The sequence below is a fragment of the Chelon labrosus genome (genome assembly GCF_963514085.1).
Source record: "Chelon labrosus genome assembly, chromosome: 11".
Classification (NCBI taxonomy): domain Eukaryota; kingdom Metazoa; phylum Chordata; class Actinopteri; order Mugiliformes; family Mugilidae; genus Chelon; species Chelon labrosus.
Genome location: NC_140344.1, coordinates 25,919,265 through 26,035,039, shown reverse-complemented (window position 1 = coordinate 26,035,039; position 115,775 = coordinate 25,919,265). Strand labels below are relative to the sequence as shown.

The 115,775-nt window shown below is 42.1% G+C and overlaps 4 protein-coding genes across 4 annotated transcripts in view; 3 read left to right on the top strand and 1 right to left on the bottom strand.

The window, feature by feature from the left end:
- Positions 1-15,094: 15,094 nt before the first annotated feature.
- On the top strand, positions 15,095-26,160 carry pskh1 (protein serine kinase H1). Its single transcript, XM_084554753.1, has 4 exons — positions 15,095-15,317; positions 15,908-17,034; positions 18,261-19,184; positions 24,259-26,160. The coding sequence occupies exons 2-4, from the start codon at positions 16,966-16,968 to the stop codon at positions 24,574-24,576; spliced, it is 1,311 nt and encodes a 436-aa protein (XP_084410879.1). The 5' UTR covers positions 15,095-15,317; positions 15,908-16,965; the 3' UTR covers positions 24,577-26,160.
- A 4,634-nt stretch (positions 26,161-30,794) lies between these two features.
- On the top strand, positions 30,795-60,256 carry mbtps1 (membrane-bound transcription factor peptidase, site 1). The gene is made up of 23 exons (XM_084555020.1): positions 30,795-30,951; positions 37,913-38,503; positions 40,782-41,045; positions 43,148-43,363; positions 43,502-43,612; positions 45,272-45,381; positions 45,477-45,593; positions 46,114-46,181; positions 47,491-47,593; positions 48,333-48,484; positions 49,128-49,289; positions 52,224-52,368; positions 52,503-52,691; positions 53,287-53,459; positions 53,546-53,661; positions 53,821-53,977; positions 55,978-56,102; positions 56,225-56,302; positions 56,443-56,583; positions 56,682-56,813; positions 57,520-57,646; positions 58,592-58,722; positions 59,347-60,256. Exons 2-23 carry the CDS (start codon positions 38,275-38,277, stop codon positions 59,544-59,546), a joined length of 3,246 nt encoding a protein of 1,081 aa, XP_084411146.1. The 5' UTR covers positions 30,795-30,951; positions 37,913-38,274; the 3' UTR covers positions 59,547-60,256.
- Positions 60,257-66,202: 5,946 nt separating this feature from the next.
- slc38a8a (solute carrier family 38 member 8a) lies at positions 66,203-78,782 on the top strand. The gene is made up of 10 exons (XM_084554415.1): positions 66,203-66,467; positions 68,628-68,826; positions 69,079-69,235; positions 71,265-71,369; positions 72,972-73,029; positions 75,590-75,704; positions 76,752-76,899; positions 77,022-77,224; positions 77,320-77,371; positions 77,996-78,782. The coding sequence occupies exons 1-10, from the start codon at positions 66,270-66,272 to the stop codon at positions 78,096-78,098; spliced, it is 1,338 nt and encodes a 445-aa protein (XP_084410541.1). The 5' UTR covers positions 66,203-66,269; the 3' UTR covers positions 78,099-78,782.
- An 8,255-nt stretch (positions 78,783-87,037) lies between these two features.
- necab2 (N-terminal EF-hand calcium binding protein 2) overlaps positions 87,038-115,775 on the bottom strand; it is a gene marked incomplete at its 5' end in the record, with an annotated part of 149,523 nt that continues 120,785 nt past the window's right edge. The window contains 4 exons of the mRNA XM_084555137.1: positions 87,038-87,136; positions 88,878-88,969; positions 89,698-89,775; positions 96,913-97,025. Of these exons, the coding sequence (XP_084411263.1) occupies positions 87,108-87,136; positions 88,878-88,969; positions 89,698-89,775; positions 96,913-97,025 (312 nt within the window). The 3' untranslated portion in view covers positions 87,038-87,107. The remainder of the gene's footprint in view (positions 87,137-88,877; positions 88,970-89,697; positions 89,776-96,912; positions 97,026-115,775) is intronic.

The following is a 115,775-nucleotide window of genomic DNA, read 5'->3' as shown; positions in this document are numbered from 1 at the left end:
GGCCTCAAACGTATTTAAAATATTCAGAAGTTTAAACCAATGAAGACTCTGTCAGAAGCAGTTTAGTGGATCTGGAGTTCAGGCTGTTTGGTCAACGGCTTGCAAACAGGCCGAGTCCCAATCCAGTCATTCATTCATTCATTCATCTTCTGTAACCGCTTGTCCTATGAAGGGTCGTGCAGGGGCTGGAGCCTATCCCAGCTGTCATCGGGCGAGAGGCGGGGACAGGTCACCCTGGACAGGTCTCCAGTCTATCGCAGGGCCAACACAGAGAGACAGACAACCATTCACACTCGCACCTAATTTAGAATCACCAATGAACCTAACGAGCAGGTTGTTGGATGGTGGGAGGAACAGTGGTTTTAATAAAGTTTCAAAAACATGAGAAAAACACAAAAATAATGAGGTCTAATATAAAGATAAAATAAATGTAGAAAAATAGGGCCCAAAAACTCAAAATGAGGTCAACTAAGCAATAAGGCTTCAACCTAACCTAACCAAACTGACCTAACCGACAAATGAGACACACTGGGGTTATATACACTGAGGACTAGTCCAAAACAGACATAAGGGGGGAACTTGACTAACAATTAACAAAAACATCCAACATACGTAAAACTAAACACGAGCTAAGTGAACAAAAAGAGAAACTATATGCAAAGAAAATAATTCTTTCAACACAACAAATCCTTTTTAAAGGAAACTTTAAGATTGTTTGAGTCCAGTTCCCCCTTCTTCCATCTTTTAAAAGGTTTCCTCCACTTCCTCTGAAGTGTCCTTAAAAGGGCTTCCCAGTCAGAGGAGCTCAAACAAAGAAATGGTAAGTATTAGTACAACGTTAAGACCGTGAACAGAATGCCAAATTGTGTTGCACCCAAATCAACAAACTGTAAATGAAATAAAGTGTAATTTGAAAGCAGTAGTGTTATTATTTGTAGGTGTCCGAGTGTAAAATCCTGGACAGCCACAATGTGCTTTGACTGCAACATGTTACACTAGAACACAGACATCAGACTGTCGTATAGAGATGTAAATGTGACGTCTAATGGCACTCTCATCCCCAACCTCCCTCCCTCTCTCCCCCACCTCCATTTGACCACACATCCACACACACACATTATGAACTCTTAGTGTGACATTCACCATACTCCCAGTCCCTCCTCGGGTGATCACACCGGGAGCCATTCGATCCCTGATCAATACTTTGCTTTTTCCCCTACTCTCTTTCTCTGCCTCTGCTGTACCCAGTTGTAACGGTGGACTTCGGAACCCCCCAACCCATCCCCCTTGCCGGCCCCCAACCCATCCCCCTTTGCATCCACCTCTCTACTCTCTGCTCCTCTTTTGCCCTTTGCATTCTTTCATATCAGCACAATGACCACCACCCGATTACTGCTCCTCTTCCTCTGATTGCAGAAATGTGTAACGTGCCCTTATGCTCCATGCATGCGTGTGTGTGTGTGCTTTCGGTTTGCGTATTCATCCGTGTGCATCTCAATATTGCAGCAGTCCCCTCTTATTCGAAAGCTATAAACATGATCGCTGCTATAGTACAGGTACGCCGTTGAACCACGAGGGACACGGCTGATCAAAGAGAGGCTGCTGGCATGAGTGTGTGTGTGTGTGTGTGTGAGTGTGGCGCTTGTTGAGATCAAGAGTGTGTAAAACTAGAAAAAAGAAAAAGAAAAAGACAGCGTGTGTGGGAAAGTGTGCATGCATATACAGGCATGAAAAGTTTAAAGTGAAAGAGAGTCGAAACAAAAAAAGTTAAGAGTCTCCTTTATGTTTGTGCGTGTGTGTGTGCGTTCACGTGTGTGTTTACGGGTTAGTATAAGGTGGCTGTGATTAATATCCCTCTGTAGATGTGGCTCTAATTCCCGGTTGAGGTGGGAATGGTCCCTGAAAGAGTCCCAGTGGAAATCACAGTAGGCAGGCCGGCAGACAGCAGCTCTGAGAAACACTGATGAATTATCCATAGAACGGGAGGGAGGGAGGGAGGGATGACGGTGAGAGAGCGAGAGAAGGCAGGAAGAGAAGTCGGAGAGGAAAGGGAAGAGAAACAAGCAAATGCGAAGAAGAGGAGGAGGTGGAGGAGGGAGAGAACGAAGGAGTGGGTTTGCTGAAGGATGGAGGGAAAAGCCACAACATGTTTTCCCTCCTGGAAAATTCACACTTAGTGCTCATCCCACCCCGGCCGGTGTGTGTTTGTGTGTGTCTTTATCCTCCTGTGTTGGTTTGGCAATACGAATCTCACAGGTCACGTCTCAAAGCTGAATCTTCAATGATCTGCCGAAGCTCAGCTGGGACGGGGGGGGGGGGGGGGGGGAGAGAAAAAAATCCAACTGGAATATATTTCACTGCTGGGAGCAAAGGTTGAGCTAAAATTGACGTCACGTATCTTCGCTTCCATGTAGAAGAATCTGCATCCATTAGGTTTCAGCACTAGTTTAATGTCCCCTGATCATATCATGTCTTTTACTGACACCACAGAAGCAGGTTTGTGGGAAATAATATCAAGCACAGACTAGGGCAGCTGCGAGTTTGAAGATGACATACTCGTTCGGGTTCATGAGCTGCATAAATCTATGTAGTGGAATGTACATTATCAGCACTTGAGCAGGTAGTTTCGTGTTGTATAATTTGTACTGTACAAGGGCCTAAAGTTTTTTTTTTTTTTTTTTTAAATGTTGACCTGAATAAACATCCCCAAACTCAATCAGGAACAACTCCACAGCCAAACCGAACAACCTTGGGCTCCGTAGATAATAGACGATTGGGAGATTTTCGAAGCACAATAAGTTTTCTTTTCTACATCAGCAGGACAAAATGAACCGGAACGGTAAAATAGAGAGAGAATAACAGCCTTCAAGCAATGAGTCAGTGACACTGGAATTTTTTATTTTTTTTCTGTGAAGATTTTGAGTTATCAAGGTCATGGAGTACAGTATTTAAAACTGGAAGCTAAAACTGGACGTGCTTGTTTTTCTTATCTCCTTGTTGTCGGCTGCTTGCTGTCACATTTATTAGTTGAGTTTCGGAGGGCGGACGTGAAGAAAAATAAAATGCACCGCTGCGAGGATTTACTGTGAGATACTGATTTCTTTAAATTTGTTAATCTAATAGATGTGAACCCTTCATGACGTCTAAAACAAAGCTAGAAGACCGGTGGCCAGAGTGAAGAAGCCACTTGGATCGTTTTCAGTCCTTGAATCTATCAAATTTTCGGTAACAGCAATTACGCAAACAATACTACATCCATTTTAATACTAATCGTACTGGAGTCACTCTGTTGGGAGCTGATTATGCTCCTGCAAAGATCTGCCTGGCCAATCAAGTCTTGCTTGATGTGGTGATGGACAGAAGAGTAGCAGCCCCATCGTCATACATGTAATCTGAGTACCAATGGATCTAATTGGTTGCAGGACTATCCGGTTGCGTGCAGAGGTTTTTTTTTTTTTTTTTTTTTTATCTCTGTATTGGTTGAAACACACCCCATAATCAAATCTAAAACTTCACTGAATGCAACTTCTAACATGGCGTTGTTAAATACAATGTAAAAACTTGAACTGAGCTGCACTCAGTTTTTTTGGTGAACCACTTAAAGAGTAAATCTGAAACCAGAGAAAACATTGTAATCTACTAAATAAATTAAGTAAATGTAAGTTGATTAATTGGTGATTCTAAATTGGCCGTAGGTGTGAGTGTGAATGGTTGTCTGTCTCTCTGTGTTTACCCTGCGATGGACTGGAGACCTGTTCAGGGTGTACCCCGCCCGATGACAGCTGGGATAGGCTCCAGCTGACCCCGCGACCCTTCACAGGACAAGTGGTTACAGAAGATGAATGAATGGGTCACAGTTTGTTTACTAAAATTGGTAAACATGAAGAGTTTACTAGGTACTTTTGAGAGTTGGTGGAGACCAAAAATAGAGCAAAAAAGTGATGAAATACGCTCCTCAGTTGTCCACAAATATGACTCCAATGGAATAACAAAGTCAATCTATGTCTCTGAATGTGTAAATAATAATAATAATGACAAAAGTAATAGTAATAACTATAGATGTGTAGATCTACAGTTACAACCCTCAGTATCGATACAATACTGGCAATACTCAATAGGATATTAGGGAAAATGGTATAATCCAGTATGAACCATTAGCATAAGCTATCACTTGATGGTTTAATGGTTTAGAGAGATGTTTGCTTAGTTGGTTACTAGGGGGAAAAGTAGGTATCAGACTGGTATTAGTACTGGCAAATACTCAAGTTTACAGTATTAATATTAGCCATGAAAGTGTGTTATTAAGATGTGGAAGATGAAGAATTAAATTTCGATAAAGAATGCCCGTTCAGGATGCCACAAAATGCTTCGTCTTAACACATGTCGAAAAGGTAAAAGATTAAAAAACCTTGAAGTATTTCATAGAATGGACGGGTAATTAAATGTGTGCGTTTGTGTTCATCTCCTTTTCAGAATTCACACGCATACATACAGTGACATGAATATGGGGATCATACCTGTATGTACTATACATATTTCATTATTGCACAAGGTCTAACCTATCTATTTTTAATACCATTAGAGGAACTGTCTTTCCTGATACTGTGTAGAATATGTACACGTGGAGCTGAAAGTAAGTCATCTTGCACCTTCATTTCTTCTTTTAACGGACATTGTAAAGTATGCACCGCGACATTGTTAACGTAATTAAACCACATTTTTTGACCCGCAGAGTTAATCATCTTAAGCAGAATGTGTTTGACTAAGTAATGGCTGTTCATGTCTCTCTGGGTATTTCTGTATGACCCAGAGTCCTTGGTTTACACTCAGGGCACTGCTGTACTTCATTATTATTACATCTGAGAGTTGCGTACAGTCTGTCATCACATAATACATTATGGATCTCTAATGACTTTGTTATGAGGGTGTTACCCGTACAGCTCCTTCAGAAGCTATACACAGCCTTGAGCTTTCAGGCATTGCGCAAATTGCACAGAAGATTATTATATCATGATAATTTTGCCCGTAATGAACTCGTAAGCTGCTTTTAATGTGTAATGACCAGTGCTTAGAGGAAAAGGGCACCGGCATTTACCACAATACGGGACATGAGGTATTGTGCTCATGTAAGAGCAGGAGGAAACTTCACAGCCTCCCGTGGGGAGGTCAGGTGTATTTTTAAAATTAGCCCAGAAGTCGATGGAAGTGGTGAGTACAGGTATGTGAGTGTTTTATTAGTGGACATGCTGGATAAGACTAATGTTTCTCCAAACTGTGCCCTTGACACCTCCTTATTTTGGATGCTGCCACCTTCACAAGACACCTCTGTTGCCTTCTCAAATCCCTCAGCGCAAGTCCTCCACTCCCTCACTTACTCAATATAGCTATAGAATAGAGCCACACGGCCCAAACAGGCGTTACCCTGTCTTTTTTTTTTTTTTTTTTCAGCCTGTGCTGAATCAAAGCACCTTCCTTTCTCATGTCACATCATATATTGTCTAACCGCACAAGGTGCCCTACAAAATCCTACAAAGTCCCTTGAGTATATTACACCAGAATACTAGGTCAAATGTTAAACAAGTGCTGACTGTCAGGATTATACAGTACTGGCCTACCAGTACTCCAAATCCCCGGATTACCATAATGTGTGACTCCACAATGTTAAGTCTCATTCAGAATTCAGAGCTGATACTGATACATGTTTTCTCTTTTAAGGGCAGAATAATTTACTTGTGTTTATGTGTTGTCATGTGCTGCCGTCAGAGGAGTTGTGAATCCATCTGCAAAGATGATCTTGTTTATGCATTGTTGTTGCTGAACATGGATCATGTGGGACTTCAGCTGCTGCTCGGTGGCTCTTGTAAGAGACTGTCCTCACCAGTAAAGAAAGAGCGTTGGTCATTAGTTAAAACATTTTGGGAATTATGCTTATTTGCTTTTCTTATCAGGTATTAGATGCGAATATCTAGCGTAGCATAAAGCCTGGCTGTCCAAAAGTAATAATTTGCCCACAGATTAAGGGGGAACTACTGTTTTTTTACAACCTGGACCTTATTTCTGGCATAAAATACGATCGTTTACTCACCCATATAACTTTTGTGTAATTTGTATTACTTCGGGAGATAATTAGATCAGCGTATATCCATGTAGTGGGAGTGACTGGGGCACCGAAACGCAGCCTCTAAATTCATCCACAACCTCAGTTGTCATATTCATCCATGTTGTAAAAAACTAGCAGTAACAAATTACAGGTAAACAAGCCAACCGTCGCGGGTGTGCGCGGCGCTCACAGACGACATCATCCAGGTCAGAAGACATCAACCAGGGTCTACAGGTCAATCTACAGACCCCGGATGATGATAACAGCTAACTCCGGACTCAACCGGGAATAGCACTAGCGTACGATAGCAAAATATTGGTGAAATGAGCGAGTTTTGCGGCAGATAATGCGTTATTTAGAGGCTGCATTTCGGTGCCCCAGTCACTCCCACTACATGGATATACGCTGATCTAATTATCTGCCGAAGGAATAGAAATTACACAAAAGTTATATGGGTGAGTAAACGATCGTATTTTATGTCAGAAATAAGGTCCAGGTTGTAAAAAATAGTAGCTCCCCTTTAAGACAAACCTCTTTGTCTTACTCACAGAAAATGTAGCCTTTCAAGTCTTTATGCTAAGATGCAAAGCTAACTACCTTCTGGCCGTAGCTCCAAATTAACAGGTAGTTATGTGTGGTATCTTTTCTTTCAGGACCATTTGTGTTTAGCTAGTTCAGATTTGTTCCAAACTAAAATGGTTAAAAACTTGGTGTCACATTATTATGCAGTGTCCCTTCTTTAGAGAAGTATGCCATCCTTCAATCAGTGCCCTTGCATTGTTTCAACCAGGTTAACTTTTTCTCCAGATGAAGATCTGTACACCAGTCGGGGTTACATTCTTGGCCCAAGGTGGAAGTAGCTGCAATTGAGCACTTGTGATTATACAGACATTTTGAAGTTATTGGTGGTGTATTTGTTTTGGGTAATTGACAATGGAAAAAGTCTGAGAAACTGGCTTTTGTGCAGTTATTTGCTACCTCTGTCTCAAGGGCATATCATGTTCGAAGACATGGACCACTTTCCTGGAAGACTGGTGAAGAAGAAGAAGATCCAGGACAAGATCTTGAGGTGAATGACACAACAAAAAAGGGATGCGTATGCTCCACGACCGCTGGATAAAGTGCGTAAATGTTGAAAGACACTATGTTGAACAGAAAATGTTTTCTAAAATTGACTCCATTGTACCTTATGCCACGGACAAATCAATCATCCCTCGCAGGTACAGTTTGTTCCGGACTTCTTCTAAAGTTTGATTTTCTCTGAGCAATGAGAACATGCACTCATAATATCATCTTTCCACTACACTAGCATCAAGTTCAACTCTATAGACTATAGTGACAAGAGAAACAGCAACTCTTTCCCAAACAATTACGTGGGTAAGTACTAAACTATGGATTTTGTCACCCATCACTTTTATTGAAGTCTTCTATTTATTATTGCTGGACCCATCTGTTCCTTCTTTGGTTTTTCGTAAACCTCCATGAAAACCATAAGTTATTTGGTGCCCTGTATGCAAAACAGGAATAGCTACGGAATCTGACAAAGCTTTCTAGATGTGTTTTTGTTTGCACATCTTAATGTATGAAAAGGTTGTACATCTCTAAAGATTCGTGGTCAAGGTATATCTAAAACGAAGTCAGGTGGAGTTTTCTTGAAGATGTTTCACAACTCATGAACAGGTCCACGCCTCAAACATCCAATCATCCAGTTACCTGCGCCTACCTATATAGGCGTGTCTAACCTCTCCTCGCCCGTCTGGCTCAGTCCCCCTCCCCCTTTGTTTTTTCTTCCTCTTTACAATCTCAATCTCAATCTCTTCTTCTGAATCTCACTCCCTGGGTTCCTCCATCCAAACATGAGAGGATCACCATCGGTCTCTACATCTTCCCTCATCCCATCCCCTCGACCCCTTCATCCCATCCCCTCAACCCCTCCCATCCCATCACCTCGAACCCTCGATCCCTCTCATCCATTCCATCCTCATCCCTTGCTCTCTCATCCCATCCCCTACAGTTCCTTTTCTGTAACCTGGTCAAAATAAACATCTTTGTACCTACTGAGGTGTGGCCTTTTTACTGAAGTAGTGGAGAACGCTTGTGGCTAATGTTCCAATGACCCAAGTGAAGGAGCTGAAGTATCTCGGGCTACTGTTCACAAGTTTTTGGAATTAAATGAGTGAGAGATGGACATGTGAAGCTGAACTAAAAGCCAAAACGTTTGATTTCCCATTTGATATAAGTTGCAACTCTCGCCTATTGTCATGAACTTTGAAAAATGACAAAATGAACTGTGGAAACAAGCACTGAAATGAGGTTCCTCTGTAGGGGGTTAGGCTCAGCCTTAGAAACAGGGTGAGAAGCTCGACATCTAGTGGAACCTTCATGTTCAAGCATCCAATAAGGTTGCACTTCCTTTTGGAGGCTCAGCCAACTGGGAGGAGAACCTGTGGTCAACCCAGAATTTGTTGTATTGCTTATATTTGTTAGGTGGCCTAGGAACACCTTGAGATACTTCAAGAAGAACTAAAACCTGTTGCTAGGGAGAGGGATGTCTGGAAGTCCTTGCTTAGCCTGTGGCCACTGGGACCCAACCTTGGGTAACCACTCAGATGAAAACCACTCTAATCTGAGTGGTGAAGCATCTTAAAGAAAACTCAAACAAGTGCGGTTGCTTTGAAGGGTTTGCAGTTTTTTCTTGACTCATTTTAAATGGCTCTTTGTTCAGTGCCGAGAAACACCTTAAATCCCAGTAGTGGTCCTTCTAGACACTATCAACAAAGCTACAGCAGGAAGGAGATAAGGCTGACACTGTCTTCATTAGAAATTTCCTGAGAGTTTTGCAGGTTTTGGAAAAACAAATCTCGGATCGGTTCGTGTTTCGACTTCAGATACTTTGCGAGAGTAGTTTAAAACAAAATGTGCCCAACCAGACATGATTCAACTCACTGGGTTGTTTCAGTGTTAACAGAATGACAGATGTTGGCTTTCAGATTTTCATTTACCACCTGTACCCACAGTAAGGGAACATAAATATAGATGGAACGACTTTCTGAAAACACCGTCACCGTGGCTCTTGCTTGGTCATCGCTGTCTTTGAGTGACACGTTATTTAATCCTGTTTTACGCTTCAGTTTTATGTATAAAACCCATTGTATGTGCTGTTTGTAGGTTATATTTCTTGCCTGTCCTGGTAAATACAATGACAAGTGTGTTGTGTATATTTTCCCGTGACAGAATAAGACCACACAAATTCTCAGAGGCTGAAAGTCCAGTCGAGCATACCGGGACGATTCAAAAGGCCAAAGTAATAGTTTGTGGATCGCACCACTTTAAAGCAGCTGTGGAGTAAATGCACCTGAGCAAATGTGGTCCTTTACCACATCTGTGTCTATGGTTTCTAAAGCCCGTCGGCTCTATTTATCTTTGTCTGCCTCTGGATCCCTCTGGTCCTGCCTTTCTACTTCTGTCTCCTAAGCTGCATGCTAATAAATTAACACTTACCCACACTGCGCTGCCTGGGAGTCCTTAAGTACTTCATCACCAGAGTTGTTTCTTATTCACTTTTACTAAAGTGGTTTATCAGGCCTTAGGTTTCAAAGGGAGAGGCTTGTTCCTTTGACTAAAGGGATATCTAAAATAGCACTGTCTGCACGTATACCCACTCTCCAGTGTTATCATTAGACATCAGTTGTCCCAAACTTGATTGCATCTGTCACTGTGCGTACCCATCACTCTGTTAACTAGTCATTCTATCATTCATCGGCCGATCTTAACTGTCATCATTCAGCTCTCATCCACTGTACCTGCTGTCTCCCTAGTCAGTATTTCCATCATCTCTCTCATCTTTCTTTCTATTTTCTTCCCTTTCACTGTAAAGGTCGAGTTGTCATTTTCCATTAAGCTTTGGATGTTTTCAGATACAAGAAAAAATCTATCCGTCAATTTGTACTATCATTTATAGATGACAAATTAAAAGAAAATCCAAAATAAAGTAGTTGTGGAAAATAACAAATGCTGATGGTTTTTTTTAACGTCCACAACTAAAAATGTTGCATTATACTATTTATCACCACAAGAACCCACCAGGCTGTGGTCATGGAACACGACTCTCCATATCCCACATTTTGTTGCATTCATCATTATTATTTCTCATCCGTTTTACAGTATCACCTAACTGGAATTAGTTACACAAGCTGATTCTAAGTATAAAACTAGCTGGACTAAAGTTTAAGTGTTGGCAAATTGCAGATTCAAGCATTGCTAAGCATTGCAAAGTTCTTGCATAGAGATTAGTTATAAGCAAGCTGGGTGGTTAAAGTACAAAACAAAATAGGGATCTAATTTTTTGGGTGGTTTTGTGTGAGTTTTTTGGGCTGAAAAATATCAGCTGTATTAGGCAACACGGCACAATCTCACAAGTTCCATCTGAAGGCAGCATATGTAGAAAACTAGCTTAATGATTGTTTATGTGTTGAATAATTGCAGAATTGTGCATTACACAACTAAATTAATAACTGTACCATCCAAACTTCTTACATAGGGTTTAGTTGTTATTAAATATTTACATATAGAGTTATAATATATATGCAAGCTAACGACCGGCTATAGTTAGCCGGTCGTTAGCTTGCAGTATTAGCCTCTGTGGCTTCTAGATGCTAGTAAGTTGCCTAGCAGTCTCACGACTTAGAGTCAACTTTACCACATGAACAACTATACTAGTCTATGTGAACAACAAGCAATTCGCGTGAACACGACGTTCAATTTTAGCTAACTTACCTAGCTAGCATTAACTGACAGAACCAATGCTGCCATGTTGATGGCCCTGCTGCCCTGCTGCTAGCAGGCTAGTTAGCATGCTAATGTTGACTTAACAAGGAAATAAATCTGTCAATTTATGTTTAGTAATGATGTAAACTGTTCTTTCTGTAAATGACCAAATCAGCTAAGTTAGCTCATGTCTCACTCTTGACTAATAACAGCTAACATTCATATCCATAAGTCATGCTGATGTTTATTTACATAGTTGACTGCTTTTGAACAATTAGAAGGAATTTGCATGTGAACTTATTTCAAGATTTACTGTCTCGTTCAATTTCTGTACCGTATGTCTCCAAGCTTATACGCTGTCAACTCTATAGCCTTCTGTTGAACAGTCTGCTGGTCTCTTTATAGTTTTGGTGTGGCTATTAGTTTGGTGACAGCTATTACAAGAAAAAAAAAGTTAATTTAGAAGGTGTTTTCCAGGTACGAGCACCGTCAGCATGAATTCTACGGACACCAGGGACTTTGAATCTGGTATGTGCTGAAACATTTCCCTGGTGAATTCGAGAAACTATTAAAAAGTTAGCCATCAGCTGGACGAGAAACCATATGTTCCAAACAGGCAAAGTTCAACGAAGTTCACTGAAAATCCTATTGTGGCTGTGGCACCTGCCATATAGATGATACCTTCTGACAAGAATAGAAAAGTCGCTGTAATGTTCTCATAATATTCCCCTGGAAACTAAAAGCTGACCTGCGTTGGTCAATAACATCCTTACAAGGAGCGCCTTGTACTTTATGATATTTTTATCTCCTGTGGTGTCAGTATAGTATTCACACAATATTCCTTCAGGGAGTTATGTGCCTGAGGTAATCAATAGTGAGTTTACTATGACCTGATTGCAGCAGCGGTCTCTGCCTCTCTCTTTTCTGTTTTTACCCCGTCTCTCTTGGGGAGACCCCCGCCATACGAGGGGAGGTAACAAAAATAGCAATATCCTCCAACAAGGATCATATCTGACACTGGATGTCGTTTTCTAGAGTTTCTCCTTCTTGTCCCGCTGCACGTTCGCCGTAAGCTCTCACTTTAAAGCTCTTCTTTCCCACAAATGAGGGGGAACCATCATGGGGATATTAATGGAGACACAGACACAGATGGAGTAAATTGAGCTTTTAATAGAGCCTCTCCTCTTCTTCTTCCCCTTCTTCTTCCGTGTGGATAAATAATACAGCAGTCAGCAAATTTAAATCTAATAGATGGTATTGACCTTTGAGAGGGGGATAAAGGGAGCGAGCAAGGGGTGGGGGGGGGGGACGGCGCATTTGGAAAGGAAACCAGAGAGAGAGGAGGAAAATATATAGAGAGCTCAGGGAGGAATACACACAAGTGTCAATAGACGCAGACAAAGCATCTTAATCAGAGGGCGACAGAGCGGTGATCAATCACGGGGGATGACGATGTAGCGAGCCAGTTGCAGAGCCGGAGAGGCCCTGACCTCAGCTGCACTGCAGATAGAGCAGAGAGTCTGGATCGTGCAGCGCCGGCCCTCGGAGGCTTCCCTTTCTTTGCTTTCATCCCCTCGCTTTTGTCTCATCTTTTTCTCTCCCTCTTGGCTGCATTGTATCTTCATCTACCTCTCTATATCTCCCTCTTTCCATTTTGATTACTCTCTGCTGCTTCATCCCGCTCTGCGTCCCCCCCACCCCTCCCAACCTCTTCCCTTTTCTTCCTATATTTCTGTCTGGTGCCCGCCATCTGTCATGCGTTGTCTTTTTCCTCCGTACCCCACCCCTCCCTTTCTCCCCGACTCATTTTCACTCCCTCAATCCAATTCGAGGAGTTTTATTGGCATCATAAGATGAATTTTACTGTCGCTCCATCTCTCTTTCTGGAACATTTGTCTTCCTATCACTAATTTTACACTTTTAACGCTGCCCCACAAAGCTCTACCGCGGTCAGTCCACGGTGTGCGTCCACTGCACTCCATCACATCGATATTGGAGTCAAGGACGTGTATTCTTTATCGCCTCGCTCGTGAAATGGGCAGGGGGAAACTGAATGCTACTCATCCCACCACGGAGGCTGTGTGTAAAGAAAGAGCCGGTCCAATAAAATGTCTTAAAAGTTGCTTTACAGAAGGAGGCGGCCTTGAGGTGACATTTATGCATGCAGTGACACCAAGTGGAAAAACCCTGTAACAGGTCTAAAACATCAGTAACTACAAGTGAAACTTTTTAAATGCATACCTTAAAATGAAGCCAGATTTTGTTTTTTCATAATCAAATCAAAACGGAACCATGTGTGTGCACATGGATAAACACAACATGCGGTTTAGTTCTAGTTATATATGCTATTAGAGTGGAGGAGCAGTGAAGTGGCTTGGATTCTATCTGTCTATGTGTCTGCACTGAATTAAGTGTCTTGGTGGATCCCCGAAAGGAGGCCAGGGGTCCCAGTAAAAGCCCACCACATAAAGGGACGACAGAATTCACCATAAACCGTAATAATTATTAGCTCCATATCAAATGTTTGCAGAAAGTTGTAGCTGTGACGCACAGATTATCTCAGAAGTGGTTACTTGAGGCGTGATCATATCAACTGAGGGTCAGACAAGAGTCAGGCTATGTGGAGCTGCTCTCGTCGGAACTTCCCTCCCAGACTTTCTACTGCTTTCTTTCTTTATACCACATAAGAGGTCAGCACTCAGAGGTCAGGAGGAGACACTTAAATCTGTGTCCAGGAAATGACGGTGAGGACTTAATGTGGTCGAAACAAGCTCAGGGAGGTCGTTCTGTCTCTCCAGAAAAAAAAAAAAGAAAGAAAAAACAAGAAAAGAAAAAAGAACTGTAGGGTGGAAGAGAGGGGAGATGCGTCCAGTTAGACACAGACAGGTAGAGGTGCGCAGGAAGTTGAAGGATTCGGCCTTCAAAATAAGATCGAACTGGTGACTTATGAATGGTTTGTTTTGCAATGTTAAAAAACATGAATACAGGCTGGTGAAAACTATTGTTGGATTCGTAATGCATGGTCCCATACTTACGTGTCAATATCAAAACAAATTCATTAGTTTCATTTATCCCTTTATAAATTGTACTGGAATTTTCTTAGTTGGCCCCTGTTCAAGTGCACACTTAATAAACTTAAAAAACCTAGAATTACTTTTCATTTTATTCACTTTATTTATTTACCATAAAGATTTCTGCATCTTTGTGGTAATTTTACATCTTGTTACAGTCAATTTAAGTCTCTTCTTGGTCATTTGCCATCTCTCTGTGCCAATTCTGCATCTCTGTGGTCATTTTGCATGCCTTTGTTGTATATTTATTTTTATTTTTTACATCATTTGACATTTATGTCACTTTATGGTCATTGCATATATCCCTCATTTTGTGTCTCATTTTATTTTTATTTTTTTTACCTCTTTGTGGTCACTTTTTAAATCTCTTTATGGCCATTTCATATCTTGGTGGTCATTGTGTGTCTCGAAATGATCATCTTTTATTTGCATCAATTTATAGTTGTTTTGCATCTTTGCGTGGCCATTTTATATCTTTGAGTTCAATATGTGTCACTTAATGGTCATTTTACATCTATATTACATCTGCTTGTTGTTGTTTTGTGTCTCCTTGTGGGCATGTTATGTCTTTATATACTCACTGTACAATAACCCTGGTTTGGTGTATTTATTATCCTATATTTTATGTGTACAGATTCAGATTTATTTTATTTTTATTTTATTTTATTTTATTTTATTTTATTTCACTTATTTAAGCTGCTTCTGTACTAGAGAGAAAAGTTGCCGGATTCAAATTCCTTGTATGTGTACATACTTGGCCATTAAAGCTGATTCTGATTCTGATTCTGAGTCATTTTGCGTCTATTTGCGGTAATTTAATGTCTCTTTATGATAATTTTACATTTCACTGTGAACAGTTTGTGACTTTTAAAGTTAATTTTGTGCACCATAATTATTCCAATTCATCGGTGTGAGGAGGACTAGCTACTAAACAAAAAATAAAGGATTGAAGGTTTAGATGGTGTTTTATTTTGAAAGTCTAAACCGGAACAGCAGCGCTACATCCTGTCTCTGGTGGTGAGGAGGAGGTCCTGACCGAAAAACACCGACCAGAAAAAAAGAAAACGAAGAAGAAAAAGTAACGGTCTGGGATTGGGGGCAGCTATTATTATTTTTTTGTAGTTCTCTCTTCACACTTTTTAACAACGTAGAATAAAATAAAAACAACACGCTGACAGAGGCCGCGGCGGATTTAAGTTGTTTGTCCTCGGGAGTGAAGTTGGGAAACTTACGAGGTGAAAATGGAGAGCCCAGCTGAGTGAGAGTGGGGTGAGGAGGCTGGGTTTGGCACCAAAAAAAAAAAGTTGGGAGTCCTGCCCTGCTGCTAGCAGGCTAGTTAGCATGCTAAGACAACTTCGCTGTCTCGGATGAGTTAAGAGGTGAGATTAAAAGTCACTTTTTACACTTTTACACTCAGAGTTGTTTGAGAAACTTTCCAGAAACTGCCTCAATCTTAACACATTTTGATTTTTAAACTGTTAAAGTAGTTTTTGCTGCGGAAAAAACACTAACATGAGTAAGGCCTGAACTTTTTTTTTCTTTTTTTTTTTTTTTTTTTAAACCTCAAGTAAGTTGCATGTGGAGTTTTTTAAATAAATGTATTAAGATGTATATTTTTGATGGATGTCTCCTGTTATCATTTGTCACCAGAGCGTGCACATTACAAGCAGAAAACTTGCTCATGAAGGAGACATCCAACTCTGATATTAGTGACCATCTGTGACAGTGCAGTTATTTCTCGACAAGCCTTTCTCTGTTTCACTGGCCACGATAAAACATGTCTGGGTGATTTTATTATTCTTATATGTTGGCGGAAACTCTTCACAATATGGCCTCGTCACGGCAAACCCCGTGTCCTAAAATGCTGCCCATAAGGCCTAAATATTAATAGGTTGCTGCTGTCGTGGTGGCGTTTAGTACAAATACAAACTTGGATTCATATTTCTTCTTGTGCTTTTGCATTTCACAGCTTCCCTCCGCCGTTCTCCAGCCTGTCATTCTCCCGGGGAGCTGCTTTTGCTGTGGCAAGACCGCTGCCGACATTGCAGCTTTTCCCCAATGGATCGAAGCGTCGTTGACAATCAGATTTTCTGCAGAAGTTCTGCATGAGTCCCGAGGATAACTTTCCCTTAAAGGCATCCCGTGCTTTTGTTTTGTTTCAGAGAAGCTGGATGCTCGGGGCCAACCACTCATTCCCCTGCCCTGTTTAATATTTCTTCTGCATATTACACTATCCGGGTATCCTTGGTACCTTCCTCAAGGGGTTTGATGTACCTTCTGTCAACTGAACCTTTTGTAGAGACCTCATAAATCTCCCTAGCCATTCGTTTTTGTTCTTCGAGGATCCATACTGACTGTCATGGTGTTTTCTATGCATATTACACTATCTCAGTATCCTTCGTACGTTCCTCAAGTGGTTTGCGGGGCCAGCTGGCAACCAACCCTTTGGTAAAGGCCAGATTTTTTGTGCTGTGAGGATCCATACTGACTCTACTTGTGATATTTTTTCTGCATATTACACTATCTGCGTATCCTGGTACGTTCGTTAAGGGGTTTGAGGTACCACGTCTCAACTGAACCTTTGGTACAGACCTTGCTTGGAGGATCCATACCGACTGTCATGGTATTTTTTCTGCCTATTACACAACCTGATATGGGACCTTAGTACGTTCCTCAAGAGGCTTGAGCTACCGCCTTCCCGCCGACTCTCTGGTAAAGCAGCAACAAAGGACAAACGCTACTTTGTCGACGGAGTTTGGACGCAGCGTTTGCTCAAAATGTATTCATGAACTCTGGGGAGTTTCTAAACTGGACTCCGTTTGTATTCAAGAACGGTGACTGCTGATGCCAGCTCATTGGGACTTGAGTGGGTGTAATCGGCTTTATTCATGAACCCTTTGTCTCGGTCTGGGTGCAGCCTGGATGTCGGACGTCCTGAGTGTGTCGAAACAGCTGTTGCGGTGATGAGGCAGGGCTCTCGGTGGCCTGTGTGGCTGGCTGGGCAGTGGCCCAAGGTGATGTGATGAGATGGGGTGCCGGAACAGTAAGGTCCTCCCTGAGCCTCCAGGGGATGTTCAATTGGACCTGGTCAAAAAGGTCAGTGAAGGACATTGTAACTGCTAAGAAAAGTATTGTTACCGGAACAGATACGGTATTATTACTGCTGCAGTAGTACAGTTAATGTTGTGGATTAATATTGATGTATTTATAATATCTAGTCATAGAACTATATTCATTAAGAGCTGCCAGATGGTTTTCCCAGACATCGGTTAGTTGTAGTCAATATAATTTGACAAAATAATGGATAATGCTACATTTCTGATCTCTAAAAACTAAACGTTACCCAGCAATCTGTAGTGATAAATGTCAAATTGGGATATATTAGCTTATTAGATGTTTTAAACTCTTAAATGTCCATTTTTTTGGCATAAAGGTTTGGTTCTAGTCTAGCAGGTATGCATGCCTTTAAGTACACAATCAAATCACAGCTACCCCACTTGTGGTGCATTCCTCTAGACCACAGCTTGGGCACAGTAATGAACAAAATAACACATAACATCTGTTAGATGTGATAAATCACTCAATCAGTGGATAGAGAAAGTGAATTACATATCTGAAAACCCCTTTTTCAGTGTTAATACTAACATGTGCAGTATCGTAACCTCCTCAAGCGTAACCTTTCTCGGATTTTCAGTGTGTGTTGTGCAAAAGTGTCTAGTGTTTTTAGCTAGGGGTAATAAAATTGTCACCTGCAGACTAAAACATGTACTTTTTAAACTTTTTAAACCCCCAGATAGACAGGAAATACCCCAAAAACGTGTCGGTCCTGGTGTCATCATTAAGGATACTTATTTTGCCCCCCAACGGATCTTTTAAATATTCAGTATTGGCTGATCCGAGTCCCAGGCCGATCTTAAATAAACAAAAGTTCCCCTCGTAGATTTGACCCTAGCTAACCTCTACTAAAACTGAAGAGGAGGAAGACGGTTTGACGCTGCAGGGGTGTAGTTTTGGTTTATGGCAGACCTAAAACAAATAACTACAACAGATCAGGCTTGGCCGAAGCCCGATACCGATACGAGTAGTTTAAAACGATCAGGACATCCTAAGTCATCATGTATACGCTGGTAAAAATAACAGCTTCAGACTAAAAGCATGGAATCAACAATTGTTTTAGAGATGGAAGTCTGGAAGTTTAAATACTCAAGACAACCTATCAGTTAGAAATCTACTTCTTTTAATCTGATCTTTTATATTGTATTGTTAATCTGCTCTTGTGTTTATTTTGCATCTGGAATAAACAGAGTTCCTATATCTTTCAGGTTGATCCTCCCCAACCTCCTCAGACAGATATCTATAAGCACTTCATACGAGGGGATGGCACTGGAAGCAAGACGGGCGTGGCCGGTGGAGGGGCAGGCGACAAGGCGGACTACGCTTCCCCATATCAGGCCCAGGCCCAAGCTGCCACTCCCACCGCTTCAGCCCAGCCCCCTAAGGACCCGTCCGAGCTGTCGGACCCTCAGCGGAAGAAGGTGGCAAAATACAGAGCCAAGTTTGACCCCCGCGTCACGGCCAAGTACGACATCAAAGCTCTGATAGGCCGCGGGAGCTTTAGCCGGGTCGTGCGGGTGGAGCACAAGAGCACCCGGCAGCCGTACGCCATCAAGATGATCGAGACCCGGTACCGGGAGGGGAGAGAGGTGTGCGAGTCAGAGCTGTGCGTCCTGCGTCGGGTTCGCCACACGAATATAATCCAGCTGATGGAGGTGTTTGAGACGGCGGAGCGCGTCTACATGGTGATGGAGCTGGCCACTGGGGGAGAGCTCTTCGACCGGATCATCGCCCGCGGCTCCTTCACAGAGCGGGACGCCACCCGGGTTCTGCAGATGGTGCTGGATGGCGTCAAGTATCTTCACACTTTGGGGATAACTCACCGGGACCTGAAGCCGGAGAACTTGCTCTACTACCACCCCGGGGCCGACTCCAAGATCATCATCACCGACTTCGGTTTGGCCAGCAGCAGGAAGAAGGGAGACGAGTGTTTGATGAAGACGACCTGTGGCACGCCGGAGTACATCGCCCCTGAGATCCTGGTGAGGAAGCCCTATACGAACGCCGTGGACATGTGGGCGCTGGGAGTCATATCCTACATCCTGCTGAGCGGAACCATGCCCTTCGAGGACGACAACCGCATGAGGCTCTACCGGCAGATCCTCAAGGGGAAGTACAGCTTCTCTGGAGAGGTGAGGACTTGGATCTGTTGCTTCAGTCCTGCGCTGCCATATTTGGAGCAAATTCCTCCCTCTGCAGGAGGCTCTTTCAACACATTTCCAAGAAGTTCACAGCTTTTCTTGTGGTGTTTTTAACCCAGATTCCCACATTTTCAAACTCTTAACCCTTCACTCACCTTTCCGAGCTCCAAATCTCTCACTCCACCTGCACCCCTTACCTTTTATATTGCTTTGCTGGCTCTCATTTATTTATCTTCTCTTAAGTCAATATGCCCTCCCTCGTTGTGTGTGCGCACAATAATTTATGCTCTATCCGTGTGTGTGTGTGTGTGTGTGTGTGTGTGTCGCTGCAAGAATGCTGAGTAGTCTGTTCCCTTTGTTTCATCGTGTGGGATGTTAATGTTGCCCGTGAGTTTTTCAAAAAGGCCCTGGGTTAATGTTTGCCCCACATACAGCGACTCCTGCGCAAATAACCGCTGAGTAGTTTTGTAATATTTAATGAGAAGCAAATCAATCATCTCAGGTTTTTTTTGCTAGGGATTCATCCAGATTTTAACTTCTTCAGCATCCGACAGGTCAGAGAAGAGGAACTCTTATAACTTCTATGTAGCCAGTACTTTAAGCTGAGGTCTGCAAATAGTGACGCATTTGTCCTTGGAATTAGTTAAGAGAATTGATCATTATGCGCTTTTTTTTGGGGGGGGGGGGGGTGATGCAGTGGGTGTTGAGGAGAGTTTCCAGGCTTTGTTGTCACATAAAAGGCTGAAAGTTTTAAAAAATGAATGTGATGCCCCGTGAGAGCCACAACAGAGCCTCTGTTGTCTTTCAACAGTAGTACAGACTAGGATTTAAAAATTGATGTTTCCTTCAAGAATATTCACAACATTTATGCGTTGGGAATAACAACATAATTTGCAATAACGGCTTTTTCGAGCAGCAGAAACGAGCTGTAAACACTACGGTTATAGAGTTCAGTCTTTGAAGTGAGCAAAAAGTTGACTGTCTACCTATCTAAGGGCTGTGACACAGTGGCCCAGGCAGTCACTGAGCATACGTGACCCAAGTCTTGCAGGTGTGTTGGCACCAGTTGGCACCAGTTGGACCCCTTCCAGCAGCTTTCATGCCGATTTAACATATAAGCAAACGACTCTAATCACTTTCATATCTTCGTCTCACATGAAAATTCAAATCCGCACATATTTTCACAACAACATGATCATCTGGAATGAATAGACTGCAGACCAGGGATGTCAAACTCATTTTAGTTCATTGGCCACATACAGCCCAATTAGGTCTCAGGCGGGACGGACCAGTAACATAGTTTAGTTACCTACAAATAACGAGAACCCCAAATGTTTCCCTTTGTTTTAGTGCAAAGAAACGTTATGAAAATTTTAACATTAAATGAACTATCCCAGAGGTCTTCAACAGGGGGTCCGTGACCCCTAGGGGCTCCGCAGAGGTACTGCAGGGGGGGTTGCATTTTTTTTTTGTATTCCCCAATGCAAATTTAAATGTCTTTAAATACACATAAACATAAGTAGGTGGTCCCTGCTCCATCTCTCCTTCAGTTTGGGGGTCCTTGGCCTGGAAAACGTTGAAGATCCCTGAACTATCCTTTTTGCAAGTGTTGCTGTTATGGCCGCAACTCTTACTAAAACGGTGCAACCCCTAGTGGCCAAATTTGGATTAGTGGTTACTTTTGTTGAAAAATAGCAGTAAATGTCTAATTTTTGGCTTTTTGAAAATTCATCCCACTGGGCCCAGATTGGACCCTATGGCTGGCCAGTTTTGGCCTGACCAGAGGTTGCGCTAGACTTTTTCGTTGTCTGTCATTTTGACTGACAAGGTCATAAAAATCCTGTCATAACCTATTTTTACCTGTCACTTTAATTTTTTAAAACAATAATAAAGACATATTCAATAGCATTTAATTTTCATTAAAGTTTCATTAACTTTAAGTACTTTTTTCAGAACAGTATTGACTTTAAATGATAACAAAAAAAATAAATAAATAAAAAGTTTCGGCTTCCGACATGTCTTGTCCGTACTCGGAACGGGACTGCTAGCGAAAACAGCTCTTAGACGGTACCGTAGGGTTGAAGTGCTTCGGTGGTATGCAAATTCCATTTTGGTAGCCGTTAGCTACATAGACATAGACATATATACATATATATTGTATATCTGTGGTCTATGGTTAGCCGAGCTCTGACGTGTGCATCAGTGTAATCGGTGTACCAGGAAATCGTGCACCGACAAAAGTTCCGCGATGTTTGGAGCGCAAACTGCGATGAGAGACAAGAGCCAATTAATATGGTCACTCGCCACCAAGTGGTCAGAGGTGTGAATTGCAATCTGTCAAAATGACGGATGGCCTTCAGATTTTTCCATCACATTTAAAAAAAAAAAAACGGTTAATGACGTCAATGACCCTTATCTAGAATGAATAACCTGCAGACCAACTGCTTCACAGGAGGCCAGCTCCACACAACGGTTCGTAGCTCCTTCCATCCATCCCAGCTTCACCAAGCTTTTCAGGTTTCCCCTTTTTATATGACAAATACAATCTACTGCCACCTGCTGGTTTGGAGAGTAATTACCTTGTCTTTACAATGTGTTCAAGTGCAACTTTTTCAACTAGACACTGATAATCTGATGCAATGTTGTAGTTAGCATTATCTGCCGGTAGTGGAGTTGGTTTGGTGTTGCTGGGCCTTCACAGATACGAGGGAACATTAGCGTTCATTGCATTCACAGCTGCTAAATTCAGCTAGTTGTCTATCTGCTGTTAAAAAAGAATTGCTGGCCAGAAACCCCAAATTAAACTATAAATGGTTAAAAGACGGTTAAATGTTGGATGTTTGTGGGTTTTTCCACTATCAGCAACCCCTTCCATGTTTAAATACTGTTAGAATAATATTGGCTGTGGAAGAGTCTTAGTCATACTGGTCATGGTATATCTAAAACAAAGGCAGCTGGACTTGTTCCACCACTCATCTCAAGTGGCTCCGTCAGTTCTAAAGAAATAACATGGATTGCATGTACTTTAAAAGACTCCTGTGGAGTTTTCTGTTTATGTTTAAATTCAGTGTTCCCCTCAACAAAATACATTTTTTACGTAACCCTGAGGCCCTAATGTGTTTAAATGTCTCGTGTACGTCCGTGTTTTCTAACTCGCAGTCTTTTTTTCCTCCTTCCTTGCCTCTTCTCGTCAGTTGTTGTGTTTCTTGGCAGTTTGCAAAGTGAATCCTGATGTGGCTGTAAATTAAACAAAGCAGCGACCATCTTTGTAAAACTGTGGCTTGATGGAGATTGTGGTGGTCAGAGAGTTCAGAGCGTAAATCAGTGAGCTCAAGTGGCTCAAGAGGGAAGTTTGTACCGAACAGACTGTGGCTTTGGTTTAGCGTAGTGGGACGGCTGTAGCTTCACGTGAGTACGAGCTCGTGTGGAGAGTGGGAGCAGTTTCAGAGACCCGACTTCTATTCTCTCTAGAGTATTCTTATTATTTTCTTTAAGATAAGCTTGAAAAATCCCCGACATATCTTTTAAGAAAACCCCGTCCTGAACGGAGGAGCTGCGGTGGAGCAGGCCTGAATGCACCTCCCTTGGGGACATGGCTCTTTACAGCTGTGATAAATAACGTTCACATTTACAGCTGCAGTCCAGGAAGTAATCACAGCCCAGACATTGTTGTGGGTGGGGGAGAAATGTATGTCGAAGGGTTATATATGTGTCATGTATATTTAGCCAACAAGTGATTTACCTGCCCTGTGGGGTGGGGGTGGGGGTGGGGGGGTAGTTGTCAGCAATGATAGGAATGATATTCCCAATTCCTGTCAAAGGACGGGGGAAGAGTCTGACTCACTACCAGTCACTTGTAATAAATAGAGAGAGTCAGCTGCACTTATGACGAACATTTGCGGCTTCAAAGCGTGTTTGTTTAGACATGTTTTGGGAACGTGGAATTCCGTCCAAGTAGAGGACAATTAAATTATCATCAACTATCGATCCAAATTCTTAATTCGGATCAGAACAAATGAAATAACCAAACTTAAAGCCTGTGCTTCTGCTGCCATCTTGTGTCCGATGAACAAATCTCTGCAAAGAAACGACACTGGGTTCAGATTTAAATGATTTATCTAACAGAACTACGTCAGCTTATTCACTTCTTATTTGGGGAAAAAAAAAGAATAACAATGGCCTTTTGTTACCGCAACCTATTTGTATTTGAAATTAAAATTATCGTCTTCTATCAGGATTTACATAACCAATTGTTAAGCTTGAGTGAAGTTTGTCAAATGTAGAATCGGAAGGTTTCATTGGAGGGACTGATAATAATTGTGCTGCATATCTAGAGGAAAACCTATTTTGTCTTAAAAATGGAACTGATTTTAATTGATCAGTTAAGACATTTTTGGTTTTGCAAAGAATACGTAATAACTTTAATATTTTCCGGCAAATATTGCGATGCAGCACAATGTGTTGACCTGGCCTCCAAATTCACTAGATCCCAAACTGATCAAGTATCTGTGGGATGATCCACAGAGGCCCCTCCCCTCAAAGACCCCCCCCCCCCCCACTAACAACATTCCTGTTGCCAGACACCACAGAACACCCTCAGAAGACCCATGTCCATTCTCTGATGAGTCACCTAAACTGTCAAAAGATTGTGAAGCTGTTTCGTGTCGGTGTTTAATCTTAATTGTATTGCATTTGACAAAAAATAGGTCACGTTCCCCTTTTACAGAGGCGGCTGTGAGCCTGTCACGTTACATATCAGTATTCAGATGGGTCATTTGTTTTAGTTTTCTTGTTGGCTACAACGGCACCAAGGAAGGACATGATCTCAGAGACTGTGGTTGCTCTTAATAACTTCATACTTGGCTTAGTTTTAATGGGACCCACTAACAACATTTCTGTTGACAGACACCACAGGACACCCTCAGAAGGCCCATGTCCATTATCTCATGAGTCACAACTGTCTTGGAGGCACAAGGGAGACCTGCACGATATTAGGAAGGTGGTCATAATGTTATGTTCATGCACCCAGCTAATCAAAGTCTTTTCTTCCGTTTCTCCTTTCCAGCCGTGGCCAAGCGTGTCCAACCTGGCCAAAGACTTTGTGGAGCGCATTCTGACGGTGGACCCCAGCGAGCGGCTGACGGCCGGCCAGGCCCTCAAGCACCCGTGGATCGTCAGCATGGCGGCCTCCTCGTCCATGAAGAACCTCCAGCGCTGTATTTCTCAGAACCTCCTGAAGCGTGCGTCCTCGCGCTGCCACAGCACCAAGTCGGCCCAGTCCACGCGCTCCAGCCGCTCGACCAAATCCAACAAGGCTCGGCGGGTGCGAGAGAAGGAGCTGCGCGAGCTGAACCGTCGCTATCAGCAGCAGTACAACGGCTGACGCGGAGACTTGACAGCCGGCGACTGTGGCGACTTAATGACTGAACTTTTACGACGACTACCACCAAGTTGCTGCCAGTGTTAGAGGCCAAAAAAAAAAATGGCTTCAAGTCCCGAATTACTGCTTTAAAAACGATGACTAACTGAAATGTGCTTATAACAGCAAGATGTTGATAAGTAACTGCTTCCATTGAGTCAAAAAGACAAAGAAGTCATTGAACTCCCACGGCAGCCTGTCTCCTGATGAGAACACACGACACACCAGTAGAGTATCGTGCTGCAGCAGTTACAGCATCTCTCCATCCATTCCTTCACCTTTTATTTTTTTTTATTTTAGCAGATTCCACTCCTTTTCCTTGTGTTCCTTCAATTCCTGTGTTGCTACATATTTATTTATTATTGTTGACGTGATTATTAGTCTCCATTCAAATGGTCACTGGATAATGACCTTACCACACGGATCTGTTGAACAGAGTTCTGGATACTGACATTTCTAAGAAGAAAGGGATTCTTTTAAAAAACGAGGAGGGTGGGGGGAAACAAATCCCCTCTGTCGCTCATTTCTGATTGAAAATTGCTGTGAATTTATTATTGTACGAAATGTACAGACCTTGTCTTGAGATGTGGGTAAATCATATCACACTGCGACATAATCACACCATCGAAGGCCAAAATGAAGGCGTATTCTTTAATTATTATTTTTTTTGTCATTTCCAAGCTTATCTGATCTTGCCATTATTGCTCTGTTGATATTCCAAAACTGTCAAAAGATTGTGAAGCTGTTTTGCGTCGGTGTTTAATCTTAATTATATTGCATTTGACAAAAATAGGTCATGTTTCCCTTTTACAGAGGCGGCTGTGAGAATGTCACGTTACATAGCAGTATTCAAGTGGGTCATTTGTTTTAGTTTTCCAAGGAAGGGCAGGATCTCAGAGACTGTGGTTGCACCAGCTCCTAATAAGTTCATACTTGGCTCAGTTTTAATGGGACTGTACTAGAGGCCAAATTAAAAGAGGTTGCACCATTGGGTTACACCCAGTATCGATGGAAATGTTACGAACTGCTACCTTTTTGACATATCTGACATTGCTAATATGCAATCTATTTATAGTGAAGAGTTAGAGGTGAACAAAACACTGCTTAATAATAAAACTTAAAATTACATTCGACAAAAGTAACTCTAGATACTTTAAATTGTGTTATGCTAATCAAAGTAGACTAAAGGCCGTGTTCTGGCCTGGCATTAACACAAGTTCTGAGGGATCCAATCACAAGTGGGCAGCTTTAACTACAGGTGTGAACACAACCAAGATGCATTCAATTTAAGATACAATCTCAGACCACATTTGGACATGATCTGGTCCACTTGTGAACGTATCTTATCAGTAGCGCAAACACGCAATACGTCCTGGCCACATTGATGGACCACCTATTCAACCGACAGTTCTTGGTTATGAAACAACAGTAACTATTGTGGTCAATTGTTGCATGTTAAATTTAAGATACAATATCAGACTACATGTGGACATGGTGTGGTCCACTTTGTGACAGCATCTTATCGGCAGCGCAAACACGCAATGCATCCTGGCCACATTGATGGACCACCTATTCAACCGACAGTTCTTGGTTCTGAAACAACAGTAACTATTGTGATCAATTGTTGCATGTTAAAGTTAAGATACAATATCAGACCACATGTGGACATGGTGTGGTCCACTTGTGACCGCGTCTTATTGCCAGTGCAAACACGCAATGCGTCCTGGCCACATTGATGGACCACCTATTCAACCGACTTAAATGCTCGTTACATGCCACATTTTCCTTTTTACGAGTTCTTGGTTCTGAAACAACAGTAACTATTGTGATCAATTGTTGCATGTTAAATTTAAGATACAATATCAGACCACATTCGGACATCTTATTGGCAGCGCAAACACGCAATGCGTCCTGGCCACATTGATGGACCACCTATTCAACTGACAGTTCTTGGTTCTGAAACAACAGTAACTATTGTGATCAATTGTTGCATGTTAAAGTTAAGATAAGATATCAGACCACATTTGAACACGGTGTGGTCCACTTGTGACCGCGTCTTATTGCCGGTGCAAACATGCAATGCATCCCGGCCACATTGATGGACCACCTATTCAACCGACTTAAATGCTCATTACATTCCACATTTTTCTCTGTATGAGTTCTTGGTTCTGAAACAACAGTAACTATTGTGATCAATTGTTGCATGTTAAATTTAAGATACGATATCAGACCACATTTGGACATCTTATTGGCAGCGCAAACACGCAGTGTGTCCTTGGCCACATTGATGGACCACCTATTCAACTGACTTAAATGCTCGTTACATTCCAGATTTTCCTTTTTACGAGTTCTTGGTTCTGAAACAGCAGTAACTAATGTGACCAATTGCTGCATGTTAGCAAATGTTTGCGCAGTTTTTTTAATACCACCTAGTCTACTTTTGTTAGCATGACACTTTCTAATTTAAAGTGTTATTTTTGAGAAATGTTGTTTAAAATCCATTAAAAATCATGTTAGCGTTATCTGATTGTTAAAGGCTGCATGAAAAGTACTGACGCAAATATAACAAAAGGATTTTGATTCATCTTTTTTTCCATAAAACCAACTTTTAGAACTTGTATTACAGGTTGTGATGCTACAGTGTCCCAAGACGTTTTTAATGGTGTTGAAGCTAGCTGCTTAGTTAAACGTAGGGAGAACAGTGCAACCCACTTCTTAAGTCCTGCCGCCTTTCCTAACTATTCTGTGTTCCAACAACATCTGTAACCTGTTGGGTTTTTATCATCTGTGGTTGTTTGCGTTCAGGTTGCAGCAGGGTTAGAAGGAGAAATAGGAATAAACCCCACGGGACGCAATTCAGCTTTTGAGAACGACACCTTCGGCTTCAAAGCTAGCGGAGCAGATATTAGCTTGGAGAGGAGGGGAATTGGTTCCAGCCCGTTTCTTTAGCTGTCAACGTTTGCAAAGTACAGTGGCTTTGTGTTTGAACGGCCATTTAAGATGGAAACAACACTCCAAGATGAAGGAGGCTGCTGAAGATAAAGGATATGATTTTACAGTATTATGATTTACAAAAGCTAGCATGTGCAACTGTGTTTTTTCTTCTTTTATAAGAGCACTTAATTCAGAATAAATTCTTACTCTTTGAATAGAATAGAACTCTAGTTGATCAGGTCTGCGAAATAAACTTTAGTTTAAAAGCCACATGTCTTGGTTTTGACATTTCCAGTCTGAATCATGTTGGTCTCACTAACCCTCATACTGTATGTGGATACTGAGCAACCGTACACAGTGAGGTATTGTGATTACTTCACAGCTGAGAGATATTTTAGTAGAATATCATAGTTAGAGGCTTGTTAGTGATGTTGTGGTAAATCTTTAAAAGTACTGCACTACAGTAAAGTGTTTTCTGATCCTGGTTAATGTACGAATGATTCCACACTAATCGGTCGACAAATAATTTCTTCCCAAATGTGGCACAATTTTTAAAAAAGTATTATGTTTTTTCCTTTTTGCTATTTGTCTGTCTGGTAAAGCACTTCATGTACAGAGTTGAATTGAATTTAGTGTTTTTTTTCTTTTGTACTTTTTTCTCCCAGATTAAATCAGACGTTACGGTGTGATCTCTCCCTCTTCGCCTTCAGAGTATTTTTTGCTGTGATCTGCCCCAGAGTTAAAACGTGTGCTGTCGTTGTGAACTTTTTTTTTTTTTTTTAACGTGTACTGGAAACCTAATCGAGCCATGTCAGCTGACCTCAGTTTTTTTTGTTTCTTTTCTCTGTGATGCTCTTCCGTGTTTCTGATGCGACTCTTCCCATTTTCTTTGATATGAGTGTACCTTTTTTTTAAATTTTTTTTTTTAATTTGTTGAATCTGTTCTGTTGTCCCACTGCTGTCGTCTGTCCTGAATATCTAAAAGACCTCAAGTAAAGTGAGACTGTCGTTAGAACTGGTATCGTTACGCTCAAATATCTGCTCTCTCCACCCAGAGCGTGTCATTTCAGTGTCAAGTGCACACTCTGCAGGCTTTAAAGAGTTCATTTAAATCAGCTGTGGTTGTCTTAAAGACGTATTTTTTGTCGGTGAAGGATCTTTTAAGTGTTTCATACTTCCTGCAGCATACAGTAGTTAGTTTATCGATTTATTTTCAACAGCATCTACGTGAAATCAAACCTGCTTTATTTTTAAATTTCGAAAATCACAAAATGATCATTTCGACTCAAAGGTAGTCAGTTTAGTCGCCTGTTGTGTTCACTGATTAACCGGATCAGTTCGTTTTGCAGAATGTCAGCACATTTTTTTTTTTTTAATGTACAGTGTCTGTGTGATTTTTATATAAATGCTGTCGTCCTAAATGAAGTAGCTCAGCTCAACACTTACCTGAAAACAGTTGTTCCTCTCGTGTTGTTGTGTGTCGAAATGAAGGATAACCCTTTGATTCCTCTACCATTAACTTTTTTTTTTTTTTTAACGGTGACTTGTTTGTGCCAATAAAGCACTCGAACCTGACTGTCTGCTTCCTTGAATTTTAGATTTTCGCACAGACTTGTTTATTTGTCCGACGGATTGCAGGGAGACTACCTGTTAGCTGCTGCACATAAAGCACACTATTCCCATTCTTTGGTTTTTCCACCTCAGTGCACATTTTTAAATCTGGAAATGTTTGCTAAAAACTACTAAACACTAGGCAGATGGTAGCCCTGTATATGATTTAATTTAACCGTACGCGTTAACACTAGGTCAGAGTGAATCGCATCTTCATTCATAGACAGCGAAGCCGTGCGTCTTGTAGCATTTTTTTGAATTTTTGCTTAACTGCAGATGTTGTCTCATCAGCTTTTGCACAAAAAGGCTAACAGGCCAAGTTAGCGATTAGCTGGTGATAGAAAGTAAATATCAACTAAAAATATTAAGCTGTTTTTTAATCAAATGTTGATGGAGAACAAAACTGAGATAAAAGGAGAAGAAGAATGCTGGACATAAATTTGGGATGTGCCTCCAAATAAATCATAATGTTAATGATAATTTTCACTCAATACTCGATGCAAATTGACGTTCCTAAGCTATTTTAACATAAGCCTAGTGCCATTAGTTGATTTAAAAACAAAACAAACATCTCCTAATGTTTTCCAGCATATGTAAAAATAAATTATTTATAAGCATCAGGGACGACTGACATCAGATGTCTTTGCTTGTGATTGTTTTAAATCCTGCCAAGATGACATTAGAATTAACTCTGAATATTAAGGGAATTGCGAAACCGGTTTTATAGGGTTGTACTGTGTTTCAGTTAAACCAGTAAAAGCAGTAAAAAGATTTATTTAAATGTAATCTTAGACGCTATAATTGCAACTGAGTCTTGTTGGAGACAGAAACGGAAACAAAAAGAGGGTTTATTTTAGACATAAATCACAAAGCTTCAATAAATACAGAAGATAAGAAGAAACAAAAGGAGAGTTAATCATGGACTTAAATTTGTCAGATGTCCAGAAGTGTGGCTCAAAATAAATCACAATGTTGGTTATACGCGTTGTTGTGTGCATTACATTTGTATTTATACGCTTTAGGGATTACTTACTCATGAATGTTATAAATCCTGCCAAGATGATAGCAGAAGTAAGGTTGAATATTTATTAAATCTATAAAACTGGTTGTAGAGAGTTCGATTTAATTTCAATTAAATAAGTGAAAACATTAGAAGTTTTATTCAAATGCAATATTAAACACTAGAGAGGAGCAAATAATGACAAAGAAAATACATTATTTTCATGATAAATATATCAATTTACAGTGTTTGTATTCCATATTATTGTGATTTTAAATAAACTTGAATAAAATATGCTGCTTTATCTTTTTTAATGTCGTATTTCATGCCAGTAAACAGCGCCCTCTGCTGGCAAAAACGCAGCATGTCCGGAGAGGCTGGACTTAAAGTGGTAGCTGGAGGCCTGTCGGGTTGCCATGTTTGGTGAAAAGGGTCACAATTTCTAACCAAACGTGTTTTTTAAATAAGAAAGTGAAACGGTCTCGAATTAAAAGATATATAATACGTTATCTACTTTAAAAATAACGGGTATAGAATGGCGTCTTAATCATTTGAAATTGTAAAGAGGTGCAAAGCGCTGCTGAGCCTTCAGGTGGATACGTTAGCGAAACCTGGCGCCCCTGTGAAACCAGACGTCAGTGGTCTGCGGCTGCAGCAGCGTTTAGTTTTTGTTGCTAGCTTTTGTTCGAAGGACGTTGAACTAGCCCCCGACTAGCCGTCAACACTACCACACACGGGCGTTAAACGACACAAACCTTGAGTTAAAGGTGAAGTCTGGGATACAGAGGAGCTCGGTGAGTAAATTCAGCTCGCACACCACCAACGGTCACTGTGAAACGCCGCTAAGCTAGCAAGCTAACGATGTACATGTGATAGGCTGCTGGCTCTGAAAAACATCTAGTTAGCATGTCTCATTGTTTACACAAAAAAAAAAAAAATGTTCGAGATTGTAGCTTTCGGGACGTTAACTCACATTTAAACGTGTACCTTTTTAAACTAAGCGTCCTCTTTAAAAAAAAAAATATATATATATAGTTAGCCTCCAGCTTAGCACCTACTGATGCTTGCATGTGTTTATGCTGATAAAGTCGTGGCTACACAGCTTTGTTTTGTCAGTTTGCTCAAATGACTAGCTAGCTAACGTTTTTAATTTTAATATTCAGTCTTTCGGTGTAAAAGGGAAAAGGTGTCGCACTGGGGGCGTTGTTGTTTGAAAGGTGAAAACGTGTCTCACGGATTTAAATCCCGTTCACACAAAACACTTGAGCTTCCATACACTCCCTTATGTAAACTGAAGGCATGCAAGTGTTTGTTGTAGGTACTGGTGTATGGTTTGCTCAAGGAGTTAACCACGGTCTCTAGTTTCACTGATGGGGGCATTGTGTCTGCACCCCCTGTGTGAGACAAAGTAGTCATCACAGCATCTGCAACTAATCTCCAGCACTTTTATCTTTTGAGTTCAACCTGAATTTCACTGATTGATGACCCTCCTGTTGATCCCCCCTCTTCCCTCTTTCCTCTGATCCTCTCCAACTGCTGATCTTTGCCTGGAGGCGTGATGCCATCTTTGCGGCTTGGTGTCATGTTGACACAAGTGGTCCCAGCCTTTCTTTTTACAGCCCAGCCCTAACCAGTGGGACTATTTTTTATTTTTTTGGTTGTTTTGTTCTTTTAACAACCCTTCGTCAAAACCAGTAGCTGGTTAGAGATGCGTGGATCCTGCCCCCTAGCCGGAACAAGTGATTGACCCCCCCCCCCCCGCATCCCCATCCACCCTGTCCTGCCAGACTAGACCAGCCAGGGGCTTTTAATTATATCGTCCACACCCCCAACACTTGAGTTTACCCATAGCTGATGTATTTATCTACTGTATCATTAGTGTAGGGGAGGCATATGACCACACACACATATGCGTACAATCACAGTACGGATGGGGGGCTTTGGGAATAAACATTCATGTTAACGCCTTTGCTTTGGAGACTCACTTTGGCTTGACCTCCATCTACTGTCCCAAAAGACTTAAAAATGTAAGTTTTATCAGTCGATATCGGATCTTTTAAACTGTTTTGAATCTATTTTTAAAACCACAGCCTTAATACTTAAAGCTGGCCGTTTGCGATCAGATCAGTCAGTGACACTTGTTTTCCACAGCTCATGGTTTCCGGCTTTGAGTTCTGTAAAGCGTCTTGAGACGGTTTGGATTGTATTTGATGCTATGTAGATAAAATTATTCTATATATCATGAGAAAACTGGAACCAAAACTTTAGAGACAGAGACAACTTTAAAGCTTCGCACGTTGACTTGTTTTTCAGAAACTTTCCAAAGTTCTTGTGCAAATTTGCATGTTCTCACACAATGAACTTAATATGTTTTGTTTTTTTTAATCCTCTGGCTTAACAGACCTGCTGGAGTACTGTATAAGTAGTGCTCACTGGTGTTACCGTGGTCCCTGTGGATCAGATAAGTGTGCTGCGTCACCGGGAGAACCAGATGGCTTAAATTATACTCAAGTGATTTGGTAGTTCAAAGCAAGTATAGGTATCATTACCGCGAGCACACCGCGATGCTGAGCATAATTCAGACTTGTTTACACACTGCTGAGTCTTCACAGCGATCCATCCAAGCGGCACGTCTTCTGTCGGGCGGCGTACAGACATTTTTACAGTAACGCGGGCTCTGTTTGACGTGTTTTTTTCGCCTTCTGATGTGTTGAATTTCAGCGACGATAGATCCATTCCTTCCTGGATGAAACAGACTAAAGCTTGACACACATATACTGAGTAGGTGCACACACGCGCTCTGTACTCGGCAACAAAGCTCCACAGTCAAGAGAGCAGCTGGTCCACGGCACATCGAGTGGGTTATGTGAAGGCTTACCGATAAAATAAATCCATAAAGATGAGGATTGCTGGGCACTTAAAAGTTACAATTAGACGTATTTTACTCAAAGTGCACACTCTCCGTGTCCCTCTGATGCAAAGCAGGATTTCTGCTTTCGTCATCGGACCACGCTGTAGCTCTGTGTCCTCTGTCAAATGGTGGCGTACACCTCCCCAGAAATGCATCTATATACGGTTGGGATGTAGACCACAACAGCAGTGATTCATCCTCGTCTCTCAGTGGCCAGACAAGCTCAGACAAGTTAAGGGATGTTTGTTTGCTTCTTAAATAAACAAAGTTTCCTCCCCCGGAGATTCAAAAAAAAAGCTTTTCTTATCTTACTTATATTCTCCTAGATCACTCGTGCACCATGCAGCTGTATTAAGTCCAACAAATAGGGCTGTCAAAGTTAATGTCTGTGAAGGTTCTCAGTCATCCAGGTCATGGTATATCCAACAAAGGTTCAAAAAAGGCAACTGGACTTGTAGAGTTTTTTGAGAAGACGTTTCACCACTCATCCGAGTAGCTTCTTCAGTTCTGTAGCTTCTTCAGTTCTTTTTTTTTTCTGATTTAACTTCTTTATTGACTTTTCTTAACATTGCAAGTAGCATTTTAAGAAAAGTAGAACAAACCTGCTTCTTCAGTTCTGAACAAGCTGCTCGGATGAGTGGTGAAACGTCTCAAAAAACTCTGCAAGTCCAGTTGCCTTTTTTGAACCTTTGTTGGATATGTCAAAGTTAATGTAGTAGCTCGTACTTGGCTCCAGAAGCTCCAACTGACGAAGAAAGCCTTGAGTTCTTTACTCCAGGAATAAGCTGGCCATCCAACGCCATAAACTCTGGAATATTTATCTCCTAGACATTGTCTAGGGCAGAGGTTCTCAACTGGTCTGGCTTCGGGACACACCATCACCCCTTAATGACAAGCCGCGACCAAAATCAAAGAACCTGAGATAGTATAACAGAATATCACAGTATGAAAACACAAAAAAAAGCAAATGTCATGATAAACAACCGGCAAGTGGCGACGCTAGAGAGGGAACTGTTCCCTTTTACGCTCAATTAGCTGCATTTGAATTAAAACCAAAACTCTTCACTTCAGTAACTTCAGCCTTTTTTAACAGACGCAACAGTGCTTTCATGCACAAACACAAAATATAAAAAAACTAACCAACTACTGAGAAGTAGTTTAAAAAAAGACTCAAAATATGTACCTTTAGCTGAGTACCCACTCATTGAACATATAACAATGTCCTATTAAAACTGTTCAGTCACTTATTCAAGCGTTAATCATCAGGCTGACATGACAATCAGCTTTCACGTGACAACACCTCGCTGCACAAAACACACTGAGGTTTTTGTCCTCAATATAAGAAAATCCATATCTTTTTTTTTAAAAATTGTGTATACAACAAGTTACAGGAAACAAACACAGAAAAAAGACGGAGTAGAAACAACAAGCAGAACAGAACACAAAACAACAACAACAACAAAAAAGACAGGGCATATTTAAAAACAATAATTAAGTACACTGCTGCATCAGTTACACTAGAATCTTAACACAAGTACTAAACAGAGACGGTAAAGGTGGATGGCACTCTATGACCTCCATCATGCCATATCGAACCTTCTCCATATGCAATATACCAATGAGCTCACTTAACCAGATCTTAAACTGAGGCACAGTGTCTGACTTCCAGAGTTTTAAAATCATTTTCTTTGCAATTACCATCCCATACATAATTGTGCTTTGCACCGAAACTCTATGTCCGACTTTTTCAGTCCCGATACCAATGCCTGGGCTTTGTATATCTGTCGATACCTTATACCGATCCGAAACCATTGTTGAATTAATAATAAACTGCATACCTTCCACCTTATGCAGTAATTCGGCGTGCTCCTTAGCATGGTGCTTTTGGATGTGCTTGATTAAATTGGTAGTATTGTACGTTGCAGTACTACCACCACCCCTCGAAACATTTACTTTGCAGACATTGCAAACAGCCGTCGAACTAGTTGGCGTGGCAAGCGTGAAATATCTCCACACAGCCGACTCTTTGGCTCGCTCCATGTTGCTTAAATGCTCCAACTCGTTCTTCTTCTTCTTCTTGTGTTTAATGGCGGATCATATCTTCACGACATATAGGTCCTACCGCCACCTACTGGACTACTACACAGGATCTCCAACTCGTTCCAGCATGCGACACACGTGCTGCTAACGAATGACGAAGGATCTGCTGCGACGGAGGAAAAAAAAAAAAAACTGGATCGGCCCGTGGATCTGTTAATTTTTCCGATCCCCGATCCAGCTATTTTGTCAATATCTGGGCCGATATCCGATCCCAATATCGGATCGGTGCACCCCTAGTTTTTACCCACTGGAAACAGGCCTGGGACCGACTTTTGGGTCGCGACCCACCAGTTGAGAATCACTGGTCTAGGGGAAACATTTCTTTTAAACGTCAGTGTTTTGTTGTTGTTGTTTTGATGCAGCCTTTGCCCGAGTGGACTCAGATGATGATGATTTTTTGTTATTTTTGGTGCCAAATCAAGTTGGTAGTACTGAATGATGGACTAGTACTACCACCTCGCCAAATATCCACATTGCAAAATATAAAATTTGCTGTCTGACTTCATTTTCCAGTGAAGTAAAGAGTAAAGCTTGTTTTCTTTTGGCAGCTTTGACACTAGCCACCTACTATTAAAAGCAGTAGAGGAAGAAGATGTTTTGAAGCTACGAGAACGTGGTTTTGGTTTGTGGCAGAGCTAAAATAAATGACTACAAATGATCAGGCTTGGCTGAAGCCCCGATACTGAACCAGTCATTTTAGAAATGCCTCAATTGACCCCCGATACTGACTGGGACATCCCTAGACAAGCCACCCTCCTCCCTCCTACACACCATCTACTTTCAGTAACTTCAGTCATGGTTACTGCTGTTCAACATTTTTTTAACTCCAATGTGAGCTGCTCGGTTCCCATGCACCATTGTTTGAAGCACAAAAGGAAGCAGGACTGACTAGCTGCCGTCTTTTACCTTCACAGCATAACTGCACGCACCAGCACACAGGTATGAGGGCTTGCATAGATCTGTTGCGGGAGTATAAACTGGTCCTAAAGTAGAAGACGACTCTGTAGGAAGAGAGATCGTCTCGTGGAACCGGTCTGGACCCCCCCCCCCCCCCCCCCGTCAGCATGTGTGGGTCTTGCAGGTAGCTGTTTGTCTCTAGATGTGTATTTTATTACCGGGTTGTCCGAGCCTCAGGCCAGAAGGAAATGACCTTGTACCTGCCCGGTATTTTTCGTTTGATCCTGCCCAGGAGGAGACAGGGCTGTGTGTGTGTCAGGTCAGTCAGACTGTTTTATTTATTTTTTTTGTGCAGGTTTCTGTAGCGCGTGTTGTGTTCTGCGTGTCGTCCTGGTAAGCAGATGTAGGATGGGATTCATTACAGCTTAAGAATGCTTCGGATGCGGCTTTGTAGTTTTAAAGCAGCTTATAGGGCATCCGCTTTATGTTGACTTGCTGTTTGCGCACAGCTCAGTCGACCATGCCATCCCTGCAGGTGAGATAAAGTTTTATCTCCTGGTACGTGCTCTGTCTAGTTACAAGGCTGTTCCTCGAGGGCGTCACTAACTCTTCGTGAGTGGCTAAACGAGGAAGGAGTGGTCAGCGCGACATCCTACATCTCTCTTCACCCAACACCTCCCTTCCTTCCCCTTGGAAAAGCAGAGGAAACACTCCTTTTATCTGACTACAACGTGACAGGACAGAAATGGAAACAAAGCCACCGCAATGTTGTTTTCCTCAGCCTCGAAGCGGCTTGACAATGAGCTGATTTATTATTTTAGCTGCAGTCGGTTTGTCCGTTAGCAGCAGATCTCTAAAGCACGCAAATGGGTTTGTGTTGAATTTATACAGACGACTAGACCCGAGGCCAAGGAGCGAGTGAATAGATTGAGCCTGGCTGATGCCGATGTTGTCATATCTGCATTGCATATGTGCTGGCAGATACGCAGAGAAAAGATTGCAGTGCATTAAAGCGCGGTAATTAGTTTTTATGGGCTGTGTGTTTGTGCATGCCCACCTTCTTCCTGATCCCGGTTACCTTTCCTGAATTATTCATGAGTTATTCCTTGCACCGAGCCAGCGTCTGCAGGTGTTAGCCGACGCTACAGGTGTCAAAGCTCAAACCTAACATTGATCACTCCTGTTCCTTTTAGCAGCAGGGCTTGGAGTTTTATGTCTTTTATTGCTGACAATTTCAACCTCTGGGGCCACTTCTTCACGTCACCGGCCCAGCCTTTGTTAGTCTTCTTTAATACTCCTTCCCATATCTACGCAGAGCTTTATTTGTAGACATGTAAGCGTTACACAAGCGCATCGGTAGGTGTCGAAATCGTTGAAGCCTGTGTGGTCTACTTTCTCTGTGATCTCCACACAATTGCAAATGGAACCGAGCAGCTCGTGTCAAGAGTCGGAGCTGATAAACGCTGCGACAACTTTTGCTGGAATCGCAGCGGCAACCTGCAAAAAGAGAATAGACGTCCGGGTATAGATGGTGTGTAGGAGGCAGGAGGAGGAGGGAGGATTTACTTTGTTCCCATCCAGCCGCTCGGAGACGTGGGCGAGGAAATGCAATTTGGACGAACCACAGTTGCATTGTCACAGCCGTGTAGTTACGTTTCTGGGGAGGTGCTCGACAAGCTCCAAGACGGATGCATAAATCTAGCTTAAATCTAATTTAGGCAGAGGTATGATCACATGTTTAAGGTGTGACATACGTATGTGTTTCTACAGCATTACAGTTACATAAGTCCTCTTAAATCTCAACAAGATTTGTTCTAATTGTGGTTGTTTGTTTCTTTTCCTTGCAGATAAAAGCAGAAAGGATTGCAGAGGATCTCCAGACGGACGCAAGCATCTTCTCTGAACGCTGCTCCGTCCCGTCTCCCAGCCGTCCTCTGCTCTTACTGGTTGACTGTCTCCTCGAGTTATCGACTATGGCGACTATGTTCCCTCTCTGGCAGTGCTGCTAAACTTCCAGCCTGGACCACCACCATGGAGAGGAAACGCCGAAAGAAAGCAATCTAACTGCTCAGGCCATTTTCAGTATGGACTCGTTTTTGGAGCTGTGGACCTGAATATGGACCGTCTCAACCCCTGACCCCGAACCAGGTGTTTGCTGCTGCCGCCGCCGCACTTTTCAAAGGGCCTGATCAAAAAAAAAAAAAAAAAGATGGTTTGCACTACATCACGACTCAAAATGCTCCTCTTGTCTGTGTGGGCGTCCGTGCTTTTGGGGCTGTTGGCAGGCTTCCTGCCGGCGGTGGGGATGGAGCCGGAGGGAGGGGCCAAATCTACTTCAGACCCTCACCACAACACTAAGCCCCTCCCCTCGCCATCTGGCTCCAACTGCTCCCAGTTAACCCTCAAACTGGAGTTCTCCACCAAGGTGGTGGAACACGGTAAGATAGGTTTTTAATAGTGTCGTCACAAGTTTTTAATAGTTCTTTTGCAAATTATGAACAAAATAAAACTTTTAATTAAGGTGGATTTGATTACTTTCTGACAGAGCAAGGCTAGTGATTAAGGGCATGGTGCAAAGATTGGTTTTCAAACTTCTCTCTCTTCTTTAATTGAATTGCTGATTTTAAATATCCAGGTAAATATAGATAACGAAAGTTGTAGCACTTTGCTTCTGCGTCATAGTTAAAGTTTAATGAGTTTCTCTCAGTACATCAGTGAAGAGACACTTGTGTTTTAAAATGCGGCTGCAATTTATTCATGCGTAATTGTTTTTTTTTTATCATGGCTGTAGTTGTTGTGGAGAGACGGTGCAATAATAATAAAATGAGAGATAAAGATAAAGGACAGGGCAGTTACTCAATATGTGCCCAATATATATATATATCTTATCAGTGTCCTACTTAGTTGCAAAGAAAAGCCAATTTATTTGTGAATAACATTTACAACGGTGTGGTTAAAGTGCGGTACGAACACTTAGACTTGGTCACAGTAGCTCAGTCGCACATGAAACAAAACACTCTTGAAGACCGCTAGTAAAAGAAAAATAGGTGTAAGGTGTAAAAATCAAATAAAATAGTAATAATAATAATAATGACAGTATGATAAGTACAGTAAATATAAAGGGATATGATGGTGTAAGCAAAAAAATGTACAAGACTTGCATTAGGATTAGGATTAGGAGTAAATATACGTTATATACAGAGGTGGACAGAGTTCACTCCTTCACTACTTGAGTAAAAGTACAGATACTCCTTGTTAAATATTACTCCAATACAAGTAAAAGTAGCTTAGTCGTCAAAATATTACTTAAGTAAAGTACTAAAGTATTTGCTTAAAAAAAATACTTAAGTAAAAGTATTTAAAAAGTATCTCAGGAAATACAGGAAAGGAAAGTAGCTTTATTGTCATTATACAATCCACAGCCTCACTCTTTCTCTTGCAGACAGCTTCTCTCTCTCTCTTTCACTCTCACTACAAGCTCATACAATTACGTTTAAAATGTTCATCAGCAATTTAACAAACATTAAGATAGCTAACGTCAGTAGCTACTTCACATACCGCGACGTGCTTTTTCAGGTTGGAAGAGGAGTTCTTGTAGGCCGTGATATAATTTGTTCGGGGTTAGCACAACAAACATCTAAACTGAAACGAATCAGTTTTTGTGGCAAAAATCTCAAACATGGGTTTGAGCTAAGGCCACGGGTGCTCGGTGGGAGTTTCTCCAGGTGTTTCTCCAGTTTCTTCCTGCATTGTATGGATTGTATGGCATGACGTAGCGAATCAGCGAATCAGCAGAAACAGTTTATTTTCTACGAATTTTGAAAAAATTAAAATAAAATAAAATAAAAAAATAATCAGCTGACGTAAGCTCAAAAGTAGCGAGTAACGAGAGCATCAACAGAAATGTAGTGGAGTAAAAAGTACAATATTTGTCCTTCAAATGTAGTGGAGTGAAAGTAAAAGTATCCCCCAAAAATAATACTCAAGTAAAGTACAGATACTCAAAAACTGTACTTAAGTACGGTACTCAAGTAAATTTATTTGGTTACTGTCCGATGAAATGGATGGAGTTATGTTTTTACAGAATGGTGAGCTGCTGTAAAGCTGAATTGAGTAGGATATGAAGGAAGTCCTGTAGCGTTCACTGTGGGAGCAGAGCTGCATCAGTCTGATGGAGACTGAGCTCCGCTGGCCCTTTAAAGTTAAAGTCTGGCGATCAAAACATAAAGAAGCCAGAGGTTGACGAGAGCAAGGAGATATAATTTGTCCCTTGCTGCAGAAACAAATATAAAGTTTCTTCTCCAAGAGCACAGTGCCTCTGCAACACAGGGAATCAGTGCGTCATAGACAGTTGTGGAAGTTAATTTACTGTGATTTCATCATGTGTAGGAAGATACGAGCAGATTATACCTGAAGAAACGACTCCACTCTCAGTTTTAGTTAAGATTTAATTAGATTAATAGCTATTGTGCAGAGCTGAGGAGCTACCACTCCCCATTCAGGTATTGTGTTTTTGCAAAACTTGATATTCAGGTTCTGTCCACATATTCTGCCTCAGGCTACATACAAATCTGACTAAGCACCTGATCATACGTCGTCACGGGGGCCAAAGAAAGTTTGAACTTAAACTGGATTGTGGCAATGAATAACTGCTGTTTATGCCTTCGTCTCCTGCTCTGTGTGTTAAAACCTCCTCCTCTCTCTGTCTCTCTCCAGAGTTCATAGTAGCATTTACAGGGTATTTCTCGGCCAAAGCTCGCAACCTGTACATCAGCAGCGCCTTGCGGAGTGCCGGGGAGGGCGCGCTGGAGTGGCACATCGTTCCCAGGGAAAACCCAGCCTCCGACTTCCCCAGCGACTTCGAGCTGGTCCACATCCGCCAAGCTTCGCCCAGCAGCCTGCTGACCTTAGAGGACCACCCTTACATCAAGAGGGTGACACCGCAGCGCAAAGTGTTTCGCACGCTCAAATACTTTCCCTGTAAGTCTCACAGTGCGGCGTTATTGTGACTGAATAAGGATCACAGTGTCTCTAGAGCTTGGCACGTCTGATTGAGAAATATAAAACTCTGCAAAAGATACAGGAATCTGCTGGCCGCCGCAGAATGTCTCTTTGTTTCTTCAGTCGGAGGATGCATTTCTCTCTGCGCTGTGTTTGTGGTGTAGAACAGGATTGTATGTCTTAATGTGAAGAGCAGGGCCAAATTGGGGGTGTTGATGCTGGACGGGGTGTGTGCCGTGTGGTGTGGTGTGGGGGGATGGGAGGAAGGACAGAGGGACGTCTGTGTTTGCTCACCCTGGGAGGGAGAAGGTGAGTCAGCATGGTGGGGCTAGCCTGTACAGAGGGGCACACCCTGCGCCTGGCGCCGAAGGAAAGACTCACAGTGTGCCCCACGCTGCTCAGACACAGAATCAACATGTAGTAAATGTAGTGGATGCACATTTTTATTGTTTTATTGTCTTGGAAATCAATATGAAAGAAGTTAGTTAGTCCCTGTTAATATCATGCTATGCAAACTGCAACAAAATATTTTAAAAGTTAAAACTCATCATTTAGAAGCTTCAAAATTGATGAAAAGAGTTTTGCAAGATTGAAATGAATGACTTTTTGAAAGCTTTCTGCAGCACTGGGTGTAGATTTCAGATTTGTCACCGTTTGCATGTTGCATTTGTTTGTTCTCCAGGTTTGAGACTTGGTAAATGATCTGAAAGCTGCTGCAAACGTGAAACTTAACTTTCAAAAGGGTTAAACTTGATTTTAAAAGTTAGAGAGATGTGTATTTCCCCTCGTATTGTGTTGTTTCTGTGTTGGGCTGTTTCAGATTATGACATGATATCAACCCCATACTGTCACTGTTTTAAATCTCCGATAGTCAACAATACGCTTTTGCTAATGTGCACACTATGTTTACTTCAGTCTTCCAAACAGAAACCCTGCTGAAACTCCCAAATGTTCAGCTTTTAATTCTTGCTAAATCTTGTCATTCTTAATTATACATTCACTCTGGGGTGTGATTTAAGCTAAATCTGAGTCGTGACACGTTATTTTCATTAGTTGAAATGTCATGCAGTTTCTCAGCAAGTTGTCGTCAGTCTCTTTCCCTGATGATTGACGCAAAAACAGACTTGTGCATTTTAAGCATTTCAGTTTATATACAAATTAAACGATATCGTGGCAAATTGCATAACGTAACCCGTAGCATAAAAATGCACATGATTAAAGTATAGTTTTCGCTCAATATCATCAATAGTGTCATCACCTAGCTACCTTAAAGTAAATCTGAGCCATCTGAGGAAGGCATGGAAATAATGCAAAGGAAGCTCTGCTCAATAAGAAACCAACTACTAATAGGTAGTTTGTACATGTGAGAACTGAATCAGAACATATGTAGGAGTGTTAGTGCATGTCAGAACTGAGCACCAGCGTGACAGGAGAGGAATTGATCACATATAATCAGCTGTAGAAAGCCGATAAAGGCCCAAAGAGTTGAGACTTTTAGGTGTAATTGTGTTAGTATTGAATGTTTAAATGGAAATCAAACTCTACTCAGCCTCCTATCAGTGCATATTTCTATAGATAAGACTCATAAGTCTGATAAGACTATAAAGGAGTCAACGTTCGCTGAGTTTGTTCTGCATTAGTCAGTTTGAGTCCATGAACTTGGTGCCTAGTCAAATAATGCATCCGGAGTAAAGATTAGAGAGAAGACGTCACCCCTGAGCCAGGCTGTGAAAAGCCCTGCAGGCCCTCCGCTCGCGCTCGCTGCTAATGACCTGATGATAATTCGTTCTGTCCAAGTGATTCAAATTGTGAAAGGATTGGCTTAAATCAGGCTGGTGTGATCAGCTACACATCACAGCTAATAGATGGAAGGAGTAAGGGAGACGGGAGGCAGATGTGAAGACGTGAAAGCAGATTAACTTAAGAGGAAGATGGTGCTGTCAATAGGAGGAGCAGAAGAAGTGGCAGTTAGATGTAACAGGGCATGTTAATGAGGCAGGGCTCTATTGTTGGCTGGGAAATCGATGGAACCACAGTTTACTTTTGCCGTTAATACTTTTCGTCTTGTTCTTTCTCTGTAGCCCCAGAACCAGCTGCACCCTGCAACGCCTCCCGCGGGACCCAGAAATGGCAGTCCTGGCAATCATCCCGCCCCTTCAGACGAACCAGCCTGTCGCTCGGCTCGGGTTTCTGGCACGCCACCGGCCGCCACTCCAGCCGGCGCCTGCTCCGGGCCATCCCCCGCCATGTCGCCCAGATCCTGCAGGCAGATGTACTCTGGCAGATGGGACACACCGGTGAGACGGTGACCTCTTAACGCCTCTGCTCCGGCAAACATCTGCAACAAAATATCTTAAATGCAGCAGGATTTTAAAGGCGTTAAATAAAACTGATTTAATCTTTTTCTTGTGTGTGTGTGTGTGTGTGTGTTGCAGGCTCTGGTGTGAAGGTGGCAGTGTTTGATACAGGCCTGAGTGAGAAGCACCCACATTTTAAGAACGTTAAGGAAAGGACGAACTGGACTAATGAGAAGACACTGGACGATGGTGAGGAGGGAGAACATGCTATTACACTTATAATCTGAATAATTTCCCAGTTAGAATAAAAATGCCTCATCTAACCACCTCAATCATAGCAGACTGAACCGATCACATTAAGGACGCTTCCTAACCCTAACCCTAAACCTTTGATAATGTGTTCCTAATCACCATGTAAACACTTGATCTGATGGTTGAAATAAATCGATTCTTTCCGAGCATGTTTGCAGCATGTGGGATAAACATGAGGTGATGAGTTTTCAGTAGGGACAGAATCACGGAGGTAGCAAAACAACCACTTGATCATACTAGTGTTTGAAAAGACGAACAAAGTTGGAATCCATGTGGACTGAAATGTTGAAAACATAAATCTGTCTTGGCCATCATTTATTAAATCAGTTGACCCTTTGTTGACCTTCTGAGTGGTCTTCTTACCACCAGCCAATGAGTCTAACTTCCTTTGTTACTGTTGCTGGGTTAGACGAACAATAACAATGCGGGGGTCCATTCCCACCAAAGAAAACATTAAAAACCTGTGGACTTCCCCCGATCAGCCACAACATTGGAACCAAAACTTTAAAACTGACAGGAGAAGTAAATAACTTTGACCATCTTGTGGCAGTTCAGTGTTCTACTGGGAAACGTTTGGACCTGGCATTGATTGGTGTGGATGTTACTTAGACATGTAGCACCCACCTAGACCAGACCAGGCACCCCCACCCCATAGCAATGACACTCCTTGATGGCAGCAGCCATCCCCAGCAGGATGCAGCCAAAAACACTTTAGGAACAACTCTAAATAAAACATGAAGAACAGCACAAGGTGTTGACCTGGCCTCCAAATTCACTAGATCCCAAACTGATCAAGTATCTATGGGATGATCCACAGAGGCCCCTCCCCTCAAAGACCCCCCTAACAACATTGTGTTGCCAGACTCAGCAGGACACCCTCAGAAGGCCCATGTCCACACAATATTAGGAAGATGGTCATAATGTTATCACTGATCCGTGTCCATTGACATTTTTCAGACATGTGTACAGCAGAGGAGTGTGGGTACAGCCTCATACATTAAAACTGACTAGTGAACAGACTAGTAACGTCTGCCAATGTTAGCGTGGTTGCTAACGTTGACTTTATCACCTCCACGTTACCTCTAGACTTTATTGTTAAAGGTATTCAGAGTTATTCCTAACACAGGAAGCTGGGACTTGACAGAAGGTAGGAGTCCTCTGGTTGGTGGTTAGCAGATGCCATACTCATTTAAAAGAGGATACAAAGGATATATGAGATTATATATCTTATTAGTCAATTTCCATTACAGCAGACTTATCAGAAAGCTAACAAAGGGTCAATTCAGTGTTGTCAATAAAGTTGGGTAACAAAGTTAAAGTTCTTGTTTGCAGATTCAGTGCTCCACAGTGGACAGAACCCCTTTGCACATGTCAGAAAAGTTCTATTCTGATGTCTTGGGACATGTAAATACACACGTATATGTAATCAGATCATTTTATTTACTGTCGATGTAAATGGTTAAGATGGAAGCTCTGATCAGAATGATTTCAGTTTGGTTAAAGAAGTATATCTGTGCAACAATTACGCTGCTGATGATGAATGACACTAATGAGGATTGGATGATGATTAACTGCTCATTCTGTTGTTTTTTTAAGGCCTTGGCCACGGGACATTTGTAGCAGGAGTGATAGCCAGTATGAGGGAGTGTCAGGGCTTCGCTCCCGACTCGGAGCTGCACATCTTCAGAGTGTTCACCAACAACCAGGTAGATTACTGTCATGTTGAAACCCTTCTTATCCCAACTTATCTGTCCCTAATTATGTCTTATCAGTATCATTCATTTGTCTCTACTCTCTCTAGGTTTCATACACCTCGTGGTTTCTGGACGCTTTCAACTACGCCATCCTGAAGAAGATCGATGTTCTCAATCTCAGCATCGGGGGGCCTGATTTCATGGACCACCCCTTTGTTGATAAGGTAATGCGTGCTTCCTCTTCCTGTCTATAACCTAGAAACACGGATGTTTATGAGGCTGCAGATGGATAACCAGGTTAATCACAACTGTGCGCAGATGCCTTAGATGCCTGTTCCCAAACTGCCCTTTCACTCCTTATGCTACACCCTGTTTCACAATAACTTAATGAGCCGGAAAATAAGCAGGTCAACTGTCAGCGGTGCAAACGGGCCAAACCAGCTACACAAACACTCGCATGGCAGTGTTTAAACTCTGCTCCTTAAAGTGTTCTCCGATGACTACGTACTAATACAGCACGACATCTGCTGCAGTAACTGCTGAATATACTAATAATACTACAAACCCCCAGATATTAAATGACAGGACAGCGACTGTTACTGAGATTAAACTGTAATACGTCCTCCAGAATCAGTTCTCCTGTGCTATAGGACCTAATAAACTATTACTTCAGACCCTGGCCTCATTAGAAAGCAGTATTCAATAACATTTACAAATTTTTCTTTGTATGTATTTGACTGACAGGTGTGGGAGCTGACTGCAAACAGAGTGATCATGGTTTCTGCTATCGGCAACGATGGACCTCTGTATGGGTATGTTAATCTCACCAGCTTCTTATTATAAAGATGGCTTCTTTATTTTAAAAGAATGAATTCATCAATCGACTATTTTAAGACTACATAATCTATATAACCTTTAAACCTTTTATTCATTTTACATTCTCTCGTAATACGTTTTAACATGAAATCTATCACTGAAGGAACCATCTCAAACTTTTACTTTGACCTGATGATGTTATTTAAGAAAGATTTCTGCAATTTAAACCTAACTGAAAAAGATTTACTTTACTATAGTCTGGTGTTAGGGTGGATAGCGTTGAGTATGATTCAACTTCAGTGACTTTTACTGATTGTAATTGGAAATGCTGCTGTATTATTTAACTGCAAAAGGCTGCGTACACCTGCTAAGAGCATGACATAAATGGGAATCTATGACGTTTAGTTTAATAGCTACGTCTTGCAAATGCATTTGGAAGCCTTGTTGTCACATCAGCAATCAGCTTCTAGTGGATAAGGGTTATTCTGCACAATTTTCAGGCTTTTTCAGATGAAGTCAGATTATGTCAACGTGTCATTGAAGCCCTGTGACGAAGAAAAACTTATAAAGGAACGTGAATTCCTGTGTCGCCACTATGATTTGAATTACTGTTAGTAGGGTGCTTGTAATATCACCAAAGATACAACAAGTTGGCTAACATCACTTCATTTTTCAATGTCAATTTTCTACATAGAACATTTTATGAACAACCTGAAATGTTTTGCTAGCTTCTACAGTTTACTTTGGGGTCCCAGCGTCCCGCTTACTAAAACAGTGCGACCCCTAGTGGACAAGTTAGGATTAGCAAATACTTCTATAGCTCAAGCCAAGAGAGCTGTCCTGTAAACTGGCGACTTGTCCAGGGTGTGACTCCCCCTCCTCGCCCAATGACAGCTAAGATAGACTGCAACACTCCTCACCACCCTCTCTGGGACAAGTGTTTCCAGAAAAGAAATAAATGAGTGAGTTACTTTTCTTGAAAAAATGGCAGTTAATCTCTGCAACACGCGGACCAGATTGGACCATCTGGTGGGCCATGTTTTGGCCCACGGGCTGTATGTTTGACACCCCTGCCTCATTTCGCTGTATAGTCCCTGTAGTACGACGTTGTCTTTTCTTGTTTGTCTGTGTTTATCTGCATACAAATGTTTACTCACCCTAAACCAATTTAACCGCTCTTATTATCTGATGAACACTCCGGTTCCACGAGTTTTATGATCCAGGATCCAGGATCATAAAATTTTCTTTCTTAACTACAAAACAAGAGGACAGCATGGTTTAAATAAATACATTTCTGTCTCTTAGCACCCTGAACAACCCAGCAGACCAGATGGACGTCATCGGAGTTGGCGGAATCGACTTTGAGGACAACATCGCCAGGTTTTCTTCTAGAGGCATGACCACCTGGGTGAGTTACTGCATGAACACACACCTCATCCTCCAGGCAGACATCTACCTTAAGATCTGCCGTCCGCTTTTTCGAGCTAAGTCAACCATAATGTAAGCTCCTGATCCTTCATCCACATCCCATCAGACAGTTTTTATCAGTGGAAGCCCAAAGCAGACTAGACTGGAATCTGATTAAGACTTCTTTCAGTCGGTTTCTCTACCGTCAGCCGACCATGAAGAGGCCCTCACACACCCACTCAGCGTCTAGCTAGTTGTGCTTTCTGGTCAGTCCCTTCCTTTCTGTCTCCTTCTCGACGTTTCCGTTAGTCATCGTCACATTTACAATCCACCACGATGTCTTAAACAGTACAGGAGAGTCATACAGTGGCTTTAAATGACCTTCTCTGCCTGGAGTGGGACTCCATGGTGTGGGTGTAATGACATGAACTGAAACACATGTTTTTAAGGCGTGTGAATCAGAGCTATTTTCAGTCTTGAATTACAGCTTGCTGTCCAGAAAACAGCTGATGTCTAGATGTATAAGTTGGCAGGACATCTAATTTCTAAACAGAAGAACTCTACAGGGACAAAGTAAATGTCAGGGTTATGTCCATGTGTCTTCTTTTCGATCTTAACTCTGATAAAAGCCAAAAACAATGTGCTACTGTTTCTCAGTGTCCTCTACCTACTGCCTTTTTTTCCCTACCACTCCTGTCTGAATCTCACATTCTCTTATCTGCGTCCCGTCTTCTGTGCAGGAGCTGCCGGGGGGTTACGGCAGAGTGAAGCCTGATATCGTCACCTACGGCTCTGGCGTTAGGGGCTCAGGGATGAAGGAGGGATGCCGCTCGCTCTCCGGCACCAGCGTGGCTTCTCCTGTGGTGGCGGGCGCCGTCACGCTCCTGGCCAGGTTGGTTTCACGAGCTGTGTGTGGAAAGCATGAGGGACTTAGGTGTTGCACCCTTTGCAATAAAGTCAAATGTTAGCGTAGGATGCGGGGTGGCAGGAAGCTGGTAGGGTTCAGTGTCTTTCCTTTAGGATTAAGTGGATACTTGCAGCAGTTCTCTAGTTGGAGAGCAATCTTTAGGTCATCCAGCTCCCTTCTGAGTTTTATGTCAGTGCTTAAAAAAAAAATGTCACTGGGAAACTGTGGAGCTCTCTTAAGGCTCTCCTGTGCCGACTGGAGCGTTGACACTGTTATACGACACGCAGTGTAATACTGACGCAGTATATATGACTAAATTACCTCCGGTTTTTGTAATCCTCCATGAGCAGGCGGTGAAATGTGTCCCAGAGGAAGGAGGTGTGTCGCTGATTAATGTTTGGTATTATTCCCAGTCTGTCAATATCCCCGCCCTTACAGGCTGAAAGCCCTCTTGTTGCTCAGCTGTAACTGAGCTGATTTGTGAGCTCATGTTGCCGGGTCATCACACCACCCTTGTTGACAACACCTCTCGCTTCTCACACACGAATAACAACCCATGGCTAGTCTTTCCTCCATCGCTCCTCTGATTTAAAAGAGGAATCTAATTCTATCCTCTTCTGTCCTGCAGCACTGTTCTGAACCGGGAGTTGGTGAACCCGGCCTCCATGAAGCAGGCTCTGATCGCCTCGGCCCGCAGGCTCCCCGGGGTCAACATGTTCGAGCAGGGCCACGGGAAACTCGACCTGATCAGAGCCTACCAGATCCTTAACAGCTACAGACCTCAGGCCAGGTGAATGTCTCAGTGCACATGCAGAAACCAAGAAAAAAAAAAACACCAAGCACTGTGCACAGATGCGTTCACAACACTTGTGTAAGACTAAAGGAGAGCAACCCACTGATCTGACTGTCTGCACTCTTTCAAGGAAAATCACAAGCTCAGACTGGCAGGATTATAGTTGTCATTTAAAGGAATCCTTTACTGACTCCTAAAATATTACGACTTGCTCCATTGTGCAGTGCATCGGGTAGATTTAGTTTTATGTCACTGTTAGACTTGAGTCTTTAAAACCCACATTTACACAAACCAGAATTTAACCAGTACTTTATTATAAACCAGACTGTAGGGACTCTAATGTCTCTAATATAATATGATGCAGCTTGACTGCACGTTTTTTTTTCAGAGTGGCTAATTACTCCTTTAAGTTTGAAGTTGTGCATCTTCCCAGATATGTACCTCCTTGCTGTAACAATAATAATAATAATAATAATAATAATAATAATAATAATAATAATCTATAATTAGAGGAAAGGTAGAGCTGGGTGTCGTCTGCGTAGCAGTGAAAGTGAATATTGTATTTATGGAATATGTGACCAAGGGGGAGGAGGTAAATGGTGAAGAGGACTGGGCCGAGGACAGAACCTTGTGGTACACCAGAGGAGATGGGAGATGGCTGGGATGCAAAAGTTTTTAATTGAATGAATTGAGTTCGGCCAGTGAGATAAGAGTGGAACCAGTCCAGAGGTGTGTCAAATAGTCCAATGGATGCCAGTCTATGAAGAAGGATGGAGTGGGAGATAGTGTCGAAAGCTGCGGTCAGGTCAAGGAGGATGAGAATAGATAGGAGTCCAGAGTCTGCTGCCAGGAGGAGGTCGGTGCTGTGATGGGGACAAAAATCGGACTGGAACTGTTCATAAAGGTCATTGTCGGAGAGATGAGAGTGGAGTTGGGATGCAACTGCTTTTTCCAGGATTTTAGAAAGGAATGGCAGATTGGAAATAGGCCGGAGGTTATTGAAATTGCTGGGGTCTGAACCAGGTTTCTTGAGAATCGGGAGTTACTGCAGCACATTTGAGAGATGGTGCGACAGAACCAGAGGTGAGGGAGGAGTGGATGATGGTGGCGATCAGAGAAGACAGGTGGGGGAGACGGGCTTTGACCAGGGGTGTCGGAAGGGGGTCGAGTCGACAGGTGAATGGTTTTGATTTTCTGATAAGTTCCGATACATCAGCAACAGAGGGAAGGTGGAAATTAGAGAATGGTCGAAAGGAAGGGGGTCGGGGGGGGAACAGGAATATACAACGGATATACAATGTTTACCATCTATGTTTGGTCTGAAACCCGTCGTCGCTGTGGTTTAAGTGTTTAGGATGAGGTTGTGTGGAACAGAATGATTCCGTCTCATAGCGGCGTCTTCTGAAGCCAAAGGTTTAAACTGCAGCTGTGATCTAGTCTAAACTCGGCTGCTGTGTCCTGCAGGAATCACTTTGACCCCGTTCACGCCGGCTGCTCACGTGTAAAGTTTCTGGCTGCGTTACTTAGACTCTTCTGCATTTCCACCTGGTTTTACAGTGTGTTCTTGTGACCGATGAGGTGGACTAAGGTGATCTTTCACCTTGTTGGGATGAGGTTTTTCGATAAATTGTGAAAGATTGCTTTTTCCCCTTATTCCAGATAAGTTATCCAGGCACAGATTCAAACACACACAGCTGGTTCACGATGCATTTCATAGTCTTCGTCTCTCGGCGTCTCGACAAGCACAGAAAATTGTCCCTGTTTCTACCTCCCACACACCATCCACTCTCTTTCATTTCAGTGAAAGTAGCTGCTGTTCAAGGTTTATTCATTTTGACTCCAGCATGTCGCCGTTGTTTGAAGTACACTCAACCTCTGACTAGCCACCAACTCGAGTGTTAGCAGCTTAATCCCAGAACGATGCCGACAAGCATAAGTGCTTACAACACCCTGTGTTACTTGTGCAGACTATGATGCAGGCTCTGCATTGATCCGGAGCATAAACAAAGCTGTGCGGCTGCTGCTGCTGCTTGTAGAATATGGCTTAGAGCCAGCCGCGGTGTGAGACAGAGGCAGGTACACTGCAGACTTAAAGTGTTCTTAACCTGTATCAACCTGTGCATGTGTATTCAGTGATTTCTATACAAACATATTTACATGTAATGATCATAAAACACTTTAAACTCTGCTTCAAACGTGGTTTAATGGTCTGTGCATGTTTTTGGTTCAGGTTTGCTTTTCAAACTAGAAACAAAAAAATGGACAAACTTTAAATATCAAATCCCAAACATAGTCTAAAAAGATGCAACAAGTCAAATAAACAAACAGCTGTATTTTCCTTCAGTGAAACTTGAAGTAGCCTACGTCTGGAATTTGCAGCAAGCAATCAACACTTGTACACCGCTCTCACAGGCATGGAGGATTACGACAGCACGAAATTTATGGATGTTTCTTGCGGGAAAAACCTGGTGCCTCTCCAGATTCAGAAGGCAAACACTTAAAGAGAAATTCAGATGACACACCTTGAGTCATTAGGTCTAATATTACATCTGAATATTGTTCCAGTGTCACGTCCGTGGTCCGTTTTGAACAACAGAGAACTGCAAAATCATTGACAGCAACTTCTGCTTCAACTTCAAAAACTTCTAGCCCTGTAATAACGACTGTTTGCTCCTTTAGTTCTCTTTCTGTTTTCATTTTTCATATATTAACGGACGAAATATAAATTTACTTGTTTAGCATTTTCAAGCTGAAAATCAAATAAACTCATTGTTGTCTTTTTTTTTATTTTAAAACCAAACTTGAATGCCAAAAAGTGCACGGACCTTTTATATTTCTTTCCCACTTAGCATCTTTCTCTCATCAAACTTTAAACTGCTGATCTATAAAAACAGTTGCACGTCGTCCTAACCCGTCCTCGTCTCCTCCCAGTCTCTCTCCCAGCTACATCGACCTGACAGAGTGTCCGTACATGTGGCCTTACTGCTCTCAGCCCATCTACTACGGAGGAATGCCCACCATCGTCAACGTGACCATCCTCAACGGCATGGGCGTCACCGGCAGGATTGTCGACAAGGTGAGCAAATATTATTATATTACCTGCACAGCACTGAAGTGCTCTGAAAGGACAAGTCAAGGATGAGTTGACCTATTTTTTTCACCCTGAGCAAGAACTCTAAGCCCACTTAAAGGTCGCTCTCTCCCGTCCAGCCCATCTGGCAGCCCTACCTCCCCCAGAACGGCGACCACATCGACGTGGCCGTCTCGTACTCGCCGGTGCTGTGGCCGTGGGCCGGCTACCTGGCCGTGTCCATCTCTGTGGCCAAGAAAGCGGCATCGTGGGAAGGCATTGCTCAAGGTCATGTGATGGTGACCGTGGCGTCGCCTGCAGAGAATGACGTGAGTCACCGTCCTCTAACGGCTTTAGCTTTTTCTAGAGCAGCAGTTGCAAAACTTTTTTTTTGTGAGCTGGATGTCTGCTGCCATTATATTGTAGTTGAAGAGGATATTTACAGTATATTTATTTTTCATGCGCTTGACTTGGTTAGATTAGTTTTGTAAATTTGCAGTCACACAACTCCCAAAAGTTTAAAACCATTTATCTTGTACTTTTAGCTTGGTGCATCCTGTCAACTGTTTATAAATCACTTTAAGATAAAACTTTTAACATCTTATATACTAATATTACTAACTATTTCAACAGGTTATGCATTAAATGTGATGTATTTTACCCAAACATTAAAACAGCTAATCAATTGCTTTTGGTTTTTTAGCATCTGTCAGTCAATTTTAACTTTTTGTTGTCGTTTATGTATTAAACTGATTTAATTTCACCTGTTTATGTATTTAACTGTTGGAAACTAGTATAATAGCTTCCACGCATCCTGCTGGCTGCCAGTCTACCGATCAGTGTTGTCGGATATTTATCTTGTGCTACTAACTTCTCCTCCTGACATGTGACCCTCTGCCTTCTCGACATTTTCTCTCCTTGCAGTCGGAGGTGGGAGGAGAGCTGACATCGACGGTCAAACTTCCCATCAAGGTGAAGATCGTGCCGACTCCCCCGCGCAGTAAGAGGGTGCTGTGGGACCAGTACCACAACCTGCGCTACCCGCCCGGCTACTTCCCCCGAGACAACCTGCGCATGAAGAACGACCCGCTCGACTGGTGCGTGTGTGTAGATGGGACTGAATTTAAGTTAAGATTGAAGATTGTTTTTATTTATTTTTGATTATTATTTTTTCTGTTTGCAGGAACGGCGACCACATCCACACTAACTTCAGGGACATGTACCAGCACCTGAGAAGTATGGGGTACTTTGTTGAGGTGCTGGGAGCTCCCATCACGTGCTTTGACGCCAGCCAGTATGGTACGAACACCGAGTCTAATATCGTGAGAAAATATGACGAATAAATTAACGTGTGCGACTCCAGGCAGTCAGCAAAGCCTTTTCTCTCAGAGAGCTGATTGCCTTCGACGTAGGAGAAAATAACAAACTAATGGATTGCTTGCCTTCGCGTCCCTGCAGGCACACTGTTGATGGTGGACAGCGAGGAGGAGTATTTCCCAGAAGAGATCACTAAGCTGAGAAGAGACATCGACAACGGCCTGTCGCTCATTGTCTTCAGCGACTGGTACAACACCTCCGTCATGAGGAAGGTCAAGTTCTACGATGAAAACACCAGGTAATCATCTCATTACAGTTGATTAGTGCTGACTGTTGATCAGAGAAAGAACCCCAGTGAATGTGACGGATTAATAAAATTTAATTTAAAGGTTATGTTTGATGGCATCGTTCATGGACACAAAATTGAAGCAGCTCTTCTGCAAATGACAATTGGGCAATATTTAAATCCTGCTCTGAGGAAAGTTCAGTTTGATTTTCAAACATTCAGGTTAATAATTAATATGCCGTGCATTCAGAATCTACACTCGGTACCCCTTAATGACAAAATAGAGTTTTAGAAATTTAGAAATAAGTGTCCAGACCCTTTACTCAGTAGTCGAAAAACCCAAAAGCCTTTTTTGGATATGACGCAACAAGCTTTGCTCACCCGGATTGGGGGATTTTCTGCCATTTTTCTTTTCAAATCCTGTCAAACTCAGTCAGGTTGGATAAGGACTGTAGGTGGACCAACCTAAGCAAAGCCCCCCATCCCATGAGAATGACAGTCCCAGAAGGTTCCAGCCTTTCTCAGCAGGGCAATATGACCTGCCACACCACAAAAAATGCGTAGGAACCGCTCAACAAAATAAAATAAAGAAAAGAAATATAGCCCACGGTGTTGCCCAGGCCTCCAGACTCACAGAACCCGATTATCTGCAGGATGGAATAAGCCCGATCCACGGAGACCCCTCCTCTCAATCCTTAGATGAGCCAGAACTGCTTTGGACACACACACGTGACAGTATATTAGGCGGTTTTAATGTTATGGCTGATTGGTGTATGTTAGAGAATAAGAATCAAGTCAGTTGCAATAGATTATATTGTATTGCATAACATGCAGCTGACATGTACAGGCCTGTATGAAGAAATAGTTTTGACTGTACATTTACTTTCACGATATAAAATGTCAAACACAACTAATTCATTTGTTTTTATTTACATTAATTAATAAATGTAGTTCAAATATCTGGTAGACTGTTACAGACTATTAACTACCATCTGGAACAGTAGCTTTTCAGGACTAAATAATCGTTTTGTTGCTTTAAACCAGTGAGAAAAATCACGCTGGATCCCATCAGTCATAGAAAAAAAGTTTTATTCTGCAAATGGACGTTTATTGGCACTGACTCCGAGGGTGAAAATGTTTCCAAAGAACTTCTTGGACGGCCATATCACTGCAGAGCAGCTCTTCACCCGTGACAACTGCAGAAAAAAGTCATCAAGTAATGCAGACGCAGGCTTTTGATTAACTGTTCTCTTTATGAAATGAGCTGTAGGAACTCGAAATGATGCTGCGCACCAGGGTGCTGTGATTTCTCTCGTCCAAGAAGCTCCGCGTGTCTTATTTAAAATGATCAATGCGTCCCGTTCCTATGTTCTGAAACGATTAGACATCCATTACTCCGAGAATGCTTTCGCTAGCGGCTTCATCACGTCCTGACGATGGCGAGATAAACTGTGTGCCGCGTCACAGTTTCTGTCAAACTCGCTCTCTGCAGCGTTGGCCTCTGTTCTCGCTCTGTAATGTGTGTCATATATCACGACTTCTCAGATGCAGAGCTCCTCATGCGGAGATAACCACCCGGTCCTGGCTGCTCCATTCATATCCCGCGCAAGCTGTCGCACAATACCCGCAGGATTAAAAAGTCTTAAACGCAGTTAAATATAGTCTTTATGGGTTTGAGATATTATGCAGAGAAATTCAGTTTGAATTGAACGGCGATGGTTCATTTCAGAGCTGTGAATGTACATCTTCCTTTTCTGAACTATTCAACCCAGACACAGTGAATTAGCATCTCTGATTTATTCTATTTTATGAATGAGCTTCTATTTTGAAGGTTTTAATGTTTTATTCTAATGAAACCTGCCAGATAATTTTCTTGTCTCAATTCCCTGCGGTGAAAGTGACGCTCTCCTCAGATGGAGAGTGAAGTTTAATGTCCCTTGACCGGCGTTTTTATTTTCCCGTTGCCTTAATTGAACGGCCCGTGCTGATGATGTTCTTGATGTGACCTGCAGGCAGTGGTGGATGCCGGACACAGGGGGCGCCAACGTACCAGCTCTGAACGACCTGATCTCGGTGTGGGGGATGGCTTTCAGCGACGGGCTCTACGAGGGAGACTTCACCCTGGCTGATCATGACAGTAAGACATTCAGATTGGCTTCATTTTCATTTTATTACTCCTCTCTCCACGTTTAGTGTTGTTTTATTTGGTTTCTAGTAAATAAACATGTCTCTCTCTCTCTGTCTCTTTGCGTGTGTCAGTGTATTACGCCTCAGGCTGCAGTATCGCCCGTTTCCCTGAAGACGGGATTGTAATTGCCAAGAACCTGAAGGACCAAGGTACCAGCTCCTGTCTTAAAGTATTGAATCTTTCTCAGTGTAGCATAGTGTTGGCAGCCAGCAGCCACGCACGGTGAAGCGACATGTTTTAATCTGCAGTTCACATATAACACTGCAGTTTCTTTTTTTGTTCCCTTCAGGTCTGGAAGTGTTAAAGCAGGAGACCGCGGTGGTGGAGGGAGTTCCTATCCTCGGACTGTACCAAACACCGTCTGACGGGGGAGGCCGCATCGCTCTGTATGGAGATTCTAACTGTATAGACGACAGCCACAGACAGAAAGGTGACGCGTTTTGTCTTTTGCAGAGAGGTGAAGCTTGGCCGTAGAAAGAAGCAGAGGATTAAATGTCTTTATTTTTATTTCTTTCTTTAATTTCACAGACTGCTTCTGGCTGTTGGACGCGCTGCTTCAGTACACTTCCTACAGCATGACGCCTCCCAGCCTCAGCCACTCCCACAGCAGAGTGGCGCCTCCCACAGGCGCCGAGCGCCCACTGCCACTGAGACTGGAAGGTAAGGAGGGAATTCATACAATAGCTGCTAAATCCTGCAACTTTCCTGCTCATCAAGATCATAAACTAAATGTTTAGCAGCTTTTCTGGGTTTGCCTTGATGGAGAAAGTCTCTGGACCTGCAACGAAAGGGCTGCTTCTTTGATGACACCCCTTCTACACCATTTAGAAGTGGCAATTCAGATGTACAACCCTAACTGACATTACCAGTTCAGACCTTGCATTGACATCTGTCCCGGGCAGTTCGGACTGCCAGCTTTTAGTGCTTGTGTTCAGACCTGGCATTCACAAATGTGTCTCCAGACAGCTCCTCAACCACAAACAACCCTGTTTACTGGTGTGTACAACATGACTTTGGTTAGACCTGCTCAAAATTCAGATTATACCTCCAACCCTGAAAGCTTCCATATGCACCATCATCTCCGGTAATAAATGTAAATAAACACTCCTGTTATTGAGGAAACATGTAACTTATACATCAACATGATACGCATGAATAATTAACCACATACCGATACGTTAGTTGATGACCGAATTGTAATACTGCAAGTGACACTGGGGGGAAAATGAGCATCTATGACGTTAGTAGACATGTTGACGTTTTTCTCGGCGTCTCAGATACTGTTAATTTTTTACAGCATAGTTTTAACTGCTTCCTTTTGTCACTATTATCATTCATATCCATTATATTCCTTCCACTTTTCCAGGTAACCATCTCTACCGCTACTCCAAGGTTCTGGAGGCTCACCTGGGAGACCCCAAGCCACGCCCCCTACCAGCCTGCCCCCACCTGTCTTGGGCAAAGCCACAGCCAGTCAATGAGACGGCTCCGAGGTAGTGTCCTCAATACAAGTCTGTTAACTGTCAACCAACGTAAACCACACGTTCCCAGATATCCCTCCAAACACCCTTCAGAGTTTTGTTCCGTCTTAAACCGAGTTTGGATTATAGGGAGTCTAGGAGGTGATTGGAGAAATCCAGCCTGGCCTAGATTATCTGGTAATGTGAGGTGTTTGCAAATCCGTTCTTAAACCTTATGAACCGCTCACAAGTTTCGCCCTGATTAATATCAAGTATGGGATTTAAAGTCTGGTTGATTATGTCAGCACAATAAATAATAATGAGAAAACATAAAGCAACTGTAAACATTCTTAACCTGAGAGGCTAATGCTAGTTAGCACACAATAATGTAGCTTGCTAGTAGTTAATTGGAGGTGGATCAGTGGATTTACAGCAGCTTGATGCACTCCTCTCTTTTATTTATTTATTTTATTACAACCACTTCTAGTGAGATCATGTGATGGTGCATTCAGTGCTCTCTCATCTGATATGATAATCTTTATAATATCCTGTAGTGTGTGCAGGTTTGAGATCAGAGAGAGGACACCATCTGTGATGCAACTTAATTTTTCCTCTGCTTTCATCACAACATTTGGATTTCTTTACGTTTTACTTGTCGTGGCCGTTTCCTTTGCCGGTGCTGCCTTGCAGCGTGTTGTGTTCTTCAACAAGTCTAGAGAAGATCATTTTTCCATCAGTCAGAGCTCTACAGAGGAACAGCCTTGTGCCTCAGCAGGAGGGCGCCACATTTTAGTGACATGATGATACTTTAGTAGTCAATTTGTCTTCAAGCACACGACTGGTTTTTGTTCCTTCTCAAGTCAAACTAACGGCGGACTAAAGCAAACTAAACGCTTCCACTCATGACTCTGCACAGTTTTTTTATTTGGAGTTTCTCTTTCTCTCTCTCACTCATTTCTTTATTTTCCCACCTCTCAGTAACCTGTGGAAGCACCAGAAGCTTCTCTCCGTGGATCTGGACAAAGTGGCTCTGCCCAACGTGAGGGCGTACCGTCCCCAGGTCAGACCTCTGTCTCCCGGGGAGAGTGGGGCCTGGGACATCCCCGGAGGTAACGGAGGACCAAAATGTATTTTGAGAGAGGTGTCTTAGTGTGTGTGTTCAGTGGGAACTGTTAAAATATGAGACGAGGAAGGAGAAATTAACATACATGGCTGATTATTATAAATTAAATAATGTATTTAAAGTCTAGGTAACTGTGTCTAAGTAATCACATTAACACTTTGAGACTACTGCTGTCACCATCGTGGGTGTTCATGGTTGTCATGGTTACAGACGAGGTAAGCAGACTGTCTCTTTCCTCCACAAAGCGAGTCAATGCTTCCAACCTCAGGCTATTGGAGCTGAGCACCAAGGATTAGGATTAGCGTTAGCATTAGCACAGCTACCTGTTGGCCTCACTGAAGAGCAGCGATTACGCTAATTCAGAAGAGGAGAAGCTAGCATGTAATTTATATACGACTCAGATGCTTAGAAGTATACAATATAGCCAACATTCATGTTATATCAACATCTGGCTCACCTAGCTTACCAACGTTTCTCTTGAGTCGGCTAAACATCCTCCAAGGTTTCTTTTTAAATGCCTCTTGTCCGTTTAAGTAATATTAGAAGTTATCTAAATGAAAGAAGCTGCTGGGATGTGCAAGAATTAACGTGCTTGTCTTCTTCTCTTCAGGGATAATGCCCGGTCGCTACAACCAAGAGGTGGGCCAGACCATCCCCGTGTTCGCCTTCCTGGGAGCGATGGTCGTCCTGTCCTTTTTCGTGGTCCAGCTCACCAAGGCCAAGAGCAAACCCAAGCGCAGGAAACCCCGAATCAAAAGGCCCACGTACCTCCAGCAGCAGTCGACGACCGGGAAGAACCCCACGGTTTGACCGCAGCTTTGAGCACATCGCTGGGTTTACCTCCTCAAACTGAGGCGCCGTTAAAAAGGACAACACGTTGTTGACGTTGGAAGTTTGAGATTGGAGTCTTAACGAACTGTTGAGGCAGACGTTCTGTTTTTAAACTCATGAACTTGCTCCAGGCGTCTCGTGGATGCTCTAACAGTTTTTGTGCCTCTCGTCTGTTCAAGGCTGTCGTGGGTGTTAGTGTGTGTTTGTGGACCAATGAACAGTATTAGACAGTGTTACACACAGTGATACACCTGGCCCTAGAAAAGCCTGTTCCAGACAGTCATGGTGTCTACATTTCGCTCTCTCTTCTTTGACCAAACTGTTTCTTTATGAATGAAATGTGTCCGACTTTTATATTTATTTAATTTGTTACCCTAACAACCTCGAGAAGAACACACAACACAGGATCACACTATCAGAATAAAACTGTTAGCGTACACACACACACACACACACAAATAATCATGCAGATTTCCAGCATGAAGGCCACGGGATTATTGAGGCATCGGTCCCTGGTTTTGTACGTCCTGCCGTATCCGTTTCAAACCTTTTCATTGTTTGTATATTTTATATAATGACTGAACTCTGGCCAGGTGTTCTGCTGATATCCTCCTCCATGATCACACGGTCAACAAAGTAGCATTGACAGACTTTGTTCAGATATATCTCATCAATAAAAAAGCATAATCAAAACGGTCTAATGTCTGGTGATTTCATTTGATTTCAAAATTTGCTGCAGCAGCGATTTGTCTTTTATTCTAAACTTTCTTTGTGGACAAAACTTTAACAACTATCACTGACAGAGCCTCTGTTGCGTCACCCATAGGATTCTGGAAAAGTAGTGTTGAAGCTCAGCGTTGTGTCCCCGTCTGCCACCCTCTTGGCAGTGCCTGACTCCACCTGTTCTTGCTCCTAAGGCTGCAAGAACAAGAAAAGTTTGTTTCAGCTAGGTCGTTTATACTTCATGAGAAACTCAAGTGGCGAACTCCAAGGAAGTCCTCATAGGGTCCTCCCACTGCAGCATACATTACACGCGCTAAGCATTGTGGGAGATTGACGTCGAGATTATTTTCAGATTTTGACGACCGCGTCCGTCGGATCACTCCGTTCGTTCAGCATGCACCCACACGCAGTGTGCCGACCTCTACTCAGGAGAGATTAGCTGCCACGCTACTAATATTAGCACCTGGGAGCTCACAGGGTGACCATTAGCATTTCCACTTTTCTGAATTAACCACGCCCACATCCAATTTCTAACCAATCACAGAATAGTTGCCGGACACCACACGAGGAAAAAATTCTGCCCAGTGTATGTGTCGAGAATAAGCGGCGAGAACTCCCAAACGACGGCTGCGAGAACAAACTTCCTTGCTTCTCGTGGAGTATGCACCTGTCACTCAAAGCAACCACACTTATATTGATATAATTTAATCAGTTAAATTTTATATATATATATATATATAAAACCCTGTGTACAGCTGAACGTAGACTGTAAACGTGTTTATTTTAGCTGTTAAATTTGACGTCTACTGGACGAGCTAGCCTCAAGTGGCCATTTTAGGAAGTATGGTTTTTGTTACTTCCATGTTGCCTTAATCTTTCAGTCCCTGATGTTGCTGCCTAGTTCCTGCATTACTAAAAATGCAGATTAACGGCTAACTGTTGTTATGCTAGCAGTGAATAATGTAGCACAGGTGTGGTAAGCAATTCTTTCTGACTCTAAGTTGCAAATTGATAAACACCTCTGTTGAACCTGTGTCTTAAATGTTATGACCACAAGTTGGCGCCAGAATAAGGAATTTACCAATTTTGTAGTATTTTTAATTCTTGTACGTTAAAGCGTTAAAACAATTGTCAGGACACCTAACAAACAATCTTTTTTATTCTGGTAGTTCATGAACACAAATCCCTGGTTCTTCTGTGAGAATTTAACAGAATCAGAAGGTCTGAATTTTAGATTTCGGTTTCTGGCGCTTGTGATTCGACATAGCATTGGACACTTTGATATATTAGTGGATTCAAGACGTTGTGATTCTAGTCTTTAAATTCAGACCACATCAATGTAATAAACAGTTGCTAAACCAGCAACAACAGCTAACACTCTCCATTCTTGTTCTTGCTTATTTGTTCATCACTGGCATCACGGAGAAGTGATGAAGCCTGCCAAAAACACTTGGCTAAAGCTACCCTAATCTCTTCAAAGTAAAAGATCTAGGAAAAGATCTAGGTCTAGATAGTGGAGTGGAAGCTAAATGTGTGACATGAGGTAATTTCTTCTCATTCTGCAGGTTACTAAACTGCATTTTTCCTGTTTTTCTTGGCAGACTATGGAAAAGAGAATAATTGCATTCCTTTCTGAGAAGTAATCACAGATTGAATGGACTAATTCCATCCCACTCATGGGTTTAGTATTGGTCGTGGGCTGAATTCAGTGATGCAGGTTGATTTCATCAGAGGTGATGTGCGTCGGTGTGCTCGGGGGTCTGAGCTTTGGCTCTTTATCCGAGCCTAATAGGCCAGATCAGCCTGTGAATCTGTCACCCGTCCTCTTGGATGACGGGCCCCACTGGAGAACTAATCTCCCTCGGAACCTTGGGAAACTGGGAAATGACCCCGGAGCCAGCTAGCTGCGCTAACGAGATTTGGGAAAGCTGGTGGTGAGTGGAGGTCACATGCCCTCTTTCCCTGCACAGTTCCCAGATGCCAGGACTTCCTGTAGGGCCAATCAGGTCAGCTGCTCGCGTCCCTGACAGGCAGTTGAAAGAGACACCGTGGCGGCTCTGAGCTGAATTCTCAGCCCCTGAACAACCCATCGGTTCCTTCCAGGCTGCACTGTTCACCTCTGTGTCAGGCTGGCTAACGTCTACACTCCTGCTTCCCCCTCCCGTCTCACATGTTCACACTTTCATCGTCTTTTTGTCACCTCAGGGAAAATAAAATGTTTCACTGGCTGAGGACGAGAAGAAATGAGAGCAGGCAAAGAAATCCATACATCTGGATAAAGCATACTTGCAGCATATAGTGTGTACATGACACAAACCAGATTACATGATACTAGGTGATGCACAATACATGAGATTGATAACAAGGATGAATGTAACCAGCGTTCAACTTTCTGAGAACGCAGCGTGCACAGAAGCAGAAAACTTTCTAGTTACAGATGATGGCTAGCATAATATGATGTATCGTAAGCAGATTGGAGAATTATACATAACATTTAGGGAGGAATGGATAACAGTAACAACAAAAGCCAAGTTGGTGGGACTAGGATCACAGATCAGAAACATGCAGCTCAACAAACCATAAATATGCTGCTCAACAGGTCAAAAATAGGCAGCTTCACAGATCAGAAACACACTTCACAGTTTAGAAATCCACAGATCTGCAAATCAGAATCGTGCAACTTCACAGAAAAGAAAAATGCAGCTCAACAAATCAGAAATATGCAGCTTCACTGATCAGAAACACTGAGCTTCACAGACTAGAAATACAGCTCAACAGATCAGAAACGTGGAGCTCAACAAACCATAAAGATGCAGCTCAACAGGTCAGAAACACACAGTTTCACAGGTACGAAACCTGCAGCGTCACAAATAAGAAACACACTTCACAGTTTAGAAATCCCCAGATTTGCAGATCAGAAGTGTACAGCTTCACAGAAAAGAAACATGCAACTTCACGGCTTAGTCACACACATCTTCACAGAAAAGAAACGTGCAGCTCAACAAATCAGAAACATGCAACTTCACAGATTAGAAATACAGCTCCACAGATCAGAAACTCAATAAACCATAAAGATGCAGCTCAACAGGTCAGAAATAGGCAGCTTCACAAATCAGGAACTCACAGCTTCACAGATAAGAAACACATTCACAGTTTAGAAATCCACAGATTTGCAGATCAGAATTGTGCAGCTTCACAGAAAAGAAACATGCAGCTCAACAAATCAGAAATATGCAAACTTCACTGATCAGAAGCACAGAGCTCCACAGATCAGAAACACACCTCACAGTTTAGAAACCCGCAGATTCGCAGATCAGAATCGTGCAGCTTCACAGATCAGAAACATGGAGCTCCATGGATCAGAAACACACTTCAAAGATCAGAAACATATAGCCGAACTGATCAGAAACTTGCAGCACAACAAATCATAGAGATGCAGCTTCACTGATCAGAAACACACTGCTTTACAGCTCAGATTGGCTTCTTGTTCACTCCTGGCTTTTGACTTGAAATGCCTTTAAAAACAGACTAATGAAACCACATAGTTGATACAAATATGACGGATATGCTTTGGAATCAGTCCGTTGGCAGCCGGCAGCGTTTGTAAGAGCAGGAAAAGCTTTATCAACCAGAACAAACACGACCCGGTTTTCAAAAATCAGATGTTATCAAATATTTGGTTAAAAATCTGAATAAGCAGCAGTACAATCTCATGGATCACTTCCTGTCTAGTAAATGTTCCCTGTCCGTGCCGCGGTTTGTTATATTGGTATTTTGGAGTGTGCGCCAGCCTTTGATATCGAAGCTGTGAAAGAACCCCCATTAACACTTGCTCATTATCTGCTATTCAAAGAGACTTCCTGAGACTGACTTGCTTTTTTCTCTGCAATCCTTTGACTTGTAAACAGAAGGGTTATGCATGCAAATCAACAAATTACTTCCTGCTTCTCTTTTGGTTTTCCCTCAGAAGGCTGCCTTTAACCTGCGGGCTGCAATCCTCTACCCTGTGATTGTACCACAGGAAACTGATTTGTGTGGCCTTTTCAATTTCAGCCATGAAATTAAAAGTCAGGAACTCAATTTCACGACTGAGGTAAAGTGTTTTTGGCTTTTGTAGCATCAGATCAATTCTGTGCATGAAATGTACAAGTCACTGTGTGTTTGTGTTACTGGACTCTTGTGGGTTATTGTGTTTATTTCTAGATGCACGACAGACGAGCTGCAGAACAACGAGTCACGGACAAAAGCAGACAAAAGAGCTTTTAAAGGAGGGGGAAGATGGGATGGAAACTGCATCATTTCACCCTTTATGTAACTCTCATTTAACGCAGCAGCGGAAATCCAGATGCACTGACTTTCATTATCAGATTGGTTTCATCAAGGATCAGGGTGAACTTTTAAAAACAACCTCTCTCGTCGGCCTAATTCAGAGTCCAGACTTTTACTGGCGTCATTTGTTGGCCCGGTCAGCTCAGACTCTGACGGCCGTCTGACGTCCTTCTCATTCCTTTCCATTTCCCGCTCATCCTTTACACTTATGTCTTTGTTACTGACAAATATTTAGGCAATTTATCTCTCGCATTCCCCAACACACATGCATCTGGCGTCCCTCGTTCCTGTAGCGTTCACATACCTCCCATTCCCTACATTTTCTTCTCCCTCACTTACTAACATCACCACATTTGACACTGAGCCAGGAAACACACACACACACTGATGTGACCGGGGTTAAGGATAATGAACAAAGGTGCCAACCTTGACTTTTATTCTACATAATTAGTTAAGTGAAGCCTGAGTGAGCCTCCACATTCAGCTCCCTCTCTTCCTGCCATGAAGCAACTGATCAGTCGCTCTTAAAAAGTCACCGCTTCAATATCGGTGGCAGGACATTTTTTAAAAGATCGATAAAGAAATAAAGATATGACACAACAAGTAGAGTAAATGTGAAAAATTAAGCACATAGAAACCTCTATTTAAATAACTCATCAGGGGGATTTATTGTTATCAATTAGCAAAACAGACTGAGTGTGTTTACATGTTCAGTGATTAATGATTTCAGAAGTAAATAATTAATAAATCCTGATTGTTTTTATTTGCTCCAGAAATGCTGCGTTTGTGGTACAGTGGGAAATATCAAGATTGGGTCAAAGCCATCTAGCGTATATGTAGTTTAATATCATGAGTGATAAAGAAAACCATCCAATCCTCATATTTGAGAGATTTTATCTTTAAAATAAATTGGAAAAATAATATTTTTTTATTGAAATGGATGCCAGTATTATTATTATTATTATTTATTATTATTATCACGCAGCTATTGATTTATCGACTAATTGTTGTGTTTATTTATCATATTTTATTTCTTTATTTATTTTTACAATTAATTCTTGGAACTGAGGAACTTGAAGGTGTTAAGGTAACCTTGCACCTTATTAATTCTTCCTATGTATATAATATAGATTTACTTCTGTCTTTATTTCTTGTACGTTTGTTAATATGCAAATTTTGAACATTTTTACTTTCACTATTTTATTTTATTTTACTAGTTTTATATTAATATTTTATTTTACTAGATTTTTACTTTTATTTTATTTTATTTTTTATTTTTTATTAGTGGTTATCAAAAGTTATCAAAAGTTTTTTTGTTTTATGTGCAACTGAATGCCACTGCAAAAAGTCTAAATCTGAGTAATACAACATGTATTGTTTCATTTTAAATAAAAACAGGGCCCCCACACTGGATTAAAAGTTGAAGACTAAAAGTCCGAGCAGCACCTGAAGGCAATAGCAGCCCTGCAGCACGTTGCTCCATCATCAGACACACCCCTCCCTCCCTCCTTCCTCCCTCCCTCCGGCTCACCTGCGGCCCTCAGAGCGCAGCACCACGGTGCCCCCGGGGGAACAGCAGACCTAAGCTGACCGGCTCATGTGCTTGCAAGCGCCGCTGCGTCCCGCCGTGAGTTTACCGCCGGTCGAAGCATGGAGGAGTTGGCCAGAGAGAGCATCAGCCTGCTGGCTTCAGCCTCAGCCAAACCCCAGCTGGACGTCGGGCCTCGGCTCGGCTCCCTGGGGGCCATATTCATCATGCTGAAGTCCGCCCTGGGCGCAGGGCTCCTCAACTTCCCCTGGGCCTTCGAGAGAGCCGGGGGGATCCGCAGCGCAGTCTCCGTGGAGCTGGTGAGTAGTTATTTATTTTAAAAAAACTCCACTGCTGGGCTTTTGCTGAAACTATTATAACTAACTTTTAATATTTATTGGTAAGTGTCTATTGTTGAGGGGAAGCATCTCATCAGAGAAGCTGTGCTGCTCAATTAAGGAGGAGGTGATGAGTTCCACCTGGCAGGAGAGGAGGCCATGTTCACTAAACATCTCACTAACTTTTTCTACTTTTCCCCTTTTTCAACTTTTTTTTTTTTTCTTGTGTCTGAGGCTCACATCCTTTACAGTCCAAGAGTTTGGTAGAAAATATAAATCACAGCTTCGTTCTCTTGCTCGTTAACACCGGCTGCCCTCTTTTCTTACTCCATCTTTGTCTTTTTTTTTGGATGAATCACCCAGCAGTGAAGACAGAGGGGATCCATTACACTTCTTTCTCTCTCTGCTCTTTTCTCTCTGAATAATTTTCTCTTTCCTGCAGCAGCTTGTTCCCCAGTCGTCTGTAGACCTTGGTTGAAATGAAGCATAGATCATTTTTAAGATTAAATCTCAGTGTTTTTCCCCCACACTCGTCCTCAAATCCCAAATGTGGATGCAAAATTCTAAGCTAAGTTTTTGTCCACGTAAACGTCTAGGACAGAATTATATCCTCCTGAGACCTGAGCTTTTGTTTGGTGTGCATTTTTAATTTCTCTAAGGTATTTGGGATTAATAGGATCTGAGAAGTATGAATACTAAGCATCATCTTTGAACAGGAAGTAGAAAAAAAAAGTTATGTCCTCATATGTGGACACAGGGATTATTTCACTGTACATTACAATAAAGTCACCAAAATTCTTTCGGCAAAACCAGAATTACAAACAATGTTCTCAAATGAGTACTTACTAATTAGCGACGTTGTAGCTTGTTGCTATTGACAGAATTTGTTAAATGTGTGTTATATCAAACTATAAAAGTTAATAAGCATAAATAAATAATGAATCTGCTGAAATGACCACTATCACGTTTTTACACCGACTTGTGTATTGACCTTTTGCTACCTTTAGATGGCAGACTAAAGTGTCTACTTATAAGTACAACAGGTCTAAATGAAGCAGAATGCAGAATAAGCTGCCACAAACCTTGGTGTCCCCATATGAGGACGCCAGGTCTCTGGAGGATATGACAGCTTATTTCATTTAAAGCTGCGTCGATTCATTCTTGACCACTCGGGAGCAGAAAGATGCACAACACGTCAGCAAACACTTTAGCACCTTTAGCGTTCCCCTAACTGCCAACCTTATGGATATAATTCCAATATTTGTTTTACTTTAAGATCTGTTTTGGTTTTTGACGAAGGTGCTAAACATTTGACTGGATTAATGGTGAATTTGGAAGTAGATTTATTAGAACTAGAGACAGTAAACTTCTACTTGTAAGCCTTTGGCACATTAGCTTTATGATTGTTCTAATGTTCAGTTTATGTTGAATAGGTGTCGGAAAGTTTGTGGTGAAAAAAAGGTGCAATTTTATAGAGCTAACAAGTTGAATCAGCAGCTTTATACCTTTTATATTATTATTAAATACGCTATGTTTTCACTAGTGTATTTAATATTAATGGTACAGTGTATGTACCAGCTGCTTGTGATGTGTTCAAGTGCAACATTTTAATCCAGACACGGGCAACGTGAGGCAACGTCACAGTCGACCTTAAAAGTTATTGTCTAAACTGAACTAATTGTAAATGCAGGACTGCATCACAGACGTCTATAGTTTGTGGTTTGAGTTTGTTCTTTTCAAAGTCACTATCTGATTTAGACATTATAGTAAAGTCAGCCTTGTCTGTTCCTGTGAAGACACAACTGCACTAAAGCTACGCTGTGTAAATGTTTTTCATTTCCTTTTTGTTTGTTTTTTTATCCTCCTAGAGAGCCCTTCATAAATGTTCCTTTTCATTTGTTCTGTTTCTTGGTGTCATTTTTCACCGTGATCAAGTTTGTTCTCAAAGCTCTTTGCGCTAAATGACACGCTTCCATCCAGGCATTCAGTAATTGTATTAGCGTCACTTGTGTTATCCCTCAGAGCCAATGCATTCAAATAAGGAATGACGAGAAATATGTGAGAGACAGAAACAGTCGCAGACTTCAGTAATATGTGAATGAAACACCTCTCCACCTCTCCTGCCTCTCCTCATGTTCCCAGATCTCCCTGGTGTTCCTTATCAGCGGTCTGATCATCCTGGGCTACTCCTCGTCCATCAGCGGTCAGTGCACCTACCAGGCGGTGGTGAAGGAGGTGTGCGGGCCGGCCATCGGTCAGCTGTGCGAGATCTGCTTCGTCTTCAACCTCTTCATGATCTCCGTGGCCTTCCTGGTCATAGTAGACGACCAGCTGGAGAAGCGTGAGTTTGGGAGATCGCACTTTTCAGTTTGATCTTTAATAATAATCTCATATGTAAATTACACATATGAGTTGGAATGAAATTAATCTGTCAACCACTGAGCGGCTCTAATGTACGATTTATTAAAGTTCTTGTAATTCCAAGTGTTACCTCAGGGTGGCAGTGTTGTCTCAGTTTTAAAGCATAAACCCAGAAATGATAATACATACATTTTTACTATTTATCTATAAACATTTCTGTATATTTTTTCAGTGTGTGACTCTCTGTATGAGCTGGTAACCGGTTTGCCGAAGTCGGACATGCCGTACCACTTCTACACAGACCAGCGCTTCGCCCTGGTGCTGCTCTGCGTCTTCCTCATCCTGCCACTGTCCATCTCCAAAGAGATCAGCATTCAGAAATACATCAGGTCAGAATAAGCGCGTGGTAGCACTGTTGGTGACCATGCGATTTATAGCTTTAACTCCTTAAGGCGCCTGATTAACGCACACGTCTGGATGTCTTATGTTCTTTTTATTGTAGTCTACATTCATGTTCCTCAGATGGTGTACCATTCCTAATTCGGATATTTCAAAAATTTTTGCTATGGTGCTACCCAGTGGTCAAAATGGCAAAATCCTCTGTCTGTTTCTGTTTGGCCACCTTGAACATTTCTTCTCAGTACTAGTTAGCGTTCTTGTCACAGTGTTCACTTCCGGCAATTTAAATCTGCAGAAAATGAACGATATTATTCAAATTCAAATTATTCAAGGACGTTTTAACTTTTAAAGCTACAATGCAAAACATTTGTCTCCCCCTTGTGGACATAAGAGCAATTAACACAAAAACGGTTTCCATGTGCACAGACGTACAATCCCTCTGTGTTTTGCTTTTCTTATTTCATCACTGTCTTACCAAGAAAAGTTGCACCAGTGGTATTCTATGTTTGCCCCGAAGGTCGATTGTCTTCATTTTCAGACTTTAATCCTTTTAATTTTATTTTTTTCTGGAGCATCAGAAACTTTCCCTAAGATGTTTCCTAGATCTCATTCCTCCTAAACCACTAGAGATGGGGAATTCATAGAACCCAAGTTACATTGGTAACTTACTCTCTTTTGCTACCACTAGATGGCAGACTAAAGTGTCTACTTATAAGTACAACAGGTCTAAATGAAGCAGAATGCAGAATAAGCTGCCACAAACCTAACACTTAATGTCCCCATATGAGGACGCCAGGTCTCAGGAGGATATGACAGCTTATTTCATTTAAAGCTGCGTTGATTCATTCTTGACCACTAGGGGGCAGAAAGATGCACAACACATCAGCACATATTTCACATATGCGACTTAAGCATTCCCCCAACTGCCAACCTGATGGTTATAGATGTCATTCCTCCTAAACCGCTAGAGATGGTGAATTCATAGAACCCAAGTTACATTGGTAACTCTTACGCTACTTTCCCTTCACTTCTGGCAAACATGTAAAAGGCATTGCCACCGTTGTCAGTGCAGGAATATTGACACAGAAAACTCTATCTTGTGAAATATAGAGATTTGCCTACTTTAAATGAACGTTGAATGGGGTCAAATTGACCCCAAAGATAAGGAGGGTTAAAAAAAAAAAAAAAAAGATTTTCCAATTCAAATTGATCTTAATTTGAAAGATCTAATGTTGATTCATAAAATCCTCGGATCAATTTACAAAATACTTTCCATTCCCTGCGTCGTGTATGCCTTTCCTGGTTTTGCACAACAAATCTTGCGAGAACATTAATCCAGATTAATCCGGGTGGGACGGAGATCCAAATCGTGGCAGAGACTACGAGCACCGTCAGGCCTGGAAGCTGTCCACTAGTCGCCCTATTGCTTGGTTGCTGACAGTTGGTCACTAGTGGACTTTCAAGGCTCTGGTTGCCAAGGTAACCCTCTGGTATGTTACCCACCCTAAACAATGAAACAAACAGAACATAAAAAAGAACCATTTCTACACCGTTGTGTATTTCTCTTTTCTTTTGGTTTACAGATTGGTTTACCTGGTAGAGTGAATTTAATTTGGTGGCAGTTGTGGACGAGCGTTTCCTCGGGGTGAACTTGTGGGGACCTCTGTGTTTGCGTCATGTCTCGCTCCTATTGGTCGTTGCCTCAAAGTTGTCTCCTGTTCTGCGTCACTGAAGGCTTTACGTGTGTCATCGCTACGATTTATTGAATTTCATCAACATTTTATGATCTCTCCTCGCCTCACCGCTGTGTCTCTTCCTGTGTGTGTGCCACTAAACCCTTCATGAAGGTTATAACATTCCCATTTGAGTGAAACGTTTTTTTTTGTCTGCACATGGATCAGTGAGCCCTTGCTGAGCGCTCTGACCCTCTTGGTTCGGTCCTAGTAACCCCCTCATCTATTTCACTCAACCTTCCCAGTGTCTGACCGAAGCAGGTCTTCTGTCTCTGTCCTCTCACAGTGTCCTGGGCACTCTGGCTGCGACCTACCTGACCATCGCCATCATCATCAAATACCACACCATGCCTTCTGTTCTGGTTCGCAGCGCCCCGCTCTACAGCAGTGGGTATGTATAAGTGATGATCCAAGCGCTCTCTCTGCTCCACTGCTCTCAGTAGCTGCTGAAGGCAAAAGCTGCTCTCCAGATGAATTGGTCCATCAGGAGTGTAGTGACTTATCAGTGCTGTGGTTAAATCTCTGTTTTCTAGGCTCTGTATGTTAAGTACTGGTGAAAATGCTACTAGCTGCGGGTCGTTACGATGGATGGATGGATGGATGGATTGATACTTTGTGTCCTGTGGGAAATTCGGTATCCAGTAGCATGATTACACACAGACAGGAGGAATTACAGTCAGCAAAACAGGTCAAAAATAAAATAAAAATGAGGTACAATGTATAAAATATAGTAGTAGAGTATATATGCCAATATATAAAAGTGTATGAAAACAAAATACAAGTGCATGTGTGTATATAGCTATATCTATATATATTCCGTCTCTATATATCTATCGAGATATCGAGATATCTATATATCGAGATATCTATTTATCGAGATATCGAGATATCTATGTATCGAGATATCGAGATATCTATGTATCGAGATATCTATGTATTGATGTATCGAGATATCTATGTATTGATGTATCGAGATATCTATGTATCGATGTATCGAGGTATGATGTATCGAGATGTCGAGATGTCGAGATATCGATGTATCGAGATGTCGAGGTGTCGAGGTGTCGAGATATCGATGTGTCGAGGTGTCGAGATATCACTAGTTCACTTTTAAGCAGATGGTGAACTAATTTCAGCAAATGACAACACTTCAATGGCGACTTGTGATGACGTATCTGACCACGTTTGTCTGTTTGGTGGCTTTGTCGCTCGCAGAGAAAATAGTTTGACATTTAAAGACGATGGCGTCTTTACATCAACAGGGGAGATGCAGGAAGAGAAATTCTTAGAAATAAGTCTAACACATGTTGAACTATTCCTTTAAATTCTAGTTTATTCTTAATGACTGGAGACTGGTATGAGACTTGTTTTGAGCTCATGGAAATCAAACTTTTTATTTATCTGAATTTATTTTACTATGACTATTTCCTCAGCTTTCTGAGTTTACTGTTGCCTGCAGGACTGACTGTTATCTGTTTTCATGATTCAGTAGTCAGGACGGAGCAGCGTGATGAAGCCAGACTCATGAATGATTTGATTTATTGAATGATTTGATCGACACATCTTTGCTGGAGCACATTCAATTCCCAACAGAGCGCCTCGAGACAAACTTTCCACCACAAAAGCTTAATGGGTGGAGATGTTGGTTAAAATGGGTTTTTGTGTTTTAAGTAAAGTTTAGTCTCCCAGGTTGTCTTTTCTATGTCATAAATAAACTTTAATCACCCGAGCAGGTCGCTGTTTTGAGGTCTCTTCCAGGAAATAAGGTTTTCATGAGCGTGCTCATAAATCTGTTATGAATCCAGGCCACCAGGACAGACGGCGTCCTCTCCTTGAACCTTTGTGTCGCTCCTCAGCTGCACATCTGGATCACTGACTAACCTCCGCTCTCTGCTAATTTTGACTGACAGATGTAGTTGTATCGTAAAGTGTCTATAAATACTACAACCTCATCAATTGTGCCCTAATAACGTCTCATGTCTCGTCCGTACAGGATCAGCTCCTGGGCCTCCATGTTCAGCGTCATCCCGACCATCTGCTTTGGTTTCCAGGTGAGTGGAGTGCAGCATCGGAATCTGAGATGTGGTTAACATGTGTTTGCAGCATCAAGCTGTTGTAATGATGGAGGCCTCTGACAATGAAGCTGTATGTGGGGGAGGAATTCTATATGTACAGCATGTATGTATGTATGCTTCAGCTGGAAAAACTGTTCATGAACGACTGGTTGTAAATGGATGCAGGATGATAATAATTAACCCTTTAAAACCGAATGTGTCACCTTCGGCATGTTTGCACAAATGCACTTTGGATTACAGTAATTACGTCACGATTTATGCTGTTAGAAAAATTCCAGCTGTTTCTGAAAGCGGAGATGTTTCACTTTACAGCCAATATGGTGATTTCACCTGGCCGCTTCTAGAAGGTTATTATACGCTTATAAAGGTGCAGTAAATTATGAATAACTGCCAGTGCAGACAGCATGTCCACCTCCGATGTTTTCTTCCTCCAAAAGAGTGGAGGTCAATGGAGTTCAATGTGTGGTTATTTACTTTTTTTTTTTTTTTTTTTTACATAAATGTACAATAATTAAAAAATAAAATAAAATTGAAAGGCATAAAAATTTAAACGAAATAGGACAAAGTGAAGTAGAAACAAAGCGTGACACCAGTGTCCACTGATGCTTCCGAGACGGGGAATGGAAACAAGCGTTTCTCATGATTTCTGCTTCGTTTTCACCATTTCAACTTTGACTGGCGTCCTTTAACCTCATCTTGTCGCGCTCTTTACTTCTTGAAAACCTGTGAATTAGCGCCACCTGCTGCTTGGATGTGCTCAGAATGGAACAACCATTTTTTACAGCCTGGCATAAAATACGATCGTTTACTCACCCATATAACTTTTGTGTAATTTGCATTCCTTCGGGAGATATTTAGATCAGCGTATATCCATATAGTGGGAGTGACTGGGGCACCGAAGCGCAGCCTCTAAATAACGCATTATCTGCCGCGAAACTCGTTCATTTCACCAGTATTTTGTTATGATACGCTAGTACTATTCCCCGTTGAGTTCTGAGTTACCTGTTATCATCATCCTACAGACCCTGGATGATGTCTTCAGTTTCATGGCAGATAATGCGTTATTTTGGGGCTTCGTTTCGGTGCCCCAGTCACTCCCACTATATGGAAATACGCAAGGAATAAAATTACATTATTTTATGCCAGAAATAAGGTCCAGGTTGTAAAAAACAGTAGTTCCCCTTCAAAATGAAATTTTAGGAAATGTCAATCAGGTTGAGAGTGGTGGTTTAAACCTTTTGATAATCCGTTCAAATGGACAATATCCGCTCCTAATAAGCATGTAAACACTTGATCTGCTGGCTGCTCTCTGGTTGGAATAAATCCATTCTTTCTGAGCGTGTTTGCTCCATGTCAGAGGATGAGCTGAGTTTCCAACCAGCTGTTCAAGCAATTGTTTAAAAAGATGAATGAAGCAGAAATGAATGGGCAGCGACGCAGGAAACATGGACACGTCTCCGTCCGTTGGATAAATATTCTGACAGAACCACTTTGGGCATTTTCTTAAACCAAATTCTTTGAAATAAGGCTAAAATTTGGCGGTGTGTTTGATATCTCGGACCATATCTCGGATGTGCTACACAGATTAACCATTTAGCTACCACAGCTGCAGAGCCGTGGCAGAGCATCAGATCCACGCGACGTTTGATCGGGTATCAAAAAGAAAACTTCAAAATTCACCAACAGCTGCTGAAGCTGATACTAGAGGAGGATGCTGTGCAGGCAGAGGCAGGATGAAGCTCAGGACTGTTGACTGAATGAGAGCCAAATGTTAGTCGGCCTATTGTGAGACACATTGGACGGACATGCATGGAACTGCAAAGGCTAGATTAGCTGGATCTGTGCAGAGACTCCTCCAGGCTCCAGCGTTTTACGGTGGCAGCAGAAATCTGAGAATATTTCCGTGTGAAGGCGGCAGATACTGGAGGGTGGGTTTCACGCTAGTCTTTAAGGCTTTCTCAGGAGAGTGTGTTTAACTGTAAAGGTCAGCGGCGCTGGCTCTCACTGAGCTCCACGGGCGCGCCGCAGAGCCAGCTTTTCATATTTAATAGCAGGGTTAGAAGTGCGTGGAAAAAGATCACTCCGTCAATCCAAAGCGGGACGGACTGGTGTGCAGCTTCCCAAGTTGCCAAGGTAACCCCCTGAAGACTGAGGGCCGGATCTAATAGAAGAGGGGGAGGGAGGGTGGCAGGAAAGGATTGATGCATGTCCTCTCACACACAAACACATTGAGACGCGCTCCCTCGGGGAGAGTGATTGCAGTGCGAAGGGGTTGAAAGGAGAGCTGATGAGATCCTGAGAGGAGGAGGAGGAGGAGGAGGAGGAGGAGAGGGAAGGAAGCGGGATTTAAAACCCAGCAGCTGGGATCAAGTGGGGCCGAGAGTCTGCATCCTGGAATCTGTGATGGTGTAACTCGAGCCCCCATTGTGCCACTCGGAGCCTGTCCGCCGCCTCCGTTTAATTCAGTTCATCACAGAGATAATAATCCCTCAGCACAGTGAGCAAGCTCCACGTTTGACATCTGTGTTTGTTCCAGTGTCACGAGGCGTCCATCGCCATCTACAGCAGCATGGAGAACCAGCGGCTCTCCCACTGGGTCCTCATCTCCGTGGTGTCCATGATCTTCTGCCTCGTCATTTACTCCCTCACAGGTCAGACGACTTCAGTCCTCCCTCGTCACAGCAGTCACCAGTCGTTATTAGTTATTTTATGTCTGTGGAGCTGCAAAGCTTTATTTTACCCTTTAGGTTCTTTTATTCGTTTATACATGTTGGCCTTTTTTCTGCAGGTTTCTTTAAAATAACAATATTCAAAAATACCTTTACAGTAATTAGTGTTACATTTAATATTTGTGTATTACTCTCGACAATTTACAGTGACACCAGACACACGTGAGTTGGTTTTAATTAGGGCTAAAGTCAAGAAGCATTAAAGTTTGAGACTGAGAGAGAAGTCCAAGTGCAGTGCTACTGCCTGATTCAGCTGAAGTTCTACAAAGTTCATACGAGAAGGCTCCTGTGGAGGTTTTAATGGACTTTATTTAACCCAGGAGACGTGATTACGTGTCCTTTCCGTCAACTTATTGCCTTCAGATCTTTGACTCAGTTTGAGTCGGTTTAGGTGAAGATCTCGGTTCGGATCAAAACGATCCCTTTCAAGACGTTAAACCTCCCAGACGAATGCTCTTTAGGCTCTTTAGCTCTTCAACTATGGCTCCACAAGTCATAGCAGGGACGCGGAAGGCTGAATTAAAAGTTGTCTTGAAAGTTATCTCAAGGAATCTGCCTTTTGTTTTCTCCAGATAAGAAACTAAATTAACCTGCTTGTCACGAGAAAACAAGCTTTGGGGCCGCGATAGCAAAAATAATTAACGCTTGGTCTTGAGATAATGGTACGAAGAAGAAAAAAAAAAATAGATAAAATAACTGCAAACGCGGTTCTGTACTTTAGAGAAAACTTTATCTTAGTCGAGGCAGCAGCTGAGGTTCAAGGTTTAGTTGATTACTTGGAAAGTTTTCAGTCAATCTTGTGAATCACACTATTTAAAATTATTATAGTAGATTTGAATAGCTCAGTCTCAAGGTGCTTTTGGAGGCTTTTCTTATAAGAAACAAGATGTAAAAGAATAAATAACGATCTAGTTTATTGTCAAACCCTTTTGGCTGCAGAGCCCGTTGACTCTTCTGTCTCTGCTGCAGGGGTTTATGGGTACCTGACATTTGGGAAGCACGTCAAGGCCGACATTTTAATGTCGTACACCGGCGACGACATGCTGATGCTCATCGCCAGGCTGCTGTTTGGAGTCTCCATCATCACCATCTATCCCATCATCCTGCTGCTGGGCAGGTCAGAGACGTGGTTTCAGTTTAATCCAAAGTTTCACATCATTCCTTCCTCTTACTGCGTCACATTGCGTCTCCTCTGCGTCTCCTCTGTGTCCCTCTATCCAACCTGTTTCCGCTCACCAGATCTGTAATCCAGGACCCCCTGCTGAGCTGGCGGCGGCGGCGTGACGGCGCGGTGACGCTCGGGTTCGAGAGCCGCAGCCGCTATGCGCTGACGGTCCTGTGGATAACGCCGACGCTGCTCATCGCCGTGTTTGTCCCAGACATCAGCAAAGTCATCAGTGTCATCGGAGGGATCAGCGCCTTCTTCATCTTTATCTTCCCCGGTACGGCTCTGGTTCATTCGTGCGTATCCTGTCAAATGTTTCCCCCCACCCCACCCCCCGACTCCTGTTTAAAGCCTGTGTTTCTGTTTGTACAGGACTCTGTTTGGTGTTTGCCATGCAGTCAGAGCCAGTATCCTGCAAGACCAGGTGAGGACAAACTCCATTTAAATGTAAATGGGATGTAAACACATGTCTGGGTGATGGAGACTAAAGGTGAATGTACAGCTGGTGAGAGGATTTGCATTCACAAGACGGTTTCTGGGTCATTTCAGTCCTGAAGTGAAGCATTTTATCAAGAAAACGGCTTCATCTCTTCATTTTTACTCTCCTTTCATTTGAGACCAACAACTCGGCTGACTAAATCATTACTTCATGTTGGAGATGTCCTCTGGTAGAGTCAGCATAATCATCTACAGCTGTGCTCCATCATTAGCATATTGGCGTTTAAATGCACAACGAGAGGAGCAAATCAAAAAGTTGTCTCTCTCCTCCGGTGTCCTGTATTTTATGCAGCTGAATTCACAATATGTTGGTTTTTATGTTGCAGTTTTTGTTGTTGGACAATTTAACATGTATGAAATGGTAATTTAATTGCATCCCATTAGCGTTACGTATTGCCTGGTCTGGTCTAGGTGGGTGCTACATGTCTATGTAACATCCACGCCAATGAATGCCAGGTCCAAAAGTTTCCCAGCAGAACACTGAATTACTTCTCCTGTTAGTGGTTTTAATGTTGTGGCTGATGCGCACATCACCTCCTTACCTCTGCAGAGTCGTCCTCACGGTCTGGGGGGTGGTGACGCTGATCTGCGGTGCCTTCATCTTCGGCCAGAGCACCACCATCGCCGTCATGCAGCTCCTCGGGAAGATCTGACTCCTCCCTCGATGATCGTGGAGGACGGTGGCGGCTACATCTGAACTCTCAACCTCTCTCTCAGGAGCTCACGTTAAGTTGTGGCTCTTTAACGATGGACAGTGACCAAACTTTCAATTCATGGCTTTCACCGCTACTAAAGCCCAGTCGACCGCCCTCCCTCCTCGAGGTATGTTACCTTCACTTCAGTTAATCACTCGTAGTTGCACCGTGACCATGAGCCTCTTCCTCCCACCATGCTGACATCTGAATGAAATCCTCAGGTATTTTCTGTATTTCTATACGTGCATGTGGGAAGAGGAAGAGCTTTAAGCTGACAGCGGGCAGGGTGTTACAAACATGTTGAGCACTGTTTTTATTAACAGAGCCGTAGAGGAAGAAAACTGCTTTTTACTGTTATTCCTTTTTTATTTAAACTGTGGAGTTTTTGCTGAGGGAATATTCACCGGTGGACCAGCGTACTGTGGAGCCATGAAAAGATTTGAGTTCCTTGAGGGCACCAGACGAGGTGGAGAGGGAGGATGACTTGATGTTTGTGTATATTTGGATGCCTGTAAATAGATCATCTGCTTTGTTGTGTGTAAAAGGAAAAAAAAGATAAAAGTAGTAAAAGATGTAAAACGTTTAGTATTGGGTGAAGAAAAAAAAGATAAATAAAATCTTTTTTTGTATGAAATCTTTTGCTAAATGTTAATTATTGAAGGATATTAAGTTTTAACTTTTAAAGCTTCAATGCAAAACATTTGTCGCCCCCTTCTGGCCATAAGAGCAATTAACACAAAAACAGTTTCCATGTGCACAGTTGTACAGTACCTCTGTGTTTTTTCTTATTTCATCACTGTCTTATGAAGAAAAGTTGCACCAGTGGTATTCTACGTTTGTCCCCAAGGTTGATTACCTTCATTTTTAGACTTTAATCCTTTTAATTTTTTTTCTGGAGCATCAGAAACTTTCCCTAAGATGTTTCCTAGATGTCACTCCTCATAGAACCCAGGTTACATTGGTAACTCTTACGCTACGTAGGCGCTGTAGGCTCCTCTCATTCACCTTCACTTCTGGCAAACATGTAAAAGGCGTAGCTACCGTTGTCTATCATGTGAAATATAGAGATTTACCAGCGTAATTAAATTTACTTGGCTTGAATGCAATAGACGTCAATTTTGCTTTAGAAATCTGTAGCTTGAAGGTCATAACTCTCCAAGAATAATGTGAGTAAAGGCATCCAAATAGGATATTTTTGAAAGTCAAAGTGCATTGCAGCTGGCTAGATGGCTTCATGTCAAGTTGTTCATTAATTACATTAAAAAAAAAAAAAAAAAAAAACAGATGTAAGAGAAGTCATGACCAGCCAGGAGTTTGCAGTTTGGGGTGTGTGAAAACAATTTTCCTTGGTATTAAAACTGTGGATTACAGTGGCCCTTAAAGGGGAATTACCATTTTTTTACAACCTGGACCTTATTTCTGGCACAAAATTCGATCGTTTACTCACCCATATAAATATGGTGTCATTTGGAGTCGTTTGGACGATATTTAGATCTGCGTCTATCCATACAGTGGGAGTGACTGGGGCACCGAAATATTCTAAATAACGCATTATCTGCCGCGAAACTCGTTCATTTCACCAATATTCTGTTATGATACGCTAGTGCTATTCCCTGTTGAGTCCCAATGACTCCAAATGACACCAAAAGTTATATGGGTGAGTAAACGATTGTATTGTATGCCAGAAATAAGGTGCAAAAGGTTGTAAAAAAAAAAACGGTAATTCCCTTTTAAGGACAAAATCAAAAACGGAAAATTAAGAGACGGTATAAAGATGGATGAGGTTTCCTGAAGAGTGGTTTTGAAGCTCTGTGTTGCCTCTGGTTGTTGCCATCTTGACAGCGACTGACCACTCCAAACTCCTGGCTTAATTTAGAAATTGAGCAAAGCAGCCGAGCGTTGGTGGACCTGAGACGGTTGAGCGATGCTGTGGTGGATAGTGCAGTTGTCAAGAATGGAGAAATTGGCTATAGAAGCCAAAACTGTTTTTGTACCAGGCTGTCAACATGATTTTCTGCTGTAAAGTTGGACATTTTAACATGGCGGTCTATGGAGATTAACTCAATGTTGCAGCCTCCAGTGGTCATTTGAAGAACAGCAGTTGCAAAATGTGCTTTAACCTCTGAGCCCACCACACTGGATCCATAGCACCAGATTTTACATGTCATCTTTGCACAAGTAATAGCACATTTTTCGTGTTTTGGCAAACTGCCCGATGAATCAGTTGAGTACCCATTACCCCAAATCATCCTCATTAATTGATAGGACGGGAAAGGCTTTGTTAACAGGACATTAAAGTAAAAATATTAGATAATGGATCAACATGCAGCTGAATCCTCAAAGGCTAAACGTAAAGGAACTGTGCTCAGTTTTTATTTTTTATACATGCATTGCGCGATAGTTTCAGGCAGCTGCTCTTCCACTACAAACAAACTGGGAACAACAGATAAAATTGATTAGTGGAGGGAGGAAATTAAATGAAAAACTAATTAAAAAAAACATCCAGTGGGTTTTATCTGTTGTTGGACATTTAATTCAGACGTCTTAGTTTTTTATTTGGAGCATCTGTTGGCGGTGCTCACTCTGAATTTGTTCAGATTAACTCTAAATCAGTTTATTTCCCTTAATCCAACCCTTCTCGCTCAAAATATATTTAAAAATATAGAAATGCGTATGTAATTAATTTTAGAGCATGTGCAGACGAGTGGAAGAGTTCTGCCAGAACCTTTCACCAGGAAGAAACAGAGCACCTCCATGAATAACCAGCAGTGTTCGATATCAAACCCACACGGCGCGGTGTCCAGTTTTATAGTTTTATTGAATTGCATCACTCTACATCATCTAGAATTTCAACAAGATATTCTTAAAGACCAAATATTAATACTTGCATCCCTGCAATAAGTCTCTACACTCAAGAAGAGAAAGCAGTTTTTACTGAAACATACATTAAGAATTAATATTTCATTAAACATTGCCATAAAAGTGAATGTTCATTCTCGTATGCCATTTTTCTAGTATTATATATATTTTTTTTATATATATATATTTTATTTATATAATAGATTTTAGTCTCTGTCTGCTTCATTAGGAATACTAGAAAAGAAAGAAGGTAAGAAATGCACAAAACCCATTGAAGAGTAGCATGGCCTAATACTACAGCAAAGAAGTTACTGGACATTCAGTTGACATGCACTCAGTTGAAGGATAGAAAAGAACACAGCCATAGAAAGGAAGAGTTAACGGCCTCGACGACGGTCGGTCAGTCGGTCGGTTGGTTTGGCAAATTCCTGATTGGCTTGGTGTCGTGTGACATAAACGAGGTAAACCTGGTGACTTCCCGTTCACCAGCTTCTCTACAGCTACTACGGAGGACGCCCACAGGGAGGCCCGACCCCACTGCCAACCCGAATCTTTTTTTTTTCATCGCGTTGCCAGGGAAACATTTCATTTCAAGAAGTAGTGGCTTAACTCTTCCGTTGTATGGCGAAAAAAGCACAGGTTGCACTGAGGAGTAGGAGGATAGAAAAAAGAACAGGCTGCACAGTCTGAGGGACATTCAGGAATGTATCAACAGGAAACAGTATTGGCATCTCTGACTAACTCATAATACACAACCCAACCGAGCTGGGCGCCATGTACACGACAGGAGAAACCGTCTGTTTAGAGCGCGTGGGCCGCACTCAGCTGGGCTCTGGAGTAACCGTAAAGCTATGGCTATCTGTAAGTCACGTAAACACGGATCCATGCAATATGGCTTAATGTTACTACTGAGGATACAGCAGCTCCTTCTTCAGTGATTAGTAGTTTGAGAATATATATATATATTTTGTAAAGGTTAAAGGTGCCATGTGGAGATGAAAGGTTTACATTCAGTGTTACGTCATTAGATTAGCTCCGGTTTAAGGTCCAGGTTGAGTTTGTGTGGAGTTCAGTGATATCGTCTCGTAGCTGTGATCTGTCTCTGGATGACTTTACTCTGACTCGCTGCATTTACACCAAGACTGACCTTGCATTGGGGTTTCACCTTTTAGCATGTTGGTACCAGACACAGGTTCCTCTGCAGGTGTCTGAGGATCTATGTTGGATAGTAGTGATTTCAGTTAAAGTAAATCCAACTTGATCCACTCCGTTGCAGGCGCCATTGTTTGAAGAACACAGAGAAACTGGACCGCGATTAAGGTTTTAGCGGCGTAATAATTACAGAACGGCGCATGAGTACAAATCTACAACGCAGACTCTTTTGTTGGGAAACAGAAGCATAAATCTAGCTTTACTTTGACCTATAATCTGTCAGAATACAGTGTTATAGCAGCTGCAATAATTCAGATTTACCAGTAATTGGTTCAAATGAAAAATGGTGAGGGGATTTTAACGAAAGCAGCTTTAGGACTCTTGTTGGTCGCCGGTAATGATTGTAGCTGAAGGAAAGTTTTCGCTCTACGGGATGTTAATGTTTGTCAGAAGCACCACCTGCAGACTTCATCTCACAATACTTCCACTAATGTTACTTTGGCTTTTTGTGATTTAATGTGATTTAATATCAGAATCGGTTCTTTACACATCCCCCGTGGGAGGTTGCATTCTTCTAAGCAGCACTGAGTGTAGGTTTTCCAAATTAGCTGCAGGCTAGCTGTGGTTCAGCTGAAACTTGACAAAGCCCGATACAGAGATTCAGTTTCCAGTTCATTAGCTTTTATTAGCATTGAAACCTGTTAAAGTTCCAACCTGTTCTAAACCACAGCTAAGCTAGATGCTAGGTGTCACGCTTAAGATCTAATCACTGCCCTGAATTTATTTCCTGCTTCCAGAAAATATTCTTTCTTCCACGTTCGCTAGCTGCTAACTTCATCTTCACTGTATTTCCTCTGACAATGCAAGGGCCTACATACGAAAGCTCCAAACCCTCCACAGGCTACCCTTTAACACGGATAATTAAAGATACTTCACAGCTAAAGCAGCGCTGCCTTTGCATGCCTGTTCTACAAACCTACTGGTTACTGCAAATGTGATAATACTGAACTCTTTTACACAGTCCTGCCCCGCTCGGTGCAGCCCAGCGCTCTAAGACGGTAAAGGTAAAGGGTGCTAGACTGACGCTAGTGTCAGCGTAGCTGGATATCCCACTCACTGCTACCACAGTACCGGCAGACGACAGACTGGCTGTCAATCACAGATTAGAAAGAGAGAAAATAGACAGTGAGGTGGATGGCGAGATGGCACCTTTCGAACAGGAGGAGTGAGTCGTCGACAAGTCTTCAACCAGGTAAACAGTAATACTATATATGTCTAAATACTCGTCAGTAACCTCTAATACATTTAAGTCTCTATGTTCACTCATTTTTTTTTACATTGTGCTTTCTGAGTCTGATTGTTTTACAGTGGTGGGCCGACAGTGTTGGCGAGGAGGTGCTGAACCCCTGTCCGTCGCAGAGCGAGTGGGCCGTATTTGGACCAAACTGGGTCAGATAAATTGCCATGGACTGGATGCGTTTACATGGACAAAGTGAAATCATTCTGGTGAGAGATTCCAACTTTACAGTTTACATGGACGCCAAATTAAAATTATGTGATCATATGTACTGTATATGTTTACATACTCCCAAATATCAGTCACGATAAAAGTTTTTGGATGAGCGCAAAGTAGTTCTGCTCAATGACCAAGATAGAGTTTGATTGGACAGCTGGTTGTTTTGCTACCTCCATGTTTCTGCTCCGTCTGGAGGGAGGCTAACATGCACACTAAGAATGGATTTATTCCAACAGGACGGAAACAATCAGAGCTAATATTTTCGTACTGAACGGATTATCAAAGGTTTACGTCGCCCCTGTCTATCTAGGATTTATGTTCTGATCAAGCTAGATTTCAGGCGGTCACATGAGGCGTTTTTGTTCCTATTATTAGTGGAGCAGTAGACTGGCGTATCCAGACTTAATCCTTATCAGAATATGAGACTGCTAACATGCCATTTGGATTTTATTACAGGGCGTGTTTCAGCTGATGCAATTGGAAAGTACTCCAACCAATCAGAGGCATTTAGTTGCAAACTAAGCGATTTAACTGGCCCCGGCAGATTTTTTTAACCTCCATCTTGGCCTCTAGGTTAGTGAAATACTCGCGTCCATGTAAACGCAGCAACAGAAAACGTGGCAAGAAAATCTGGAAATCCCTCGACTGATTACGTTTTTTTTTTTTTTTTTTGTTTAAATTGTAAACATTACTAGCTAGTTCTCCACGGATCTCAGTACATCTACTGGAAAGATTTGTAGTCAGACGATTGCTTTTATGTAAGGTTTAGTTGAGTACATTAGAGGTTTCGGTCTACTTATAGGTATCGGTTTGTGTAACGAAGCTAAGGCTTGCATGTAAACTTTGCACAGGAGGTGAAGACTGAAGCTCAGCAGAGTTGTGTGAGAATGGTCTGACCTATCATATATTCATCCTGGCTTACAATTTAAAGTGTAAAATGTCTTCTTGGTGATTGTTTTTTTTTTTTTTTGTGTGTGTGGCATACGTGATCACGTGTTATTGATGCTGAGGTGGTTGATCTATCCGCTACTATATGCTAGTGAATTATTATTATTCCCACGTCAAGGCTGATTTTGTTTTCCAGTGATATTCAGTGAACTGCTCTTGTGTCAGTAATATGTTAATGCAACACAAAGACTTGAGGTCTACACCGACAGACCTCTCGTGAGGAATCCTCTGCTTACTGAGATTTTATAACGGAAATAGAAGAAAAAAAAGAAAGTTCTCTTGAAACCTCTTAAAACCTCCTCGACCGTGTGGTGATGTTTAAGGCTTTATATTCAGCGTCATTCAGATTGGTGTATCTGTCTCTGATGGTAGCGGTTCTGATTCAAACTAACTGTCAAGAGAAGCTGCAGCAACCCTATAAAAGCTACTGCCACTTTCACTGAGGAAGAAATTGCACTATAGCACTAAAAGATGTCAATAAATACAAATATAATCATAATAGAACAACATTGTTATTGTTATTTTTCTTTTTTTTTTTATATATATGTACAATCTCTACTAGACTCACACGGCTAATATAAGCTACCCATCGCCAGTTCAGACAAGGAATACACAAACAGAAGGCAAAAATGAAACCATGTTCAGCTGCATGGAGAACAGTGAGGTGCTGCCCGCGTCTTTCTAAGTCTCCTTTCGGAAATTATCCCTTGACAGCAAAACGTCTGTTCATCTCGAGATGTTAAATGACCCTGAGGTTTAAAGCTCAGGGACTTGACTCTTAACCCCAAACAACAAAACAAAAAAAAGCTACATGAGGAAATATAACTTGAAATATGTTTCGGCATCTTCTACATGCACCAGTCTTGTTTGAAGCTTGACATCTACTTAGCCCTCTTCTACTGGCTGATCTTTGCCAGGTTTCCGTCTTTATCTGGTGCATGTTAGACTTGAGAGATTGGGTTTGGGGATTCTGTCGCTCATGAAAAACTCTCCGACATTACTCCCGCAACAGCCATCGTACTCGCAGTGCATGTACTAGTAGCAATGAAGCTCAAACAACAGAATAAAGAGAGTCAGAAAGAGGTGAAATACCACGGGCGCCGATAAATGACTACATTTGCAAAGTTACAACTGTAACCCTGCTTCTCTGAACACATCTGGCATGTGAGCAACGGTAAATTGTTCAAGAAACTACTCCTCAATGCCAATTTAATTGTTGTATGAACTACATTTACTTACAAGAGTCTCCCTTCTTTGTTTAGCCTTCAAAAAGTCTATTCTCCAAACGTAGGTTTACGAAACGGGGCGAGATTTGTTGCTCTACAAGAGTAATTTAAGATAATGCTTTACCGTATTAGTAGAGACAACCCAAATCCACATCTGAGAATTAGTGGTAATGAAGGTTGCCCGTATCTGGGCCAAAAAAAGCTGCACTTGAAAACCTAGCAAAGACTACTAGCGTTTACGTTCTGTGTCTGTGTAGGATGAAATCACTCTCAAAAGGGCAAACAAACCGTTGGAGTTACTGTTAACTAAGAGGCTAAGAAGCTAGGAGGAGCTACAAACTGTCGTACAGAGCTTGCCTCTCCTGCAACATGCTGACTCCGTTGCTTGCTTTTTTGCACTAGCTGGCTTATCTGAACGGCTCCACTCCCTATTCAGCTTACTCAGTTGGCCGAAAAGCCACCAGCAGGTGTCCGACTAGTGCTAGCGGTTCAAGATATATGGCAAAAACTAGAGCCTCAGACGCTCACCATTGGCCCAATCTGCTGACCGTTGGCTTGGTGTGTCACGACCCTCGAACTACACATTTTTGCACCAAATCATTTCTTTCAAGGCCTCCGTGGTATTTTTCTTCTAAACTCCAATCCAGCTCTCTCCCTAGCTAGCTGTCAGAGACTGACATTTCTGTTTTCCTGAGATTGAAAGCTAATCTGACACCTACGTATGGCGACAGTCCTCGTTTACGCAGCACGTCAATGTGAGTCCAGGATGGCTGATGCGGGAGCAATGTGGTCAGACCAAAAGCAACTAAGTCCTGTATTACCTTCACAAATGTGGAAGAGGCAGCTACTATGAAATGAGGGGTTGGGGGAGGGGACTATCCTAAAATCAGTAACTGCTACATGAAAAACTCAACCTCGGGGTCCTTGCTACATGAACAATCTCCACCGTACAGTGGCTCAAAGCTACTTGAAACATGAAATAATTCAAAATCCAGAACCAGCAAACTACCATAGTGAGATGCAAACATGTTTTAGTAATCTCAAATGTGTAAAATGCACTGTTCAATTTTCACCGCAGTTGACGCCATTCATTTGCACTATGTAAACATGTACTTACAAAAAGAGTTGAGGGATGTGGGGGGTTAAAAGGGAGAGGGGAAAGGGGTGGGAGTGAGAGCGGGTGAAACGCAGGGAGAGGGCAGGGTTTTAAGGTTGGAGGGAGGGGAGTGTCCAGGAGTCTTGGCGTGTAGTTGAATATCTTCATGCTCAGTCCCTGTTCACACTGCACCAGGCGGCTGCAAGAAGAGAGAGAGAGAGGGAGGGTTAGAAAGCTTTAAAAGAAAATGAGCCTCAGAGCAAAAGACCTGCAGGAAATAACAAGGAAACAGACTGAAAGAAGACGGGGAGAAACTTGGCAGAGAAGAGGAGAGTGCAGTGTGCTGTCTTCAGATGGCCATCAGCCAAGCGTCAACACGGGACAGTGTCATTTTAAATGGTGGTTCTGTTTTCTGCCTTGAATTGTACACCACTGCATCCCTCCTTAAATTTCTGTCCATTACTGACTAACTGACTTTGTGTTTCTGTTCTCTCCTGTACTGATTCAATCAGTGTTTTATGAGCTACATTTTCCCCATAGCTGGTTCTTAGCAAACAGAATTACAGACATGTAAGGTAAGCAGCCAGGTTTACTCCGTATCATTTGGGTCAGTGTAATTTCTTTCATAAGCACTAAGTGCAATTGCACCAATGTCCTGTCATCCCGTTTCCTTTGGAGTTTTAGGATCCTTTTTTTATTTTATGTCTGTTTATACTGAACCTTTGTTTATTGTAAAGTTTTATCAAATAACTTCAATTTGATTTTCTTTGCATTAAGTAAAATCTCAAGGTTGTGTTATCCCATAAATAAATGCAATCAAATATGACTCAGTTACTTTAACTAAAACACTGGGGAAAAGTCTAACAGCAACACTTTTAAGAAATGTCTGCCTTAAAAAAACAATAATGAAATGGAGGGGGACAATGAGTGTATCAAATACTGCTTAGCATACGCTGAACTTGCGCTGACTTCAAATAAAACTCATGAGTTTGTGGTTACGAGATGGGACGTCGTGTGCAGAAAAATGCTCAGTGTTCAAGAGGTAATATCAGCTGTAAGTTGTGAGAACACTGCTAACTTAATATAGGAAATGTGAAGGCATAATGAAATAATGAGGCTGTTGGGAATATCAACATTTTCCTCAGTCATGTACACCGATCAGGCATAGCATTGTGACCACCTTCCTAATACTGTGCAGGTCTCCCTTGTGCCTCCAAAACAGTTGGGACTCATCGGAGAAAGGACATGGTCTTTTTGAGGGTGTCCTGTGGTGTCTGGCAACAGAATGTCATTAGTGGGGGGCCTTTGAGGGGAGAGGCCTCTGTGGATCATCCCACAGATACTTGGATCAGTTTGGGATCTAGTGATCTAGGCCAGGTCAACACATTATGCTGTTCTTCATGTTTTTTTTTTTTTTGAGTTGTTCCTAAAGCGTTTTTGTGTGTGTGTCTGTGTCAGGCTGCATCCTGCTGGGGATGGCTGCTGCCATCAAGGAGTGTCATTGCTATGGGGTGGGGGTGCCTGGTCTGGTCTAGGTGGGTGCTACATGTCTAAGTAACATCCACATGAATGAATGCCAGGTTCAAAAGTCCCACAATTGTCACAAGATGGTCAATGTTGTTTACTTCTCCTGTCAGTGGTCATAATGTTGTGGCTGATCGGTGTATATGAATAAATTACACTACTGTTGCGTCACTCTGCGCGCCCTGCTACATTAACTTAGCATTCACCTCCATCATCTCTGAAAATGTTTGCAAACACGTCATCTTTTCTGCGCATTCAGAGAACTTCCACTCTGGATGTCTTTAATATCACATGAGGAAGCAGTTTGACATGAACCAGGCAGAAGGCAGCATCAAACGCACCCATAATCTCCATCACAAGTAAACAGGCGTAGAAAACTACAGAAACAGTTGAGATTATTGTATTTCTTCACTGACCTGGCACGGCTACAGAGGACATGGTCTCCGGCTGGCACAGTGTGTCCACCTTCACATGCTGAAAGGCTTTGTTGGGGGCCGACTGGAGGTGCCTAGAACCAGACAAGAGGGTGAGAGGGAGCGTACACACACTTCCTGACAAACACAACATGTGTTTATGAGCACACGCTTCCTCATAGCCGCTCATAAAAGCACACATGACCTCAAACCGCTTAGCACGGGCCCCTCAGCCTTTACAGTGGGAGCTAAAATATTAATGGCTGGGAGCGGTGGGGCAGAAACTCCGATCGGCAGGCAGCTACATCAGCAACCTCTCTTCGCGACCGGCGCCTTCACTAAATCATGATGACTTGACGCAACTGGAGTGCTTGAGCAACTTCTGGAGTGAAGGAGCGGCTGAAGGCAGCTAATTAAATGTGGAGGGAGGAGGTTTTTTTTCGGGCTTATGACAGTAATGGAAGAAAAGTGAGCGCCCTCTTTATTTGGCGATCCCCAATCAATAAAAAACAAATGGCGGAGGGAGGAACTTTGAGATGAGCTAGAGTGCTGACTCAAAGGCATTTCAGAAACAATATGAATGGCCTCGCTGCGTAATGACTTTTAATACGTTTAAAGTAGATCGGGGAATGAATCACTTTTCAGCAGCGGGCCTTCATCAGCATTTACTGTTCAGATGCTTTACGTGGCTGTTGATTTGGATCAATGTTTTTTTTTTTTTAAAAAAGCCTTAGAAAATCAAGAAGCTTTAAATGCTGGCATGCATAACAAATATTAACAAAGCGGGTTAGCGCTGGGGAATAAAACCTGATTGAAAACTCACCTCTTCCACTCCTCCTCTCCGTCCCAGAACTCGTAGACGACGAAGGACAAACCGTCCGGCAGACGCACCGCAGTCACACTAGAGAGGAGGCAAAAAGAGGAAAGGTTGAGCAAGGAGGAAAGAGGTGAGAAGAAAAAATGCATTTGTACGTGGGATTGATGAAATAAAAGGGAGGAGAAGAGATGGAGGGTGCAAAAGGATGAGAGTTACAGACAGAAAGGGGAGGAAACGGTCACGATAAGTGTGCATTTTTGCAACGAAACAAAAGACATGAGGTAATAGTTCACATTTCGGTGAATGGATATGACAGCACATAAAACCTAAAAAGAGGAAATGGCTTCTGTGAAACTGAAAAGGCAGAGTGCGCGTGCAGGTCAGAGCTAATGACCGACGTTATGGAGGCGTTTTATAGGCTACACTTTGCTGTAATGAACGGAGGCGCCACCTTATTGCTTCCACAGGGGCGTGAATGTGCTGAAGTATGTTTTCGACACAGCGCTGCTAATAATCCACACGGGACCTTTGTCCATGTTTACTTAATAGTGTCACTCAGTCTTCACAGCGAGCGCTGCATTTAGGGGTAGCAGGGGTAAAGCGGAACGTTGGACATATTGGATCTTGACGATACTTGGGAGGTGTTTTAATTGGCTGAAAATGCAGATTTGACCAATGTTAAGATACCCCCAAAAAGCACTAGAGCCGGTCTGCAACACTGGCTATGTTTACAAGGAGACAATATTCTACTAATAATCGGAATAGTAGTCTAATCAGAACAGAATTTTTTTTAAAATCCTTGATAATCTGTTAAAGGGGAACTACTGCGTTTTACAACCTGGAGCTTATTTCTGGCATAAAATACGGTCGTTTACTCACCCATATAACTTTTGTGTAATTTGTATTCCTTCGGGAGATAATTAGATCAGCGTATATCCATATAGTGGGAGTGACTGGGGCACCGAAACGCAGCCTCTAAGTAACACATTATCTGCCGCGAATCTCGTTCATTTCATCAATATTTTGTTATCGTACGCTAGTGCTATTCCCCGTTGAGTCCAGTGTGCTTTTCTGCACAAGCTATAGTTCGTCCACAACCTCAGAATCGGAAAAATATTCAGCCATGTTGTAAAAAACTAGCAGTAGCAAATTACAGGTAAACGAGCCGACAGTTGTGGGTGCGTGCGGCGCTCAGAGATGACATCACCCAGGTCAGAAGACATCATTTGGGGTCTGTAGGTCAATTTACAGACCCTGGATGATGATAACAGCTAACTCCGGACTCCGCACTAGCGTACGATAACAAAATATTGGTGAAATGAACGAGTTTCACGGCAGATAATGGGTTATTTAGAGGCTGCTTTTCGGTGCCCCAGTCACTCCCACTATATGGATATACGCTGATCTAAATATCTCCCGAAGGACTACAAATTACACAAAAGTTATATGGGTGAGTAAATGACCGTATTTTATGCCAGAAACAAGGTCCAGGTTGTAAAAAACAGAAGTTCCCCTTTAAGTAGGAACATATTAGCTTCTAATAACCTAATCTAATTGTTTCTCAAGGGTCAAGTGACGTGTCAAGTGTTTGAAAAGGTGAAAACGTTGAAATCATGGCTCCATCCCCATAAAGTTGGGGAAAAACAAACCCTTCTTCTTCTTTTGTTATATTTCTGACGGATTCAACCGTAGCCTGTGTTTAAACTAAGACTATGGGTGAAGATAAAAGCAACACAGAGACATTTCTAACATTAAAAAGCAGTTATCCATCCCATTTGCTTGGGTCCATTATTTGCACATGCACCCGTTCGGTAATTTCCTGGCTCCGAAGTGGAGCAGCTGAGGTCGCGTTTATGCAGATCAGGCAGAGCGGTGCAATCTCGGCACTTATTGTGGCATGAAATTACTCTCGCATTTACGCCGCTCGGAGTAGCTCTTATTACAAATGCAATTTTAATTTCCGTTCTCGGAGATTTCAATTTTCAAACGGCAATTTTCTTGGTGCAAGGACAGACATTCGCAAACGTAAAATAAAAATAAAATGCTTTGCGTTAGTTGAGTTTTGACTCGCTGTACATTTTTGCATCCAGGTTTTCTACACTGCAGACTGGTGAACCCCTCTCATAAGAGTCTACACGGTAAAAGCAGATAGATTAGAGCATTTATCCTGAGCTCCATCAGAGGCCTCAAGACGTACCATAATAACTTCTGTCATGTCAAAAGCACCGTTACTTCTATGGCACATTTAGAGAGTTATGTTTTAAATCCATCACAGATAGTGATGATGGAAAAATACATAACTGAACGTCAGCTCAAACCATTTAGCAAACACTGTTTTAATTCTGCTCTGAACAAGTTTGCGCAGCCCTGCACAGGTTTTTTTTTAATTCAAGTATAATTTTATCACATTTCATTAATTTTAGTTTTTTAATTTAGTAAGAATTGTTTAAAATAAAAGTCTGTGATGCTTTTATTTCATGTCATTTTCTAGTTAATGATATCACTTTCCTTGACAGTATCACCTGCCAGAAGGCCATTGAAAAAACGTTTAAGATTCCTCCAGAACGAACAGCAAGACAAACTTTCACATTTTATTGCCCTCAGTTCATCGGCACACATCCGCCGACACGCACAACATCAGCAACAACAACAACTCTTGACTACCGCTTCTCTTAAAGGGACAGTGGGGGACAGTAGGGAAGGCATAAACTAAATAAACTTTAAGTTACTGAGAGATTTTGTGGAAGATTAAACGTAGAAATGAGAAGAGAACGAAAGCAAATGCAGTGGCACAAATGATAGAAAGATCAAGACAGCGCAGAGGAGAGTGTATTCACAGGTAATGAGCAGGCTTCCTCCATCAACAACAAAAAAAACCCTCCTTCCTCTTTATGCATTATTTACCGCAGCTTCCTACAAGCACTGTGCTGCTGCCACATTTACTATAAAGTAACAAATAACGAAACAAACAAAAAAAGAGCAGCAGCATGGGAGTGACGGTAGTGTTTCACCTGCAGGGCCATTCCCCCTACGTGTGCACTATTTATTGACCAAGCATTTAATATTCTCTGTGTGAGGCAGATGTAACTGAAGTACGTCTTTTTATCTGTAATGAAAGCAGCAGCTACGGTTCCAAGAGACTTTGAAAGAAACTCTGTTTGAGAATGGAGGGACGAACAACGTAACTGATAATCTGTAATGTTTTAAAACAGTCTACAGCCGTAGTAGCCTCTAGCTGTAGTTAGCTATAGCAATGCTTTGAACTAAACTAGCATGCTAATATGCTCACAATGACGTGGCTAACATGCAACATGTTGTTTAGCAGGTGATATAAATAGGTTACCCTTTTCACCGTCTCATGGACACTGATACTTTTGAGTCAGCACCTAGTGACCATCAATGGTATTGCACAGCTACATCCTTTTTTTTATGTTTGTTTATTTTTTTGTCTATGTTCCGCTCCTGTGCAGTGACTTAAAATTAAAACTATGTCTAAGGATCTTTAATGTTTAACCTGGTTCCTCTGGTGGAAGCACTGGTAGAAGAGCATCGTTCCACAAATGGTATTTATCTGATTGCTGCCAAATAATATTTACTCGTTTACACGGAAAATAAAGAATCAGATTTTATCTAAAAGCTTCCTATTCATCTGGTCAAGTTTCTACAGTGCAAACACTCGTTTAGGTTGGCGTTAGCATGCTAATGGAAATGCCATCACTTCAGCAGTTAGTATTAAATCTGTTGTTTTTAAAACAGTCTACAGCCGTAGTTAGCTATAGCAATGCTTTGAACTAACCTAGCATGCTAATATGCTCACAATGGCGTGGCTAACATGCAGCGAGTTGTTTAGCAGGTGACATATACTGTATATGTTACTCTTTTCAAGGTCTTATGGTGTTTTTCTATCAAACTCTTTTTCAAGAACTAATAACCAAGAGCTTTTGCTAGTCCCTCCAGCGTTTTCTGATTTTGGTTCCCGCAGCAACACCAAAACTGGAATAATTATGCAGATTAGTCACCTAACGTGTCCAAAGTAGTCCCCTCTGAAAGCAAATCTGAATCTACAAAAACAAAACTTTAATTAATTGTTCGTCAATCAGTCGCCAAATCTCTGGTGCTGCTGCATCCTGATAACTGTAGGCCACAGACTACAAGCAAAACCTAGAAAGTATTCGCTTTAGTCTGGATGTAACCCCGGTGACATGCTCCATTGGTTTGACAGTGTTTTGTCTATTGTTTTGAAGCCTTAAGTCTGGCATTTGTCTGTTGCCATCTTTGTGGTTTGGGGGGGGCAGTAAAGAGGAGCGGGAACCAGACATGTTGATCAATCCAACGACACATCACAACATCTTTTAAGGCCTGTCATCCACTCAGTTATGCATCCACTTACAAAGGGACCACCATACCAACCATCATAATTACTTGAGGGGGAAAAAATGTGTTAAGTTTGTATATCTTGAAAGAAGTTGATGATTTTTGAGTGGAAACCCTTAGGAGACGCTGATATTTTTGAGTCATCACCTAGTGTCCAGCAGTGGTATTGCACAGTTACGTCCATTCTATTTAATATTCAGTCTTTGGTTTTGCTCTTGTGCAGGGACTTAAAATTAAAACTATGTCTAAGGGCCTCCAATGTTTAACCTGGTGGAAACAAAGGTAGAAGTGCTAAAAAATATTTACTTCTTTGCAGTTAAAATAAAGAATCTGAGTTTTCTCGGTCAAGTTTCTACAGTGGGATCACTCATTTAGCTTGGTGTTAGCATGCTAATTCGCATGTCTGCAGGTATTAGACCATTAACCAAGTATTAAGTCTGTTGTCTTACTCTACAAATTAATGTGACCATTGTTTACATCACATAACAAACATATAATCATACAAATTGAGGAAAATGTAAAGCTTGAACAGCTTTTACAGATGACTGCTGGTAAATAGGTTTGATAGCCCGGGGTTTCAGGTTTCTTAGCATAGCTGATCCCGTGAGAATAGAGTGCAACCAAGTTTTCATTTTAGTGCAAACCGTAGACATTATAGCACTTTACAACACAGTGACAAACAATGTGCTCAAAGCCCAGACCCACTGCCTTGTTCCACTTTCCAACATCTTCCAGCCCAAATGATTTTAGAATCCTATTTGCTCTGAAACAGCTCCTCTCCAGAGGCACCGTTTTATTACAAGATATTTTGCCACTGTTCTGCCGGGAGGTTACAAAATGTGGTGAACTAAATTGGACCGAGATGGGTAAAGCATAAATGAAAAAAAATCTGGATTTATTATTTTGTTTTCCTCTAATGGTTTTAGTCTAATCATGAAGTCACCTCATGTATTTATGCTGCTTTATTTAGTATGGAAATGTTCAACAGCCTTGAATTTTGTTCATTTATTTTTCAGTCTACTTTGGAAAACTGCTGAAGCTCTGTCCTCATTTTAACCCCTACCCTCCCGAGCCTTTCTGGGCAAGCTGCAGATTACAAAACCCTTGGCTTCATTGTGTCCGACTTCAAAATATTGTTTAGTATGAACAGGACTCTCTACTAGCCTTCCTTGTTTTTGCTCTCCTCACGATTTTTTGAGGACGTCCCGCTCCAGATGGATTTACAAATCTGCCTATCATATAATTTCAATGACTCCTCTGAGGGATAGTCACTGCACATAGTTCACAAAACTTGTCTCAGATGTGTGTCCCGTATGTGAACAGCAGCGACGGATCAAACTAGAGTCTTCAGACTAGATTAAACTCTTTTTTTTTTAATGCAGAGATGACCTCTGATCCACTTCAAACACAGTTGGCTGATATCGGGATGTGAAGCAGACAGGTGCACACAATGAATCCATTATCCATTTTGTGTCCTTTCAAATTACATCTATTGTTAGAGGTTTGTATTTAATCTGACAATGGCGTCGACTCTGTTGATATTTGTCTCGTCTGCAACTACTCTACTGACAATGGCTTTAAATGCTGCGATGAGTTTAATGTGAAACCGGACACTGATAATGACAGAAGGGAGATAATCACCACCTAGCTCTGCATCCACTCAGCTCTGTGGAGCGTTTTAACTTCTTTCAGCTCATTGTTTTGGCTTAATGGCAGAGAAAACACAAACAAGAAGGTTGTTTGTACTAAAAAAATATGTACTAAAAAGGTGCACCCACCAGCCACAACATTATGACCACTGACTGTAGAAGTAAATAACATCTTGTGACAATTCAGTGTTCTGCTGGGAAACTTCTGGACCTGGCATTCATTGGTGTGGATGTTACTTAGACATGTAGCACCCACCTAGACCAGACCAGGCACCCCCACCCCATAGCAATGACACTCCTTGATGGCAGCAGCCATCCCCAGCAGGATGCAGCCTGACACAGACACACACGCAAAAACACTTTAGGAGCAATTCAAGGTGTTGACCTGGCCTCCAAATTCACTAGATCCCAAACTGATCAAGTATCTGTGGGATGATCCACTGTTTTGGAGGCAAAAGGGAGACCTACACAATATTAGGAAGGTGGCCATAATGTTATGGCTGATCAGTGTATATTATCTCTAAAATGACATCCCTACATTACTGCCTGTTATGCAATATGCATTCTGTACAATTCATAGCTGTTAGGACTTCTTTCTCTGCAGAGACGATTGCTTTGCAGTAACCGGTGATAGAAAAGGTAATACAACTCAAAGCAGTGCAGTAAAGCCAGAGCCTTTAAGTCTTACCAAGGGCATATTCACAGTATGACTATGGACTATGCATACAAAATATTGAGCCTGGGATTTGGAGAAATCTCTTTGGATATTAGACTGTTTGGCAGAACCCCGGTGCTCCGAGTGGGAGGCGCAGGAGGTTTATAATAGCTACAGCATGTGTGCATCAGACTACATTACAGGTACAATATTATGCGCATCGAGTATGCGGCACAGCATTAGTATTTCTCAGATCCAAACCACCTGGGAGTTACAGCAGTTTTTTCAGATTTCATTGAGATAATGATGAAATACCCACTCAGGGCTGAGCTTAACTGTTTATGGTGCGGTGCATGTACACACAATCCAACAGAGAGGAGGTATTATTTAAGATAACACTTAATAAAGTGAAACAGCGAGGTCCCGACACTGAAAATGGAACACATTAAATATTAAAAGCGATTAGGGCTGTGGTGCCGCGCCGAGCAGCAGCCGAGCAGCAGCCGAGCAGTTGTGAAAATGCAGAGCGTCGGTGAGACTTACTGAAAACAGTCTCGCTGAGCGGAGACATTCTTCAGGTACTGCTTCAGAGCCTCGCAGAACTCGCCCAGCTTCTTCTGGGAAACCACCATCTCCTGGCGGATCAGCAACAAGGACTGGAAAGGAAGAGCGAGAAAGAGACGAGGACATCAGCTTCATACTGGTCTAACCTGCTGTATTTGTTACAAGCAGAGTTTCTGGGTGAAATAAAGACAACTGCTGACATTTCAACACAAAATATATCTTAAGTTGATCTGGAATTGCTCCGTTTGGGAACTTATAATGCACATACGAAGATCTGCAAGGCAAATCAAATCATTTGGCCGGGGTTTATGCAGAGATGGACAGAAGAGCAACATCATCTAAGCATTGTTGAGTTTAATTTGTTAGCTCTGATTGCTTGAAGAACCATCCAATTGCCTGCAGATGTATTTTTTCTCTCTATTGGCTGAAACATGCGCCATAATGAAATCCAAATGCTGCATTACCAGACTCATAATCTCATAAGCACTTAGCTACCTCTAATTTTTATTCCAATCTGCTTTCATATTCATTAAATTGAAAATGTTAAGATTGTGACTGCATCTTGTGCCAAGCTCCATAGTCGGCACTGATTTTCTTCACTAAATAACCAAAATCACTGTCTTTTATTGACTGTAATCAAGCGCTTGCAGCTGACCACACGTGACCAAGCAATTGTTACGGCGCCAGGAGAGCACACCAACCAGTCTGCAGCTGTGTTTCACGCAAATATAAGAACCTGACTTCTGCATCAGCTGCTGTCACAGTTGTCATTTTAAGGAGCCAGAGCCTGAACAGTTGATTGGAGGAGACATGGTGAATTTTGCAGCAACTATTACATGGATTGCAATAAACTTTTCTACATAATTTGATTGGCTCCAAAAGATAAATACCAGCGACACTGTTGACCCCCCGGCTTTCAAGCTAGCACCGTAATTACATTGACATTTGTGGAGCGAACATGAACAAAATGGTTTCTCATAAAATCTGGAACAGATATTAATGTCAGACTCAGGAGGAGCTGCAATTACTTTGGTGATCCTTTAGCTTTTTTCCCATTTGGTGCCATTATCTGCAAGTTATTGGTGTAAATCCAAATTTCTAACAAGATCTAAGAGGAGCTGCCTGTGCACTGGTTTTGAACAGATGAGATTAGCTCGCAGCTATCTTCAGCTTTTTAATGTGCCTTCGTTACTGTAGCTCACAACAGTAAAATTAAAAATTAATCCACTATGACCCAGATAACTCCAGCTGCGCCTCACTGAGACGTAGGCATTCACAGACACGCGAACTGCAAATACACACACACGCACTGATGCCCACACTAGACACACAGTTTCTCTCTCACACAGAGTCGTATTATCATTTCCTTATCTATTATTTATCATTTTCAGAAAACGCAGTCAGTGTCAGCTCATCAAGCTCACTTTCAGTCACTCTATCTCTACTAATACACATATACATGCACAGTGGGCTACACTCCAGCGGACGCATCGTCTTCATTTTATTTTTGCCGTTATTTTACAACTATATTGAAGCTAAAAAACAAATAAAAATGTCTATTTAATCTTATTTATTTAGCTATCTTCAGTGTCATAAGCTATAAGATTATGTTGTGATCCTTGGAAGGGGCCCAAACCGCTATCTCCATACCTTTATGATACCTTAGAGTGTATTTAAGCAAACAGACATTTTGCAGATTTACTTTCTTGATAATAAAACAAAAAGGAGTATTTAACAGTAACGGTATACGCAGTAACTTCATATACTGTTTTCATGTCATGACAACAAGGAAGCAGTATACTGCCAAACAATGTGGAAATATATTGGAAACACAATGTGTTGTCTCTGTAAGATCCAGAAAAGGTGAGTGGATGGTTTCTACATGTGTGTCTTCTGCCTTCAAGCATGCAGGGACTTCATGTGAAGATATGACATCTGGGGAAACTACACAGATCATCCACAACATTAAAACCACTGACAGGAGAAGTAAATAACATTGACCATCTTGTGACAATTCAGTGTTCTGCTGGGAAACTTTTGGACCTGGCATTCATTGTTCATGTTACTTAGACATGTAGCACCCACCAAGACCAGACCAGGCGCCCCCACCCCATAGCAATGACACTCCTTGATGGCAGCAGCCATCCCCAGCAGGAAGCAGCCTGATACAGACACACACACAAAAACACTTTAGGAACAACTAAAAAACAAAAACATGAAGAACAGCACAAGGTGTTGACCTGGCCTCCAAATTCACTAGATCCCAAACTGATCAAGTGTCTGTGGGATGATCCACAGAGGCCCCTCCCCTCAAAGGTCCCCCCACTAACAACATTGTGTTGCCAGACACCACAGGACACCCTCAGAAGGCCCATGTCCATCCTATGATGAATCACCACAAGGGAGACCTATACAATATTAGGAAGTTGGTCATAATGTTATGCCTGATCAGTGTATATTATCAACAGCAACTCTGTCTATATAATAAAACTGTTTTTGACAGTACTGAATATATTAAGTTGCATTTTTATCCCTCTGTCTGTCCGTTTGCCAAAACTACTTCCTAATAAATGTGACTTCAGCTTACAGTATCTTCCTCTTCAACCTGACAGTACTACACTATCTTAAATCTGACCTCACTTCTATGTCAACGAACCCTCTCGACATAAAACCAACCCTCTTCTAATTCTACTATTCATGGACCCATTGCCCTCCTCTTTACTCACTCTCCTCTAATATGGACGTGATTTAAATCCTATTTATCTTTGATGATAATCTGTTGGAAACATCTTCCAATCTTTTACCCTGTAACAAGAAACAATCCAAACTGATTTAAGAAGTGTCACTGCTGTTATCATGATTATGAAACTTGTTGCGTAATTGGAAATAGACTTCTATCAAACTTCCTATAAGTCCATATCAGTTCCTGCAGCTAGTGTGCCTGCAGGCTCTAAGTATTCAACATATCTGCACCCACTTGTGTGCTGGTGTGCGTCTAACGCTTTGATTGTCTGTTTTATTGCCACGTAATGACTGTTTATCCCTCAATCACTGTTTATATAGGCCGGCTTTAAACTGCATGAATGAACACCTGGCTGGTCCTCTGTAAAAATGTGTGTTAAACGTGTGTGTGTGTGTGTGTGTGTGTGTGTGATTTATGAAGCAATGATTGCATGGGCATGTAGGCATGAAGCACCCATGACAGTGATAAAACTTGAGAGAATTATAACGCCTCCACAGTGTACCTAACGACGTGACACACACACACACACACACAGATACACACAGCCATCCTACCAACTCAATTAGAAACACTACATTGCCCAGCAGCCTCTGTTTAATCTAATCACTACCACTCCATTAACCGTCCTGTTTTCCTGACCGAATTGCCATGATTACATCTGCTCCTCTCTGGCTCTGTGGCCCTGCAGAGGTGATAAATCAGGAGCCTCCACCTCTCCAGCTCTGTTCCCTCTGCCCTGCTTGGCTCCGTGCTAATGGTCAGCATTAAACCTGTATCCATGTTCGTAACGGTCCAAGTAAACCTCATGACACCTGGGAATTCGACCGAGGAGTTGCTGACACTGATCGGATGAATGTAACAGAGCAAAAGACTTCACTCGGAGTGATCAGATTACACAGCGCTAATCTTGTTCCCGTCTCTTTTCTTCAAATTGGATGAATTAGGTTAATTATCCATGAACAATATTAGATTTAGCTAATACATCCGGTTCCTGCAGTTCAAGGACCAATTTAGGAGAAAACACTTGACTGATTGAAGATTAAATACACCGATCAGGCGTAACATTATGACCACCTTCCTAATGAGGGTGTCCTGTGGTGTCTGGCAACAGGATGTTGTTAGTGGGGGGTCTTTGAGGGGAGGGTCCTCTGTGGATCATCCCACAGCTACTTGATCAGTTTGGGATCTAGTGAATTTGGAGGCCAGGTCAACACCTTGTGCTGTTCTTCATGTTTTTTTAGTTGTTCCTAAAGTGTTTTTGTGTGTGTGTCTGTGTCAGGCTGCATCCTGCTGGGGATGGCTGCTGCCATCAAGGAGTGTCGTTGCTATGGGGTGGGGGTGCCTGGTCTGGTCTAGATGGGTGCTACATGTCTAAGTAACATCCACACCAATGAATGCCAGGTCTAAAAGTTTCCCAGCAGAACACTGAAATGTCACAAGATGGTTAATGTTATTCACTTCTCCTGTCAGTGGTCATAATGTTATGCCAGGCAACAAGCAGAGTCTTTATGCTTGGTTAGAGTGACTGTTGCCGTCTCCTGCTAAGCTAAGCCAGCTATGGATTAATATTCATTCCAAGAAAAGGAAACCAATCATCTCATTTAACTCTGATCAAAGAACCAAACATTAAACTATTCTGTTTTTTTTTGTTTATGCACAGTAGTTCCACAACAGCAAGAGTTATTCCAATATTTTAACTTATTTATCTGCAAAATGAGGAATGAAATTAATGAATTAATGAAATTCCAGTATATTAGCATACAAATTAACACCAGTCCTTCAAAAAGCAGTGATTTATGTCTCTAACAACAACGTTTAAACTTAGTTCACCGTGTGACTAAAGAGAAAGGCTCCATCAAGCATTTTCATTTATTTCATTTAATCCTTTCAGTAAATATTGCTAATTCATTGAAACAGAGCGTACCATTAGTTAAAAGCCTGATATGAATTTTCATCATTCATTATGTCACCACGACACAGTGTTCCCTGAAATAAACTGTCAGACGACATTTTCCATTTACAGCTTCTCACAAAGACTTTACGTCTTCGTTGTAAAGTCAAAGAGAAAGTGAGACGGACACAAAGCAGTCAAAACTTGAACATGAAAACTGGCATCCAAGTGTTCTCCTCCTCTTGAAAGTATAAGTCAAGTTTTAAACAATCTTATCCTACTATAAGTTTAGGTAGTTCTTCAGATTTTATGCTCTGGGTTCAGTAAAGCTGTATAAAAATGATTTAGATGATTTTTTGTACAATGCTGATACAAATATCTAAACATGGGAAGACTAAAGGTCTTTGAGCATCAAAGTTTAGTATATGATTAATTTAAAAGACTTAAATTTAGCAGATTATCAAAAGGTAGTGCACTTGACTTGAAAACATAACTACTGAAGTTGACTTTGAAATTTAGCTTCTCTGCTGTTTGACTTTTAAGGACAATGGTTGCATTTACATGGACACTTGTATTGTACTTATAATGCAAAAATAAAATAAACGGAAGCCGTATCAGAATAAAAAAAAAAAAGGCCTCATGTAACCACCTCAATCAGAAGTGACGGGCCCGATCAGAAGACGTTTTCAATCAGACGGAGAGGCGTGCTGTAAAACCCTTGATAATCAACCTTGTAAACACTTGATCTGATTGTTTCTCTCGAGTTGGAATAAATAAATCTTTTCTGCGTACGTTTGTCTCACATGGCGTTTAAGACAAAAAAAGAGATGAACAAATCAATGTGGGTACATTTTGGTTGTCTTCTTTAACTGAATGAATGCTAAGCTGTAATTAAATTGGTTAAAACACTAACATTTATTCCGCTAGAACTCCTCTGTACGTATCAGTAAAGTTATATTCTGACTGATGTTGTGGTGCATGTAAACCCACACACAGCAGGCAATCATGAACACCATCTGCATCAATAATGAAACTGTTGAGATAGTGGACTCCTTTAAGTATCTTGGACTCATGTTTCTACGGGACATAGACGCCGTAACCTACGTACGCAGCCTACGCCGGTGCTGACCATTTATACTTGTGCGCTCGTCAGTCTGGCTCGTTCTGTAACAACTCCACCCAAACGCTAGTCGGCGCTGTGTCTTTTTTGCCAGTCTGGTTAATTTGTGTTTCCACTTCCTGCTTCAATTTCAACAATGACGAATGAAACTTTCGGCGAAATTTGGCCGTGTCATACAAATGTTTGTATCTCCGAAGCTCCTCGGTCAACCTTTCCTCTATGTGTTCCATCTTTATTGATCCAAAACAACCAGAAATAGCAGCCAGAAATACTAAAGCAGAAACACGCTACTATCACAGCTCTTGCAGTCTTTCTGGGGAGGTGCACGTCAGGGTACGGCGTTAGGGTCTACGTAGGGTCTGGGCTGTCGCTGTAGCTGTGGAGTATAAACCGCGCATCACCCTGAACAATAAGGTGAATGCCAAAAAAAGACTATCTGCCCTACGCAAACTCAAAGCACTTTCTGTTGCCCCCCCACCTTCTCTACTGTTCCCCTTGTTCCTTCACCATGCTAACTGCGTCAAATAGGAACAAACTCATACACATGACACACAAAATGATTGGCTTCCCCACGCAAAACACCTCAGACCTTAACAACAGAGGCATCCCACACAGAGCATGCACCGCAACACAAGGAGATGGAGATGTTTTCTTTGCGGCAGTGGAGGAGGCTCCATCATGATCTGGGTGCTTTTTCCTTCAATGGAACATCGGATCTTCAGGTGGTGCAGCAGTGTCAAACGGTGGCTGGCTATGTTTAGATGTTGGGAGCAGGCATTCCTCTTGACTGAGTCCCCCTGATTGGGTCTTTCAACAGGACAACGCTGCAGCTCACAATGCTCACCTAAATAGACCTTCTTCCAGGAGAAAAACGTCACTGTTTTGGACCATCCCGCGTGTTCCCAAGATTTTGTTTTCATGCGAGGCTCTGAAAAGACCGTGGCAACACATTTCCTTCAAAGGACAGTAAAGAATCTATCTAGCTATCATTTCATTTAGCATTCACGTTAACCTTTAAGTGGTAATCTCTGATCAGATTTGTGTCAGGTCTAGATAAGTCCAACATTATGCATCATATCACTTAAATATGAACTAAGTGAGATTTAATGTCTGGAGTCTAACAGAGAGAAAACATATAAAACACTGTCCGTGTCACAATAATTGACATACAAGACTGTTCATTAACTAATTGGCTTGTTCGATTATCTGCATGCCCGTGACTGATTGAAGGCAAAGAGGTTTTCACCCTTCCCTCAGAACCTGCTCCCGCTGATAAGCATTAATTGACAAAACAATCTCATCAACTCTTCCACTTGTTAGTCGCTGTCTAGAGCAGATGGATGCGTAGTTGCATCCCAGATGTTCACCCTGTTTTACTGTATGGAATTAATGTTCTAATTACCAATCTGTCATGTAATAAGGCAGAGAGAAGACAGAAATGCGGAGAATAATATCTATAAATTGAGAGAGCAAGTAGATTTTCCCGACTAAACACACCGTCAGCAGTCTTCACTTTATTACTTCATATCATTTAAGAGCTGCCTTGAGCTCTCACTATACAGTATATGACATAATGCATTTGCTCCGCCAGCAGCTGTTCAGCAAGTGTGTAAATGTGAGTAGTGTCAGCAAGAACATCTCTAATAGTGCTTCTTCTTGCACCTATAAACCCTGCACCATACTGCATGCAGTGCATATGCGTGTTTATAGGACACTACTGACTCCACGAGCCCGTTTGATTGGACAAGTGGCCGAATATCAGCGTGTTGTAAAGACATGTGGAGCCTGGTTCAAAGGCTTGTAAAACATTTTATTGATTTCTCTATTTTCCCGCTTCTTCAACCTTTTCTTTTTGTTTTCTTTCTGCCTTCTGCAAATGTTTTCAGTGAAGATTTTAGTCACACTGCTTTGTCAAACAATCATATTGATGGTGAAAACTCAAGCAGGGCACATTTATATGAGTAAAATCCACTACATGTGCAGTTAGGTGTTTGTAGAAAGCATAGACTGTATATAAATATGGACAACGTGTCCCCACTTCCTTGCATTTGCCAAACTGACGCTATTTTCCCGGGGATACGGGCGGCGCCATCTCACGAATTTGGAGCCAGAGTCTGCGCAGTACGGTCCGAGAGTGACTCGACCACACTTCCTCCAGACTCACTCGCATTTCTGTTCCCACCGAACCGATTTACACAGCGGTTGGCATGGCAACTGGTAGTCGCCATCGTGTCACATCCCGTTTCGATAGCGTCAAATAACTAACTACAACTAAACTGATCCAAACAACTGACACAGAACCTAGCTCAAATGAACAAAGATACGTATGTGGCACTCACCCAAAGTTTACTGCGTGTCCAGCATATACACAGATCGGCCAAAACATTATGACCACTGACAGGTGAAGTAAATAACATTGTGACAACCATCTTGTGGCAATTCAATGTTCACAATATTAGGCTATGATCATAATGTTATGCCTGATCAGTGTACATGTCGAACTAGAAACAGTGAACGCATTTTATTCTATGAAAACATTCATGCATAGTTTGTAGCAAGTCTCTTGGCAGACTGTGCGGTGGAAGTCGAGGCATTTTTAAGGAGGCACCTGAGAAAAAAGGTTGTAAATCCTTCATAAATAAATGTTTGCGCCAATCTATATAGTACATGTGGAGATACTTCACTGGACAGGTAAATAAACGGAAGTACCGTGCAGCTAAAAACCAAAAATAATATCAGGCACCAAGATTCTTGCTTAATAGAAGGCGGCGGCTACCAAGGTGCATGGAGGAAGAAAAGAAATTGTAGAAATGTCGAGACTTCAGCAGCACAAATTCATCAGGGTCTTTACGACAAGTGCTGCTGAAGTTGTGACCTTTGGAGCACATGCTGTTTACCTACTGAGAGGACTTAGAGAGACACTTCTTTGATGCGGGTCTTGTTCCTGTGACAGCCTTATACTGTGGCATTCAAACCTTTACTGATAATACTACTTACTATCGTCACTGCAATGAAATTAAAGACATTAACGTTGGATTTTGCTCGATAAATGATTTGTATTATAAAAACAGTGGATTTAGTTGCAGAGGTTTCCAACAGAAAATTCAACTTTACATAAAAATTCTGACAGCCACTTCTGCACGAAAAAGACGACGTTATTGAAAAGTTGCTCTGCAAATTTTCTATAACACACAGAGGGAGCAGAGCGGTGTGAGAACAATACCGGAGTAAAGGCGTAACACAAAATGGGAAATGTGAGCGAGTCGAGTTATGAACTCATTTCTACAGAATTTCAAAGAACGTCCGTCTCTCACGCTGCTATCTATTCAAGTGTAACCTCCCCCCCATCCCCGATGAATCTTTGTAATAACAACTGTATAAAATATGCAGACACCATCACCATCTATCAATGACACACACACACACACACACACACACACACACACACACACACACACACACACACATGGCGTACATGTACTGCACCACATGCGTGTGCTTAGCATGCTGTAGTGAGGGATGTGATCCAGCTGTGTGTGAAAATGGGAGCAGCAGAAAGGAGGTGTGAGCTGGGGGGTTGGGGTTGGGAGAAGAGAAGGGGGAATCACTCTAGCGTTACCATGGGAACTGGGAAATACCCGTTACCCATGTACAGGTCTTCATCTCGAACCTTCTCTCATTCTGGAACCCCTTATCTCCTCAAACACTATATACCCCCACTCTTTCCTGCTCCACTTCTCTTCATTTCCCCAGCTCCTGCTTTGGATTTTTTTTCCTCCTACAACCTCCTGACGTCCTTCAATTCTCTCTCTCTCTCTTATGTTCTCTCCTATACATCTCCTTTTCCTACTCAGTCTTCCTGTTTCTTCTCCCTATCCTCACCCCTCCCTCCTCTTTCTACTGCTGCTGGCCTTCCATCTTGCGCTGGGCTCAAGGGATACCTCATTTATTTAAATTGGGAGTAAAAAAAAAAAAGAAAAAAAGGAGGAAAGAGCCCCCCTTCTTTAGCTCAGCAATAATTTGCATGTATCCTTGGACAAATTAATTGATGGCTACTACAATAACCTGCTGACTGCACCATTTGGAGAACAGGAATATGTATTTTTTTCAATGAGAAGATGCACTTCACTTGAAGCAGCATCTTTCTAATGCACACTGCTCTTTGTTTTGGTGGCTATTTGATTTAGTCTGCAGAGAAACTACCCCATTAAGGACTAAATCTGCATGTTTTCTTTTTAATCTTGCAAGTTGCAAATGAGTGAACAATGTAATTCACACATCAACTGATTGTTTTATGGAGAATTGTGAGAATAAATCTTGGAAAACTTTGACTCTAAAAAAGGAAATGTTCATTCATTCATCTTCTGTAACTGCTTATTCCTGTTAAGGGTCGCGGGGTCTGCTGGAGCCTATCCCAGCTGTCATCGGGCGAGAGGTGGGGTACATCCTGGACAGGTCTCCAGTCTATCACAGGGCTAACACAGAGAGACAACCATTCACACTCACACCTACTACGGCCAATTTAGAATCACCAATGAACCTAACCAGCATGTCTTTGGATGGTGGGAGGAAGCTGGAGTACTTGGAGAGAACCCACGCAGACACAGGGAGAACATGCAAACTCCACACAGAAAAGATGGATGGAATCGAACCCAGAACCTTCTCGCTGTGAGACATCAGTGCTAACCACCACAACCACAGTGACGCCCTCAGTGTTGTAAATAAGAAATCTGAGTATTTAGAGGTTTTCTTGTGTCGCGACAGCCTCACAACCTCACAAGGGACGTGTGTCCAGCAGGCACAGCGAACATGAATCATTTCGAGCTGGATTCTTGTAAACCTGATTCAATTTCAAATATCTGGTTCCTGCAGTGTGCCACCAACCGTTTCTTTCTGCAATCCCTGCTGGGCGGATAGTTCACAGCGGACTTATAAAAACTATTTTTTTTTTTTTTGAGCTAATGGATGTTTGATGGGAGCAGTGAGACTGAACCACACCAGCAAAGTCTTGTGTTGTAAAACCAAAACAAATGGCTAAAACAGATATATAAAAAAAAAAAAAAGAAGAAGGGAGCAGCAGCTGAGCTGAGTGACAGTTCCATACCTTTACCTATATGAGTGACGGCCTGTCACGATACAGATTGCTATCTGAATGGTTGTCAATAAAAAGTATTGATTGGTGAAGCTTGTGTGAGGGTCCTGAGTTCAAAGGCGTAAATTAGACGAGACAAATCTGACGTTCCTAGGTATAAAACTGAAGCAAGCGTAAATTAAAGTTGGGAATCACAGCCCCGACTGCACTTGCTGACGTCGCGCATTTAAAATAGAAAAGCATTCATAATGGGAAACAAAGGAGACTGTGGTCGTAGCGTGCAGCTCCCAGATGTTATTATGCGTATCAAACGTCCGTCTCTGAGACGGTTGCTGCGGTTTTAAATAGGCCAAATTGCCTGGTAGAATTAGCGTGAATGGCTGCAATGAACATTTCATAATGTGCTAATGTGCTGTGGGACCGCAGGCTTGTTTATTCATACGTTCCCTGATAAAGCAACAACAAATCTCTTTAGTCACACTACTATTTATGGGGCACTCGCAGACCTGGATTACTTGCTCGCACAAATCACTTGCGCATAATACTATCATCGCCGTAGTAAGAAAAGTAGAAGACATCACTTTATATCACTCAAAATCGCTTAGATATGACATTTTCATTCAATGATACGTCGCAGCATTGGGAGTGAATCCCTGAGGGGGCCATAAAGTTGGCACAGCCTCATAAAGAAGACACAATTGGAATGACAGCTGCCACCGATGTCCCGATAACGCGACGCCGGCTGAAATATTTCCAAGGACAAATTCGGTCTTATTGCCGCCACTTTCACTCAGTCATGTCATCCGTCTCCCACTGACACACATGGCACTACTAACACATCTCTTTATCCCTCCCCGTCTCCCACACATATCTCGCATACAAGCTCCTACTGGTCGTACGTTTAATCACGACGGGTATACCAGATCTGTGGGGCTGCTTCTCTTCTTCCTTTATTGCGGCACGACTCTTTTTGTATTATTTCAGGCTTTGTTACCTTGATTGTTTATATGCAAAGCTCAATGGACTATTGAATATATTGTGATGACCTCCGCGTGGCTGTCATCATGCGGAATAACAACTACCGCCTCTTTCTTATTCTACAAGAATTTATTTTTTTTCTCTGCTCATGAGCTCCGCTGAGGATCCCTAAATTCATTCTGCTTCTTGCGTTTCCGTCGGCCTTGCAAATTATTCCTTTTATCAGTGTTTGCATCTTGTCTTTCCGTGGGCATTCTCTTCCTATGCGCCCCAGGGCACATTCACAAGCAGCAGGCTTACAGGAATGTGTTGAGCACTGATGAGTTTTTTTCACGGGCAAAGGTGTAGTAAAGGAACTGCTCAGTTTATTCTAATCTTACTAAAAATGTGACGACATTCGACTTAGCCAAATCATAGAATAGTCTAGTAGTAGGTTGAGCTTTTATTTCTAAATGTAAAGGCACACCTTTTTTTATACTTTTTAATTGCACTTCTAAGTCGTGGAAACATAAACCATCTCAGCCTTGGGCGTCTGACATCCCTCTCACTCACAGCTGAGCAGTAGACGCCACGCTTCAGTTCACTTTGGCTGCTAAAGGAAAGACCTTAGCTGCTGTGTGGGAACACTTTAAATTTAGCTGATCACAAGAGAAAAAGGCAGTGTTCCTTATACGCAATTTAAAACTAGCCAAGCATGGTCACGCAACAAGCATGAAAACTCAACTGAATGCTGCAAGTAAAGTAGTTGGCTATTGTTGGGCTGAGTGGTAGAGGCTAGCAAACGTAGCATCTGTTGTTTCAACGATGAAACTGCTTACGTGCTGTTTAAACAGTAATGTTATACATGAAAAAAATGGTTGCCACTGATCCAAACAGCTGAAATAAAACAGAATCCAGAACTAAGTACCTGGGAGTCCATGTGAACAGCAGACTGGACTAGAGGGACAACAGGGAGGACAGACTACTGCGTTGAGCGCCCTGTGTTTGACTTTGGTTTGTTGGGGGAGCAGTACTCGGAGGACACTGGACAAACTGCTCTCCATCATGGACAATCCGTCACATCCACTACATCGGATTATAGAGGGAAAGCTGAGCTCATTCTCCAATAGACTGATCCAGCTCCACTCCCACAGTGAACGCTACAGGACGTCATTCATACTCTACTCTATCCAGCTGTACAACAACTCACCTTTCTGCAGCAGATAACGCCATATTATTGATGTTAATGGACACTATTGCACTTTATTTATCCTTCCTGTGTATATAATATATATTTACTTATGTCTCAGTTTCTTGAACACTTGTTCATACTTTTCCTTTTACTGTTTAACCTTTTTTTCTTTTTACTTGTGGTTCTCAAGAGTGTTTTTATGTGCAATTGTGACCAAGCAAGTCTAATAAAACGCATAAAAAATTTTTTACGCATTTAAATCGCAGTTTGAACTCCAAACAATGTGGAACATTTGTCAGTGCGTGATTTCCTGGTACACCGATTACAGTACTTAACTTTAGTACTGTTCAATTTTGGCCATGGACATTTTCTATTTCTTTTTCTGCTGTTTTGAATTGAAATGCAACCCCTTCACGCCTAGTGTCACAAATTCGCGACGCACTGTTTCCGCTCAGACTGCAGCCGAAATAACGCATGTAATACTCCAATGTCGGTTTGTGCACATTCAAAAAATTCCTAGGAACCTTTTGCAAGCACTAGTTTCTCGTAGGACCGGTTGGAGTGGTAAGCAAAAACACAAATAATTAATTTCTTTATATAATTGAAAAATCAATTCAGGCGTTAAGGGGTTAAATGCATGTTTCCAGACATTAGAAGAGCTTGAGTTTACAATATTCATATCTGTGACTATTATCTGATTCAGTCATCCACTAAAATCCATTTAAAATGCAATTAATCAAGATTAATTAATTACAAAAGCCTCCAATTAATTAGATTAATCTTTTCAATCGAGTCCCAACCCTTGTGTCAAGATGACTGAAACGTTGTAATCTTGCATGACGTTGGTTGTCAGTTTAAAGCATTTCTTTCTTTTCATGACTGAAGCATGAATTGAAAGTGCTGACACCGATTTTAGGAGGACAACTTCAGTTCTCTGTCTGAACTAAAGATTTGCTAACATGCAGAAAATAAATAAATAAAAAGGAAGCGCTTCAAATGGTTCAGAGCAAAATAAAAATCTGACTCTGAATTTAAGCAAACTCCTTTCACTTGCATTATAGCTGCAGACAAATAGCACACACTTCTGCCTCTCACTTCCATTAACTCCCTCTTTTTGTGGATTTAAAGCATAAATCTGACTCTAATTATCTGACTCGCTCTCCCTTGTGTCTCTATTGTCCATCACTGTATGGAATGAATTTACTATCATAATGCAAGAGCATTTTAAATTGATTCGAGGGCAGAATTTATCGATTTCATTCTCAGATTTTATGATATTATCTCTCAAAACTCTGCTCTCGCTCTCAAATTTGCTCTGCGCTCTCAAATTTGCTCTGCGCGTGCTCAAACTGTGTCCACGCACTCGGTTATGATGCTGCTCGCGCAGATTTCCTGCGCTCAATCTCCAGCTCTCTCTCTTGCTCTCACGGAACATGTGCGCTCACGAAACTCTGCTCTGCTCACGGATCTTTGGTGTATCAACGCTGTCAACCAATAGAAGGCCGGCTGGTAGTGACCAATCAGATGATCCCTGTTTGTATACGGTGCGTTGGCTGTTTTTCGAGGAGCGTCGCATACGGGCGGGCACTCTTTCAACAGGTTTTATCCACTCCCTACCCCCGGGGCAGTAATAAATGTGATTTCTTGTATTTGTTGGACCACTGTTCGAATAAAATATCATTCAACACATACAAGAGCGTCCGAGCTTCTCATTAAAATGGCTATATTGTATAATAACAGCCGCATCGAACACTGCTCTTTGCGGTGTGCTGGTGCAGAAAACAATGTCACCATCCTGAAGCTAGCGGGACGGACAAAATGGATCGGCGGCAAAGCCAAAGTGCTCAGGCAAGTTATTTTTAGACTCATTTTAATGTCACGCGCTCGTGGTAACTTTCGTGAACGCTTTAAAATCAAGGTAAAATGTTTACGATGAGGCAGTGAGCTGCTGAGGCTCTTGGTCTCTGTTCCAGACCTAGCTAATGAGCTATATTCTAGATGTGCAACAAATATTTACATGGGACATTGGTGGTTATTATTTTTCTTCCTAATGTTAGCAGGCCATAAAAATGCCTCATCGTAAACATTTTACCTTGATTTTAAAGCGTTCACGAAAGTTACCACGAGCGTGTGACATTAAAATGAGTCTAAAAATAACTTGCCTGAGCACTTTGGCGTTGCCGCTCCATTTCGCCCGTCCCGCTAGCTTCAGGATGGTGAATATTGTTTTCTGCACCAGCACACCGCAAAGAGCAGTGTTCGATGCGGCTGTTATTATACAATATAGCCATTTTAATGAGAAGCTCGGACGCTCTTGTATGTGTTGAATGATATTTTATTCGAACAGTGGTCCAACAAATACAAGAAATCACATTTATTACTGCCCCGGGGGTAGGGAGTGGATAAAACCTGTTGAAAGAGTGCCCGCCCGTATGCGACGCTCCTCGAAAAACAGCCAACGCACCGTATACAAACAGGGATCATCTGATTGGTCACTACCAGCCGGCCTTCTATTGGTTGACAGCGTTGATACACCAAAGATCCGTGAGCAGAGCAGAGATCCGTGAGCGCACATGTTCCGTGAGAGCAAGAGAGAGAGCTGGAGATTGAGCGCAGGAAATCTGCGCGAGCAGCATCGTAACCGAGTGCGTGGACACAGTTTGAGCACGCGCAGAGCAAATTTGAGAGCGCAGAGCAAATTTGAGAGCGAGAGCAGAGTTTTGAGAGATAATATCACAAAATCTGAGAATGAAATCGATAAATTCTGCCCTCGAATCAATTTAAAATGCTCTTGCATTATGATAGTAAATTCATTCCATATCACTGTGCCTTAGTTACACTGACACTGTGATTCATTGAATGCTACACCGTGTAAAATACCGCTGTGCTGACTCCAAGAACAATGTGAAGCCACTGGGACTGACTGCAACTAAAAGCAGCTGACACTGAAACGTGTGTGTGTGTGTGTGAAAATGTGTGTTTTAAGGCTTTGATTTTTTTTCTCTCCTCAGGGTAATTCTCTTGTTCCATTGTTTGCTTTTATCCTGCCTGACCTTCTGTTGCTTCTTCCACATTGATCCTTGTTAGCCATGCAATCGGTGACCGACTTGTTCCGCTTCACCTCTCAGTGAACAGTTCTGATGATTGTTAATAATTAAATATGGATCAAAAAGTGTTTTTTTTTTGTTTTTTTCTTTTTATACAGTTTCAGTACAGTTAGGTGAGCAGTCGTCCGGGATGAAAGCCTGCAACAATGAAATCAATTAAAGAGGAAAGGGAGGCAATAAAGGGCTGAGTCAAAATATATGGACAAATATACAGCGAGGCAGGCTGTCCGGTTTGCGGGCGAAGTGGACTTAATTGTGTTGCAGCGAAGACAGAAAAAAGAAAGAGAGAGGGAGCGTGGGTTGCTTAATGCACGTAGGAGCAGTTATTGAATTTAGAGACAAAATCTCCAGTGCCAAGAACACAAACCGCCACCAGGGGATTGGGGACATTCATGGAACAAATGCCACCATTCATCCATCAAGACTGGAGACACTGGGAAGATCCAGATCTCACGGGACTCCCCCGACCAACACACCTGTCAGACATGACTGACTTTGATGAGTCTTATAGGACACCGTCACAGGGTTCTGCTGCATATTTAATAGCATAAAGGCTACCCTCTCTGTACATAGTAGAACCAGGACCACTGCTTGAAAGAAGAAGCTTCCTCTGGTCTTAAAGGATAAAGCTGGTGTAATTCAATAGTTTTTCTTTTCATCATTAATCCCTGGGGATTTCCATCCTGAGACAAACGTTTTGCAAACAGGAGCAAAAGTTGCATTTGCTGGAGTGATTACAGCGGCTGGACAATGTATGTGCCCATGATCTAAGTAATGAAGTCACCCAGTGCAACAATGGAGATCTATAGCACAAAAGAAATGAAATGCATCAGACAATACTTGATGGTAGGATCCAACAATGTTGAATTTGATCTGTTTACATAGTTTCTTGAGGGTAAGGAAAGTAAAGAAAACCACCACATCAGGAGAAGCAAATAACATTGACCATCTTGTGACAATTCAGTGTTCTGCTGGGAAACTTTTGGACCTGGCATTCATTCATGTGGATGTTACTTAGACATGTAGCACCCACCTAGACCAGACCAGGCACCCCCACCCCATAGCAATGACACTCCTTGATGGCAGCAGCCATCCCCAGCAGGATGCAGCCTGACACAGACACACACACAAAAACGCTTTAGGAACAACTAAAAGAAAAAACATGAAGAACAGCACAAGGTGTTGACCTGGCCTCCAAATTCACTAGACCCCAAACTGATCAAGTATCTGTGGGATGATCCACAGAGGCCCCTCCCCTCAAAGGCCCCCCCACTAATAACATTCTGTTGCCAGACACCACAGGACACCCTCAGAAGGCCTATGTCCATTCTTTTTTGGAGGCACAAGGGAGACCTACACAATATTCGGAAGGTTGGTCATAATGTTATGCCTGATCGGTGCAGTATCTACAGTTGTTCCTTTTTTTGGAAAAGTCTCTCAACTCCTTTCAGTGGGAGGTCAGAGGTTAAACTCTGCTGCTGTTAGTGTTTCATCTTGCTTAAGATGACACTCCTTCTCCTCTGCTGAAGAGAATCAGTTTGAGCTTCAAGTCTAAAACGTGAGCTTCTTCTGACCAGTGCTGCCCTGACTGTCAGTTGCTCTCAGTTTCAATATCAATAACTGTAAATATCACTGTCATGAATATGGACACAAATGCTGCCAAAGCATTATCCACTACAATATTTACTTTGCTCTGTCATATTGAAAACAATCATCTAAATTCAATAAGGTATAATGTCTCAATCTTTTGTACCTTTTCCTTCCGCACTTTGATTTCTCATTCAAATATCATCACATTAAAAGTCATGACAGAGTCTAACTGGCAAACCGCTGGGCTTTAAAACACCCGCTACTCTTTATGCGATCGTCTTAGTCAAAGCTATTGTACCTTGAATTCATAAAAACGCCTCCACAAGAGTAGTTTGGATATTTTCTGAGAGAAATCTTTGGGAGCTGGGGCGATGAAATCCGAAGGAAAGGGCTCATTAGAAGCTGAATTTAACGGTTAAAGCTAACTGAACCATCGCATGCAGCTCCATGAAAGCAGAGTGGTGGTGACATGAAACACTGGAAAGCAGGGGGCTGGGAGATGTGAATGAGGGAAATGAATGCGAGGAGCCCTCTTCACACAAACACCTTTACCGCTGATGTGCTCTTGTGCAAAGCAGTTTAAATCAACTGCTTCACTGGAGCACATCTGCGGCGTTCAGGAAGCCTGTAAGACTCTCAGGACCTTTTAATTCTACACAGAACCGCAATTAAGATTAGTGTAAAACCTTAAAGAGACACAATTAAATACGAAATGGTAAAATAGTCTTTGAGTGTGAGCGTTAAAAGGTTTGTGAAAGCAACTGGGAAATGGACAGATTGACTTTCTTGCAGGGAGATATGTCATATGTCTTTTCTAAATGTAAAACTAGCACATAGCTAGTTTAGCTTTGACAGGTAGCAACCCGTGAGCTTGTGGTTACAACATGGTAGATCGTGGATGCAAAATAAAGTGGTAACATGAGCCGTAAGTCATGAGAAGAACGCTGCTAGTCAAATGTCGGTGTCTAGAAGCCACTGAGGCTAACAGATTAGCAAGCTAACAACCGGGTAACTCATCGTAGGAAATGTAAAGACGTCAACATCTTATATTTAATTAATTCATCATGTAATATGTTACAATTATAATAATAATAATAATACATTTTATTTAAAAGCGCTTTTCAAGATACTCAAAGACACTTTACATAAA

Bases quoted from the DNA above. Each gene is read 5' to 3' on its own strand.
- slc38a8a (XM_084554415.1), top strand. From the start codon at position 66,270: ATGGAGGAGTTGGCCAGAGAGAGCATCAGCCTGCTGGCTTCAGCCTCA. The intron at 66,468-68,627 runs GTGAGTAGTTAT...TCATGTTCCCAG, and splicing joins GCGCAGTCTCCGTGGAGCTG to ATCTCCCTGGTGTTCCTTAT. The intron at 68,827-69,078 runs GTGAGTTTGGGA...ATATTTTTTCAG, and splicing joins AGACGACCAGCTGGAGAAGC to TGTGTGACTCTCTGTATGAG.
- mbtps1 (XM_084555020.1), top strand. From the start codon at position 38,275: ATGGTTTGCACTACATCACGACTCAAAATGCTCCTCTTGTCTGTGTGG. The intron at 38,504-40,781 runs GTAAGATAGGTT...GTCTCTCTCCAG, and splicing joins CACCAAGGTGGTGGAACACG to AGTTCATAGTAGCATTTACA. The intron at 52,692-53,286 runs GTGAGTCACCGT...CTCTCCTTGCAG, and splicing joins CGTCGCCTGCAGAGAATGAC to TCGGAGGTGGGAGGAGAGCT.
- pskh1 (XM_084554753.1), top strand. From the start codon at position 16,966: ATGGGGTGCCGGAACAGTAAGGTCCTCCCTGAGCCTCCAGGGGATGTT. The intron at 17,035-18,260 runs GTCAGTGAAGGA...TATATCTTTCAG, and splicing joins AATTGGACCTGGTCAAAAAG to GTTGATCCTCCCCAACCTCC. The intron at 19,185-24,258 runs GTGAGGACTTGG...TCTCCTTTCCAG, and splicing joins AGTACAGCTTCTCTGGAGAG to CCGTGGCCAAGCGTGTCCAA.